Source organism: Petaurus breviceps, unplaced genomic scaffold, assembly GCF_028583685.1.
Source record: "Petaurus breviceps papuanus isolate PSGF00001 unplaced genomic scaffold, PetGlider_PUasm1.0 208, whole genome shotgun sequence".
Taxonomy (NCBI): domain Eukaryota; kingdom Metazoa; phylum Chordata; class Mammalia; order Diprotodontia; family Petauridae; genus Petaurus; species Petaurus breviceps.
In genome coordinates, this window is record NW_027185852.1 from 28,664,130 (window position 1) to 28,793,765 (window position 129,636).

Below are 129,636 nucleotides of genomic sequence, written 5' to 3' on the forward strand. Positions count from 1 at the left end.
GGTTTAGTTGGAATTGTGCTGGACTGGCCCGGGTGCCCGTCTTGTGACCTCCAGGGCTGGCACTTGGTGGAGACAGCAAGCAGTTTTGATAGCCCTGAGAGGAAACCACGGAGTGTGCTCATTCTTCTCACCTGCCCCTTAGAAACACTCTCCAGGTGAAGCGTGCTTGGAGGGGGTGAATCAGTACAGTCTGAGCATATACATAGATATAAAAACGGGCGCCCAGTCCTGCGTCTCGGGGTGGTGGTCCCCGGCCTGGAGCCCCGGAGCTGTTAGCATATGAACAACAGGGCACGGCTCCCTGCTCGAGCAATAAAACCGCTTCTGGCTCTCCAGCCTTATCTCCATGTGTGATGTCTGAGCTGGGGCAGGATTGGTGCCAACTGTTAGAATCAGAACCTCTCCTCAGTCCCCAGGAGTCCAGGGAAGCCACCAGAGCAAGAAGGGGCTTTGAAAGTTGGAGAGGGGCAGCTAGGTGGCACAGTGAGTAGAGCACCAGCCCTGGAGTTGGGAAGACCCGAGTTCAAATCCGGCCTCAGACATTTAACACAAAAACTAGCCAAATGACCTTGGGCAAGTCACTTAACCCCCATTGCCCTCCAAAAAGAAAGAAGGAAAGTTGGAGATTCCTCCCTGCTGAGTGTGGAGGGCAGCCAGGATCACAGGGGGTCAGGAACCTCATGTGAGGATCAGAGGAGGCTCAGGGAACATGAGGGATTAGACCCAAGAGGTTGGAACGAGGGATGATGGGAAGAAGAGACAGTGACTGGATTTCAGGGTCCTTGTGAAAATACATCTGATGGCACAAAGCACCTTCTATCTGGTTATTTGTGTCCATGTCTTTTAATAATAACATTTATCTAGAGCTCTAGAACTTGCCAAGCGATGAGATACAACAGCCCTTGGAGGTAAGGGCTCTTATCCTCAATTCACGGTTCAGAAAACTGAGGCAGGAAAAGGTGAAGTATCTGAGGCTGGATTTTAACTCGGGCCTTATATGTCTTACTAGGCAACCTGCTTCATAACAGCTCGGGCCTGGCTTATTCTCCTCACTTCCTGATAGTTGGGGTAATCTCAAGCAGGTCTGCAGCTTTAGGAAGTCTCCAAGCAAAGGCTAAGTGTTGAGCGCTATTAGCAGCAGCATCGTGGAACATCCCTGTGGGGCTGCAGTTGGGCCTGATGCCTTTGGGGCCTTTCCCAGGCCTGTGACCTCACAGCCCCACGCCACGGTGAGGGCACCTCAGATGAGGGGAACACTGACATACTGGTGAGCATCTTTGAGGAAGAGAGCCTATGTGGCGAGAGGCCTGGACACTGGGCCAAGGGACCTGAATCAGTTATGGGAATTTGGGAGGGGAGGGTGGTTAGTTTGGAGAGGAAGAAAATGGCTAGAGCCTGTTCTTTCATGATCCTCACAGCAACCCATGGGGAAGGGGCTATGAGGAAGCTGAGACCCAAAGAGACCTTCTAGACCTTGAGGTCCAGTGAGCCATGAGAGAAAACTTAGGCTGCACTAAAGAGCAGGATGGCACATGCCAAGGATGTTGTTTAGGGGGTCTTGGCTAGGGAGTGACACATGTGACAGGAGATGCAGCCCCTGCCCTTAGAGTCTAGTGGGGGATAAAGGGCACACACACCAATAGCTGGGTGGGGAGTATTTTGTGCCATGAGAGAGGGGACCAGAGCACCCCAAGGATCTGTCACTGGCCCTGTTCTAAACAGTAAAGCTGTCCAAAAATAAAATGAGCTGCCTCAGGAAGAAGTGAGCTCCCCATCACAGAATGCTGAAGGACAATGTCTCAGATATTCTAGAAGGAAGGCCTTGATGCCCTCTTCTGAGGTCAGATGTTCCTTATTGCTTGTGGTTCTAGACTACCCCCTCCCCCACATTCCCTTCCCATCCCAGTCACTAGCGTCAGACCTAACACAAGCCCTCAGATGGTTTAAAATCAGCCGCAGCTCTTGCCCAAGATTCAAGAGGCCTCTCAGCATTCGAAGGTGTCACGCTCACCGGATTGCTCCCAACAATGAGGGGGGCCCTTGAGGCCCCAGGACTGCCCCAACAAGCACTTTGCCATCACCTGTCACAGTCCAGAGCGCCTCAGGCTTGGCAGCAACATCATAGTCCCCATCCAGCATTTGTGGCGGGGAGAAGGGAGAGGTGACTCTGTCAGGGTCACTGCTTATGTCAGGGGCAGGGCCAGGTTGGGAGCTGGCCACCAGCCTTCCCACCTTCATCTCTATTCTGTATGACACTCAGCCAACATATAGCTCTTCTCCCTGTCTTAATTTCCAAGTTCTTACAGACTCCCTGATCTTCACTTTGATGGAATCTGTCATGAATTCCCAAATTTCATGAGCTCGAGTATTGAGTGCTATGACATTTTTCATTTATATAACACTTTAAAGTTTGCTGAGCATTTTATATACATTCATTTAATGTTCATGACAATCCTAGGAGGGAGGTCCTATTACCAGTTTTACAGATATGGAAATTGAGGCTTATCAAAAGAAGAATTGAAAACAACCATATAAAGTGATCTTCCAAGTTACCAATAAGAAAAGCGGAAAAAAAAAAAAAGACCAATCCTGTGATCTTTGGGAAAGATGACAAAAGATGGGAATAGTATTGAAGAGAAAGGCACACCAGGGTATTGCTGATAGAGCTGTGCATTGGTATAACCATTCTGGAGACCTTTTTGGAATTATGTAAATAAAGTGATTAAAATGTCCTCACTCTGACCCAGAGATTCCAACCCGTTGCTCCAAGGAGGCCATTGACAATAAGAAAGTCTCCATATACACCAATTATTTATAACAGCACTTTTGGTGATATACAAAAAAATTGGAAACAAAGTCAATGCCAATCAATTGGGGTATGATTGAGCCAATTGTGGTACCTGAATATAATAAAATCTTATTTTGCTGTAATCTTACTCTGCGTATGATGAATACAAAGAAGCCAGGGAAGACTTACATGAACTGATACCAAGTGTGAATAGGAAGCGCCACAGAACAGCACCATCAGAAGTTCACTCCCCTCGGGACTACTCGGATGCTCCTTGCAGCCCCTTTCTCTAGTTCTAAGGAAAATGCCGGTGGGGCTGGCCATGTCTTCTTCTCCAGGCTTCACTCCTGACTCTTTCGGCTTTCCGTACCACAGGCTCCTTCCCACCCTCCTTTTCAGTTTTAATTGGGGTGAGATTAGGGGACAGGGTGACTGACAATGAGGTCGGGAAAAAAAGGGAAAAAAGAAAAAAGGATTTTTCAAAACATTTAAAGAAGCAGAAGAGAATAGAAAGAGGATTGGAGGGAGAGACAAGCAAGCAAGGCAGCTTTACAACTAACATGTTTCATGAAGTAATTTTTAAAATTCAGTTTTTTCAAACTTTTTTCTCCCTCCCATCCCCCCCCAAAAAAAAGAACCCTGTGCCAAATAAGTATAGGTAAGCAAAACAAATTCCCCTCTAGGGCATGTCTGAAAATGTAAGTCCCACTCTGCTTATTACTCCATCATCTTTCTGTCAAGAGATCCTTCATCCTTTGTCTCTGGAATCATGGGTGGTTATTGAGTTAATCAGCTTAGCATCTTTCAAAGTGCTTCATTTTTACAATGTTGATGCTACAGTAGAAGTTCTCCCGGTTCTGTTCACCTCACTGCCTTGGTTCATACAAGTCTTCCCAGGTTTCTCTAAAACCATTTTCCTCCTCATCTCCCAAAGCAATAGTTCTCTATTATACTCATACACCATAATTTGGTCAGCCATTACACATTGTTTTGTTAAAGCAAGTCGTTGTACCAGACGTTCCAAATACAATCCCCTTTCTCGTCTTTACAGATGGAAATGTCCATACTAATTGGGGTTTGTCAAGAATAACGAAAAAAAAAAATTTTTTTTGCTTTTTTTTGGGGGGGGAGGGCACTTGGGGTTAAGTGACTTGCCCAAGGTCACACAGCTAGTAAGTGTTAAGGGTCTGAGATTGGATTTGAATTCAGGTCCTCCTGATTCCAGGGCCGGTGCTCTATTCACTGTGCCACCTAGCTGCCCTGAAAAAAATTATTTTTTAAAAAAGAAAATGCACCTTTGTTTATTGTAGAGGTTAGGGGGAAAGAATAATGACCTGCAATTTCATTGACATTCAAATGAGCAAATTTTCTCTACCACAGCTGAATAGCCAGAAACTCCTCTGCAGCTTGGGAATCTGCCTACAACATGAGAAGATGAGCCATTTGCCCAGGGTCACACAACTAGTATGTATCAGAGGTGAAATCTGAACCCAGGTCTCCCCAGCTCCGAGGCAGGCTCTCTTATCTATTAGACCAAAGGCATATAGAGCACTTTTTCCCCGTAAGAGATAAGGAGGGAAATGGTTTTAGAGAAATCCGGAAAGGCTTGTACCATATCTGTGGGGAGAAGGAGGGAAGATCATGATGTGGTGGTTTCATCTTTACTCTCCTCAACTATGAAAATAGGAAGGGACCATAGAGATCACCCAGATCTTCCTCTGGGGAGCACTTGAAGGGTAACATTAGTTCCCAGCTGGGAGTCGGCCCCGGAGAAGCAGAACTCCCCCACCTCCCTCAAGGCTGGATCTTTACAGGGACTCCCTTGTTCTAGGTAAAGTGTCATAAGGAAGACAGATAGTGAAGGGCAGAGAAGATTGGGATGCGGAATCAGACCTGGCAAGTGACACATACCAGTCACTAGCCCCTCTCTTTGAGGCCCAGTTTCCTAAGTGAGGTGGCCACTGACATCACTTCTGGATTCTGCAGTGGAGTGGTCTGAGTCCACTAAACCTCAAACACTTGGTCCCAAAGCCAAGGACTTTCCTAGTGATTGGGGGATCATTGGCATCCCAGTCCAGCGGCACCAGTGTGAAAAGGCGAGAGTAGGCTGTCTGTGCAGAAAGCCTTTGTCCTGGTGGGTTTCATTGTCCCTGTGGCCTCTGCCTGGGCTCCATGAAGGCAATTTCTGGGCCCATGGGTGAGTAAGCAAAGGCAGATGATGTATGAGAAGCCCAGCAAGGGCTGTAGACAGCAGACACAGCCATAGATCTTAGCAAAGAGACTCACACCCCATTGGGGATGGGATTGATGGGTTGTGACTCTTCTACCGCTGCCCAGCTCCTCATTTTAGAACCTGGCAGCTGGCTGTCCACGAGTCCTGGGCTCCAGGGCAGCGGCTGAGAAAACAACACAGTCAAGGTCGTCTTGCTCGCTAATCAACCTGCTCCCACCGAAGTTATTTTCAGAGCCAGAGCCCCCAGGCCCAGCTCCACCGTCTGCTTCTCCATGAGATGTCCCCTGTATCCCTGGCTGGAAGTGATCATTTCCACCTCTGAACTCCCAAAGAGCTTCCTATCTCATGCAGGCATCTCTCTGCAGTTCTTTTTATTATGTGATAGCTTTATGGTATAGCTGTCCTCAAGTCTAATCCTCCAACACTACTACAGTCAGAAGCCCGCATTAGGAACCAGAGCACTTGTGTTTGCTGATCCTGAAGGTTCTCCTTAGGACCTATGTGACATGGGTCAAGTCACTTTCCCTCCCTGGGCCTATTTCCTCCTCTAGAAGTCATTAGGCAAGGTCATTTCCAGCTTGAGTATCTGTGGACACTGTGACTATAAGTTTCATGAGGGTAAGGTCAGTATCTCCCTCATCTTTGATCCCCACCCAGCACTGAGCACTGGACCCTACATATAGTAGGTGCTAAGGAAATGTGGGTTGAATGGAAGAAGGTATGAAATTAAATTGGATTAAAGTTCATCCAGTAACCTTCTTCTTCTGAAGACTTGGAGCCCTGAGCTCATTCCAAAGCTTTTCTCTTTTACCCTCTACTCAGTGTATGGCTTTCTCTCCCCAACCCATCTTCTAGCCTCAGACACTTGCTATCTGTGTGACCCTGGGCAAGTCACTTAACCCTGTTTGCCTCGGTTTCCTCATCTATAAAATGAGCTGGAGAAGGAAATGGGAAACCAGCCAGTATCTTTGCCAACAAAAGCCCAATGGAACTCAAGGGATTGTGGAACTGAATGTTGTAAACTAAAAGTAAATAAATAAATGTAAATTAAAAAAAAAAAGAAAAGCCCAAATGGGGTCACAAAGAGATGGACATGAGTGAACAGCATCCAGATTGCTCTAGAGTAGAGGTTCTTGAACTAGAATCCATAGATAGATTTCAGAGGGTCTGTGAACCTGAATGGTAAAAAAAAAAAGTCTATCTTCATTTTCACCAACTTTTAATTAAAATTGAGCACTCACTTTAATAATGAATAACAATTAAAAATATGGTTCTTAGAAGAGGTCCATAGCTTTTACCAAATGGCATCCCCCAAAGGGATCAATAACACAAGAAAGGGGAACATATGCTCTAGAACTGACCCCCCCCAAGGAAGCCAAGATAATAAGAAGTCAAGCTTGGCAAAGGTACTTAGAACTCTTCAGAGGAAAAGTGCTGCCCAAGGTGTACTTAGTCTGTCAGGTTACCAGTGATAATTCACAGAATATTCACATGGACTTGGTTGATCACAAATCCAAGCATGTATGATTCTGTTATAGTCGATTCCCCAACAATGCCATGAACTTCGTGCCGAGTAAATATTAAATTAAGAAAAATATGAAGTACTCTGGTGGAGTCTCAGAGCTGTAGGGAAGCCCAGGGGCAGCAAGCTAAACCATTCCAGAACAGGAATCTCCCCTGAAGACAGTCATCCAGCCTTCCCTTGGAGACCTCCAGGGACAGAGAGCTCACTGCCACTCAGAACAGCCCACCCTGCTTTGGAATAACTGCCCATCTAACTCATTGCCCCTAGCTGTTCCCCCTGTCATCTCAAAAGAGGCTTAGATCCCATGAATTGGAAGTCAATAGCCCCTCTCTACCCTGTCCTTGTCACTCACCTAGAATTTTGTGTTCAGTTCTAAGCTCAACAGTTTTAAGGACAATGGTCAGCTGGAGAACAGGGGAAGACAAACAAGTGGACCTGTTAGCCTGGAGAAGGGAAGACTTGGGGGGCTGTGATAACTGCGAATGTCATCTCACTTGATCCTCACACCAGCCTTGGGAGGCAAATGATATTATTATACCCATTTTACAGTTGAGGACACTGAGACAGACAGAGGCTTACTGAGGCTGGTAGGTGACTGAGGTAGGACTGGTTCCAGTTACAGATGCTGTACCAGGAACACTTGGGAGGGGGCAAGGAAAAATAACAAATTTTTCACTATCAAAATTACAAAGTGTACATCATCATCAATCATCATTACAGTCATTAGCATTTATATAGTGCTATAGGGATTATTACATTTTACAAAGAAGGAAACTGAGGTTCATAGAGAGGAAGCTTAAGTAAGCTCCCAGAGCTGGGGGGTATCAGAGTCAAGATCTGAACTCAGGTCTCTTGACTCTAAACCAATCCATCCCCTTCCCACTAACTTGTGACCCCGGCATCCAGCCTGGCTCATTTGCATAAGACTCTCCTCATTGGTGGAGAGAAGGATGACATTGTGCCACTTTCCTGCCCTCGGGGCAGAGTGGACTTGTGAGCCTCTGAAAGGAGAGACCCTCTTCTGTCCTGCTGTTGAGGACTCTCTTCAGGCAGGGACCAGAGTAGAGAGAGAAGGACATGGGAAGGCAGATATAGAGGGACAGCCTGCTCCTCAGTAACCTCCTGATAACCCTGATAATACCTCCTTAGAGAGAATTCAGGGAATTTCCCCATCACTCAGATAAATGGATTCCCTTAATAGTCACAATTTGTAATGGCCTTCTGTGTAAGTAGGATTTATTTGGTGGGAAGGGGTCAAGTCTTTGGATATAAGTTTGAGGTGCCCCTTCCTCTTTAGGAGGAAGGAATCAGGCATCAATCAAGGGCTTATTCTGTGCCAAATGTTATCTCATTTGGTGATCACAACAACCTTAAGAAATAGGTGCTATTAACTATCCTCATTTTACAATTAAGAAAACTTAGACAGAAGTGACTTGACCAGGGTCACACAACTAGTGAGTGTCTACAGCTGGATTTGAACTCAGGTCTTCCTACCTTCAGACCAAACAGCACTCTGTTCATCATTCCACCCCACCTTGCTGCCCAATTAAGTGAGAGCAATCAGGAAAGCATCCTCAGTCTAAGGGGGAGAGGAGATCGTTTCCTAAAAGGAGCTGATAAGTGTCACGCTAGTCTGGTATCTCTTCTCTAAAAAGAATAGAGGAACAGGTTTCATGGCCCCTTCTCCTGCTCCCCTCCAGGTAGGGATCAAGGTCTCCTTTGGAAATGGATGGTCAAAATTCCAGAGATATCCACCAATGCCTTTTCTTGAGCCACATCTAATGAAACCATGTGGACCATACCGGCAGCCCTGCCCCCTCCCACCAGCCTGCAAAACTTTCTCTCTCTCTCTCTCTCTCTCTCTCTCTCTCTCTCTCTCTCTCTCTCTCTCTCTCTCTCTCTCTCTCTCTCTCTGGAAAAATACTCTTTAGATGTGAAGTTGGAAGGTTCCTCCTAGGATCAAGAGCCCTGGGGTTCCCCATTACCCTCAGGGCTGGCCACCAGGGCTCCGGGCCACTAGAGGATGCAGAGGAGATAGGAAGGAAAGTAAGAGCTCTCTCAGAAGCTTTAACATCCAGGAGATGGAAGCTGTCATCAAGGCAGAATGAATCCAGGGCCGTGTCTCTGTATGTGTCTCCTGGGAGTTCAGGAAGAGGATGAGGGGTTCAGGAAGGGAAAGGGGCTCAGTGACAGAAAAAGTCGCTCGATGACGGGGGAAACTCATTAAGAAGATGGAGGTTCATGGAGGGGATAGTGGCTCATGGAGTAAATAGAGCCTCCAAATAGCCACAGCCTAGGATGGACCCCCTGACTCACACTGGCTGTGCTCACCCCTAAGAACTCAGACCAAGGACCTACTATGTGCCAAGCACCATGCTAAAGCATACTATGTGCCAGTGCTAATAATAATTAATAGCTTGCATTTCTATCGTACTTTAAGGTTTGCAAAGCACTTTACACACATTAATTCATTTTATCTTCATAACAACCCTGACAAAGAGGGGCTGTTTTACAGAAGAAGGCGCTGAGGCACAGGTGAAGTGACTTTCCCAGGGCCACACAGCCAGTAAGCATCTGAGACAGGATTTGAACCTGATTCCTCTGGCGTGCAGAACCAGGAACTTTATGCAGAACTGTCCTTTATGCCACACAGCTCCGAACCACCAGGAAGCTCTAGCTACCATGTCTCCATTCACAGAATCATGATTTTGCAGTTAGAAGGGGCCCCAGAAATCAGCCTATTGAGCTGAATCATTGAAGAAGTCCTGCCTGATTCAGCCTTTGCTGGGAGATCCCCTGGGGAGGATGCCTCCACCTCCCTGAGCATCTCATTCCACTCTGGGGCAGCTCTCACTAAGGGGAGTTTTTCTTGAGATCATGACAATCCCAGCCTCTTTTCAGCTTCCCACCCGCCCAGCCTGGACCATGGCTCCTCATTGCTCTGCCTTCTGTACTCATGGTTCTGGAGGGCTGGCCAATCTAATCTCTCACCCACTGGCCAGCCCTCCAGAACCATGAGTACAGCAGTCACAGCCCCTTTCCCCCCTCTCCCCATCCCACCCAATCCTCTCTTCTCCATGTTACATAATTCCTTCAGCTGACCCTCTTAGGAGAACAGAATCCAAGCCCTTCTTCGTTCTGGCTGCCATCCTCAGGACACTCTGCAGTTTGTCAATGTCTTTCTTAAACTGTGTGGTCCAGAAATGAACCAAATGCTCCAGATGAGGTCTGGTGACAGCAAAGGACAGAGGGACTCCCACCTCCCTATTCCTGGAGGTTCTGCCTCACTTAATGAAGCCCAAGATGGTGGTAGCTTTAGGGGCTGCCACTGATGACTCGTTATTGAGCTTATGTTCCATTAAAACACCCAGATCATTTTCAGACAAACTCCTGTTGAACCTCGTAAAGTCAAGATTTGAATCCCACCATAACACTATATGCTGCTCCCTACTAAAATTCATCTTCACCCTGGGTTTTAACCCATCAAGATCTTTTTTTGGATTCTGGTTTTGTCATCTGGTATATTAGCCATCCCTCCCAAATTTGTGTCATCCAGAAATGGCATGGTACACATCTATACCTTTACCTCTAGCCTTAATCACTGAATGGGTGTTGCCTCAGTCAAACTGAGAACTGGGAAGGATCTTACTCCACAAAGACCAGAGTCTTCCCCTGCATCAAGGGCCATCCCCAGTCATCCTGATCCATATTTGGCCACTGAACCCAGATGGCTCTGGAGGAGACAGTGAGGCTGGTGACTTTGCACAGCCCTGCCTCACTTACATCCAATTCACTTTCATGTCATGGCATCACCTCCCTGATGTCATGATCTGTTTCAAGAATGAAGAACAAACAAAAACAGGAAGACAGAAATGTTCAACATGGTTGGTTTAACAGATGGCCGCCAGATGGTGCCATAGTGCACAGAGCACTGCACCTGGAGCCTCTAAGATCTTCACAAGGAGCCTCAGACATCTTATAACTGTGTGACCTTGGGTAAGTCACTTACCTTCTGTCTGCCTCGGTTTCCCCATCTGTAAACTGGGGAGCATAGTAGCACCTACTTCCCAGGGTTGTTGTGAGGACCAACTGAGATAATAATTGTGAATTCCTCTATAAACCTTAAAGCGTTACATAAATGTTGTTATTAGTATCAGGGCCAGCCACAAATCCCTGGGGTACTGTACTTCAGACCTCCTTCCACACTCACATGAAACCATTAACAATCAGTCTTCTAGTCTAGTCATTCAACTATTTCCGAATCCACTTCATTGTCCTAGCCTCCCCGCCCCCATCTCTTCCACAAGAATAGCACAAAAGAATTTATGAAATGGAGCCAAGGAAACCAACCCACAATGGCAACAATGGAAATGGGAAGAAAAGGCCCTGAAACAATCCCAAGTCAATGGTGCAAAATGACCAAGGACAAGCTTGGTCTTGGCGGCTCAGGCACAATAACTGTATTATCAGGGTGTTCCCAAAGAGCGGGTTGGTTTTGCTGGATTTTTTTCTCGTATTCCTGTTTTCTTAAAAAAAAAGTCTTTGTGGTAAGGGATGGCTCTCTGGATCAAACGATGCCCTCGCTGTAAAAAGGGCTTAGTACCTAGCAGGCACTTAATAAATACTTAGCACCTTCCCTCACTTAGGAAGGAAACTTTGGGAAATTTAGGCAATGTCAAAAACAAAGGCATCAATTCAAAAAAAATGTTAATAAAGCTTTGCTAAATCTAGGTATATTATAGCTAGCTCCTAGTCCTAGCCCTATGGCTGATGGGCAGCGTGACTGTGGACATGTCACTGCATTCCTCTGGACTCGAGATTCCCTCATCGTAAAACGAAGAGGCTCCGAGACCTCTAAGGGTCCTCCCAGCTCTGATAGTCTGTGTTCTAGGTTCTAAGCTCTCTCACCTCTAACATCCCATATTCTAGGTTCTAAGGGCTCTCCAGCTCTGACATTCTATATTCTATGCTCCCTCCCAGCTGACATTCCATGTTCTAAGTTCTAAGGTCCCTCCAGCTCTGACATTGTCTTCTATATGTTCAAGTCCCTGTAAGTCTTGACAGTCTCTGCTCTACAGCCTAAACTCTTCCCACCCTTTGAGATTCCACATTCTAGGTTCTAAGGTCCTTCCTAGCTCTGATATTCTGTGTTTTTTGTTCTAAGATCCCTATAAGCTCTGACCTTGTCAGGATCTAAGACTCCTCTCCAGCCTGGGAGAAAACAAACTAGAGACATCTTGGGATAGAAGCCCTGTGAGGGAGAGTTCTCACAATCCTTTCCATTTCGGGTGTTGGAGGGGAGGTGGAGCTGTCTCCTCCAGGGGTACACCACTGTGGACACTGGCTGACTGGTGCCCCAGCTGAACAACCTAGCGTTCAGGATATCTGCTCTCCCTGACCCTCTGCCCATCAGAGTGGCCGTCTATCTCGGGATTCCCCAAAGCAAAGACAAAAGCCCCCCAAGCCCACCTTGTCCAGTCCATCCCCATGCTCCTCATCTCAAGAGTGCTGAGGCATCTCTCTCCCTCCTGTCCCAAGGAGACACTCCAGCTCCTTGGGGCTGGACCACTGTCTGCCTACTTTGGGTAGCACTTTGGGGTCATCAAAAGAAGCTTCTCTAGGCCTGGGGAGCTGATAATGACACCCTGAACAGGCCCTCCTGGGGGAAACCGCCTCCTAGACCAAGGATTCCTTTTTGTATTATCTCCTAAACCTCCCCACTCTCTGAACTCTGGCTCAGGGACCAAGTCTGTTCACCATCTGGCCACTGCTGCAGTGCCCTCTGGGATTGGCCCCTCCTAAATTCCATGTGCTTTCCTGGAAGCTCCTTTTTTTCCAATTTTTTTTAAAATTTATTTTTAACATTCTTTTTTGGGGGGGTTCTGAATTCTCTCCCTCTCCCACTCATTGTCAAGGCAAGAAATGTGATATCAATTATACATGTGAGATCATACAAAACATTCCCATATTAGCCATGTTGAAAAAAATGCAAGAAAAACAAAGAAAGTGAAAACAATTATGCTTCAATCTGCATTCACACTCTATCAGTTCTTTTTCTGGAGGTGGATAGCACTTTTCATCAATGAGTCCTTCAGAATTGTCTTAGATAATTGTATAGATCAGACTAGCTAAATCTATCAAAGGTGGTCATCTCATAATGTTTCTGTTACTATTTACATTGTTCTCCTGGTTCTGCTCACTTCACTCAGCATCAGTTCATGTAAGTCTTTCCAGGTTTTTCTCAAGTCTTCCTGCTCATCATTTCTTATGGAATAATTCACATACCGTCACATTCATATACCACAACTTGTTTAGCCATTCCCCAAATTATGGACATCCCCTCAATTTCCAGTTCTTTGCCACCACAAAAAGAGCTACTATAAATATTTTTGGACATGTGGGTCCTTTTCCTTTTTCTCTGATCTCTTTGGGATATAGACTTAGCACTGGTATTTCTGGGGCAAAGGGTATGCACAGTTTTATAGCCCTTTGGGCAGAGTTTTAGAAGTTTCTGCTCTTTCTTTTCCTTTCCACAGAACTCAGGAAGTCCTGGGAGCTGAACAGTCTGGGCTTTCAGAGGCATCAATCCAACCCAGACCAGAACCAGATCCCTCTGCAACATCCCCATCAAGTGGTCATCCAGCCTGTGCTTGGTGGCCTCTAAGAAGGGAGAACTCAAAGCTTTGCTGAGGCTAAATATCCCCAACTTCTTCAGTCCTTATAGGAACACAAAGCCCTTTCCCCTTTTCCTCCGCAGTCACCAGCTTATAAAGTCTTTTTTTTATTTAAAGCAATTGGGGTTAAGTAACTTGCTCAAGGTTACATGGCCAGTTATTTCTGGGTGTGGTGCTAAGTATCTGAGCCTGGATTCGACCCCCCAGGTCATCCTGACACTGGGGGCCAGTGCTCTTACTCGCTGAGCCACCTGGCTGCCCCAGATAAAGATTTCTTTCTTTCTTTCTTTTTTTTTTTGGCGGGCAATTGGGGTTAAGTAACTTGCCCAAGGTTACATGGCTAGTTTTTTTTGTGTTAAATGTCTGAGGCTGGAACCAAACTCGGGTCCTCCCGACTCTGGGACCAGTGCTTTTACTCACTGCGCCACCTAGCGACCCCTATAAAGTCTTTTTTAATCAGTGGACCCATAACTGACCACAGGACTCCAGATGTAGCCAAACAAGGAGAGAGGGACTGACCGACAGGGGTGATGAGAAAGAGGGGGGGGGGGGTGGAGAAAGAGAGAAAGAAGGAAGGAAGGAAGGAAAAAAGTAAAAAAGGAAAGAAGGAAAGAAGGAGGGAGGGAGGAAACAAGGAAGGGATGGAGAAAAAGAAAGAAAGATAAAAGGAGAAAGAGGAAGAAAGAGAGAGAGGGAGATGTAGTTGTGCCCCTAGAAAGGTAAATCTAAGCCAGATTGTGAAGGCCTTTAAAAACCAAACAGAGGAGTGTATAATTTACCCCATAAAGGCAAAAGGAAGTTCCTAGAGTTGCATGGAGGATGGTTTGGAGAGGGAAGAACCTGACAATAGTGAGACCAATGAGGTTGTCTCAATAGTTCAGGGGAGAAGGGACTGTGAGAATGAAGAGAACAGAGGGATGTGAGTGATGATGTGGAGATAGCCTTGCCTTTATGAAACACCTTACAAAAATCTCCGTCAATTGTGTCTGCATCATTACCTTGATCCACCACTTAAATAACCCTTTCCTCCTATGACACAGCTCCAGTCCCCTCATCACCATACTCTGGGTGCTTTCCTCTTGGTCAAAATCCTTCCTACACAGTGATGCCTATTTTTTGGGTCTTTAAAAACAGTGTCTGGGGGCGGGTAGGTGGCGCAGTGAGTAAAGCACCAGCCCGGAGTCAGGAGAACCCAAGTTCGATTCCGGCCTCAGACACTTAACACCCACACAAAAAAAACTAGACATGTAACCTTGGGCAAATTATTTAACCCCAATTGCCCTCTAAAAGGCAAAACAAAACAAAAAACAGTGTCTACTGACAGATAGGAGCTCCCAGGATCCTTCTCCAATCTGCACCGCACTTTCTCAGGGGAATGGCAGCCTCACACAAAGGACTGTGACCCAGCACCCCAAGACCTGGATGCATGCCCTGGAGAGCTTTGGAACAAGGGGGGGGTGGTAGTAACCTCAGGTACAATTGCAGGGGGCGTTGAATAAAAATAAGGGGGTAGTGGAAGCATAAGGAAAGAAGAGAAGAGATTTTTGAAAAATTGTACGTTTCATCTGTTGTGTAACAGAATTAAAGTTGTAGTAATTACATTATTTTCCAAATAAACACACAAAATGCAAGTTATAATTGATCAGTGGTCAAGTTCACCAACAGGTCTTAACAAGCAAGTGTTGGCAGGTGAGCATGTCACAAATGGTCAGGAATTCCAGCATGCATTGGCAGGAATATGTACATATAATGACTTGTTTACAGTAAGATACTATAGGGTTACATGACACAATATTGCACTGTCAAAATTTCAATGCAGGAAAACCCCCAAATTTACAATAAATTATTAAATTTAAGGCATCATTTTAAAAAATATGTTTTATGTTTTTTTAATGATGCAATTTTTTTTAAGTTAGAGGGTTAGAGAAGGTAGATTTCCAGGGGTCAATGAGTAATTTTTTTTAAAGGGGGAGGTAGGCCAAATAAGCTTGGAAACCTCTGGTCTAAGACAAATCAGTCAGCAGGGTGATAGTAGGGGTGCTAGGTTGGGCTGAAGAGGAGAGGGCTAGCTCCTCCCTCTTTCTGGCCGTCACCTTTGTGGGTCACTGCTCTCTTAGCCAACTTCTCTGTCTTTTCCATTAGCATGACTTTCTCTCTACTTTTCACCTCTGGAAGAAGAGCCCAGACATCACCAACAACATCCTTTCAAAGCCACCACAGGAAAGCAGTGGGAAGATGAAGTGGTGGAGGTGGCCGCCCCTCGTTCCAGTCCCAACTTGCTCACACTCTTCTCCCCATTCCCGAGACTGCTGTTTTATTTGTTTAGGACTAATCTGAAAGGCATAAAAATCCATAATTCTTTCTTCTCTTGCTCTGAGCTCCCAACCAGGAAAACTACCCTGGCAGACAAAAATCCGTTTAAACACTCATCTCTGTCTGTTTCTTTGTCCGTCCCTCAGTCCCTCTCTTTCTGTCTATCTCTCATTCCCCTCCTATTCTCTTTCTCAGCTGTATTTGAGTGATGAAGCACACAAATCATTCATCACATTTATTTTAAAAGAATTGGATTTAAAACATCAGTAAAAACATTACTAATATGGAAAAAATGTTTTACATGATTGTATATATATAATCTAGATCAAATTGCTTGCCATCTTGGAGGGAGGTGAGGGAGGAAGTGAGAAAATTTGGAACTCGAAATTTTCTATAAAAAGTGAATGCTAAAAATTGTCTTTATATGTCATTGGAAAAAAATTAAATACTATTTAAAAGAAAAAAACCAAGAGACGTCCAATAGGGACACACACACACACACACAAAACTAAAATAAAATAAAACAACAGCGAAACAGAAAGCAAAATAGGAGGGGTGGGTTGGTAGAATGAGATGGAAAGAATGCTGAATCCAAAGTCAGGAGAGACCTATCTTGAAATCTCAACAGTTATGAGTCTGGTCAAGAACTAGAGCCTGGGGAAAAGGCTTGTCTCTCTCCCCAAAGAGTGAGACACAAAGAAGAAAGTACTGGAGGAGAAAATAAGACAAGTCCAGTTGTGACCTCAGCAGCAGGAATGGTTCCAACAACCCCCCATCTGCTCCATGGACTCCTTCCCAGTCTGGTCACACGGTCCTTGTTTTGGTGTCCCAGCATGTCGCTGTCACACCTGCCTCATGCAAATGTCAGTCAGTCCCCTCCTCTCCCTGGGGTTCTCTTCCCGGAGGTGGTACCTGCCCGGCAGCCTACAGTACAGTGGCGGCTCTGTTTCTATTCCCCAGTGGTGACTCCCAGGGCCGATAGCACCAGCTCCACACATACAGGTGCTGGTGAAGGTTTAACAATTGACTTTCTGGAGAAAAAAATTTTTTTCACATGATGCACTTCTAAGTTGAATCTACATTATTAACATTTTCTCTATCGCTTTCTTAAGTACAGACAATCAAGAAAACAATAAATCAAGCCCAGATCTGTAGCATGTGCAGATTTTCAAGGTGCAAATGCTAACACTGAAAATTTAACAATTCCTGAGCAATTTGGGATTGGTAGGAGAGGTGGCCCCTTCCCTTCACCTTCCCACCATCGTCCTGTGGGGGGTTTGAAAGGAAAACCCTTCTTCCAGAGTATAAGACTAGAGAGAAAGTCATGCCCAATGGAAAAGACAGACAAAGTGGCTAAGAAAGCAGTGACCCAAGCACACAAAGGTGAATGCCAGAAAGAGGGAGTAAGTAGCCCTCTTCTTTTTAGACCAGCCTAGAGACCCTAGTATTACATTGCTGGCTCATTTGCCTAAAACTAACCTAGGTCCATGGGTACCTAGGTAGCACAGTGGAGAGAGTGCCAGGCCTGGAGTTAGGAAGACTTGAGTTTAAATCCAGCCTTAGACACTTACTAGTTGTGTGACCCTGGGCAAGTCACTTAATCCTGTTTGCCTCAGTTTCCTCATCTGGAGGATAAGAGGGGAAAAAGAGGCATTTTTTCCTCATCCTCATCCCCTTCCCTTCCGTTCCCTTCCCTTCCCTTCCCTTCCCTTCCCTTCCCTTCCCTTCCCTTCCTTTCCCTTCCCTTCCCTTCCCTTCATCTTCTGCTACTGCTGTCCAGTCATGTGTTCCTTCCTCCCCTCTCCCCCACCTATTAATTTAGAAGGTTATTTTTTTAGCCAAAGTTAAATTTACATTAAATTAAATGTTTTTGCATTAGGATCAGTCCCCTCTTTGTCTCCTGTGGGACCTGGGACAGTGTGGGGAGGGGGCTGGAGGGAGGTGCAGCTCCCACCAGAATAACACCAAAGTACATGAACTCTAAGGTTTGAAAAGAGCTTGAGCTCGAGGCAAAGAACAGGCAGAGCCAGGATCAGTCTCAGCCCAGAAGTCTGTGTAAGAACAGCAGTCTACTGAGCATAGACACTGGGCACTTTCCAAGTTTGGGAGCTGAGTCCCCTGCCATGACCAAGATGTCTGCCAGGTCCCTGGCCATAACAGCAGTGAGAGTCAGGGAGTGGAAGGACGTGCAGCCCCATCCTTGTTTGCTTGTTTATTGGGCCAGAGCCATGAGGAATTCCCATGATGGAAAAGTCCTTCACCTATCCAGATCTCGACTTTTCTGTAATCTACTAAAGAGTTTCGTGGCATAGTACTGGGGGTGAAGTAGCTTGAACACAGGTCTTTCTGACTCCAAAGCTGGTTCTCTATCCACCATACCACACTGTCTCTCATTGCTGTCTTACAAATGAGGAAACCAAAACTCAAAGATATAAGGTTGCCTGTGGTCACACAATTATTAAGGGAAGCAGCAGGACATTAGTGCAAATCCTGACTCTGACCTTGGGCAGGGTATTTAACTTCTCTGGGCCTCCATTTCTTCACCTGTAAAATGAGGATTGGGGTGAGACTAGACGGCCTCTTCCTTCTAGGTCTTGGGTCCTACATTTAGGAGAAGGGTTAACACCCCAGGGGAGGTCAGCGCCCCATTTGACAGACTTAGAAAGTGAGGCTGCAATGGGCAACAAGAATACTGTCAGGGTTTAAAACAGAGTTTCTCCTCACTTTGGTTTTAGCCTCTCTTACAGGGGCTCTCTTGAGCTGCACTTTCCCTGCCCCTGCCCCAATCCCAGGCTTCCATTTCCCCCTTGTCATGACCAAGGACACCTGTTTGTAGCTGGAACCCCTGCCCACCAAACTCCATGGGCGAAGGTAAGGAAGGGAAAGAGGGGCAGGAAAAATGCCTCTCTTTCCCCTCTCACTGTCCTCTAAGTATGGTGATCTCCCTCCAAAGGGGAAGGTTCTGTCTCAGTAGGGAAGGCAACAGGGAAATGGAATTTCCCGGGATATCAGGGTGGGCACTGGGGCCTGGGCAGGCCAGTTCAAAGATAAGGGATTCTAGAGCCTGGGGAGTTAGAGGAAGGGATGGACATGAAGATAAGAAGCCTTGGCAAGGGGAAGGAACACTGATAAGGGGTGGAAAGATGCCCCCCAAAACAGGCTTAGGGCAGGAGTGATAGGACAGGCTGGAAGAGCTGAGTGGGGACAGACAGCATTCATCATTCCTTCCTGACCCAACCAACCCCCCTCCCAATTCCATCAGTCCTTTGGTCCCAAAGGGCAGGACCCAGCAGGAAGCTGGGGCAGCTATCAGACCGATGACCCAGACATCCCCCAGGAAAAGTGACATGGCTGGATTGGTGAAGAGGGAAGGGCACAGACCTTCATCTCAGGCCCTCTGAGGGTTCAGAGGCCCTGGGTACCTGCAGCTAGGAAAGGAGGGAAGTTCCTGACAGGGTGCCTTCAATGCCTTCTCTCTCCTTTCCTCTACTCTGCCCAGTCCCTTCCTCCCAGCTCTGAATACTCAGGGTCCCCTACCATGCCCTTCACAGGCAACGCCCAGGACTCCACACCTTTTCCTTCTTCCTGCCTGTATTCTCTATCTTCAAACCCTTCCCTCTGCCCTGGTTAATGGGAAAAACTCATTCCTATACCCAGTGGCTGCCAAAGGCACAAATGTGTTGTGCCCACCAATTCAACTCAACAAACATCAATTATAGGAAATGATCAGAATATCAGATCAGAAGGTGTCCTCAGGAGGCTTATCCTATTTAATGGGTAGAAAGCCCCTCCCTGGTAGATGGTCTTCCAGCTTCCCTTTTTTGAATACCTCCAGAGATGAGAGGCTCCCTACCTGGTGAGGCAGCCCCTTCTCTTGTAAGCATTTCTCTCTTTTTCATTCTTTATTACAAAGGATGAGGAAAGGAAAGAGGGAGAATATACTTGGGTGATGTTAAAAATAATAATAATAATCACTAGTGTTTAGAGAATGCTTTGTAGTTTACAAAGTGGTTTGTACATGTTATCTCATTGAACCCTCACAACAGCCCTTGGAGGCAGGTGCTGTTGTTAGCCCATTTTACAGGGGAGGAAGCTGAGGCAAACAGGTGAAGTGACTTACCCAGGGTCACACAGCTAGCAAGTATCTGAGGCAGCATTTGAACCTGAGTCTCCCTGAGTCCGCTATACGATAGCTCACAAAAGATAGCTGGTGCTACTTTGTGCAGGGCCTAGAATGCCAAGGTCAGGAGGGTCACCTTTCCTCACCATGAATTCCATGACGACTTTTGCGTGTGAGCAGTGTGTCTGAGGCAATGAGCAGATGGTGAAAGGGGAATCATAGGTCAGTTTTCTGCTGCCCTCCTGGGCCCTCACCCCCTCTTTGAACTGCCTTGCACCCTTCCCCCAGGTCCATGGGCTCATTTGGCACAGCTGTTTGCCTGGGGCTCCCTGGAAGAGTCCCATTCCTCCTAACCTCTGACTTCTCCTTCTATTCCAGGACAAAGACAGCCCCCGGGAGGTGAGTGTGGCTCTAACTTGGGGTGGGGGGGGAATCCTAGGTTTATTCAGCTATGGGAAGATGGAGGCTGGGGCCAAGACCTCATTCCTCTGCTGTAGTTCTAGGAATTGAAAGCCCAGGCTTGCCCCAGCAGAAGATACCTGAGTTTGAATCCTGACTCACCAACCATTAGTGATCTTGACTACTTTGATGCCCCTCTCTGGGCCTCCTCCTTTCTAAAGGGATGGGACTGGTCAGAATTACTGCTAAGCTTCCTTCTAGCTGCCCTAAAATCCTATCCTACAGTAAACCTGCACTTCACTGAGGCTTCAGGACCTGGGACCCTGGGGCCACTGAGAACCACAGAGATGTAGCAGGAAACTCGAAAATGTGGACCTAGGCAGGGTCGGGGCTAGGCTGGGAAGAAGCAGAAACAAGAATGTCAGGAAGGGACCTATTCACAGAACATGATTGCTGGAAATGCTTTCATTTTACAGATGGGGAAACTGAGACCCAGAGAGAAGGAACTTACCCAAGTTACTGTCAGGACTAAGATTAGAACCTGGGTCTCCTAACTTATCATCACAGAATCTCAGAGTTGGAAAAGACCTTAGAGGGAGTTAATCCAGCCCCAGGCCCTGAGCAGGAGTCTCTGTCTCAACGGAGGTTAGAAGGCCACTAGAAATGGAGAACCCACCACCTCCTGAGTCAGCCCTTCCCAGTCTGGGGCAGCTCCTGCTGGTGGGAAGACTTTCTTTACATTGAACTGACTGTCTTTCTACAGCTAAAATGCTCCCCTCTCCTTGCCAAGCAGAACAAAGTTAATCCGTCTTCCCCAGGACCTCACAGCCCCCTGAGCCTTCTGTCCTCCAAGATAAACATCTCCACTGCCCTTGGATCCTCCACGGGTGGTCTCCATCCTCTGGACTCAATATCCTTCCTAAAACAGGCTGCCCAGACCTCAGCAGACTGTCAGATCAGCTCCAAAGTCCTCTGCTAAAGACTGCCCTCTGTGCCAGGCATTTGGGGGTTGCCCCGTCGGTCAGCTCTGAACTGACCTCTCTGTAGAACCCTCTAATCCATGCCACCTCATCCCCAAAGACATCAGTCTACACGTATTTACTTGATGTCTTATTACATGCCAAGTGCTGGACATAGAAAGAAGAGGAAAAAACAGTCCCTGTCTTCAAGAAACTCTCAGTCTAAGAAGGGAGACAATCTGCAACAGCCATGTACTAAGGAGAGATACACAGGATATATACAAAGGTAATCAACTGAGGGAAAACACCAAGATTAAGGGGACAGACTTCTGCACAACTACCCGTGTTTCCCCGATAATAAGACCTATCCCGAAAATAAGCCCTCCCCTTACTGTGTAAGATTCCTCTAAAATAAGCCCTCCCCCGAAAATAAGCCCTATTGAGATTGCTACTGTAGTGAAGGTGATCCCCTGCGCTACACGTTACATTACGGTACCCTCTGTATGTACCGTCCCCACCCCCCCGGAAACGCACACCGCGCTCCGAGCTGCATCCAATCAGAGCTGCAGCAGTGAGCGCATCATCCTGTTCTTCCCCAGTGATTTGCTTATTGAATAAAGGTACATTTTTTTGCTCACATTTACCTGTTTATTAAAATTGCTGTCAATATTCATTAAAATAAGCCCTCCCTTGAAAATAAGCCCTCTGGTGTTTTTCTGTCCCAAAAAATAATAAGACAGTGTCTTATTACCGGGGAAACACGGTATGTAAAAACCAGACACAGACGGAGATGGAATGGAGAAGGTGCTGGCATAAAGAGGGCCAAGAAAGGTGGGATTGGGGTAAACTGAGTCTGTCACATTCCCCAGATCTGCCAGACCAGCTCCCAGAGAGAATTAGCATCAGAACTGGGACCAGAAGCCAGTCTTCTGACTCCCAGGTGAGTAAATGACTTTCCTGGCCAAAGTCCCACATAAGGGTGGGTGGCAGGGCCAGGACTAGAAGCTCTCCCTCCTGGTCTCCAGGTCAGTCCTCTTTCCACACACTGCTGACTCAGTCAGGTCACCTCCTTCATCTCCTTGCCAAGCTCTCCTGGGTCTTGGGCCTCAGAAGTTTCCTCCTTCCACCAAACACACTGCATTCGCCACCCCCCAACAAATAGAGAGGCCACTCAAATCAACCCCCTTTGACCTGATAGGCATTCAGATAGTGTCTGCTTTGGAGAGAGTTCCAGGAAGCCTATTAGGGCCCCTAACTACTGCCCTTTAGATCCATGCCAGGCCTCAGCATGGGTCAGGTCGATACATGAGGAAAAGAATCCCAGCCAGAGTTTACCCTAAGATCTCATCCTCTGTCCCAAGCAGGCCTAGGAGGCCAGCAGGAGCTCAGGAATGCTCCGGCTCCCCAAGCAGCCCTGTCCAGTCCTATGAAGCAGTGTGGAAAGGTGGAAAGACATCTAGGCTTGAACCCAGGCAGCCTGGTTGCAGGGGATCAGTTCTGCTTCACCCTATATAGGTGATTCTGGGTAAGTGGTTTCCGTTCTCTGAACCTATTTCCTCCTCTCTAAAATGGAGCCACCGCCCTTGCATGGCCTACTTCATAGGAGTCATTGTGAGGACCAAATAAGACGGCACAGATGAAGCTTTCTGCAAACCCAGTGTGCCACAGTAATGTTAGCTTTTAGGACTGGCTTGGCTGGGCAGGGCTGGACTCCCCATCCTTGGGCACTCCCTTCATTGCCCCCCTCAAGGTTCCCAGGCCAATTGGCCTGATCCCTGACCTCAGGAGTCATTTAAAGGCAATATTACTGAATACATTTTCTGCAAAACTGATCACAATGTCCCTGTAAGGGAGCGAATGCCAGGATTGTTGCCCCCACTTTTCAGATGAAGAAGGCAAGTGAGGTTGGGTGAAGTGAGAGAAGGAACTCTCCTGTGGTCCAATGGCTAACAAATATCCCCCCCAAGGTCTCCCTTCTGCTCTTACTACTCAAGAAGCCACCCGACAGAATCTGGACATGCAGGAGCCAGGAAGAACCCTGCACTGTGTGGAGTGATTGCAGCAGGCAGCCAGAAGCTTTGGTGGGCTGGGAATCCTGTATCCCTGGCCCCTCAGGGCTTTCTTAGTGCAGGGGGACTGCCAGTCCAGTTGGTCACATCTGGGAGCTAGGTCAGGGCCCAAACTGAAGCCTCAACTCAGATTAGGACTCAGTTTTGAATCAGGATCAGAGTCAAGGCCTTATCTGGGACAGGACACTCTTAGACCAGCATCAGGGATCAGTGTGGGGCCAGGGTCAAGACCAGGGCCCAGACTGAGACCAAGGTCAGGACTCAGGTGAAGCTAGCTTGTAGAGTGGATCAAGTTCTGGGCCTGGAGCTAGGGAGACCTGAGTTCAAATCTGGTATCAGACACTTACTAGCTGTGTGACCCTGGGCAAGTCACTTAACCTGTTTTCCTGTTTCCTCACCTGTAAAATGGGAATAAAATGGGGATTATAATTAGCACCCTGCTGCCAGGATTGTTGTGAAGATATTTGTAAAGACTGCACAGTGCCTGGCACATGGTAGTTGCTACATAAATATTCTTCTTGCTGTTATCATTAGTCTGGAGCCATTGACAAGGTTCAAACTAGGGCCAAGACCAGGATCAGGACCCAGGCTCCAGTCAGGACCAGAATCAGGGTCAGGGCTCAGCCCAGGACCAGGGTCAAGGTCAGGGCTCAGTCCAGGGTCAGGGTCAGGGTCAGGACTAGGATCAGGACCCAGGCTCCGATCAGGACCAGGGTCAGGGCCCAGGGCCCTGTCACTGAGTAGTGGTCCACAGCAGCTGATGGAGAACAGCTGCGAGAAGAGAGCGAGTGTGGGAAGGGGCGGAGGATGGGGGCTGCCGGAGGCCCGTGGGCAGGTCTGGCAGCGTGGCGGGGGCGGGGTCAGAGGCGGGGCTGGTCGAGATTCCCCTGACCTGATCCTCAGCCGGGCTGGGCGAGCCGTAACATTCTCTGCAGCTGTTTCCAGTGCTCGAGGCCGGCCCCGTGCGGAAGAGAGTGAGCTCCCGGGCGGAGGAACAGACGGACAGGCAGGCGGACCGACAGACGGGCGGACAGCCGGACCCGCCTCCTCGAACGCCCGGCCCGGTCGTTGCCCGGTAAGTGACCCCCCCCCACACCCCACCCCTGGACCCCGCCCCCCGCCGAAATGTGGCTCGGCACCGCCAGGGTTCAGCGCACCCACAGCGCCGGGCGGAGCCCCAGGCGTCCGGAGCTGGACCGCGACCCTCCTGGAGGGGCCGGCCTGAGCTGCACCAGGCACCTAGCGCCTAGGGGAACCTAGGACCGGGGCCAGAGGCGGGGCCGCTCTGCGAGGGTCACGGACGCAGGGGTGGGGGAATCCAGGCTTCCGTCCTCAGGAAACCCCCTTTCTAAGAAGGATATGCTTCACCCAGCGTATCAGAGCCTAGAGGCAGATGGGCTGGTGGAGAGAGGCCGGGGCTTGGAGGCAGACGCCCTGGACTCTAGTCTTAGCTCTGACAGTTTCTTCTTCTGGAGAATGGGCACGATTATAGCCCCTACCAACCAGGGCGTCAGTGAGCGCCTCTCTGTTAATATGAGTCCTTGCAGCCCTGAATCGTGAGAGCAGTGTGGACTTGTATTAACCCTCCCACCAGGAGCCTCTTAAGCCCCTGGCTGTGTCTCAGTCGTTCCCTCTATAAAATGGACTGTTTGGGGGGAGGTAGATGGGACAATACCTGAGGCCTGTGCCTCTCCAGGGCAGCCCCACTCTGAGTGACTTCATATGGGCTGGTCTGGGCAGGGCAGGGCAGGGCAGCCTTCCTGGAGGAGGTGCGTTTGAGGCAGAGCTTTGGAAGAAGCTGCAGTCAATTGGCTGTTTTTACCAGGAAGGACACTGACACCCAGAGAAAGGAAGGGACTTAGCCCAAGTCCTAAGGGAGTTAGTGGCACCTAGAGATTCCCAAGGCAGTGGCCTTCCTCCCCCACCCTCCATGTCTGAACTGCCTAAGTGACTGAGACCCAGAGGTAAGGTAGGACATGCTGCCCTGATGCACAGGGAGGCCTAGAGCTGGGGAAGTAGGAGCAGAGGGGAGTCAAGATGAGGCCTAGGTGCCTCATAGCTCAATTTCATCCAGTCTTTTGAGGCAGGCTGGCCTCATGGTTCCCCTTTTCCTAAAGGGGAAAACTGAAGTTCAAACTGTTGGGTAACTTCTCTGGGGTCCCAGGAAACCCCCAGGCCCTGACCTGGCTCTGCATAATAAATATTAGATCTGGAGGGACCCTAAGATATACCAGGGAGTCTGTTACATTTGAGGAAACTGAGGCAAAGCAAGACCAGGGCCTTGCCCTGGTCCACATGTCCAGGTGTCCTATCTCAAAGGTCTGTTTTTTCCCCTCAAAAGAGGCCCTGAAAGGCCTCTAGAGGAAATCAGAGGCCCAGCAGCCAGTGCTTAGAGGAGAAGCTGGGCTAGTTCAGGGTTGGCAGTGAGGTGTGAATATATGGAGGTGAGGAGAGGACAGGGGCCTCTCTGGAACCCTCCTGAGCTGAGTTCTCCTAGCTGGCCTGGTGGGCATGATGTGTGGGATTAGCCTTGGCCTGGGAGAGCAGGAGAGTTGCCAAGCAGCCAACTGAGGCTGTCCCAGAGAGGGAGGGGCTGCCTCTAGGGCAGTGAGTGGCCCTTCTCTGGAGGGTTTGAACAGAAGCTGGATGCTCCCTTGTCTTTGGGGGACTTCTTCTTGTGTGGGTTGGACCAGATACTCTTGAGATCGTTGCCAACTCCAATTCTGGGATCCTCTGAATCTAGGGAGGGGCCAGTGGAGGTAGGAAACAAAGTGATTCTTCTCGGTTTGCAAAGAAAGAACTGTCTGCTCTCCCATCTCCCTGAGTTCACACCAAAGCCCAGGGAGGGTCTCACAGCTGGGATCAGCCCTTGTTATTTTCTACATTTTACAAAGGAAGAAACTGAGGCCAAAGGAGAAAAACTACCCCTGCCCCAGACCTCCCAGCAAGGTCCCTCAGTCCACCCGCAGCAAGCACCTGCATGTGAACTGCACTAGGCTCTGGGGATTCAGAGACAAGAATGAGAGCCCAGGCCTTGGGGGAACCTCCCCTTCTCTGTTTGGTGCCCAAGCAAAGGCCATTGGATCGCAGGAGCATCATATTTTAGGCTGAAAGCTGCTAGCTCCCCACCCCCCAAGAAAACTAGCCCCTGTCCTGGGGAGGGGCTCACCCCTGGTGCACAGACCTGGCCTGCAGAGGCACTGAAGTGGAATCTTCCCCCCCTCCCCTTCTGGAAGAAGCCCAGAGAGGCTAACGATTTACCCCCAAAGGGTGGAGCAGGAGGGAGGGAGGGAGGAGTGCTGCCCCTGGCCAGCCTCTCACCTGAGCCCTGTCTCTGGTACTAGTCACCTCCAGAAGCCCACCCTGAACCAGGAGTCAGGAAAGAGGCCCGCTTCTGACACTAACGGCAGCTTTGCCTCTCAGGGCCTCAGTTCCTTCTACTGTCAAATGAAGACAATTCATCTTCATACTCTCTACCTTCCAGGGGTTTATGGGGAAAATGTCTTATTCACTTCAAGGCCTCAGAGAAATGGGCAGGCAGGCTCCCAACTACTGCTCTTGCTGCCTCTTCCCTCCTCAAGCTAGAAAGTTTGCCCCATTCATCCTCCTGCCCCCCTCAGCATGGCCCCAGATACGGCCTTGTCCAAATGAACCCAAATGTCCAAATGGCCCTGTGTCCGAAGACCTAGGAAAAAAGAGGCAGCCAGGCATAACTCCATGTGGTCATACCAGAGCCAACTTCAGTCCTTCCCGATGAGGTTGATATGCAGTCCCTCTGCTTGGGTTAGGAAAGCAGCTTCTCTTTTTGGAGGCCCCTGAGGGCTCACCTCTCTGGGACCTCTTTTCCCTGCCCCCCACAAGGGTCAGTCTCTGGCGCTTCATTAGGGGTCTTTTCCTGACTCTCTCCAAGGGCTCCCTGGGTTAGGGAAGACAGAGCTGACTTATGCTGGCCCCGAGTTAAAAGAGAATCAGAAATTGCCCAGGAAGAAGGCAAAGGTGGGCTTGGGTTGAGTCTCCCTCATGGATTTGTCTCCCTGGGGCTCCCCCCTTCCTGGGAGGGAAACAGAAGGGGAGAAAGGAGGGCTTCAGGGTTGTATCTTAAATAGCAGCTCTGCTTGGGAGGAAGGGGTCTGTGTGTGTATGGCATATGTGTGTGAATGTATGTGTGTTGCATGTGTATGTATTGTGTATGTGTGTATGTATCATGCATGTGTGTGTTGTGTGTATATGTGTGTGAGTGTGTATGTCTGTATGTGTCTATATGTGTCTGTGTGTAAGTGTGTGTATATGTATTGTATATATCATGTGTCTCTGTGTGTATATGTGTGTGTGTGAGAGTGTGTGTGTGAGACAGACAGAGGCGGACTCAGTGCAGCAGAATGGCCAAATGAGCTGACTTCAAGCCCAGCCCCAGCTATCCCTGGTCATTCTCCTCAGAAAAGTAAGAATGATTGTTCTAACTCAGAAAGTGCTTTGTCAGCATTGCTGAAGGTCTCTGTGTTTCAAGGAAGGACGCCAGTCTATCAGTGAGATGACCCTGAGTATTTAATCTTTGTGTGTTCTCAGAAGAAGGGGCCAGATGAGGCCATTTCCAAGGGCACTTTCAGCTCTGAGGTATAAGAGGAAGCCACCAGTGGATAAGACACCCCCCTGAATTCAGCCTGAATCACTAGGACCCTGCAGAAAGAAAAAAAAAAACCTCACCAGGTTTTTGAGGGCTTGGCTTGCTTAGAGCATAACTGAGGCACCAACTCAGAGAAGGGCTGGGTTATCCCTTGGCAGAGATTGGCCTGAGGGTACCCACACCCCTGCCCCATCCAGCCTAGGAGAACTGTATCTTCTGGGCCCCTCCTCAGAGAGGAGGGAGCAGAGTGAGCAGAGCCCCTGACCAACCCCCATGGTGTCCACGTTGATGGAAGCCAGGAAGGGCTGTGTGAGTCAGACACATCCCTGTCCATCTCCCTGGGCGTCCTCCAGAGAGGAGGCCTCAGAAAGGAGAATAGCCTCTTCAGAAGAACCCGGACCAAACCCCCAAATTTCCAAGAGGAGATCTAAGGAGAAGGAGTGCAGTCCAGGCGTGACCACCAGCCTGTTTGGATACATGGAGGTGCTAGGTGTAGGGTGAAGTCTGGGGATAGCTGGGTGTTTGGCTGGAACGCAGAGTGTGTGGAAGGGAGTCGAGAGAAACAAGGCTGGAAAGTCAGACTGGAGCCCAATTGCGAAGGGCCTTCAGTACCATTTACTTTCCCTGGTCCTCGGTCCCCTCTGACCTGGCCCCCTGGACATCTGCCAACATGTCAACTGCTTTTATGTCTCATTCCACGTCCATCCTCTGCCTTTGAGTTGGAAGGCACAAAACTAGAATGAGGAAAGTATACTCTGGACTGACAGTCAGTCAAGAAGCCTTTATTAAGCACCTGTGCTAAGCACTGGGGATAAAAAAAAGGCAAAAACGACACCCCTTCCCTCAAGGAGCTTATATTCTAATAAGGGAAACAAACAGGTGTCCCAGCTGAAGGAATGGGGATGTTTAATCTGGAAAAGAGGAGACTCAGGGGAGACGTGAGAGATGCCTTCAAGTATCTGGAGATCTGCCAGGGGGAAGAGGGATGAGTGTTGTTCTCCTTGGCCCCAGGGAGATGGACAGGGAAATAAATTACTAGGTGCACAGAAGATCCAGATTGGATGGAAAGTAACTTGCAGTCAGAGATACTAGGAGAAGCCTTTCCTGCTGAAAGTGAGACTTGAGCTGAGTCTTGAAGGAAACTAGAAAGCCTTAGTGAGGCAGGAAAGCATCCCAGGCATGAGGGACAGCCTGTACAAAGGCAAGGAGGTGGGAAATGGAGTGTGATGTTTGAGGAGCAGCAAGAATGCCAGTGTAACTGGATGGTTGAGTACATGGGTGGGAGTAATATGTAAGATTAGAAAGGTAGGGAAGAACCAGGTTGTGAAATGCGTTAAAGGTCCTCTGCCCAGAAGACTTCAGTGCTGGAAGACCAGGGATGGTCAAGTCTATAGGAGAATGGGAAATGTCTGACCAACATGGATTGGCTCTGTGTCCTCCCTCTGCCCAAGAATACTGGGGGGGGGGGAGGGGAACTTCGTAGAGCCATATTTAAAGGGGTCAGCCTTTCATATGTAAAGGAAGTGAACCATCCGGACCCAGAGTCAGCAGATGTGTCTACATAAAGCTTCTGCAGAGTCATCTACTCTCCTACTCCCCCAGCCCCCATGACTAACCGAACACAGGGTTAACACAGTTGACCAAGGCTGGAGGGCAATTTTAGTTTGTGCGAAACCAGGTCCCTTTAGATGAGTATTGAGCCTGTGATCAGTCCCTGCTCGGAGAGTTCACAGGCTAGGAGAGATGGGATACCCCTGCCAGGCTGTCCACCACCACAGAGAGTAATACATGATATGCCAGCCCTTCAAGAGTCGCAGAGAAAGAGCCCTGAAAGTGCTCAGGAATGAATACTGGACAGATTGAATCTGCAAGTGTCAAAAGGGTACAGTGTTAAAGGGGGTAAGAGTGAGGGCATGGTCCATGGCTTATCAGGATTCTGCCTGTGAGTCAGCAGTATGGTATAACAGTCACGAAAGTGAAGGTGATCCCAGACTTTATTAAAGTGGGACAAAGGAGGGGAGAGTCCCTCTGGTCAGACTACAAGGAGAAGCTTGTGTTCAGTTCTAGGCACCACAGATAAGGTGGAGTGTCCAGAGGACGGCCATACCCAGAAGGTGAAGGGCATGAGTCTGCCCCACCTGTTTCACTGTAGTCTCCAGGGTAAGGCCTCCTGAAACAGGTGTCTCAGCTGAAGACACTGGGGATGTTTAATCTGGAAAAGAGGAGACTCAGGGGAGACTTGAGAGATGCCTTCAAGTATCTGGAGATCTGCCAGGGGGAAGAGGGATGAGTGTTGTTCTCCTTGGCCACAGAGCCAGACCCAGAAACAAAGGGACAGCCAGGAAAAACTTTCCCACAATGAGAGCTCTCTCCAAAGGGCTGGAGAGATGGTGAGGTCCCTCTGCTCTGGGGTCTTCAAGCAGACGCTGAATGTCTTGTTGGGGATGTGATGTCAGGGATTCTGGGATTAGGCCATTCCTTCTAGAAGGTCTCTTGAGGCTGTACCCCATGGTGTCCTTCAGTTCTGGGTATAAGCAGATCCCTCCCTGCCTGGCCCGCCAGCAGCATCCTTGGCAGGGATGGGTGATGCCTGATTTCTCTTCTTGTTCCCCAGAATGGAGCAGGGTTTGGCCATATATTGGCCGAATTATTCTTCCTGGGTGAGGAAGCCCATCCTTCCCCGCCCCACAGCCTACTTAGTCCTTCCCCTCTGTGGCTGCTCCTGTCATCCTCCGAGAGGGCCCCTCCTCTTTCCCTCCCCACCTCCCCAGCCTGCAGCCCACACATCCTGCTGGTCTCTTTCCTCTGTCAGCTAGAAAAACCGGAAAGAGTTTTTGGGCAGAAACTTCCCTCCCCCATGCCCTGGGAATCCCCGGGGCCGGAAGGACAATGGGATATCCAGGAGGAAGTGTCCGACTGCCAACCAACACAAAGCACAGGGCAGCTGTGGTCACCAAGGCCATCATATCCAGCCCCCTGTCTCAGGACTGAAAGTTCTTGTGCTCTAGGTGCCCAGCCTCTCTGCAGAGCAGTGCCAGCATTGGCAGGAGTCTGCATCAAGGGTGGCTGGCATGGGCCTGGTCTTTGGCCCTCATATAGCATAGGGAAACTGGAGAAGGGTCTCCAGTGAAGCTAGCCTAGCCCCTTCCTCATGGAGCTCAGCTTCTAGCAGGGTCTGCCTGGCCTCTATGCAGATGACATGCAAGGCTTCAGTGAAGGCTCGGGAAGCTGCTGGGAGAGGTTTGAGTGGGGCAAGCTATGACTGCTTAATAAATGTCAATGGATTCTATCAGGAAAGCTTCCTGTACGAGGTGGGGGTTGGACTTGGAAGGATAGGTAGGATTTTAGTATTGGGGGGGGGGGGAGTGGAGGAAGGCAGCCGTCCCAGGTTTCAGGAACAGCATGAAAGAAGGCATCAGATCCAGACATGGTCAGGACCTTAAGGACCATCATTCCCAAACCCCTCATTTTACAGATGAGGAAACTGAAGCTCAGCCAGGTTATGAAGTCTGCCTAGGGTCACACAATAAGCATCTCAAGTGACATGCAGGGTGTCTGAGGGGAGGGGGCTAGCCTCTCATAGCACCCTCTCTTTCTTATAGACCCAAGCCACTTCAAGCTCCCAGCCATGGCTTTGTGCCTGAAACAGGTGTTCAACAAGGACAAGACATTCCGGCCTCGGAAGCGCTTTGAGCCGGGCACTGAACGCTTTGAGCTCTACAAGAAGGCGCAGGCCTCACTGAAGTCGGGCCTGGACCTGCGGGCCGTGGTGCGGCTGCCGCCAGGGGAGAGCATCAACGACTGGCTGGCTGTGCACGTGGTGGACTTCTTCAATCGCATCAACCTCATCTATGGCACGATGGGTGAGTGCTGCACGGAGGCCAGCTGCCCCGTGATGTCGGGCGGCCCGCGCTATGAGTACCGCTGGCAGGATGAGCAACAGTACCGGCGGCCCGCCAAGCTGCCCGCCCCTCGCTACATGGCGCTGCTCATGGACTGGATCGAGGGGCTCATCAACAATGAGGACGTCTTCCCCACCCAAGTGGGTGAGTGCCCTGGCCAGGGTGGGAGGGAGGCAAAGACTGGGACATCAGGAAGCCCTGTGGAGGGGGAAGAGGACAGACACAGCCCTGCTGTGGGGAGCCCCTGGGCTGAGGGGGCAGCTCTGGGCCTCTAGGGAGCTCCTGAAGGGCAGGGCTGTGACCTCTCCACCCGATGATAGTCCCTGACTGAAGGCTTAGCCCTGGAGGGGGGGCACTGGAGCTCCTGGGAGGAAAGAACACAGTGATGACGTCCTCCTCCTCCTTGGAGACTCAACTTATCTCCTCTGTCCAGAAGCTGGCTTTCTGACTTTAGGCTGAGTATCTCCAACCCACCCACTTGCTGAGGTATCCCTGACCTTGGTCTGGTGGGGGTGGGGAGGAAGGGGATCAGCTAAAGGAAGATAGCACGGGCATAACAGCTTGTGGGGCCTCAACCCTGTTCCCCACCCAGCCCAGCTTCCTCTCTGGGGAGTAGGATCTTCCTGTGGCCTGTGGACGCAGGCAGTGTTCTCACTCTATGGCATGAGCCATATTTTTCAATGCTTTCCCCCAGTACCTGGCCTTCATATTGGTTGGCAAGGTCATTGGACTGGGTTGGGTCTTCCCAGTAAGAGCTCCCTAACACCAAAAGTGTTTCATCAGACACTGAGGGTCCTACCTTGAGAAGGAAGCGGGGCTAGGACTCAGGGGTGGGAAGCCTGCAGCCTTGAGATCCTCAAGTGCAGCCCTTTGACTGAGTCCAAGTTTTATAGAACAAATCCTTTTATTAAGGGAATTTGTTCTGTGATGTTTGGATTCAGTCAAAGGGCTGCACTTGAGGACCTAGAGGGCCACATGTGGCTTCGGGCAAGTGTCTCCACTCATCCCCTCAAGAAGTGACCCTCCCTTATCAGGGCTGGAGAAGGCACCGGGGAGGGAGAGCTTAGGGTCTCAAGTAGAACCCAAGAAAGTCTGGAAATGGCTGAGGCCAGAGAGGGGTGGGGCCATGCTGTTAAAGGGACAAGGAGAAACTGGCCTAGAAAACCAAAGGTTAAGTGCAGGGAGGCAGTCAGTGGTGGGAAGAATGCTGGATGTGGTCGGAGGACATGGGTTCAAATTCTGCCTTTGCTAGTCACTGCCTTGTAACCTTAGTCAAGCAGCTTCCCTTATCACCTTATTATCTCTAAGGTGACCTCTTAGAGGCCTCCAAGGTGCTTTGCAGCCCTAGCTCTCTGAGCCTGGGAAAGAGCCATAGCTTCCTGGGGCAATCACAACTCCTGACAGTGTGGCAGGGGGCAGAGGGCCAGGAGGTCCGGGATCAACTCTTTGCCTGGGTCAGGCCTTCTTTGGAAGACTAGGTTCATTTCTGGGCCCTACAGTTTTCAGATGGACATTGATCAGTCGCCTGAATGGGGAATAGCTTTGGGCCCCCATGTCTCAGAAGGATCTGTTGAGGGAAGTGGGGGTGTTTAACGTGGAGGAGAGAAGGCTCGGGAAGACATGAGAGCTGTCTTAGGTATTTGAAGAGCTATAGTATGGAGGAAGGATCAGCCTTGTTCTGCTTGGTCCATCAGTTCAGAACTAGGAACAGTGGAAGGAGGGGGGGGATGTTGCAAAGATGACAATTTAGTCTGGATGTCAGGAAGAACTTACTAAAGTGGATTGGGCTATCTCAGGAACACACTAAAGTGGATTGGGCTATCTCAGGAACTTATTAATGTGAATTGGACTCTCTCAGGAGGCAGTGAGCTCCCCATCTTTGGAGGAAGACATGCTATTTTTCCATCTGGTGAACTGGAGGTCTTTAAGCAGAGACTGGAAACTCCTTGTCTTATAGTGGAGATTTCTTCCTGGATGTGTCCCTTCCACTTCTCAGATTCCATGATTCTCAGACAACAGGCCTGCTCCATGTCTGAGGCTTGACTCAAAGTCTCTCTAGCTTGGGAGGGTCTACCAGAAGTTCTGTATCACTGGCAAAGCCTTCAAGAGCCACCTCCCATCCCCACCAGAGAAGAAGCACCTATGGGTCAGTAAATTACAGATTGAAGGTCTTTAAGCAGAGGCTGGACATGGCCCCAGGACTCTGCGGAGTTCAGTGTCCTACATGTCTAGTGTCTAGGTTACATGATTTCCCTTACCTGGGAATACAAGTCACTGGGGAGAGCAGACTCCATGATGGCTAGGTTCCAAATACAGGTGGAGATGGTCTTTCTTCTGGCCTCTGGGAACTGAACTGATCCCTCCTTCTCTTGGCCATTCCCAAGCCAGATAATCTTTGGGCCCTTGGTGTAGCTTTCTTGCTTCCCTTGCTGTCTTGGTCCCACCCTTTGAGCCAATCATGGGCCTCAGTCAGTCACTCTGACCCTGACCTTTTCCATATACATACTCCATTCCATATCACACCCATAAGATAACATTGTTCTCCAGAAAAACATGGGTGTAACTGCTTCTAAGTAAGATGACAGAACCCTAGAGTCCCCAGTTGGAAAGACCCTTTGAAGTCATCCAGTTCCAATGTAAAACCCTATCAACAGCATCTCCAACAGGTAGGTGACCACCTAGCCTCTATTTGCCTATCTCCCATGACAGGGAGCTCACTACTTAAGAAGGCTGCCTCAGGAGTGTTAGAGAGTCCTTCTTACTATCAAGCAGAAATCTTAGCCCTGCTTGGGTCATGATTTGGCATCAGGAATAAAGGGAGAAAGTCTGCCTGTTCAATTCAACAACCCCTTATTAAGACATATGGTGTCTGCAATACAAAGAGACCTGTGCTTGGGGATGGATGAAGAAATACAGCTTTGGTCTCTTCTGGGCCCTTACCTTATGGCACTGTCAGTCTCATGAGGGGATGCACTCAGGCCACAGTACTCATGACATTCCCTGACTCAAGAGGGACAAAGCCAGCATGACATGAGATCTAATGGGAAAGATGCTGGAAGCCTGGGGAGCCCAGGGAGGGGGCATCCTGGGATCAGTGGCAGTGGACCGAGATCGTGAAGGACCCGGAGGAAGCCAAGCCAACAGGAAGGTGTAAGCTCCTCAAAGGCAGAAACTGCATCATTTTGGCTGCTCTGTGCCTGGCATGTCGAAGGCACTCAATAAATGTTGATTGCATTGAAGCAAATGAAACTGGTAAAGACAGAAAAGGACCATAAGGAGCTCATTACCTTGGCATAGGCCCAGAGGCAGGATTGACGATGGGTCAGGGCACCTTCCTCTCACTGTCATCCCACTTAACTGGTGCTTAGTGTGTGTGCAGGAGGGTGATGGAATGAGGCAGGGTGCTGCCAGATCACAGAGAGCCTTGAATGCCAGGGAGAAAAACGAGTCTAAACATGAAGTAGTGGGCAGAAGGGAGATGGTGATGGTGTTTAGAGAGGAGAAGAGACCACATGCATGTGTGATGAAGGTGATTCTGGTAGGGATGGGGAACTCAAGGCCCTTCCCTATTGTGATTGCCTTTCCCTGGCCACACTCCGGCCTATCAGGGTCTTTCCCAGAATGCAAGGCCAAGAGTTGAACAACACGAGCCCCCATTTGTGGCCAGGCCAGGGCAGGGGACAGAGGGATTCCACATCCTTAACGTTGTTCAGTCCTGTCCAATGCTCCATGACCCCATTTGGGTCTTTCTTGGCAGAGATACTGGAGTGTTTGCCATTTCCTTCTCCAGCTCATTATACAGATGAGGAGACTCAGGCAAACAGGGTGAAGTGACTTGCCCAGGGTCACACAGCCTGTAAGTGTCTGAGGCCGGATTTGAACTCAGGAAGACATCATCCTGATTCCAGCCCTGGTGCTCTACCGGCTGCCTCCCTGTCGCTGGCTGTCTAAACACAGCCTGGGATCCTACCAGCTTTTTTGGCTGAACTGTATCATGCTATTGACTGACAAGGAGCTTGGAGCCCACTGTAGCCCCCACATCTGTTTCAGACAAATTGCACCCTCACCATGCCTCCCCCATCTTATACTTAAAAAGCTGATTTCCTTAAAATCCAAATGTAAGATTTTACATTTTCCTTCATCAAACTTCAACATGTAAGACAGGCCAGCATCGTGGACAAAGGGCCGGCCTTCACATCAGGAAGACCTGGGTTGACATCCAGTCTTTACTCAACCTGGACAAGTCACTTATTCTCCCAATGCCCCAGAAAGCTCTCTGAGACCCAGGAGTTACAAAGGAAGTGCCCAGAACAGCTCATTCCCTGTCTCCTCAAACCCCCCTCTTCTGAACTTCCCAGTTACCGTGAGAGCTCTGCCATCTTCCCAGTCACTATCTTTGGCCCCTCACTCAAGTTTACCCCATATATTGATTTAATCCTGCACGAAGCTTGGAATATCTTCCTGCACCGTGTCCCTTCCCTCTTCGGACACTGCCCCACTCTGGTGCAGGCCCCCTCCCCACATCACACCTGGACTATGGTAGTCGCTGCTGGTGGGTCTGCCTGCCTCGAGGCTCTTTCCACTCAGCCACTGACCCTGTTAGGTCCCCCACCCCCTCACTAGACTCCAGTGGCCTCCCATAAGCTCCATGCTCAGATAGAATGTCCTGTGTGTTTTGTCATTGAAAGCCTTTCACAGCCTGGCTTCTCTTCACCCACCCCTCCAGGCTTCCCTCTGTGCCATGGAGCCACAAAACTTCCACAAGTTTGGGTTCAGTCAAAGGGCCACTCTTGAGAGAGGGCCATGTGTGGCCTCCAGGCCACAGGTTCCCCACCCCTGACCTAAGTTATTCCTTCTCCTTCAATCTCTGCTCTTAGAATAAAACTACAGGCAGGATCCCAGGGGCAGGGAGTGGTGGGCTGGGCCAGAGGCTCAGAGTGAGGCATCAATGGGAGGTGGATTTCTTCCTCTTCTTTCTTCAGAATGGGGCAGAGAACCCCGGTATTTTGGCTCTTCTGCAGGGAAATGAGCTTGGAAATGGGGGCTGGGGTGCATATGAGGTGACCATAGTACAGGGGTCCCAATGTCCAAGGGCCTGAATATCCCAGGATCCAGATATCCAAGGGCCCTTATGTCCTGGGGTCCTGGATATCTAGGGGTCCAGAGGGCCCTGTGTATGGGATCCTGACGTTCTGGGGTCTTAATGTCTAGGGTTCTGGACATCCAGGGGTCCAGATGTCTAGGAGCGCAGATATCTTGGGGTCTGGATTCCAGGGGTCTAGATTCTGAATCAGTTCTTTCTCACTTACCTGCAGGGGTCCCTTTCCCCAAGAACTTCCAGCAAGTGTGCACCAAGATCCTGACCCGCCTTTTCCGTGTCTTTGTTCATGTCTACATCCACCATTTTGATGGCATCATTGCCATGGGTGCCGAGGCCCATGTCAACACCTGCTACAAGCACTTCTACTACTTTATCCAGGAGTTCAGCCTAGTGGACCACCGGGAGCTCGAGCCACTGGTAAGACAGGCCTCAGGCTTCCCCCCACACTTCCAGGCCCCCCTGCCTCCTTGCCCATCATGCCTGTTTCTCCAGGGCCTCAAAGCTTACAAACTACTCCCCACCCCCTAACGTCCATGATTTTTTTTTTTTTTTGCTTTTTTGAAGGGGGGAAGGTAGGGCAATTGGGGTTAAATGACTTGCTCAAGATCACTCGGCTAGTTTTTGTGTTCAGTGTCTGAGGCCGCATTTGAACTCAGGTCCTCCTGACTCCAGGGCTGGTGCTCTATTCACTGCGCCACCTAGCCGCCCCATCCTAAAGTCCATTATTAGTCCCATTTCATGGAGGAGAAAACTGAGGGTGCAAGAGCCCAGGATCACAGAGCTAGTGAATGTCCGAGCCAGACTTTGAACCCTTCAAAATTCTCCTGTCTTCAGGCCCACTGCCTCAACTGCCTCTGTAGGCTTCATGTTTTCATATCTAATGCAGGAAGCATCGTCCAGCCTGGGGGAGACTCTGCTCGCCCTCCTGTGGACACTCTGTTGTCCTCTACCCATCAGGGGCAGTGCCAGCCTCCTCTCCAGATCTGTCCACGTTCTTATGTCTTTGGCCATTCTGTTTGGTGCTTAATGGTTTTAGGGGTAGTTCGCTGTAAGAAAGCCTCATGTATAAAATTCTGATGGTGCCAACTAGATAAATGGAGAGGCAGAGATCATTCTCGTTATATAGGAACCCTTCCCATTACCATTGCATTGCCATGAAGCCCTGAGAACTCACTGAGTACCAGATCACAGCCTTCTCAAGGGAGGAATGTACTGGGGGGGGGGGGGGGGGGGGAACAGGCCTTGAGGCCTAGGGCCTTCTGGATCCTCAGTCCTGACTTTCTTTGTCCATGCTTTTGACATTCCAGAGAGAGATGACAGAGAGGATCTGTCATTGAGCCCCCAACTGCCTGGGAGAAGATGCTGACCTTTGGCCTGGAGCTTCAGGACCTTGGTGGGGAAAAGGCAACTGCCCCCATGACTGTGGCCATAGAGAGACCCATGACACTCTCTGCCTCTGGCACCCCTCCCCAAGACCCTCCAAATACCCCTTTTCATTTTCCCGAGTCTGCCCACCCTCTCTCCTGCTGGAAGTGGGTCAGGAAGGACCAGGAAGAAAGACAGAAAGAGAAGGACACACTTCAGAAACTGCCAGGAGGGAGGGCCTCACGAATCTGAAATTTCCTTTAAGAGCCTTCCCCCATCCTCATGCCATTCTGGACAAGGACTCTAAGCAGCTCCCAGCAGGTAGCTGGTATAGGGGTATAATTAACCCAAAGTCTTGGACAGAGTAGGGGCCAGAGTCAGGAGGGCCCAAAGTGTGACCCTGTGAGATCGCCTGCCTCCAGGGGCTGTCAGTGAGATCAAGAAGCATTTACTAAGTGTTTTCTGTATCCCAGGCACTGAGCTGAGGGCTGAGTGTATGTGTCTGGCTGACTAGCCCTTGTGCTTAGATCTCTGTGTAGGTGTGACTCCTTTCCTCTGTGTCTGTGTGTGTGTGTGTGTGTGTGTGTAGGTGTAGTTGTGTTTTCCTGTGTGACTCCCTGACTTCATGCCTCTGAGCTAAGGGCCTTGTGCATATGGGGCAATAGTGAGCAATGTTTTACAGTTTGGGGGGAGGGGAGGGTATCCTTGCCACCATTCCTCCCCCAGGGGGGACCCTGTAGAACCAAGCACTTAAAGGAGGCTCAGTGAGCAGTTAGGACCCTGGTCGTGACTGTCCAGAAGGCCCCCTACCCCACTCCGGTTCCCAGCTTGAGGCTCTCTGGGAAAGGACACCTCATCCATCCTCAGCATGACTGTGTTGGGAGGGAGGGGGCTGTGTGGAAGGGCCCTGCTGCTCTCAAAAGTCCCCTGTCCCTCCCCACCTCAAGAAGTCATTTTCAGGGGGTTGACCAAGCAGGCCTTGCTTGCATGGAGCCAAGATCTTCCATGCTATGGCTTGAGATGCTGCTTCTTTGGTCTTTAGCATGGTTGGAAGCCATCCCCTGAGAAGCCCTTACAAAGACAACTTTGGCCAAAGCCACTCTGGGCTCATGAGGCTACTCTTAGGCTGTCAGATGCCACCGAATAAGCTATTTGGATTGAAGAGACCATTCCTGGATTCTTCCCCAAAACTAGAGCAGACCCGGCCCTTTGGCCAAACCCTTCAGGCAAAGCCACTTTTCAGGATTCTTCACTGCTTGAAGCTAAAGGGTTACCAGTTAGAGAAACATAGAGGAGTGTGTGTATCCAAGCCAGAGTCGCTCTCTCACTCTGTGCATTCATGCACACTCATCCTTCACACACTCACTGAAGATCCAGTGGGGTTGAAGATGGAGAAAGAATGAGCAGGAGAGATGGGAGGCCCACTGGGGATGCCTGCTGGGTTCTCCCCTTGCCTTCCCATTCACCACCCTAATTAGATGCCACTGAGTCCTGCCCACTTATTCGGCCAATCATTGATGAACCTTCACCCCCTCCCAACTCGGAGCCAGGCCTAGCCAGGGGGTAGATGTGAGACTCAGCAGAGCTAGTCCCTGCCCTCAGGGAGCTTCTGGTCTTCCCTTCTCACAATGCAGGATCTCAGCAGACCCTTTGCCTCCCCACTTGTAAACCCTGATGGAAGCTTTGCTGGGACCAGAGCCAACTTAGACTAAATTAAGAGGGTGAGGGAAGACCCCCATCCCCTGAGACCTGAGCCTAATTAATTCTTGCCATTCCCAGGGACTATTCACTCTGATGATGTGAAAGGAAGCAGACTGGGGGGAGGGGGTATGGTCTGAGCCTAGAGGGGATTCCAGGAAGCCTTAGCTTCTGCCCCCCCCACCCCCACCCCTCTGCCCAATCAGAGTGATTGGAATCACCCTTTGCTGGGGTCACATAGGGAAGGGGTAACTTTTTTTCTTAAGTGAAGGGAAAGAGTGTATTGTTTTTATTTTAAACAAAGAAAAATAAAGAAGAAATACAGTCTCAGTCTCTGCGTTGGGCCAGATGGGCTCCTTTGATGTCCTAAGGCTTAAAAAGCAAGGCTTACCACACCCCTATGGGGGAAGTGCTTTGGTCTGAGATCCAAGGGCCGACCTAGGGTGGGGCTGGTATGGCTCTGAGCTCTGGGTGGGAGGGCTCAGCCTGAGGCTGGGGGTGTCCTGGAACTCTGAGCATGGGGGGGGGAGCTTCCACAGGTGTGGAGAAGTAGGAACATGGGGGGGGGCTCCCCTAGAAGTGAGGGAGGGAGGTTGACCCTTGGAAAGACTTCTGTACTCTGCATGGGGGGAATTTAGAAGGGAAAACTAAGAATCCTGGTTTGCCGCCCCCCTCCCCCCAAGACGGGTCCAAGCCAGGCTCCAGACCTTGCCTTCTTTCCTCTCAGACTCAAAACTGATCCTTCCTGATCCCTAGACTAGGGGACACAGAAAGAAAACCTTATGAGCCCGGGAATGATGTGCCCATGTTTTCTCTGGGCTAAGGCCAGGCTCCCAGTCTTCAGGCCAGACCCTAGTACCTAGAATTACTTCTGGGAGCTTCAATGAAGCCCAGGCCACAGAATCTCCAGACTGGAAGGGAGTGGAGATCTCCTGGACAACATCAAGCCTCCCTTGAAGCACAGATGGGCTGTTCCCTTCTTCACCAGGCAGCTCACTCCTTTGTCTAGGGAAGTTCAGCCTCCTTTCCTCCTCCTCCACCAGCCTTGGGCCCTCGTTCTGCCTTCTGGGGCAGAGCAGAACCCAGAGGAGCCAGCACATACTCTGGAAGACGACCCTCCTGTCCCTCTGAGCCATCCCTTCTGTGGGAGGGGAGGAGGGAGAAACAGACAACACCTGTACCCATATACAAAGTATATATAAAGTGATTTAGAGGGTGAAGGATCTCTGATAGCTGGGGGAGCCAGGAAGGGCTGCCTGTCAGAGGTGGCCCCTGGACTGAGCCTTAAAGGACAGTGGTGTTTGTCACTCATCTAGGGACACTTGGGGCAGGTGGGCTCCCAGGTGGACCTTCCCATCACCCAGAGCTGTGGTGCCTTCATATCACTAACTTGGAAAGGCTACTCTGCTCGCTCCTGTGGATCAGAGCTCCGGGAAATCACACAGCTCATAGAATCAGGGCTCAAAGGCCTGTTAGAGGCAATCAAGCACAACCCACTTATTTTACAGATAAGGAAACTGAGGCCCAGAGAGGCACACAGGTAGTAAGTGTCCCATCTACGGTAACCTGCTGCCTCCTATCTCAAGAGAGATACTCATATCTCTCCAATATGCCCCCTTCTCTTCTCTGACACTGTCACTCCCCCTTGGATCACTGTACTAGCTGCTTGGGGGTCCACCTGCCTCAAGGCTCTCCCCACTCAAGCTGTCAAGGGGGTCTTCCTGAAGTGCAGGTCTGACCATCTTATCCCCCTCCTTCATAAACTCCAGCAGCTTCCTATCACCTCCAGAATCGGCTACAAAATCCCCTGTCAGTCAGTCAATAGACTTGTTGAGGTGTTGGGAGTTAGATCGATCTATTAATAAACAAACATTTCTTAAGCACCTACTGTTTGCCAAGCATTTTGCTAAGAATTAAGGAAAAGAAGAAAAGGCAAAAGACAGTCCCTGCCCTCGAGGAGCCCACCGTCTCACTGTTAGATTCGGAGATGCTGGTCTCCTTGCTATTGCCTGAATAAGACCCTCCATCTCGCAGCTCCAGGCATTTCTACTGGCCTGCCCTTCCCCCCCCATGCCCTTCCTGCTCATCACTGCCCCTTGGCTTCCTTCAAGTCCCAGCCAACGTCCCCCCTCCTCTAGGAAGCCTCTCCTGATGCCACCCAATGCTGGGGCTCCCTCTGTTAATCGTTCACAATTGATCCTGTCAATGGCTTGTTAGAAGACCCTTGTTTTGTGCTAGACCATGAGCTCCTTGTGAGCAGGCACTGGTTTTTACCCTTTGTATTTCTAGCACTTAACACAGTTCCTGGCACATAGTAGGCCCTTAATAAATGCCTGTTGACTAGTGAAACAGAGAGAGGAGGAGGGTGGTAGTGAGAGGGAGGAAGAGCAGGGGAGGGAAAGAGGGAGGAGGGAGAGAGGAGAGAGAAAGGTGGGAGAAGGGAGGGGAAAAGAGTGGAGGAAGAAAGAGCAAGGGAGGGGAAGAAAGAGAAAGGGAGGCAGAGAGCTAAAGGGAGGAGGGAAAGAGTGGAGAGGAGAGAGGGAGGGAGGGAAGGGGAGAGAGATCTGGAGATCTGGGATTTCATCTGGGGGAGCTCCCCCTGTTTCTCTTCAGCTCCCCATCCAGGCAGAGCAGGGAATCACGGAGTCCTAGAGAGTGGCTGCCCTGTTCTACACAGCCTGCCCCTGAGGTTGGCTGTGGGTCCCACAGGTGACCAGCAGGCTATTTCCCCAAGGTTTTAAACCTCAAAGGAGGCTGGATGGAAAAATACTGGCGGGAGCCCCGTGACTTATCTAGTCTTGTGCAAGGGGAGGAAGGCAAAAGGGGGGGTGGGTGGGGGGGGGGGGCCTTATGGTGTCACAAGTTCTCTCTGGAAGGATACTGCAGGACAGCTGAGAAGACACAATTCCTGGGAAACAGAAACTTAAACAGAAAAGCAAAGTAATATGCAAATGCTGAGATTGTCTGGTAGAAAGGCTCTGAGACACACCAGATGAGAGCCTGATTTGGAATCAAGGAGACCTGGGCTCAAGCCTTGCCCTTCCTGGGTAAGTCACTGAACCTTAGCCTGCCTCAGTTTCCTGATCTGGGCTCACTTCACCTCCCCCTCCCCCCCCCCCCCCTCCCCGCCCCGGGCAGTTGACTGCTGCTCCATTTAGAGTTCCAGGGATAACTTGGAAGGGTTGCGGTTTCTAACACTCTCTCTCTTGAGTCTCATGATCCCTTATGAATCTGGTCCCTGAGAGTTCTTTCTCCCTTAACAGAGTCCCCACCATCTTTGCTTTGGGTAGAAGAGTTAGTGATGGACAAATCACTTCCAGCTGGTGTTGCAGTGGATGGAGCACTGGGCCTTGAGTCAGGAAGACCTGAGTTCAAATCTGGACTCAAGATGCTTTCTAGCTGTGTGACCCTGGGCAAGTCACTTTACCTCTGCCTGCCTCAGTTTCCTCATCTGTAAAATGGGGATCATAATAGCACCAACCACCCAGGGTTGTGAGGATCAAATGGGAAAATATTTGTAAGAGTGCTTAGCACAGTGTTTGGCACATAGTTGTGTTCTATCATGCTATTCCCTCCCCCGAGATTCTGCCCTGGAGGGCCCAACTGCCTGTAATAGTGGGAGATGGGAGAGAGAATGGAGATAGTGTGTTATTCTAAGGAAATGCAGCCTGCTGAGCTAACCTGGGAAGGTGGGAAGCTTTATCCTTTCTTAAGGGGCATCCACATATGCCCAAATGAGGACCCTGACAACTCCTGGTTAGGACAGGCCCCACAAGGTATTTAAACTCAAAGGAACCTTTACTGCCCTCTGACCCCCATCCCACCCCAAAATTGAGGAATCATTATCTAATCAAGAACATAGAATGTTGACATTCAAAAGGATCTCAGTGACTATTTAGGGTCCTCTCCTCCTGCAGAACCAGAGGGGAAGGAGCTAGTTCAGGATCCTGCAGCACCTCAGTGTTAGGGTCAGGGCTGGAAGCCAGGGGTCTTAGAGGCTGCTAGGTAGTCCAGTGGGTAGAGCCAGAAATACCTGAGTTCAAATCCAACCCCAGATGCTTAACTTACTGTCTAGCCCCAGCCCATCACTTAACCTCTGTTTGCCTCAGTTTCCTTAACTGTAAAATGGAGATTAATAACAACACTTCCCTCGGAGGGTCACTGTGAGGATCCAATGAGACAATAATTATAACCAGTCTGGCAGACAGTAGGTGCTATGTATATTTATTCCTTCCTTCCTGTTCCGGATATCCCCCTGCTTGCCCTCTGTCCCATTCACTTCAGGGACCCTTCAGTCATTCCAGGGCTCATTCTAACAGTCACTCCTGATGTTTTCATTCATTTCCTACTTTTGACCTCTGCTCCAGGATCACCAGAAGCCCCGTCCCCCTCCCCCTTGCCAGTATCTTCTCTCTACAGAATTGCTTCATAGATGTCCTGTGTTCGTTTGTGTACCTGCAGTTTCCCCCAAGGTATCGAATAGCTAGAAATGTAAATAAATATCACCTTGAGGTCTGCAAGGCACTTTGCAGATGTGATCTCCTAGGATGCTCCCATTTTACAGAAGAGAAAACTAAGGCAGACAGGTTCAGTGACCTGTCCAGGGTCACACAGCTAGAAAGGGCCAGAGCCTGGATTTGGACTCAGGTCTTCCTGGCTCCGGACACAGCGCTGCTTCTTCAGGGCAGGCAGGGACTGCTTCCTTCGGGCTGGCACTTTGCCTAGCAGGCCCTCCCTTCATAAATGTTTGTTGAGTGGCTCCGTGAAGGAGGCGGGAGGCTGTGAAGTCGTGCCACAAGGACAGTGGCTGAGCTGAGGACTGGATGCAGATCCTATCCCTGGCACTCCGACACTGAGACCTTTAAGGGCTCTCTCATCTGTAAAGTGGGGATAATTCTTACGGCGCTCCTTAGCACAAAAGTGGCTAAGTAACCTGCGGGGCCTTGTCCTGATCGTAAAGGAGCTGCGAGAAGGTCAGCTCCAGCTTTTAGCCCAGGAGCACCCAGAGGGAGTGTTCGGTCTTTTGTATGCAACAGGTGTCCAATCAATGCCAGCTGATTGATGATTACCCCAAAGGTTCTGGAATCACTCCCAGCCAGTCACTCACTCACTCCACCTGTTCGTGGAGATCGGGATTCTCCCTGCGCTTAGCACAGAGTAAGCGCTTAATAAATGTCCACTGATTGACATAACTCCGGATCACCATACCAGGAATACGCCTGGTATATATACATCTTCCCCAGATCCTAATGCGCCTGCGTAAAACTGCCTCTGCCTCCGCCTCGCGGATCCTCAGGGTGCCTGCGCTCCCCTGTCTGAGCCGCCCCATTCCTCTGTCCCGCCGGAGGAGGGGAAGGGGCGGTCCTCGTGGAGGTCGGGAGGGATCAGGGCGCAGGCGTAGCCCCGCCTCGAGCCCACCCACCTAGTCTAGGACGGAGGAGGTTACCGGGAGGGGTGGGGGAGGTGACTGGAGGTCTTCAGAGCGCAGGTCCGAACTTGCCCGGCTCCCCTGGTTGGCTACAAGAAGACCCAAGGCGCAGGCGTGTCCCCGCTCCCTCTTCGCCCTCTGCTTCCGGGTTCCCAGATGAGTTTTGACTCTTCTGAGAAGACTTAGGCTCAGGACGAGCGGGAGACCGAGCAAGAAGCGGAGGTGAGAGGGGTCTTTGGGGGGGAGGGGAGTCTGAGAAGGGTCTCAGGGTGGAAAGGGGGAAACTGGAAAGGGTGCTGTGAGGAGGGAGCAGCGTTGGGAGTTGTACTTGCCAGAGAGGAGCGCTGTTGGTGGCCAGACTGTAGGAGGTCTGAAAAAGATCCGGGGGTCTTAGTGGACCACCAGCTCAGTGGGCGTCAGCAGTGGGATGGGGCAGCTCCGACAAAGCTCGTGGCATCTTGGGCTGCCTGGGAATAGAGAGAGCTTTGCTGCTCTCTGCCCACCTCAAGCCCCCTCAGGAGTGTTGTGACCAGTTCTGGCCGCTGGGATGGGTAGAGGTCCTCGAGGGGCTCTGTGGGAGACTGAGATGGAGAAGAGGGGGGATCCCAGAGGACTGCTGCACTGAGGGAGGCTGGGCCTGAGCTCAGAGGACAGAGCCAGGAGCGGAAGCTCCAAAGAGCGCCTCGGGCTGGATCAGTCGGGGGTGTCCAAGGATAGGACGGGCCCTTTGTCAGATGCCGGGGATCAGACTCCGCTTTGACTCCGAGGCTCCGATTCAGGCGTGATACGGCAGCGAAGGTGGGGAGGAGGAGGAGACCCCGTGTCCTTGGGTAGGGTCTTGGGTCACGAGGGCCTCGTTTTAGGAAGGATCCAACAAACTGGGCCGGAGGAGGGAGCCCAGGGTAGCGAAGGGCTTTAGGACCCTTCTAGAAGAGAATCCACCAAGGAGTTGGGGACGTTTCAACCTGGAGCAGAAGATCTTTGTGGAGGGGGGCCAGCGGTGTGGAGTTGTCTTTAAGAATCTGATCATGGGCAGGACCTCTGGCTGTCTGGTCTGGCCCCTGCACGCAGGAGGCTGCACCAGACCCCACCAGATGGGTGCTCATCCAGCCTGTGCTTGGAGACCCCCGAGGACGGGAGCCCACCATTTGTCGGGGCAGCCCCAGGGGACGGACTTAGGACTGGGGGAGTCACAAGTCGGGGTGTCCTGAGGTGGAATGGGAGGGCTCCTTCTCTTGGGAGGTCTTCAGATGTAGGCTCCACACCCCCTTGTTGGGGATGTGACAGAGGGGAATTCTCGTTCATGGACTGCTAGGACTTAGGGGCTTGACGCCCCTTCTAATTCTGTGACCTCAATGAGTGTGTGTGAGCAGGGGCTTTGCCAGAGGAGGCATTTGGCCGCTTTATGAAGCTGCTTAATTCATTCTATTGCAGGTGAGATAACCCACCTGGACCCTCCTGGGCCCTCAGCTGTGTTGGCTGCAGCTGCTGGGGCGGCTGTTTGGCATGCTCTCTAAATGCACTCAGGACAATCTGGGGCCAGGAGCACTTTTTCTTTGTAGAAGTCTCCCTGGCCCCCATGGAGAGCAGAGGGAAGCCATGGGGTGACATGTCTCACCCATTTGTGGCCTTCAGCATTTTTCCCAGCCTCTGGCCCCCTTTTGCTATTCCAGTTATCTGCTTGCTTCCTTTGCCTGTGGTTATCATATTACACGTAGGTCACAGATGTGTTTTGCAATGCCTGGAGGAATTTGGTGACAAGAAGGTGGGGTGGCATTTCTCAGCCCAGCACCTTAGGCACCTTCCCTTGCCCTCTGGAGTAGGCCACATCTTCCAGTGGACCCACCTGCTGGGAAGATGTAATAGTAATGGAATTTAAAGATCTCCCTGTATTGGCTTGGTTGTCGGGTTGAGTGTTAAAATCCAGAGTTTGGGAATCCCACTTGTGGGATGGACTTGTTGACATGAAAAGAGAGGGCTGAACTGAGAGGAGCTGGTGCTGTGGATTTAGAGAAGCACAATCAGAGGAGGAGAGGCAGAAGAATTTTTGGAAGCAGCATCATGGAGGCAGAGAGACAGAGAGGATTGCTGAGGGCCAGCTCGAGCTGCCCAGGACTTTTGAGAGCTGCCAAGGACATGGCTGTGATGCTGGTACTTTGTCTGTTTTGATGTTGTTTTGCCAGATTTGTCCACTGGTGAAGGACAGTGCTGTTGTTGCAGAGGTCCTGGAACCTTGCTGTTGGTTCAGGAGCCCCAAAGAAGGATTTTCTTGTTGTATGTTTATAGAAATCCTGGGAGAGGGTTTTGCTAATGTTTTCAGGGGTCCTGGGACTGTTCTACAGACAAAGAAAAAATTAATGAATACACTGGCAATATATCTTGTGGCCTTGTTAAGCTTTGTCTCACCAGAAACAGAGATTGCTGAGAACTTGCCTCGAGTCAAGATCAACAAAAGACCTCTCTTTGGGTATTAAATGCTGTGATGAAATCTTAACCTTGCTGTAGCTCAGGAGTAGATGGCCTTTATGCTCTCTACTTCCCCTTTTGAGAAGGTGCTTGGTGGTAACTGATGATAATTGTACTTCAGTTGTGATCCAAGGGTATTTTGAACCTTGGGAAGTTGTCTTTGCTTGGCATTACAGAAGGAGAGTGAGAAATTCTGTGGTTTTCTGGGTGTTTGTGAGCTACTCCTGGGCCCAGCAGGTTATCTTGGTGCAACCTCAATGAGCTCTGACAAGCTAGCACTGGGAGCATTCTCTCTGATGAAAAAAGGCTCCTCTCAGTGGTGGGGGTGGGATTAGGAGGGCATAAATACTGTGTTTGGCATGACTTTGTAAGCTGTATGGAAATATCAGGCTTGTGGATGCAGCTGTCTAAAAATATTCCAATTCTTTCTTAGAACGTGTGAAGGTTTTCCTCACATCAAGCATAAAATTTATCCCTGCAGTTTCTTGGTTCCTCCTCATTCTGCCCTCCTGGGCCACACCAGACAAGTCTTATTGGGCCCCATGACACAGAGCCCTTCGGACACTTGAAGACAGTTCTCATCTTTCCCAGGGCATTTTTGCAACTCCAGTGAAATGCCTGGGTTATGAATATGTGCACCTAAAAATATCCAGACTCTTCCTTCTGACATATCCCTGATCCTTACCCCTCTTCTCTAGTCCAAAGAACCCTCCAGTTGATTCTCATGTTATGAACTAAGGCTCTCCTTCTTGTAGTTCACTCATTGTCAGTCATATCCGACTCTTTGTGCCCCTATTTGGGGTTTTCTTGGCGGTGACACTGGAGTGGTTGACCATTTCCTTCTCTGGCTCATTTCTCAGATGAGGAAACTGAGGCCAATATGGTGAAGTGACTTGCCCAGGGTCACACAGCTAGGGAGTGTCTGAGGCCAGGTTTGAAGTTGGGTCTTCCTGGCTCCAGGCCTAGAGCTCTGTCCACTGCTCTCTCCTAGGCTCTCCACTGTCCTTCAGATATTTGAATCAAGTTATCATGTCCTTCAGTCATTTGCAGTCTGGAGTTTCTGGAAGACTTTACCATCTCCTATTTAGATTGTGAGCTAGAAGCCTTTAATGAACGGAAGGGAGCGAATATCTTCCTGTTTTATGTCCAGCTTGATAGTAAGACTTCTCAGAGGACCGGCCAACTTTGATCTGTTGTCTCTCCGTTAAGGAGTCTCTCTTGATTTTGACTCATACGCTGTCTGCACATGCTTTCGTTGTTCCTTAGAAGACTGTAAGGAGCGCTGCTCCACCAGAGCAGAGGCTTTTTGCAAAATCATTATAGTCCCCACCCCTTTCCCCTGGACTAAGAGACAGTATTGCTTGTGTTATTTTTTGCCATCTTCTGGTATTATAGAGTAGTTTATCTGCTGGTGTTGTCCTTGATTGCCACATTTCTTCCCTGTTTGCTAAGGAAAACCAGTATTTTCTGAGACCATTTCTAGGCTCTGTTGAGTCACTTCATTGATATAAGTTCCTGTATGTCAACCCCGAGAACAAATGACGAAAGACCCACAGAGGTTTTGCAGCTGCTGTTAACTATAAAAAAAAAACAGAGAGCTCCCCGCAGGTTATCAAAACCACGGTTAACTTAATAATAAAATAGACTAAAACCGAAGAGATAACAGCGGTGATAAGCAAAAGGCTTTCTTCATTTAGTTGGAGGAGGGAAACTAGACACGTGTGCCCTGCTTTAGTGCGGGCAGATCTCAGCGCTCATGCTGAGGCTATTCAGTGAGCTGTATAGCCCTGACAGTGAGGGGTGACAGCAACAGGGAGACCAGTTTGATTCATAGCAGGATGAGTACTGCAGGTGCTTGTCCAGGCTCAGGGCCCACCTGGTGCTGGTGTGAAATGATTCTGGGATTTTGCTGTGACTGAGACCATCCAGAGGGTGAGTAAAAAGGATTGTTGTTATGTCAAACTCAAGGCATAGCTTGCTTGCTGATCCTTAGCTCTGGAAAACAGGGTGTCTCCCAAGAGTAAAAAGAGAGGGACAGTCTGGGCATGGGGATCCTGACACTTACATCAGTTGAATGTCCATAGGATGTTCCTACTTCTGTTTCCTTTTTCCCTTTTCCTTTCCCCTTGCCCCTCCCCCCTCACTGTCTCAACCCCCTTCCCCTTTCTCTCTTTCACTCTGTTTCTTTTTCCTTCCCCTCTCTACCTACTTCTCTCCCTTTTTGGGTTTCCCCTGACTTCTCCATGCCCTTTTACCTTGCCCTCCCTGTCTGGCTACTCCTTAATTTCCTCTGAGGGATCATCACCCATGTTCTACCCCCTATGCATATATTCCAAGGTTCTGTCCTCCTCCTTCTCCCCTCTCGTGGTGACCCATCCATCTCACCTCTACTCCCCTCAATGTCCCACTGCATATCTGCTTGTGCCTTCCTCTGTGCTCCCTAGAATCCCTGCTCTAACATTAAAAGAAAAAAGAAAATCCCTTCATTTTAGACTTCTTTCCAACATTCTGGCCCCCTTCTGACCCTCACTGACACCTGCTTGCCACCAGATGAGCCTCTGCCTCCTTGGCCTTCCTTGCCACTTCTGGCTGTACTTTCTCTCCTAACCGCCGAGCTGGTGGAGTATGTCCCATCACCACACCCACACTCTCCTGTCCTCCCTTGGGGTTTGGTGGAGCCATGGTTCTCATTCACCCTAGCTCCTTGTAAGGGCCGGTGACTGATGCCCAGCAGTCTCCCTCCTTTCTCTGTGCCTTCAGTGCCAGCTTCAGTCTCCCTTTTCACCCCTATCCCAGGGGGCTCCAGCAGCAGCTGACATTCCTTCTGATTCCCCCACTTCACCTCAGCCACACACAGGGATAGTCACTCTTACTTTGCCATCACCCCTCACGTTCTTCCTCTCTGTCGATGAGCTCTGAGATGCTCTTCCAGTCACTCCCTCCCCCCAGTGCCTGCCTTTCCTCCTCACTCTCACTCCCATCCTTTCACTCCGTTCTTTGCCAAGCCAGCAAGTCTGTTCTGCTTCCTCTCGAAGCTTTAGTGAACTGTGCAAGGATGCACTGCTACCTGCTTGAGGGTCCTTGCCCTCTGTCCTCCAGTGCCTTGCCAAGCCGCACTCCTGGATCATCCCCATCATCAGTGTTCTGTGCTCCTCCCCAAGTACTGTTGAACCCGGCTGGAGGAGAGCCTCGGTCCGCTTTTTCATCCCCCTTGGGCTCTCCCTGCAGCAAGGCAATCCCGGTAGTACGTCCCCCTCTCCCCAGTGGTCATTCCAGTGTATCCCTCCTCAGGCCTCCCACAGGATCTGCTCCACTCACTCTCAGCTGTTTTCCATACTTCACATTTTACTGAAGCAGTTGAAACCATTCACTGAGAGCTTCATCATCCACCCTTCTCTTCATTTGATAACCCATCACTATCATCCCCCACTGTTTCCTCCTTTACTTCTGTCTCTGACAAAGAGGTAGCTCTTCTCCTCTACATGGGGTAACACCAACTACTTTACCTGTACCCTCAATCCCTTCCCCTCCCGTCTTTGCCTCTGATATCATTCTTTACAATTTTCAGTTTCTCCCTCTCTCCTTGGTTCCTTCTGACCTGTCCTTTCAAAGAAATCCTCACCACCCTCTGGCACCCCTTAAGCTCACACCCTGTGACCTGCCTCCGTTTCTGACAAAGCCCTTCTCCTCTCACTCTCCTGAGCCCTCTGCCATCTGGCTCCTGACCTGATCCCTTCACTGAGACAGCTCTGTCCAGAGTTACCAGTGATCCTTAGTGGCCACATTCCTCCGAGTTCATCCCTCGTCCTTCTTGACGGCTCTCCTACACCTATGTCACTGACCATCTGTCTCCTCCGGGTTTCAGTGACTCTGCTCCCTCCTGGTGCTGCTCCCCGGCCAGTCTGTCCTTCTCCGGCTCCTTGGAGCTGGAGCTCCGCTTGTCCTCTGACTACAGAGTTTCCGGAAGCCCTGTCTGTCCTGAGTCCTTCTCCTTTGGCTCCCAGAGGCTTAATTATCTCCTTGATGCAGAGGACTCCCAGATCAAATCTAGATGTCTCTGTCATTTAAGGCTCTTTTTCTCCTGGCCCCTTGGTGCCTTTCTGGCCCTCTTACACCTCTGAAGTTACACATCTACTAATCATCTCTCATCACCTGTGTCGTATATACCCAGCAGTTTGCGTGTCATCTCCCCCATGAGATGGGAGCTCCTTGTGGACAGAGCCCATGGGTTAGCCTTTTTTTATATTCCCAGCACTCAGCACGGGGCCAGGCACACAGTAAGTGCTTAATAAATGCTTGTGGACTGATTGGCTTGTCTTTCTCCTGAGCTGAAGTTCCATGTCAGTAACTGATTTCTAGGCTTTTAACATGGGTGCCTCCTGGGCACCTCAGACCACCCTCATTGGCCTTACCCCAAAGCCTCCCCACTTTGGAAGGGCCTGTTAAAGCTGCTTTTGGCCAAAGCTCTGGGCTCTCCACACCCTGTCATTGATGTACATGCCTTGGCTCCCTTCTATGCCCTCTGTGGGCCTGCTCCCACGTGGCCCTGCTTCTCTGGCCTCCAGCCTTCACCCGACTCTCTCCCACTCCCGCCTGCCTCTCCAAGGCTCAGCTGAAGCCCTGCTCCTCTCTGCCTCCTTTCCTGATTCCCGCCTCCCCCTCTCCAGTTACCTCCTATCTACTTTTAAAGGTTTTCTGTGTCACTCCGCTTGTAGCAGCTGCTTCCTCCAGCAGGACTTCAGCTCCTTGGGAGCAGGCCGGCTTGGTCGGGGGTATTGTATCCAAAGTGGCTGGCACTTAGGTGCTTAATCAGTTTGTCGCCCTCTCCATCCTTTCTCTTTCATTTTCAGGGTGATTTGGGATGTCAATTTTTGAGGAGTGTCTGGGATTGTTTTTTCTTCCACCAGATCTTTCCTCTTTGCTCAGCGCTGTGATAGGCATTCAGCTGTGCAGATGTTTTTAAAGTACCTCCTGAGGGAACAGCATTGTGCTAGGCCTGGTGGAGGTATGTAGCTTAGATGTGACCCTTTCCCTTTCCTCACGAAAGACAGCATGTCACCAAAGGTGACCTACACAGAGATAACCAGCATCCCATGATGCCTCAGAGAGGGGCTTTGTGATGCCCAAGCACAATCTGTTTGTTTCCCAGTGGAGGGGTCTGGGCAGGCTTCCTGGAAGAGGTGACATTTGGCTTTGGGCTTCAGAGACTGAGGAGGGATTTGCTAAGCAAAAAGGATATTCCAGGCAGAGGGTCTGGAGTGTGTTTTGGGACTCATTGGGGTATAGAGGATATGGGGAAGGACAGAGGGTGTCTGAAGAGCGTTAGATACATTGTAGGGGGGCTGGATTCTTGTCCTAGACTTGCCACTAATTGGTTCTTTCCCTGACCACGCCTCAGTGTTGTGTTTGCAGAAGCAGGGGTTTGGACTCACTGGACTTGACAGGGGTCTTCGATCCTTGGGTCCTAGCACAAGTTGGAGAGATCAGGAGAGGTGCTTGTGCAGTGTGGGCCAAGGGGGAATAGAGCCCACAGCACCTGTGACCTGGCAGGCTGCCTCTCTCTGGCTCTCCCCTGCCTCTGGCAAGCAGGCTGCAGGCTCTAGAGGGAAGGCAGATTTCAGCACCAGATGGATGGGTCTGTTTTCATCGCACAGAATTAAGGCATCTAATAAAAGCTTGTTAAACTAACGGATTGGAAGAAAAAGTGCTGAGGACAGTCTCCTCGCGTGGTTTGTGGGCCCTTTGCTGTGGGCCCCTTGGCCTTGATCAGGCTGCCTGGGCCCTTCAGTTGCCGGGCCCTGTGGCTTGGTGGGAAGAGCTCTGGACATAGATGGAACCTGAAGGAACTGGGCCAGAGAGTTTGTTCCCTGAAAAATCACTTCACCTCTCTGAGACTCGGCTTTGTCATCTGTGAAATGAGAGTGCTAATAGTCCTTGTGCCACGTCCTCACCAGGCTGTTGAAAGGTCAGCCAAGAAGCAGTTATTAAGTTCCTGCCATGTGCTAGGCACTGCCCTCAGCCCTCAGGTAACCCTTAAAGCTCTCCAGAAATATGAGGTGGGTTGAGTCCCTAAAATGGCCCCTTTGATCTCCAGCTGTTGGCCGTCTTTTATTAGCAAGTCAAGCCAGCCCCATTGGCTTCTCTCTTGGCTTCTGGTCTGGCAACTATGAGGATGTGACTAATGGAGAGATGGTGTTAATTATGGTCATCACAGTGACAGGAGGGCTTCCTCTTTGCTGCCCCTTTGATTGGTCTGAGAACTTCTCTGCCTGCCTTCTTTGTGAATGCTTGCTGGGGACTGCATGAGTTCAGGGACCTGGATTCAGGAGGCAAATCTTGGGTGAGGAAAATGCCTTTTTTTTTTTTAAATTACCTTTTCTCTTTGGCTTGGGGCCCAATCATAGACTGTCAGAGCTGGGAGGGGCTTTGGTGGGTACAGGTCTAATACCTATCTAAGAGTCCCTGTATCTAAGGAGCTTTCTGGTTCTGACAGCATTCTACACAGAGATGATAATTAAGTCCTTGGGAGCTGCTGAGATCCTAAAGTGAAGTTGTACAGAGGGAGAAGAGAGAGGACTCAGGATAGAGCCCGGGGGATATCTACAGGTAGAGAGGGGGGCCCAGAGGAGAATCCAGCAAAGGAGACAAAGCCTTGTACACAGTAGGTGGTTGATATTTGAAATTTATCTCCACTGTGCCAGACCCCTCAGTCTGACACCTTAGGTCCACGTGCCAGGGTGCTGTGACTCCTTATCTTGGCCTTGCCGTCCCTTTTCCCTTTGAAAGTCACATGTGTCACCCTCTACACTCAGTCCTTGGTGCTCACTGCTTGGAACTTCAGTCAGCAGCTTCACTTCTTGGATCTCGAGCAGTACCAAGAGTATAAGATGCCTAGACATCTGGGAAACTGGTAGTACAGTGGTTAGAGCCCTGGGCCTGGAGTCAGCAATGCCCACAGACAGCCAGCAGCTGTGTGGCTCAGGGCTAGTCGCTGGACCTCTCTGACTCTGAGTTGTAGGGCAGGTGCAGAATGGAAGGCGTTTCCTCCTGTCTGCCTGAAATCATAGGCGAAGCCAGAAAACACTGATGCGTAATGTACATCAGTATGAACTAGTGTTTATTCTCCTTGTCTGCTCCCCTGTAGATGCTAACAATGGAAAACAGGAGGGAGAGACACAGAGGGACACAGGCTCTGTAAGGCTGCATGGCTGACCCGTCACTGGCAGGCCACCAGCTGGACCCTGCTAGATCATTAAAAGGAATTTTCTGTTTGAATGAGAAGGGGGTGAGACATGACTGGGTTTTTGACGTGGTGAAGAGTCTCCATTGACAGAGGAAAGTCCAGAGCGTCCTGATAGCCAAGTAAAACTGTCCATCTGGTGGTGGGAAAGATCTTTCAGACATTTTTTTAATAGGGGCCCAGAAATTACGCTTGAGGTAGAAGAAGGAAGTACAAGCTTGAGGGTGAGGAAGTGGCCACAGCCCGTTTGGGCCCTGGAGCCTTGAGACAGAAACCATCTTGGAGGAGGGAGCTCAGACGTCCCCAGGCCTGTGGTTCGGCAGTGCCCCTGCCACTGGCTGCGCTGGGCCCAGCCTTCCTGGGAAGTGCCTGCGGTTTCTCCAGAGTCATCCCAGAGCTCTTTCTCCAAGGGTCTTTCTTCCTCACTCCTTGGTTGCCCTCGGTGCTTTAGAGCTCCATGTACCCTGTGCTCTAGTTGGTGGACTGGGCCTTTTTCATGCTCACATGGCTGATGATGGAGAAGGTCTGCACATGAGTGTGGGGTAGGGAGGGGTCAGTCGGGTTCCCCCTTCTCCAGAAGGGGCACGTGCGCCCTCCTGCTGGGACCCTCTAGCACACACTTTTTCTTGGTCTCTTTTAGATGCCACATGTGGTGAGGTACCAGCAAACTGGGGAACTGAACACTCACTGCACTTTTCAGGTGAACTACAAGGACCGATGAAAGCAGCTCCGGAGCCGCATAAGAAGAGAACAGGCCGGCCAGTCTCTATCAGCTGAGAACCAGACTCGCTTGGGCTCCGTCTTCCCCTAGCTGAGGCAGCCTAGGTAAGAATGGCTTGGTTTTTGAAGTGTTCGAGGTTGCTGTTTGAAGAGATCGGGGCTTGGCTTTGGCCCGGCCAGGGCTGTTCTGTGAGGCTGGGGGCTGGAGGCAGCGCCCAGGTTAAGGCTGATTTGGGTTGTGAGGGTTGGCAGAGGCTCTCCCCTGGGTTTCCCACAGGGGTTTGCTCTCTGTGGCTTCCCCTTCTCATCTCCCTTGTAGTCATGATGGAAGCTCCCCACACAAGCTCCCTAGGCTCGGTTCCCATGTGGTGGCGTGCACGGCTTCCTCATCACAGAGACTCTGCGTGTGTTAATTGTTACTGTTAAGCCCTCTGCTGATGAGCTGTTGACTTCCCCCTTCTGGTTATTGGTATCACCCTGGGACTAGAAACCTCTGAGTCCTCTTGGACTCCTCAAGCCCCATCCCCATCATGGCCGGGGAGATTGCTTGAGAGAGGCTTGGGGTCAGGACTGACCTGGCCCTGACTCTCAGCTCAGCCCCTGCTTTGGTCCCTTCCTATCTTCTGTGCCGCAGCTCTCTCTTCTGTGGAATGGGAATAAGCACGCTTGTGCTCCCAGCCTCCCTGGGATCTTCAGAAGATAGGACTTTGTAAGTGTGAGCTGTCATTCCTCCATTGCCAGGCGCGCTCTGGTCTGCCTGCACATGGCCTCTTCCCTAAAAGCTCTGGGCCTGTCACCTCTCTTTGGTCCTCTGCATAAGGTTTTCCGTGTTTTGTCAGCCTTAAAGCTGATGTAAAGTAGGAATGTGTCTTGTAGATGTGTGGAGCACGTCTCCATCCTGCCCATCACTTAGGCTCCAAACCTGTCTCTTGCTGCCTGTATCTTGTCTCCTGACACCATCACCACCTTGATGCAGGCCCATGCCACCTCAGCCCTGGACCATTGGAGTAGCTGCTGGGGGCGTCTCTCTGACTCAGGTCTCTCCTCATTCCAGGTCTGACTGGGTGGGAGTCTAGAAATCTCTAAAATCAGGAGCCCAAATTTCCTAGGGAGAAAGACCTGGTTTGTGTAAGTGAAGAGCTTTTGGCTGCTGACCCTGACACAGAGGAGGGTGCGGCTCCGCCTCCTTCACACCTTGTCACTCCACTTGTTTCCTTCCTAGTCACCAAACAGCTCTGCTTCCAAGGAAAGTGAACCATGTCTTCTTCCTGCTGCTCCTTCCTCTGCTGAGACCATGCAGAGTAGAGCAGGTACTCCCCCGGCTTTCCAGGCTTGAGGCTTCGGGGTCGAGTGTGTGTGTGTGTGTGTGTGTGTGTGTGTGTGTGTGTGTGTGTGTGTGTGTGTGTGCGCGCGCGTGCGCACATGGGAGTGAGTGTGCATGCATGTGTGCGTGTGTGGGGGTGTTTGTGGGTGCGTGTGGGGGTGTGGGTATATGCTGTGTGGGGGTGTGCATAGTTCCAGCTTGGCTGTGTGCAGGCATGCTCATCCTGCAAGGGGCTGTCTTAGCATTTCCATGATCAGAACCACGGAGAAGCAGAACTGGTTCACCTTTCTGCCCAGATCCTAGGAATGTCTTAGCCTTTCTGGTGGGGTGGAAGATGCCTACTCCTCTCCTGCGGGTCCCCCTGGCTTTAGGCTGGCCTTCACCACCTCAGTCACATGGTGGTCAAGGGAAGGGAGGAGGGGGATGAGACAGCCCCAGATCCACTGGCTTCTGGGCTGGTCCTCAGCCTCCTGAAGAGCTGAGCTGGGTGCAGGAGGAGACCAAGGCCCCTTTCTCTGTGTTGGCTGCCAGGGGCAAGGGGAAGCTGCAGCGGTCCTAAGAGTAAGACCAAGAGGGGCACTGCCTCCTTGATCTAGTCCCCCCACCTTAGGGAGGGCTGAAGTCCCCTGAGGGACCCCCTTGCCTGGCTGTACTTCTTCCTGCCAGCCCCTCGTGGGAATGTGCCAGGTCTGTGGGAAGGGGTGAGCTCCAAGGGACAAGGGATGATTTTTCATCTAAAATTTGTAGATAGTTGGCGTGAGTGAATGAAGGAAGGATGGGGGAAGAAGGCACCTCTCAGAGCTCTCCCAGGTGTGGGACGCTCCCCGGAGCGCTTGTGACTGCTCCATGAAGTTGATTGCTGAGGCCTCTGGTAGGGTCCGTGACTGTGGATAATGGAGACAGAGCTGTACTTAGGTTTGACTTTGCCCTTTGGACCCTCCCCCAGATTGAGCTGTCAGACACTTGACTGCTCCACCATCCATACTTGAACATTGTGGGATTTACCAAGTGCCACATTCCGTGTGTTTTCTCCGAATAGCTGTTCTGTGCTTGTGTATGGGAACAGTCCGAAGAACTGCACCAGCGGGCATCAATCTTCCCAAGCAGGCTTGCCATTTCTTTGATAGTTTTCAGCTGGGGTCCTTAGAGAAGCACATAGACCTTAGGTCTGGCTGAGGCACAGGCAGGCAAGCAGCTCGCCAGCTTCCATTTTAAAGTCCCAGAGAAAAAAACGAAGCCTGTGTTTATTGAAGGTTGGTCCAGAAGACTCTCCTTCTCTCTCTCCAGCCCATCAGTGCACCAGGGCCATTATTTCAGAAGGATGTAAAGGTTTAATTGCCCAGGTGGGGATTTAGACACAGAGACTTCAAGAAATCTTATTATTTCCAACTGCAGGCAAAGAGCGTTAAGCCTCCATTCTGGATCAGTGTGTGGTCTGTTCTATGAGTGATTTATCTTTAACCAGGCAAGGCCCTCGCTATAGAGTCTTAAAAGCAGCCCCATGATTGGTTACTGGCACAGGATTTTATTTATTTCCCTCTTTCTACCTCTTGGTCTCATTCCTGCTTTCTTCATCACTCCCAGTTTGGTGCCCCTGTTCATCTGTCTCATAGCCACTTTGTCCTGATCTCTCTCTTTTTCCTCTCTCTCTATCTGTCTCTGTCTCTCTCTCTCCATCTCTATCTCTCTCTCTTTCCTCTCTCTCTCTCCCCCCCCCCCCCCTGTCTCAGTGTCTCTCCCCCTCTATCTCTCTCATCCCCCTACCCCCATCTTTGTCTCTCTCTCTGTCTGTCTCTCTCTCTTTCCTCTCTGTCTCTATCTGTCTGCCTCTCTCTCCAAAGGATGGGAGTCAGGTGCTTTTCTGAGAGAGGACACCCAGAGGCCTGAGCTAGTCCTTGATCTCTGGGTATGTCTGCCGGAAGGGGCTGCATCTCCTCTAGTGAAGGGGGCTTGATCTTGCTCTCTACTTTGGACATCAGAAAGGGGAATGTCATGTTTCCCCTCCACTTTCCTTGACAGGAAAGATTTAGTCCTAAATAATTCACTTATTCCTCCATGCCCAGTCTGTCCTGGATGATGATTACTTCTGCGTTTTTCTCTTATAAGATCATAGGATTTAGGGCAGAAAGAAATCTGAGGAATCCAGTCTACCCTGATGCCTCATGTTTGTCTAACTATCAAAGATTTGCCAAACTCTATCAGTGCCCACAACAGCCTTGAAGATGGAGGGAGGGAGGGAGGAAAGGAGGGGAAGATTATTTTACAGACAAGGAAACCGAGGTAAACACTTGCCCAGAGCAATCAGTGCAGGATTGAGACTCTGGGCTCTTTACCTGCACCTTCTGCCACGTCTCATGTGCCTTCTGGCCTTCTCTTTCTAGATCTCAGATAGAACAGCCTCCCTTTCTGGTGCTTCAGATGCTGGTCTGGGAGGCCTAGGTGGAGGTGGGTGCTCTGGCCCTTCCTGGAGCTCTCTGTCTGTGGACTCACAAGCTTTTTTTTAATCCTGCTTGCCTGTCTGAGTTTCTTTTCACAGTTAACGATCTTCTATAATGGCTTTGCCTTTCATTTTGCCTCTGGGGCAAAGCAAATCAATAGTCCTTCTTGTGGAGATTTAACAGGCAGCTTCCCTGTGCCCTCCCTGGCTTTTCCCTCTTCCTTTCTCTAGGGCTGGGAGGGCGGGAGGAGCAGCCATTGACTTTTGTTCACTCCCCTCTCCCTCCTAGAGATGGGCAGCAGCCAGCCCCTTCCTATCTCTGAAAGTGGCACCAGGAGAAAGAAAAAACGGAAGGCCCGAGCGACTGATTCCTTGCCTGAAAGGTTTGAAGGTCAGTTGGATGTTTTTCTCTCCAAGCCTGGATGTGGTGACTCTTACCACTGCACCCCAGTGGCACAAAAGCCATGGTGATTCTGCAAGACCAGCTGACTCAGCTGCCACAAATCCTAGAAGCTCGGTAGCATGTGGTCCAATACCACCCCCTTTCCCCTCATGGCAGATCTGACAAGGGGCCATCCCCCTCCCAGGCAGAATCTCTCCAAGCTGTTCCTGCCCCCCTGGGACTCAACAGCCTGATCCCTCTCTCTGTACTTAAAGATAGGATGTTAGGGTGCAATCAAAAGGAGGGAAGACTGAAGCCCAGAGAGAGGTTACCACAGTAACCAGCAGTTGGCAAAAGGTCAGACCTAGGTTCAAGTCTCAGCTCTGATGCTACATGACTAGGGCCTGGTGACTCCATTGCTCCCTGCCTCAGTTTCCCCATCTGGGGATATCGACACTTGTACAGCCCTTCCGTGTCATCACCCTCATTCTGACTTCAGGTTCCTAGGTCACTTCTTTGTTGCATCTTCAGTGAGTCAGGGCTGATAGGAGGAAGAGTAGCCACCGGGAGGTCATGAAACAGGCTGATGCCGGGCACTTCAGGAGGCAGCAGGACTTGCCCATGGCCACACGGCTCATGTCAGAGCTGGGACTTGAACCCGAGCCGGCCCTGACTCCATGGCTAGATACTAATTTATAACCCTAAGCCAGCCATGTATAGACTCTGAGCCTCAGTTCCCTCATTTGTAAACTGGAGATAAGGGTACCTGCGTCCCAGGGCCAACGATCAAATCAGATAAAGTGTAAACCAAAAACACTAGAAATGTAGGCTGTTGTCAGCCACAGCAAAAATACACAGTTAAGCAAAACCCACCCACTTCCTAACCACTTCAGACGGCTTTAGCCCACATAGGCTTGTCCCTCACTGCTCTCCTTACAAGAGAGGAAGTGGGTTTCTGTATCATAGGCTTCAATGGCCGGGCCCTAGGAGTCCTCCCCATTATTCAGAGCTTCCTGTTGCCTCTCTCTAAGTTCTTCCTTCTCAAGAATCTGGCTTCCTGCCGATGCCTGCCAGCCCCTTCTAACTCTCAAGTTCTGGGAGTCCTGGAGGGTGGCCAGGGCACTCAGGTTTGCCTGGGCTAAGATGTAGTCATCAGACTTGTCGAGTTGGGATGGCCCAAGGCTGGGAAGGAGAGCCTCTGCTCTGGGCGGCCAAGTTGGGCTTCAGAAAAAATGTTGGGCTGAACTGAGTAAGATTAATTTTAATAGTGGTGATTATAATGTTTTATATGGGTTCAGAAAACAATTTCTTAAGTATAAGATGCAGGAGAAATGATGAGACCGTCATTAATGTGGAAAAAAAGATCTCAGGGCTTTCGCAGTCAGTCGTGTGCTGTGGTGGCCATGAAAGGCTTTGGGGGCCTACTCCTAGAGAGCCCCAGTGTCCAGGATGAGGTAGAAGGCTGATCCTCTGCCATGAGTGGACCAGGGCTGGTGCAGCCACTTTGCTGCAGGCTGGGACCTCAAAGTTTAGGAGGATGTTGACATTCTGGAGAGTGTCCAGAGGAGATGAGGGCAGCCAGGGTAGGGAAAAGGTGGGTGGCCCTGTGGGTGGTGCCAGGTGAGGGCTCCTGAAGGCAATGTCTGGAGAAGGCAGGATGCAGGTGGGATGGGATCCCTGTGCCCAGGAGAGGGGAGAGACTTGGAATGAGGGACCCCCTCGGTTCAGGGGGAGAGCGGCTGAACTTGGTCAATGGTTCTGGGTTCATATCCCAGCTCTTCCATTTGCTCCCTGAATCACCTCAGGCAAGTCAGGTAACCTCTCCAGGCCTCACTTTCCCCATCTTGAAAATGAGGCTAGACCTCCAAGGTCCCTTTCAGTTCAGAATCTTCGCTCTGCTTGACTCCCAGGGATTGAACCAGGAGCAATGGAGGGAGATCCCAGAAAGGCAGATTAGTGTCCTCTTTCACAGTGAGAGCTGTCCCAGGGAGCTGGTGCTGAGCTCTCCATGTCTGGAGGTCTCCAAGGAGAGGCTGATGGTATAGAGGAGACTTTTGTTCAATTATTAGTAGGATCAAATGCCTCCGGGTCCCTTCCAACTCAGATTCAGTGATTTTGTCTCTTCACAGTGACTTGGGGAGAAAGATAGGGCTGGGATGGTGGATTATCACAGTTTTAGAGATGGGGAACCTGAGACCCTGACAGGAGAAGTGGCCAGCTGGGGTTGCACAGCCAGCAAGGGGCAGAAGTGGAACTGAAATCTGGGTGGTCTCCTTCCCCTCCGCCTGCCGCCTCTTTCCCACAATGTACGTTCTAAGCTGAGGGCACTGGTGGTGTGTGTGCTACTCGGATGTGAAATGAGAGGGTGCTTCCTTAGGGAGCTGGGAGAACACGAGAACCATCTCCGAGTGGTGGAGTGTTCACAAAAAGGCTGCCTCAGGAGGCCGTGCCCATCCCTGTCCCTGGAGTGAGTCCCTTGTTGGAGGTTTTTTTGTGGTATATTCTGGTTCTAGCCTGGTTTGAACTAGATACCTCCTGGGGTCACTTTCTGCTCTGAGGTTTGGAGATCCTTGGTAAATAGTTATGTTAGGGTTAATTGAACAGAGTGGCCTCCCCTTTGTTTCATTCCTATAATGAATGTAATCCCTTAGCACTTCTAGCCCTGCTTTCCCACTTTGTAGACTGAGTGGGCAATTGATTTTTTCCTAACTGAGCCTTCTGTCAGTCAGGCAAGGATAACTTCTGGTCCCCCTCATGCGGATTGGCTGTTGTATAAGACTAATTCCAAACCCCTGAGTCCATTAGGAGATATTCATGACATCATCTCAAACCTCCAGTCTAGGATTTGAGCAGGATTGGGGGCATGGGGAGCCTGCAGGGCTCAGTTTGGTGCTGGGTGCCACCACCCCAAGGTTTCTAGAAGTGTTTCCCTGCCCACAGGCCTTGCTTCTTCAATGAATGGGATCAAAGGCATTTTGTACAAGCACAACTGGGTTTTTCATGAGTCAGAGTGATAAAGATTGAGTTGCTTAGTAAGAAGGATTGGGCTCGGACTGAGGCTTCATGTCAGGATGCCTGAGGGGTACAAATTACAGAACAGAAGACATGGGCAGCCAGTCAGGGGAGGGTGGGAGCATCAAACCTGCTTGGGCGTGCGGATGGTTTGCCTTTCCTTTGGAAGGCAGCCCAAGCTGCTCATCCTGCTTGTGGAGTTCTTGGGCCCAATCCAACTTGTGCCTTGCCACAGGCTGGCTTTCATAGGAGGCCCAGCCTGACTCAGTGGCTGGAGTGCCAGCTACCGAGAGTGACCAGATCCCCGTCTCATCCCATCTCTCACTCTGGGCTGTATATTGGGCAAACCACCAGCCCTCCTGGTATCTCAGCTTCTCTGTGCGTGAGATGATATCCTAATGCATGTTCTGCCCAGAAGTTTGTCATGATTAACTCCTCATTAAAGGTCACCCAGTTTAGCAGTCCTCTAGACCAGCCCCCTCATTTTACAGATGAGGAAAGGCAGAGAGGGCCCAGCCTGCCAGGAGTAAGTCACAAAGGCAGGATTTCATCTTCTCTTTGCTGCTGCCTAACTGGAGAAGCTCAGCTCAAAAGGACATTCCCCCCTGATGGCCTTTTTCCTTGCTTGGTGTCCTTACCAGATTTGTATAGGCTGACCTCTGAGCTGCTTGGAGAAGGTGCCTACGCCAAAGTTCAAGGGGCTGTGAGTCTTCAGAATGGCAAAGAATACGCAGTAAAGGTGAGTGGCCCCAGACGGGCAGGCCCAGGTTTGTCAGCAGGCTTCTAGCTGATATTAGACCCACCTTAGAGAACAGTTACATCCTTTGAAAAATGAATGGAATGCCCGTAATTCCTCCTGTTGGGGGGGCTGAGGTTAGTGGATGGCTGGAGCTTGGGAGGGCTAGCTTCAGGGCTCTAAACTGACTGGGTCCCTTCACACTGATTCCAGCACCTGTCTGATACACCTGGAGGGCATGAACCACTCCAGATCAGAAGGCCCTAGGACCAATCAGTAGTGGCATTGGGCCTGAGTAAGATAGGAAGACCCGGGGATTAAAAAAGAAAAAGAAAATGGTTGTGTCCTATCTCCTCATCCTGCCCTTTGCACTCCTCTTCTGGGATAGATTACCTTTCCCTCCTGTTTCCATCTGTTGAAAACTTTCTGTGAGGTCCAGGCCACAAGGCCTTCCCTGTGACACTGTTAGCAGGCATGACCTGGAGGAAGGTTCCACAGCGGAGGCCAAGAAGAAGAAGAACCAGGAGCAATGGTTATCAGGAAGGTCCAAGGAAGACAGAGTATCTAGGGCAGGAGGGTGATGGACAATGTCTGGTGGCTGTTAGATTTGGCTGGTAACTTTAGGGAGGGAGGTTTTAGCTGGGAGTCCAATTGTGGAGGGTGTCCAAGGGCGTGAGAGACACTTGTAGATGGCCTTCTGGCTAAGAACTGGAAACTAAGGTGTTCCCATCAGTCAGGGAACAGACTTATGGCCTAGGCATGTCATGGACTCTAAGAGATGATGAAAGGGATGGATTCAGAGAAACCAGGGAAGACGCCTATGAGCTGATGCAGAGGGAGGTGAGCGGAGCCAGGAGCACAGGTTGTACAACATCATCATTGTAAAAAGTGAGAAAAACTGAGAGACTCGAGAGCTCTGATTAACACCATGACCAACTGCTGTTCCAGAGGACTAATGACAGATGAATTATGCTGCCCATCCCCTAACAGAGAGGTCATGGGCTAACTGCAGAATGAAACACAGCCTTCCACATGGTTAATGTAGGAATTTGTTTGGCTCAACTGAATGTTTCTCACGAAGGTTTTGTTGGGGGTATTTTTTGTCACAAAGAGACAATAAATACTCGTGAATTTTTTAAATTGTAAGATTGGGTTTTTTTTAAGTTAATATCTCAATGGCTTTATCAAGTAGTTTAACCAAAGGGGCAAGACAGAGAAAGGACAATAGTTAGCAGGGATGGATGGGTCAAGTGAGGGCTTTTGAGAATGGAGGAGACGTGGGCATATTTATAGTCAGTAGAGAAACAGCCAGTAGACAGGGAGAAATGGGAGAGAAGTAAGAGGGAGGGAAGATAGAGGGGCCAGTGTTCTGGATTAACAGGGAGGGCTGGGATCTAAGGTGCACATGTATGTAGAGAGGTGAGAAGCAGACACAAACCATATGGGAGACTGGGAGGTGGGGAGGGAAGTAAGGAGAGCTCCCTAGCAATGGCCTTCGTTTCATCAGTGAAGTGTGAGGGGAGGCCACAGCTGAGAGGGTGAGGGGTTAGAGTGACCATTGGACCCTTCCCTCTGTTCTGCTCTACTGTACTGGCTTTCTCACTGGGCTCCCTGCCTCTGGTCTCTTTTCTCACCAGTCTGTCCCTCACACGGCTGGCCTAGATCTGATCAGGATATGCCCTGGCTAAAAAGCCTCTTCAGGGGCCCTCTCTTTCCTCCAGATAAAATATAGATTCTAAGACTGGCTTGAAGTCTGTCTCAAGCTGGCTCCAGCTCCACTTTCCATCCTGGTTTCATGCTTCACCCACCTGGTCATGCCTGGTCTGTTCTAGCAGGATTGGTCTATTAGCTGTTCTCAGGACTCACTGCTTCCCCCCTCCAGGCCTTTGCCTTGGCTGTCCCTCATGTCTGCTGCTTCCTAATTGTGTGAGCTATTGGGATTTGGTGCCTCAGCCTTTAAGGTCCCTTTCCTGGAAGGCTTTGCCAGGGTGCCACAGCTCTGACCCCACCTCCCCTCAGCTACCATTGCTTTCTCCCTCCTCTGATTATGGCCTTGTGTTCACTTCTCCAGGAGAGCCCTTAGACCAGGGGTTTTGGAGCCTTGGGCGGGCAGTCTGGAGAGGCTAAGGGACCCCTTCTTAGATTCATTTTTAAGTGCACAAAATAAAATAACCTAGGATTACAAAGGAAATGAGCCACACTGAAATTATATTGAAATACAGTCATCAGAATATTTTTGAACAAGGTCACAGACCCCAGTTCTGGAGCCTTGCCCTAGCAGGAGATGGGTTCCTTTGGGGCTGAGATAGTTTTGTTTTTGACTCTGTGTCCTCATCACCCAGCAGGTGTGCAGGTTGTATGAATGTTGGAGGGGAGGTGGTCATCACCGATCATCTGAGCACAGCTGACATTGGCAGAATCCCTTACCTGTGTCTCTGGCTCCATCTAGCCTAGATAGAGCCATCATTTAGCTCGGTCTGCCTACATCCCCTAGGCCATCTCAGTCCTAAACCCAAGGCCCTGGTGACTTATGCCTGACCCATGTCATTCTTTCCACAGATCATCGAGAAACAAGCTGGGCACAGTCGGAGCAGGGTGTTTCGAGAGGTAGAGACGTTATATCAGTGTCAAGGCAACAAGTGAGTGTGAGAAGAGCTTGGCTGCTTCCTGGGGGTCCTCCCCACGACCTCCAGGGGAGTGGGCTGCCTGTGACTTCCCTGGGGGGGAGAAGGACCCATTACAAAGCACTTGACGTTGGATCTTCAGTCCTGGGAGGTCCCTAACACCCTGAGTGTTATCTCTGGGGAAGTGAGCCGCCCACAGTCATGAGGCTTCTCAAGAGCCAGGATTCCAGCCCGGGGCTTTTGAGCCAAAAGCTCAAGAACTTAGACGGACTCGTGAGGGGCACCTTATTCAGATCAGCTGCTGTGCTGTGCCGTGCCGAGGTGCCCGGACCTCCTTCCTCAGCTTCAGGAGTTAACCCAGTTACTAATTAATTTAGCAAATCCTCTCTTCAGAGAAGCCTCATAATGTGGTCGACACTTTGTGACCCTGAGCTGATCACTCCCCGGCTCGAGCCCTCAGGCTTCTCATTGGTCCAGGGGAGGACAGTACCCTGGGTGCTGATGCCTGCCTGCCCGCCCCACTGAATTGTTTGGGGGAGAAGTGTTTTGTAAGGCTTAGGGCCCTCGAGAAATGGTGTGATTTATGAGAGTGCCACGATGATTTTGCACTGGTGTCCCCAGTCCATTCTGTGAACAAGGTCTTCAGAAGGGGTAATGTATTCTGTGCCTTTTCCTTCTCAGACCTTGAATAGCCCTGATTGTGGCATGTTCTGTCTTGTGGTATGTGTGCGTGCACGTGTGTGTATGTGTGTGTGTGTGTGTGTGTGTGTGTGTGTGTGTGTGTGTGTGAGAGATATCTCCCCCTGCTAGAGTCTGCCCCCCCATAAGGGCAGGAACCCAGTCTAGGCTCATGTGTTTCTACATCTGGTCTCTTAGCTTGGTGTGTTGTATGCAGTAAGCACTTACTAAATGCTTGTCGAATAGAAGGTGCTATAGGGGGCCTCCCCTTCCTGGAATCCCAGGGGAAGAAGCTTTTATTGTTTTTCAGGATTGGGGAGGGAAGGAGGGGGAGCTCTTCCCCTTTGCTCTCCTGCTCTCTATTTAGGCTCACAAAGCAAGGCGGTTGGGCAGATGCTGTTGCCTCATGTCACCTGTACCCAGTAAACTCTCCCAGCTCCTGTGTCCTCCCAGATCAGACTGCTGGCCCTCTGCTTGGCTTTTGGAGCCCTTCCCAGCCTTCTCACACCTTGCACCACTGCACATGCTCTGGGCCACCTGGCTGCTGCTGGCCCTGACTCCTCTCTGGCTCTCTGGCATGTCCAGCATGCCCTAGCTTTCCTCTTCATTCTGCTCATTGAGTCCATCTGTGCTGTTTGTACCAGGGCCTGGCACATAGTAGGTGCTTAGCCAGCCCTTGTTGCCTGACTGCCTGGTTAGTTATCGTCCTTAATCTCCATCCTTGGCCTCTCCTGGAGAGGTTAAGGTGTCTTTAGGAGGCGGGGTCCAGATCCATTTTCAGTCCATGGCTTCTTCCTTCAGCATTAGAAGCTTGATTCAGTTTGTGTCACTCTAGGAAAAAAAAAACAACAAAAAAAGAAAGCTCCCCACCCTGGAATCCAGGCCGGTGGTCGGTCTCCCTGCTGAGCTACAAGACGACCTTGTTGGCAGAGCATGTAATACTGGGCAGACGTGAGTGTTCACCGGGGAGCGCTACAAGTACCCACGACTGCAGAGCTCCCGCTCTTTCATTAAGCAGCACTTAGCAGTCGGGGGCTGGCGGCGCCCACGTTCGGCCCCCAGTCTGTTTGACAGATGTTTCCATTTTCTCCAGGCCATGTAAATACTGCCCCGTGATTTATGGGAGAGGAGGAGGGCAAGTAATTATTTTATACTTGCCTCCAGGACACACGCCTCCTATTCCACGTTATTAACCGCAATTGCTTACCGTCGGCTGCTGTGGGTTTTCTTGGGTCTAATGTGACCGGGACTTTTTTATAACCCTACCTGGCGGATTTTAGGGCTGGGCTTTGACAGCACGGGCTTGGTGGGAAAGCACAGGGGACACAACATTATGGAAAGATAAGGTGACCTGGAGCCAGCACGCACCCCCGGCGCCGATTCTTGGAGAGCATGCCCATTCCAGCTTGAGTTTTGACCCACAGCAGGGTGCCTTGTGGCCATAAAGGAGGGTCAATGCCATTTCCCCCATCGTGTCCCTTTTTTTTCTCGCCTTTTAGGAACATTTTGGAGCTGATCGAATTTTTTGAAGACGATGCAAGATTTTACCTGGTCTTTGAGAAACTGCAAGGAGGTACTTCCTGTACAGTGAGGATCCATCACAACTCCCAGAGGCCCCTACACTAGTTCTGGAATGGAAAGGATGAAGGACTTCAGAACTGCCCTTGATTTGGGAGAAGGGAGGCCCGGGGGAAGGAGGCTAATTAACATTTGTGCAGCTTAAAAGGCTGCCGGTTGGCATTCTGTAAGCGCCTTTTCATTATAATAGGAACCGCATACAGATAAATTTAGTCATCAATTTCCCAATCCCCTGCTTTGACAGATTCACCACTTCACAAGATTAATTATGGGGTGGGAGTTTTTGAATACATTGGTTATGCCAGAAACATTCACTGGAGGAGGGAAGAGTCCCATTGCTTAGGGCTGGGAGCCAAGGCTGCCCGGAGGAAGCTGGCCCTTTGGCCCGCCATCTGTCCATGGCACCACTGCCGGTGGGAGCAGCTGCTCTGCTCTCCCTGTGCTCTGTTCTGCCCCTCCTTACTCTGAGCCCTTTGGGAGGTAGCCGAGTGAGGATTCCAGCCAGCCCAGAGGGGGAGCTTTTCTTTGAGTGAAGCTCATTGGCATTCCTGGGGATCAGGCATCTGCCCTCGACTTCATCGGCCTTGGGCCACAGATCAGTAAGCTTGAAAGGTCATTGGTCAAGCACTTTTGAGAGAAGCAGGGGTCCTTGGGGAGTGTCAAGGAGGAAACTGAGGCACTGAGAGGGGAAGACACTTCCCACTGTGCCTAGGAAGGGCCCCCCTCTCCTAGGGCAGAGCCGAAATGTGGCTTCTGGCCTCTGGCTCCCCCCAGGCTGCTCATTGCCATCCCACGTGGCCTCTATGGCAGATCTGGAAGGGTCTAGGGCTCTGCTTCCAAAGGGAGACAGAAGACAGACATGGAATAGAACCCAAAGCAGCTCCACCACCCCATGTAGACCCAGGACTCTTCCCAGATGTTTGTTTCACCCGGTTTTGTTGATCCATTTGGGCAGAGGTGGCCACTCCCCCTTCTCCCTCCAGGAAGCAGATAGGCAGGAATTTGAGAGAGAGTGTGTGTGTGTGTGTGTGTGTGTGTGTGTGTGTGTGTGCATGTGTGCATGCGTGCATGCGCATGCCAGTGCCCCCTATTTGGAGGTAGAGCTGGGCTTTTTAGTGGCCCATGTGGCATTTCTAGATAGCTGATAAGTGGAGGGTGATTAGTGAGGCCAGCACCAGGGAAGTTTGATCCCAACGGATCCAGGGGAAGGCAGCCTGGACAAGGAGAGCCCTGGAGGCCATGGGTTATTGGGGGAACAAGAGAGCTGTCTGTAGAGTCGTGAAGGTCTCAGCTCAATGTGCCAGTAATAACAGCTGTCTGTCCAGAGGGAGAATTGCCTGCCCTTGTGGGAGATCTTTCAAAGGTCTTTCCGCTTCCAACTGATGCTAGGATTGTGTGTTTTTGAGGGAACCAGTAGGCCTCAGGCAGAGACTGTGCAGGAACTCCAGGCTGAACTGCTGCCAGTGGACAGAGGGCCCTGAAGCCTGGCCATGTGCCCAGAGTGTGGGGGCCCAGGGCAGCCTGCCTCTATTAGTGAGAGACATGACTCAGAGAACGCAAACTTTCCCTTTGGAGGGGAATCCTCAGCAGGGAAAATAATTAAAGCAATGCCCATTTGTATCTCTAGTCAGGTGTTATGGTGCTTCCAGAGGGGAGTCTTCTGTGGCTAGGAGGTCAGTCCCTGCAAAGAGGGCCCCTCACCCCTGCCAGAGGGGCTCCCAGGTTGCAGGTAGTGCCAGCCCAGGAGCCAGAGGCAGTTGGGTGGCTCAGGGCTTGGAATGCAGAACACCTAGGTTCTGATCTTGTCTGTCACTAGCTGTATCACCCTGGGCATGTCACCTAATGTCTGTCTGCCTCAGTTTCCCTATCTGTAAAATGGAGGAAGTAATAGCACTTGGCTCCCAGAGTTGTTGTGAGGGTAAAAAGAAATAATATTTGTAAAGCACTTAGCAAACCTCAAAGCATTCTAGAAACACTATGCTGTTATTGTTAAAGCAGGTCCTGCCTCATTCTTGAGCCAAACCAAACACTGGGGACAGTTTGGTGTCACCACTCGCACCTCAAACACATCATCCTAGAGCTCTCCTAAATCCCTAGTAGGCTGCAGTGTTTGATCACTGAATTGACTAGCTGGTGCCTGACAAATTCCTTCTTCTCTTTCACCAAAGGCTCTATTTTGACCCACATCCAAAAACGAAAGCATTTCAATGAGCGGGAAGCTAGCCGGGTGGTCCGAGATGTCTCCACTGCCCTGGACTTCTTGCATACGAAAGGTGAGTGAGCCAGACCTCTGGGTGCCCTTCCCTGGAGGCTCCCCTCACCTGAGGCTCTGCAGAGGGTTGGCCTGGCTTGGTCTGACTACTTGGCAAATCTTTTGGGGTTTGATGGATGTTCTAGAACTTAAAGGGGGCCCAGAGTCTTTTCTTTCTCGTTTTCAACTGGAACTCTGTTTAAGCCATGCTTTCTATCTGCTAATGAAATGGAGGGCACTTATGTTGGTGGTCATAAGATGGGATGGCTCATTCCTACTCCATGACCCAGCGAGCAGCCTGTGCCCCTTCCTGTCACTGAGGTCTCTCAGGTAGGCCCCTCTCCACCTCCCTGCTTATTCTCAGTAGTTGGAGCTATCACTTGTTTATTCCTAAAAAATGACGGAACCAGGAGAGTTAGCACAGGTGGGGCTCTGGGCCCTTGGGCAGGTGCTCTGTGCAGCAGTCCCACCCAGGGCCTGAGGGTGTGTATGTGCTGGAGCCCTTGTAAATGGGAGGCGTGTACAAGCCTGTGGGTATCTGTGTAGAGGCGTGTGTGTGTGTGTGTGTGTGTGTGTGTATTCATTCTAAAGAGGGTGCCAAGTGAAAAATCTGTGAGCTGGTCCTTTGCATGTCTAGAATCTAATGATTTCTTGCATCCTGCTTGCAGATATATCCTTGGCTTGGATCAGTAGCAGACTTCTCATTTATGTGTGTGGGTAGATGTTTTCTTTCAGTAGATTTTTACTTTTCATTCAGTAGATTTTTATTTTTAAAATGGTTTCCATTCCCTTTGTAAACTTTTGGGTCAGCAAAGGGCTTTGCCTGTGGCCAGGTGGGAGGTGTGTGAGCATCATCATTGGCGAAGATACTGAGGTCCAAAAGAGTTCATTGACTTGGCCAGGGTCACCCAGGCAGCAGAGCTGGGGTCAGATCTTAGTCCAAGGCATCCTGCCCCTCCCCCTCCCCCCCTCCCATCGCACTGCCTTCTGTGAGAGCGTGTCCTCTGGGCAAGATAGAGACTGACAGAGCAGGCTGCTGTGCAGGAGGGAGAATGCACAGTATAGGTGTGTATGAACATGGGGGGCAACGCACCTACACACATCATGGGGAGTGAAGTCCAGACAAAGCTTTGTGTCAAGAGAGTTCACTCCTGAGTGTGTGTGCATGTGTGTGCACACATGCATGTGTGCTGTGTACATGTACATGTACATGTGTGCGTACAAGCACGCAGTCGGTCTTTTTGGAAATGTCGGGGCTGGAGCGTGTATACTCGTGAGCCCTGGCCGGGCAGGTGGCTGAGCCTGGTCTGCCACAGCAGCAGGAGCGAAGCCTTACAAGTCCATGCGCTGCTGTTCTCCGCCTCTTCCTGAATCTAATTGTGTGAGACCCGGACAGAGGCCTTGGGGGACTGTGTCGCCGCTTCCAGACGCCTGTTTGCATGTCACACTCTTTGGCGGGGCGCAGTCCAGCCAGGGGGCTTTTCTTCGATACATTAACAGGGAGAAGTTAAGGTTGTTGAGTTCCATCAGCTTTGGGCTCTTGGCAAGGGAGGGCGGCCGCCTTGGCCAGGTTCCAGGTCGTGGTGCTGCCCTCATGGACCCTTGTAATCAAGTAGGGGAAAGAAACAAGCATTTATTAAGTACCTGCTGTGTGCTGGGCCCCCTCCTAAGAGCTTTACAAAGATTATCTCCTCTTGTCTTTATGATAACTCTGTGAGGTAGAGGCTCACAGAAGCTAAGTGACTTGTCCAAGGTCACACAGCTAGGAAGTGTCTGAGGTGAGATTTGAACTCAGGTCTTCCTGACTCCAGGCCCAGCACTCTATCCACTGTACCCTTCACTCCTTGGAATTATAGGGAAAGAAATACCTCTAATAATGGTAACTATAAAAATGCCTGTTGTACAGGTGTCTGAGAGAGGTATGGACCCTGCTGTCCTAGCAAAGACTGGAGTGTGGGGTCCGGGTCTTAGCCAGGCTAAGATGCTCCCCTGCAGCAGGCTGTGTGACATGTTACACACACAACCACTCTTCCTGCAGCGGTCTGTGTGACACATTACACACATGTGCACCTACAGCACACTCCCTGCAGTGGTCTGTGTGACACATTACACACATGTGCACACACAACCACACTCCCTGCAGCGGTCTGTGTGACTCGTTACACACATGTGCACACACAGCCACACTCACAGTGGTCTGCCTTGTGACACGTTACACACATGTGCACACACACCCACACTCCCTGCGATAGCCTGCTGTGTGACATGTCACACATGTGCCCACACATGCACCCAGACCCTGCTTTCCTTTCCCTCCTCCTCATGGTTGTCCATGTTCTCCCATTGCTGGCCCTCAGCCCTCCCTTGGACAGTGTGGTGTTTGGGGTAGGGTTTGCACCTGGGAGGAGAATTCCAGAGAGCGTGGGGTGTCTGAGCGTGGCAGGTGTGATGAATGGCGAGGTTCCTCATCTGAAGGCTGGGATATGTGCAGGTAACACGTGCCTGACTAAGATTTACAACATCTCCCCACCTGCTGCCTCCTTGAGATCCCCCGAGGAGGGGTTGGGCTCCGGTGGCTTCCAGGTGTGTGCTGCGGGGGTGTCAGGAGTGCTTGTTCCCCCACTGCCGGCCCGCTCTGTCACGTGATCCTCAAAGTGGCTGAAAAACGATTGCGACTGAACCTCGTAGCTTGATAAATAACTTTACTCTGCAAAGATGGATGGGGCCTCAATGGTCAGCCTAGAAACAAGGTCTGTACTTTTCAAATACCGGCCACACTGTAGCGGAACCTCTGGGAAATCGGGGGAAGGCGGCTGGTATCTTGCGGTTCTCGACGCTTCCGGGCTGCAGGTCCCTGGCCTGTCGCCTGGCCTTGGGAAGTTGGAGGCGAGGGGCACCCCGACCACCTTTGGAAACATTAGCCGTAATGGGAAAGAGCTGCCACTGCTTGCCCGGCTCCATTTGGGCAAATTGGAACTTGGTTGCTGTGGGTTTTCATTCAATTAGGAGGCTTGGATGAAGTGGTTCGGCTCTGCCGAGCTTCCTGCCGAGGGGCACAAACAGGTGTGCTGGGGGTCACTTCTTGGAAGACACAGGCTTCTGAAAAGTTGTGGTGCCCAGAGCCAAGCCTGCAGGAACTTCTGGAAAGGGAATCCAGTATTTCCTGTTGCCTTCCATGACAGGAAGGGCAAACGGGCTGTCCCTGGATCTCAGGCCCACCTTCTCTGCTGTAGACTGGGTGGCCGCTGAGACCCCTGCCAAGCCAGCTCTGGGATTCTATTTGGCTCTTGTGTGGGGATGTAGAGCTCACCTGCTCTCTCTACCCTGAGCTGGAGGGGAGAATGAAGCATTGTGGTCTGAGCTGGAGTCAGCGCCTCCAGTTTCCTGGGGTTCCTCTGGCCACCAAGGACCATGCTTAATAATGTCCTGTGGCCAGCTTCTAGGTCACACACCGGAAGGCTCCCACGGGAAAGAAAGGGTCATGGTTCTGAGCCCTCAAAGTCCTCTCCGAGAACAGCAAGGGGACTTTCCTTCTGTCTCCCCCCATCCCTCCAATGTCCTAACCCCCAAACAGCCCATTTGTTCGGTAGCCAGAGGAGGGGAGGCGAATGAGGCAAGTGTCAGGAGACTTGTTAACACTTGGTCCCCTGGAAATCCAGGGCATCCTGTGTGGCGGAAAGCTTTTGTTGTGGCCACGTGAGAAGAAATGAGGGAGAGCAATGCAGGTCCCCTCGAGACATTCCTAAATGAGGACCTAATTATTACTGCACTGCTGTGTGGAGCGCTTGGGGCTGTGGAGTTCTTACTGCCCTCGGTTTGTCCTCCCTCGCGGCGGCGCTAGGAGGCGGATGGCTTGAAGTCGGCTGACTGTCTCGGCCTGGCTTCTGCAGGCTCCCGAGTCAGCAGGGCCCTCCCTGTGGCCCTGCTTACTTCTGTCTCCTGCAGCTCGTTAATTTTTTAATGTACCATAATTGGGAATTAATCTGTGAGCAGCAGCATTTGAAAAAAATTAATTGTGTGTGGAATGTCTAATAATTGTATGTGTTTTAACCATTTCTTTCCATCCCCTCATTTCAGGCATAGCTCACAGAGATCTGAAGCCAGAGAACATACTGTGTGAATCTCCCTCAGAGGTACTTTGGGGCCTCTGACACTGGGATGGGGGGAGCCTGCCGTTGGCCTTGAGCCTCAGGGAAGGTGCCACCTGCAAGCAAGTTTGCTCATGGACCTTGGGGCTGGACCCCAGAGAGTTCATCTCTGTGTTCCTGAATGTGTGTGTCCTTCTGGCTCTTTTGCTCATTCTCAACACTGGTGAGGCGAGCTTGGTAGCTTGTTGAGTTTTTAAAATACGTCTGATCTACACAAAATAAATTCTTTCTGAGGTAGCCAACTTTGAAACCCTTTGCAGACTCCTGGAAAGAAAGCCTGAGTTTGGCATGAAGCATAGACCAGGGGGCGTATCCTGGAATAGTAGAAAAAGTCCTGCCCCTGCACCACCAGACCCCCATTCCAGACCCATTTCTGGCACTAGCTAGGTGACAGGTGGCGAGCACTCAGCCCGTTTATTCATCTATGATATGGGGGTGATAACGACTGTATTATCTATCTCCTTCCTAGGGTTGTAAATGAAGTGCTTGCAAACCCGAAAGTGCTGCCTAATTATAGCAGCAAAGAAGGACGAATCGGTGCATGTTTCTTCTACTTACGTCCTAGTTCCAAAGCTTTCAGTTCATGCCTGTAATTTTTTTTCACCTTCTTTCATCTTTTTTCCTCTTATTCGAGTCTTTTTGCACAAAGTGACTAATGTGGGAATGTTTTACGTGATTGAATATTTATAACCTATACCAGATTGCTTATCATCTCAAGGAGGGGGTAGAGGACTGAGGGAAAGAGGGATGAAATTTGGAACTCAAAACTTTAAACAAAAATGTTAAAAAATTGGAAAAAAAAAGTAGGATAAGGGGGAAATCAAAGAGGAACACTGTCTTCCATGGATGGAAAATGATAATGTGATAAATAGAAGGGAGAAAGACACGATTCCTAGTGGATTCTTTTAACTAACTTTAAAAAAATTAAATTTATTTATTTTTAGTTTACAACATTCAGTTCCACAATCCCATGACTTCCAGAATTTCTCCCCCTCCCTCCCCATAGTGTATGCTTATAATTTAGGAGCTAAAAGTCAGAGGTGGAGAACTGGCGAACGGGGCCGGGGGTCCAAGGTCTGATCCAGCCTTTGTCAGTCTGATGAATCCTGTCCAGCATCACGTGCTTGATGACTGGTGGTGGGGTGTTCACCACCTCCTAGGCAGCCTGCTCTGGACTGAAGGGATAACTGGGAGAGTCGGTATCCGGATCAAGGCCCCAGTCTTGCATTCAGTCAGAAGGCTGCACTTGAGGACCTAGAGGGCCACATGTAGCCTCAAGGTTGCAGGTTTCCCACTCCTGTTCTAGCCTGTAGTGATCTCTTTTTAAAAAATGATCATTTAAGGGGCGGCCAGGTGGCTCAGTGAGTAAGAGCACCGGCTCCAGTGTTGGGATGACCTGGAGATCGCATGCCAGGCTCAGACACTCAGCACCACACCTAGAAATAACTGGCTGTGTAACCTTGAGCAAGTTACTTAACCCCAATTGCTTTAAAAAAAAAAATGATGATTTATTGGGGTGGCTAGGTGGTGCAGTGAATAGAGCACCGGCCCTGGAGTCAGAAGGACTTGGGTTCGGATCCAGCCTCAGACACTTAACACAAAAACTAGCCATGTGACCTTGGGCAAGTCACTTAACCCCAATTGCCCTGCAAAAAACAAAAAATGATGATTTATTGATATCTTATTTTTTATATCACCAGAATTTTTCCCAATATCTATCCTCTTCCCCCCTCCCAGAGATCCGTTCCTCCTAACAAATATTTTTTCAGAGAAAGAGGAAGAGAAGAAAAGAATCAGCAAAATCAATCAGTACATCCAGGAAGTCTGAAATCAGAGCAGTCCCCCCCTCGGCCCTCGTTTAAGGGCGGGGGAGGGGATCTTTTCTGATTTTTGTCGTTTCACTCCATCTTCCTGTTGCTGTTTCATCTATGCCTCCCGTTTGCATCAGACTGTGTCCCTTTTTGCAGGCTTCTCTGACCCTTCCATTTGTTTTCTCTCCCAGCACAGTAAGAGGCAGATTCCATTACCTTTCTGTTCCCTGACAGATGAGTATCTGCTCTGTTTCTAGCGCTTTGCTCCCACAAAAGGTGCTGCTTTTAACTATTTGGGTGCATTTCTTCTTATATCAATGCCCTCCTTGGGATATATGCCCAGGAATGAAATCTCTGGGTGTTTTAGTCACTTTCTTTGTATGATCCCAGATTGCTTCCCAAGATGGTGGCATTGATTCACAGCTCCACCAACAATGCACCTGTGTACCTGTCTTCCCACAGCCCCCCAGACTTCCATCTTTTGCCACCTTTGCCAGTGTACAGGGAGTGAGTGAAGTGAAACTTCAGAATTGTTTTGCTTTGCCTTTCTCTTATTAGTGATTTGGGGGCGCTCTTGCATATTCTTGTTAATAGTTTGCTGTTTTGAGAATTGTTCATGTCTTTGATCACTTGTCTGTTGCACAACAACTTTCAGAGATCATTGGCAGTGGCTCACCTCTGCCATCCACTAGCTCTCTCAGCACCCTCTAATGTAGTTATCTGGTCATCGTAACTTGAAAGCTTCAAGGGCAGCTAGGTGCTCTCTCATTATCTTTACTTATCTTGGATTTCATGTTCCCCATTCACCATTTTTGTTTTGATCTTTCTGCTCTGAGTTCAGATCTGGCCTCAGACACTAGCTGTATGACCCTGAGCAGGTCACTTAACCCCAGTTGCCTCCAAAATAAATAAAGTCCCTACTAGGCCTAAATCTAAAAAAAAAAAAAAAAAGATTGTTCTTTTTGGCAGAGAAAAGAGACGTAGAATGAGAGTTGAGTAGTTCTGCCTTCTGTCCATTCTTTCTTGGGTCTGCCCCCTCCGCAGGCCTCAGCTCCTCCATGAAGTGAGAGGATCGGCTCGAGGGCTCCAGGCTAGAGTGCAGTGCTCATGCCAGCTGCTCCTTGAGCAGTGGTCTGAGCTCTCCTTGATCCTTCTCTTGTCTCCAATGGAGCAACGGTAGTCATGGGGTTCCCACTTAGATACCGTGTTTCCCCGATAATAAGACACTGTCTTATTAATTTTTTTGGAAAGGAAACCACCAGAGGGCTTATTTTCAGGGGAGGACTTATGTTGTCCTGCCTCAGCTCTCCTCCGCGGCACTGCTCTCAATGGCGCCAGCAAGCAAATCACTGGGGAAGAACAGGATGACGCGCTCACTGCTGCAGCTCTGATTGGATGCAGCTCGGAGCGTGGTGTGCGTTTCACCTGGGGGGGGGAACCCGTAATGTAGCGTGTAGTGCAGGGGATCACCTTCACTACAGTAGCAATCTCAATAGGGCTTATTTTTGGGGGAGGGCTTATTTTAGAGGAATCTTACACAGTAAGGGGAGGGCTTATTTTCGGGATAGGTCTTATTATCGGGGAAACATGGTAGCACCTCCAGGCCTTCCATGTGCTTTCCAAGGCATTTGGAGAATTTCTGGCGCCATTTTATGAGGTCGAGTGCCTTGCCTAGGATCACAGAGCTGAGAGTGTCTGAGGCAGGCTTAGAGCCAAGGCCTCCTGCCTGCCTCCCAGCGCCCTGATGCCCTCCAGCCTTTTCAGCGGGGCTTGCGGCCCCCTGCTGTCTTTAACCTCCATGGCCTGCGTTAGCTCTTGCTGGCTGTGTAAGGCTTTGTTTGGTGTATTTTGACGGGGATGACTTCCTAGTCGACCTTCCGTCCTGCCTTCCCTAAAAAACAGATCGACCAACATGGGACCAACATTTCAGAGGCATTTCACATTTAGAGTCTGTCGTTTCTTAACGGAAGGAAGAAGAATGTGTGTTTTCTGAAATCCGCAGCAGTCATATTGCATTGGGTCTGAATTCTGATGTCTTTTAGTTTTCTTCCTTTACATTCAGCGCATTGTATGTATGGCAAAGACCCAGACCTGGGAGGACCCTCCAAGGCCAGAGAGGAGTGACTTGTCTAAGGTCACACAGGCTAGAAATAGCCAAGCCAGGACTTGAACCAGGCCCTTCACCTCCAGACCCAGCACATTTCCCCTACCATGCTGGTCCTGCTTTTTGACTCTGACTCATATGCTCTTCCCCAGGATGTGGCTTTTTACACTCAGTGGGTAAGGTCAGTGCACATCCACATCCTTCTCTTTAGACAGGTCCCCATCTTCCTTCTCAAAATTATTACTCTTTGTGTCATCAGAATTGTGTTCTTGATTTTTATTTTTGGTTGTGGGATCCTTTCTCTCCTTTCTCTGAACCTTTGGAAAAAAATCTGTTTTCCCAAGATGTAGGGAAGGTCTGGGTCAGACTTTGCCTGGATTTCCTCTCCTAGGGCATGGCCACTTCCCTCCTGAGACGTCCCATCCTTTCCCCTGCAGAAGCTGCTTCCTCCTTGTTGGCCAGGCTCAGATCCAAAGAGCAGTCCCCCCCACCCCAATTTTTGAAAGATGAAATTAAGGAAAGGCAAGACATTATAAGCTATTGTGCCTTGTGCAAAGAGAGGGCCTGACAGAAGGCCAGACTACCCCACCTCCTGTCAGGCCTGCATCCTGCCTCGTGGACAGAGCCAGTGACCTGCCCCCACAAAAGTATCACTTCTGGTTTTCTTCCCATCGATCTTCTGCCTCTCACTTCTCTGGGCTTTGCCCTCTCAGGTTTCTGACTTTCCCCACATAAGTCTATTTTCTTAATCTGACTCTTTTATCCCCTTTAAATGAGGTTGACCTTTCCAGAGCCATGGCATGTTATGAATCCTGTTTGTCCTCTTGGGTTAGAGTCACTATAGTTTTACATCTGGTGTCCCACCCACTGCGGACTGGGCGCCCCCTTTCTTGGAGCAGTCAGCAGAGGCCGGAGAACTGTTGGTCCATTGTGTTTGAGGGGAGGAAATTCAGTTAGTGTGTGGGTTAGACTGGACGGTCCCTTCCATCTCTCACTGTGAATCTTTGTTATGATGCAAAGGGAATGAGTAATGCCCATACCTGCAAGAGAGTTTGTAGGGAGTGAGGACTAGAAAGAAATGGTCTGCTGAGGAAGCCGCCATAGGAATATGTCCAGGAAAGTCTGATGGCAAGGGGGTGAAGGCACAGCCCAGGGGTGGAGGTGTCTCGTCTAGGCCACTTTTCTCAGGAGTTTGGCAGCAAGAGGGAGGAGAGAAAGAGAACCAGAGGTGGATGATTGGGGTGGTCTAGGGAAGGCTTTTTAGGATTGAGCAAACCTGTCAGTGTTTGTGGACAGATGAGTGAAGGGATCAAAGGTTTGTAAGAAAGAGGCAGTGACTTCTGGATCCTGGCCCTGGACAAGATAGGGGATGGGATGAAGGGTGAGGTGGAATTGGCCTTAGTAACTAGTGAGGATGGTTGTTTTTTTTTTTTTTTCCTGTGGAAAGGTGATGGTTCTGAGTTTAGGGGCATGGAGGAAGCCAGCATCAGACAGCATCGATCACAGCAAGCCCTTCCCTTACCTCCTAGCACTAACCTTTTGTGGTTCTGCAACTCCTGGGAACTGTTAGTTTCTATAGGAAGGGACCAGAGCCTCCCCACTGGGAGATGATGGGCTGGGGGCATGGGGGAAGCCAGCACCTCCTGGGTGTGGTCAGCAAGACTCCTCTGAGGACGGACCTGGGGCTGAGGTGACTGAGTCTAGTCTGGTTAGAATGTCTTAATGGTCTTGTAACAACATGGGTCGGGGCTGGCCCATGGTGGCCATGACTAGGCCATAAGCTTTGTGAGGGCAGGCATCGTGCAGAGCACCAGACTGCTGTCTCCACCTCTGGTTGAGCCACACTGAGTCAGTGTTTGCTGTAACCTAGACGCAAGTCACCCGGCCTGTGTCAGGAGATCCACACCCCTGTGACCTTGCGTTCTCGGTCCATTGCAGGTATCCCCAGTGAAGATCTGTGACTTTGACCTGGGCAGTGGTGTGAAGCTGAATAGTTCTTGTACCCCCATCACCACGCCAGAGCTGACCACGCCGGTAAGTGTTCTGGTCTGGAGCACGCTCCAGGCAAGTTGCTGAGGTGACAGAGGAAGGGGTGAGGAGCAGAGGGATTGCCCATCCTGATTCTCATTCCCTCCTCCCCCCTGGGTCCAGTTCTTTTGGGGGGAGTCCTGTTCTAATGAGGCTAGCCTTCTGGGCCTCCTCAGTACCTATGAAATAAAGCATGCCAGGCTCTGTGCTAAGGGCTGGGGATGCAACAGCAGGCAAAAAGGAAGGCAGCCCCTGGCTTGAGGGGCTTCCAGAGGCTGGGCACCCCCTCTTCAGTGGGGGCCCGACCACAGCCCTTAGCTTGGGCCACCAGCTGTAGCCATCTCCTGCCTCCACGCCAGCCCTGATTCCAAGGGGAGCCGGGGGAGAGACACTGATTGGGGGCCTGCCTTGGAAATGGGGCCAAGGAGCTTCAACTGGGGGTTTCTGAGGTTCTTTCCAGCTTCAGACCCTAAGAAATAGAGTAACTAAGTACTTAGGCCATAGATGGGATCGTTGAAAAACCAAACAAACCAACCGTCATTGATGGCTGCCTCCCACTCCAGTAGAGACCTGGAGCTCTTGGGGCCCCAAGCCTTGCTTTAGTCTGGATGTGGTCCAAATACAAGGGTGCACCACTAACACAGAACCTTTGGTTTGTGCAAGGGCAGCATCTCGAGGCCTCTCCCAGGAGCAGCTCATGGCTTGTGTTTACACATCGTCCACTTGAAAGCAGTGCTCCTAGAGGCCAGCGGCTGTTCTGGCCTTTTTCAGAATCCAGAGCACTTAACCCAGCTTGCCTGGCATATAGTCAGTGCCTAATGAGTGCTTGTTGGCTGACTGACCTCAGGGAGACGTGGGGATCTTCCCCCAAATAACTTGTCAGCTTGGGTCACATGTTCTCAGGCTGTGGAGCTCAGTGGTTTCTGAGTCTGATCATCTGAGAAGGCCCACGAGCCGCCTCTTTGGGCTCTTAACCAGGATCACATTGTTTGGGGTTGGCTGCTTTCTGGTAGCACCTGAAGTCTCTGCATGCCCCATTCCCGCCATTCCCACTGGGTTTCATGATTTCCCTTGAGATTCGAAATCTTTTGCTCTTCCAAATAACCTTCCTTATTTGTCTGACTCTACAAAGTGTCTCCTTGGTAGACTGGTTGTTGCAGCATGAAATCTGGAAATAAACAGGCTCTATGTCCTCATCATATTGACCTGGTCCAGTCAGGAGTGCTACATATCACGCTGATTCTTTCTTTTCTTTCCTTCCTCTCTCCCTCCCTCCCTCTCTCCCTCCCTTCCCTCTCTTCCTCTCTCCCTCCCTCTCTCTCTTCCTCTTTCCCCCTCCCTTCCTCCCTTCTTTCCCTCTCTCCCTCCCTCCCTTCCTTCTCTTCTTCCCTCCCTCTATCCCTCCCTTCCCTCTCTTCCTCTCTCCCTCTCTTCCCTCTCTCACTCTTCCTCCTTCCCCCTCCCTTCCTTCCTTCTTTCCCTCTTTTCCTCTCTCCCTCCCTTCCCTCTCTCCTTCCCTTCCCTCTCCTCCTCCTTCCCTCTCCCTTCCTCCCTCCTTTCCCTCTCTCCCTCCCTCCCTTCTCTTCCTCCTTTCCTTCCCTCTCTCTCTCCCTCCTTCCCCCTCCCTTCCTCCCTTCTTTCCCTCTCTTCCTCCCTCCCTTCCTTCCCTCTTTTCCTCTCTCCCTCCTTTCCTTCCCTCTCTCGCTTCCTCCTTCCCCCTCCCTTCCTCTCTTCTTTCCCTCTCTTCCTCCCTCCCTTCCTTCCCTCTTCCTCCCACCCTTCCATCCTTTTCAGGAGTGTTCCATAGTCATGTCAATACAGGTGTTTAGCATAGGCATTTTGTAATTGGTTTGCATGGAACTCCCCCTTGTCTTGTTTGCTCTTGGGTTTTGTTATTTCTGCAGTGAAATGCTGTTGGCCTTTGTGGTTTCATCTTGGGTCCTGCTGCTTTACTGAAGCCATCCCTTGCCTCTGTTTCTTTGCCGCGTAGTTTCATCATCCCTTCTTTGCCCGCCTTCCTGCCTCTGTTTCCTTCTCTAGTCTAGTGACTGTTGCTGGAATTTCTGCTGCTGTGTCAGACAGTAGAGGGGAAGGGGGCATCCTTGTTTTACTGTCTTATTTTGGGGGAATGTTCCTGATGTTTCCTCATTGTATAAAATGTTAGGCCCTTTTCATCATATTTTTCAAAGGTCCTTTGATTCCACTGTCTTGTAGGGGATTTAGCGTAAATTAGTATTGTGCTTTTTCAGAGACTTCAAGTGAATGAGAAAGCAGTTATTAAGCACTTACTGTGTACCAGGCCCTGTGTCGTATGCTGGGGATACAGACTCAAGCAAGCGGTGGCATGGTCCCTTCCAGGAATTTGCAGTGTATTAAGTCGGGGAGGGGAGGCTGTGTCTGTGTGACATGAGACTGATTCCAGACAAAACAGACCAGAGTCCCAAGGCCAGGGCCCAGGAGGAGTGCAGACAGCAGCATTTAGAAATGGCCAGGAGACCTTGCTGGAACCCATTGAGAGTCATGTGACCTGGGATGATTTGGGTTTTAATATCATGAATGTAGGTGTTTTTCCTAATATAAGCCAACTTTACCCCTGGTACCAATCCTGCTTGATCACAGGGAGAGACTATGCCATGTACAATATTAGACTTAATCAGTTATTAGTTCGGTTCCACTATTGAGAACTCTTTTATCCTTTGTTGAGCAGTGTTGCTTTCTGAGAGGGAAAGGGAAAAGTAGTATATTGAGAAATGTAGGTGCTGCAAGGAAAGGCATCCATAAAATGCTTTTTAAAAGAAAGATCATGGACGGGTGGGGAACCTCCGGTCCCGAGGGTAAAGGGCACAGAAAGATTGGCTGAAAAAGAGCTAAGGGCTGGGCTGTGAAGGCGAGGGATCAGATTGGTTCTGTTGGCCCCAGAGGCACAGACCAGGGGCAGTGAGGACAGCGCAAAGAAAACCTTCCCGGCATCAGTGCTGGTAGAGGCGCTCGGCTCGTCCTCCAAGAGGCTGGGGAGGCTCCCTCAGCCTGGTTCTCCTAGCTTGGCCTCAATTCCTTTGGGGAATCCCCGTGGCTGGGCAGTGGTCAGCAGAGGAGAGGACTCAGCGGACGCCTTGGAGGGGGGATTCAGTGCACGCAGCGCACTCTGAGGACATCAGGCGTGTTCTCTCTGGGTCCTGTGTGCAGTAGGGGCTTAATGGTGCCTGCGGTTCTCCCTGCATCTCCCTGCTCCTCTCCTCTAGTGTGGCTCGGCCGAGTACATGGCGCCTGAGGTGGTCGAGGTGTTCACTGAAGAAGCCACTTTTTACGACAAGCGCTGCGACCTCTGGAGCCTCGGGGTGGTTCTCTACATCATGCTCAGCGGCTACCCCCCCTTCGTGGGTCACTGTGGCACCGACTGTGGCTGGGACCGGGGAGAGGTCTGCCGTGTCTGCCAGGTGAGGCAGCTGGGGCCACCGAACACCCTGCAGAAGGGGGAGGCTGCAGGCCTAGGCCAGGGCAGCCATCACCTGCTAATGAGCCTCCCCGTGCTCAGCACGAGCCTCACATGAGCCTCACATGCCACGGAAGAGGCATCAGCGAGGAATTAGGACCGTGGCCGAGTGGTATGAAATAGAAGTAGAAAAAAAAAACAAGCCGAGCCCTCGGCCAGCACTGGTTAAGCTCCTGCTGTATGCCAGGCCTTGTGCTTGCACTGGGGATCTTGCCCTCAGGGGCTCCCAGCTGAGGGGGGCGTGGTGAGAGCTGACATTTCTCACCTGCCCTCAGGCAGGTGCACATTACCACCTTGATCCTCTCCACTCCCCCGGGAGGTAGGTGCTGTTGTGATCCCCATTTTGCAGATGAAGAAGTTGAGGCCAGCAAAGAGATTAAGTGACTTGGCCAGGGTCATACAGTGAGTGTCTGGGTTGAATTTGACTCTGGTCTTCCTGATCCCACATCTTGTGCCCTGCCCTGCTCTCCTCGGTGCCTCTGATGACAGCTGTATCTGGTGTTTCAGCGGGTGCAGAAGCCATGTTATGGAGGCTTTGCTCAGGGCTCCTCAGAGCAGTGCAGGGACCCCATTTTGCACCTGGGTAAACTAAGGCCCAGAGAAGTGACGGGTCAGTGCAGGCTGGCCCCGGGAAGGTGAGCAGGCCCTACGGGCCGGAAGGTCCCAGCGGGAAGGTGACTGACCCTCCTTTCCCCAGGACAGGCTGTTCCAGAGCATCCAGGAGGGAAAATATGAGTTTCCCGAGAAAGACTGGGCGCACATATCCCCGGAGGCCAAAGACCTCATCTCCAGGCTCCTCGTGCGCGATGCCAAGCAGAGGCTCAGTGCCGCGCAGGTCCTGCAGCACCCCTGGGTGCAAGGGGTGAGTGCCCGGAGGGAGGGTGGGGGCTTCCCCCCCATGGCTGAGCCTGGGTTCGAGTCCCACCTTTCCCTCTTTCCAGCTGTGTGGCTTTGAGAAGCTTCCTTTGCCCGTGGGGCTTAGTTTCTCCAACCATGGAAAGAGAACAATGGACTTGACAGTCACCGAGGCCCTTTCTCGCCCTCAGTCCTGCAATTCTCTGGTTTCTGATCTTGCAGCGTCCTTGAACGAGCCAACACCTCTGGGCCTCAGTTCCCTCCTCTGTGCAGGGGTCTGCTATAGCGACTCCAAAGTAAACGGAGCTTCAGTTTGCAGAACGCCTCTCCCCAGGAAGGGGCTTCCCCCAGAGCTGTCACGCCCATTGCACAGATGAGGAAACTGAGGCTCTCAGAGACAAAAGCAAGAGCAGGGACCTGGCTGAGGCCACCCCTGGGCTGGGCCCATGGGCACGGCGGTGCCAGCCAGTCTTGGGGGGGCTCCCTGTGCCCTACAGCTCCCTGTCCTTCCTCTTTCAGCAGGCTCCAGAGAGGGGACTGCCCACACCGCAGGTGCTCCAGAGGTAAGGAGGCCCGGGACGTCCAAGCTTGGTCGCCCTCCGCGAAGCCCTGGGAGTCAGGGAGGGCAGGGCCTCCAATATGAGCTCTCCTCTGTTCCTCATCTGTGCCTGGCGCGTAGTAGGGCTTCCTAAATGCTTCTTGATCTGACTTGACTCCCAAGCCTGGGCAGGCTCTTCTCCCCTCTTCTCTCTGACCAAACCCCGCTGACTTCTCGGGGTAACAGCTCAGCCCCAGGTCCCTGGTGATGGATCCTTGGGGGCCAGGTGATGGGGTTCCAGGCTGAACATGTCCTCGAGGACTCTTTAGCCTGGGGGAGATGCTACTCTTCCCTTGCAGAGGGTCCTTGATCCCCGTCCTCCCCCAGTGACCTTGGGGCAGTCCCATTCTCCCCCCTGCTTTGGTTGTACATTCGCTGTTCACAGATGGGCCTCTTGACCTGCCCCCCAGGGAGACAGCAGCCAAGCCAATAAATCTGTGAAGATAGATCCTGGGATTCACCCCAAAGCTCAGACCAAAATAAGTGATTACGGGGCAATCCCAGGGGCCACAGCCCCAGTGGCTTGGGAGGCAGGTTTCAGGGGGCAGTAGCACTCTAGGATCCAAGACTGATTTTTCCATCAAACCCAGGAGGATTTGTAAGTCCCAGGGAGGCTTGTCCTTCCAACCACTGCCCCCCTTACTCCAGAGGAGGGGCCTCCAGCCCCTTAGAGTTGTGTGTGTTTAGACAGTCCACCCCACCCCCACCCCCTGCTGATTTGTATAGCAAAGCTGCACCCGTTTCTGGAGTGCTGGGGGAGGGAGGGACCTGCCCAGGGTCACCCTGCCAGGGTCAAGTCCAGTTGCTCCCTCCACCTTAGCAGGCTCTTGCCCCTATGGAGCCCAGGCTTTTCCCCATATTGAGCCCAGAATGCCTCTGGGTTCTTCCCAACCATCCTGCCCCTTAACCTGGACAGATTTTTTTTTTTTAATGGTTAAGTGTTTATTATGTACAAGCACTGCAGATCCTTGAGGACACAGGGAGAGAAGCTTCGGTTCTAATCCTGGGAGACCACACACAGTGGGGAGAGGTGGTGGGCACTTTGGTTGGGAGGCTGCTTGGATGGGGAGGGGCCTTAGCAGCTTCCAGAGGCCAGGCCAGCCCTGAAGGTAGCTCACAAAGCTGCTTCCCAGCATGCTCCCTGGGAGGCCGCCTGCCCTGCTGAGCTGTTTGCTCACAGTACTCCACATGCAGAAGCAGAGGTGGGGAAGGCCAGGGCCAGTGGAGCGGAACCAGGCTGAGCCGTCCCTCCCCGTCCTGGCTCTCTCCTAGGAACAGCAGCACCAAAGACCTGACGCTGTTTGCAGCCGAGGCCATCGCCCTGAACCGCCAGCTGTCGCAGCACGAGGAGCACGAGCTGGGGGAGGACCAGGAGGCGCTGAGCGCAGGCCTCTGCTCCGTGAGGCTCTCTCCCCCCTCCAAGTCTCGCCTGGCGCGGCGGCGAGCCGAGGCACACGCCAGCCGCCACGGAGAGCCCGAGCCTGCCCAGGAGGCCCTGTGATGGCAGGGCTCCCAGGTGGGGAGGCCAGCACCCTTCCGCCACCCGGCCATCTGTCCCTCAGCATCTTCCCAGCTCCGGCCTGGAGCTTGCTCACAAACACAATTCATCTCTTTCTCCCCCTGCCTCCCCCTTCTGGTAATTCTGCTATTCCCCAGGGGGCCTTGAGAATGAAGCTTTCTCCAAGGAGGTTGTCATTGGAAAAGATAACAGTCACTTGTCACTTTGACTAATAGGGTCATTTCATCTGGCTCCTGAATCCAATACAGGCACCAGTGCTGCTCTGAGTCAGGTTTGAAAAGTATTTAGGTGGGCGCCGCTGTCCTGGCAGCAGGCTCTTCCTCCCTCCCGCCCAGCTCCGTCCACCCGTGGCACGCATGGTTCCCTTGTGCCACTCTCCAGCCTTCTCGCCTTCTCCCAGGGAGGGCCGGGTGCCCCCCCCTCCCTTCCTTCCCCTGCACCAACCTACGACTCAGGAACGGAAGAGGAGGCAGCGTTCCGATTTTCCAGTTCAAGAAATCAGATCCATCTTCCCGTTTTCAGCCTGTCCCCAAGCACGTGAAATGCATCGGTCTTGTCTTGCTATGAAGGAACTGTCCCTAATGCATCAGCCTCATCTTCATTTGTACTTGCTGCTAAAGTCCATTTAAAAAGAAGAAAAGTGTTAGCTGAGCTCTCCTGACATGGAGGGCTTTTGAAGACTGCACCAGGGCCTGCGGGCGCTCCCTAGAAGAAGCCTGGAGTCAGGCTCGTTTATCCTCCCAGGACCTGGGGGGCTATGGGAAGCTTCCCCCTCTTCCTCCTCTAATCTGTTTAAAGTCTGATTTGGGAAGATATCAGCCAGCCCTTTGTGGAATCCCTGAAGCGAGTGGAGCTGGAGGGGGCCAGGCCAGGAGGCAGCAGAGGTGCCAGTGGATGGTTACAGATTGTGCTGTATGGATGCCTAGCATTAAGAAATACGAACACGCCTATTTAAGACTTTTGTACGCTGATGGTGATGTTTTGAGCTGTAGTCTTAATAAAATTATTTTTAGAATAGTTGGAGTATCGTCCTTGGTGCTTTCAAGGGGAGGGGGCAGGGGCTGGGGAAGGAGCAGATCATGTTTCATGGCAGCTTCACTCCCTTTGGTAACTTGAATTTTAGTTCAGTTCAACAGATGGTTAAGAACCTGCCTGCCATGTCTGTGCAAGGCCTAGACTCGAGCTGGGGAGCCGAAGGAGGAATCTGCCGCAGCCCCTGCCCTCCATGTGCTTGCACTCTTCGGGGATACAATTTATACAGGACCAAGCGTAATCCAAGGTGGGGGTGAGATGGGGGGAGTGGGCAGCCAGGGGATCAAACTGGGAGGGCTTCATGGAGGCCCTGCCTGAGCTCACCCTTGGAGGGAGAAGGGATTTCAGGCAGTAGAGTTGAGGAAGTGCATTCCAGGCTTGGGGAATAAGAATCCCTGTTTTAATAAGAAGCAGGTAGGGGACACCATATTGTGCACACACATGATCATGATTCTCTGTCTCTGTCTCTCTCTCTCTCTCCCCCCCTCCCCCTCCTTCCCTCTCTCTCTATCTCTCATCTCTCCCCGTCTCTGTGTCTGTCTCTGTTTCTGTCTCTCCTCTCTCCCTGTCTGTCTCTCTGTCTTTCTCTCCCCCCCCCCCCCCCCCCCCCCCTCCACCCGCGCCAGGGAGTAGCCCTCGGGCCCGTCTCTGTGTCTGTCTCTGTTTCTTTCTCTCCTCTCTCCCTGTCTGTCTTTTTTTCTTTCCCCCCCCCACCCCCCCCCCGCTTCTGACTGGAAATATCATGGACTTGACTTCTTATTAAATATTAATTAAATGAATAGGAATTTGTTCCTTACTTTCCCCAATAACTCACCCATCAGCCTCTGCTTCAAGACCTCCACTGCTGGGAAAATTCCTCCAAAGCCCCTTTCCCTTTCCCCTGCTTGCTGTGAAACACCCTGGGGTGATGGAAGATGGCCATCTTGTTCCCCTTGAGTCTTCATGCTTCAGCATCCCCACTCCCTCCTTCAGTTGGCCCTCCGATCACCAGCCCCTTCATCATCCCAGTCTCCTTCCTGGCTATCCGTGTTTTCCCTGAGCACAGCCCCAGGGCTTATACCTGCCCTTGGTAGAGAAGTGGGGGTGAGGAGATTTGCCTCTAAGGTGCCACATTCCATCCCCAAGCCCTCCATCCCACGGTTGGGTTCCAGTATCTACTCAGGGCCTTCTACCACCTCCTGGGGCATGTATCACCCATGAATCCCTCCTTGGCAACCTTGGTGGCTTTTTCCTCCACTAGAATGTAAGTTCCTTGAGGGCACAGACAGACCTGCCTTCCTTTTTCCTTCTATCCAGGGCTTTTCACAGTCCCTGACACAAAAATACCTGTTGCCTTGGCTTGGAATTTATATAGACAACGGAAAATATATGTTGTCAATTTACATATTAAGTGTAACTTTAGACTTAAATAAAGCAAAGGCTTTATGACTATATTATTTGTACCTCATGACCACTCTGGGAGGGAGAGAGCTGCCCCTTCTCCCCACTGTGATCTCTTTCACAGATGAGGAAAGTGAGGGCCATGATATAGAGTTGGAAGATCCTTTTTACAGAGAAGGAAACTGAGGCTCCAAGCCAGAAAGTAACTAGTCCGAGGTCACCCAGTAAGGAGCAAAGCTGGGGTCTGAACCGAGGGCTCTCTGGCTCCAGGTCCAGTGGTCCTCCATCCGCCAAGACACTTGGCTGTTTATACAGCCTCTGTCTGAGGGCTAGCTGACTCCTCTTACACCAGAAGTTCTGATGAGGTCAGTGTCCAGAGCTGGGTCCTCTGCCCAGGATGAGTGAGGGAACATAGGCTTGAGAGGGGTGTGGACCCATTATTCCAGGAATATTTGTTGTTAAAGGCTAGTGTGAGGGAGTCCTGGGACAAGGCAGATAGAACAGACAGAACTTCCTCTCCAAGAGCTTACGTGTGATGGGGTTGGAGAGGCCATGGGCATGATTAGTTATGAGAGAGAAAGAGAGAGGCCCCAGCAAAGCAGGTCCAGGCGGACTCCTACAAGCAATCGGGAAGGAGAGATTGTTTTCTCTTGGGTAGAGGACTTTCTAGGGAAGGAGGCACCTGAGCCTGGGCCTTGAAGGAAGGGATCTGCTGAAACCCCCTGGGAGGGAGGTGGGAGATGGACCACAGGAGGGGCAAAAGGGAAAAGCCGGAGTGGGGAGAGCATTGGCTGAAGTCCAGGATGTGAGGGGCGGCAGAATGAGACCAGACTGGGCAGGCAGACCGGAGCTGAATTGTGGGACCTTGGACACCAGGGGCAGGAGCTTATTCTGGAGGAAATAGGAAGTCTTTGAAGGGTTTGAGAAGAGTTGAGTTGTTGAGTGGGACATTAAGGAGATACTTTGAGCAGGCAAAGGAAAGAGAAGACCCGATTCCTGGACCCAGGGAACATAAAGGTTAATTAGGATGCACTATCCTTAGTAGGCAGGATGGTAGAGTGGATAAAGAGCTGGTCCCAGATCTTGCCTCTTACATATGCAGGCTGTGTGAACCTGGGCAAGTCACAGTCTCTGAAGATGCTTACCTCTCCTCGGAGCTCACCCTACCACTGAAATCACAAATCCAGTCTGTCGCTTCGAAAATCCTTTGGCAGAGATGTCAGAAAGCATCTAGTTGTGCCTGAAGAGGAATCCCAGCTCCCCCTTCCTCCACCCCACCCCCAAGTGGTTGCTGAGTGCACTTGAGCAGCTCTAGAAACTTCCCAGTCTGGGAGGGGAGTCTGCCCTTCTGCTTAGAGCTAGGGAACAGGGGGCTGACCTCCCCTTTCACCCAGAACATTCCAGGGATAGATGCCCCTAACGAGGAATCTCCTTCCGCCTCACATCTGTCACCTGCCAAGTATACTGCCCATTTGGAAAGATTGGGGGCCCAGTGAGACCGGACAGACCCAAGGAGCCAGAGCCAAGACCAGAATGGGCTCTCCTGAGGCCAAGTCCCAGCCCCTGAAGAATGCTTCCCTCCTCTGTCCAGTCTAAAAATCAGGGCTGGGGCCTAGTGCTTCTGGGGGTAGGAAGTACTTAGGGGAGAAGGGAAAAGACTGGACAGTGGCTGAAGGGTCTCCTTCTCCAAGACTAGAGAAGGCAGGGTGGGACAATGGACAGAACAGGAGGCATTTGGGATCAAAGGACTTAGAATCTTGCTTCCCATGTGACCCTGGGCAAATCTCTTCCTCCCTCTGGGCTTTATTTTCATCCAGTTTAATTTATGATGAAACAACTATGCCCATGCTAGGCAATGGGAAAGCCTTCCCTGCCCTGATTTCACTCTAGGTGTGTGTTCCGAGAGGTGATGGGCGATAAGATGTCCAGATCAGCAAATACAAGGTGATTTAAGGAAGGGGAGGATGCCAACAGCTGGGGAGGGGGGATCAGGGAAGGCTTCACAGAGGAGGTGGCCCCTGAGCTGAGCCTTGAAGGGAGTAGAGCAACAGGGAGCCCCACATGTGCAGGGAAGCCCATGTGTGGTGAGACTTGAGGGGCAAAGAATCGACATAGCTAACCTCTTCCCCCCCACCTTCTCCAAGGGGGACTTTCATTCCTCCCAGGAAGGGAGGCAGGAGGTTGAAGCCAGAGGCCACCCTACTGTCCTCATAGAGAGAAGGTACCTAGCCAGAAGTGCATCCATCTGCTTCCTCACATATTGTTAGTCTAGGGGTGATGATCCATCTCCATCTAACATCTGATCATGTTGCCACTTTAGGGGGAAGGGGGACCCCGAGCTCTATAAGCAAAGGCTTGATCCCTTTCCCACCTAATACCAGTTCCACAATGGACACACATAGTGAATAGCACAGAAGCTCATTTATCCAAATGGTAGCAAAGCAGAAATCAGAGGAGGTATACATGGGAGAATATGTACCATTCAATGCAGAGTGAGACAGGGTCACTCTCTGTGACCCCGTCTGAGGTTTTCTTGGCAGAGATACTGGAGTAGTTTTCCATTTCCTCTTCCAGTTCATTTTACAGATGAGGAAACTGAGGAAAACAGGGTGAAGTGACTTGCCCAGGATGACACAGCTAGTGTCTGAGGCTGAATTTGAGCTCATGTCTTCCTGATTCTACACCCAGTTGTCTGTCCACTGCACCATCTAGCTGCCCCCAAACCAAGAGAGAGTCCTTTATCTCACCCAAGAGAGACTCCCCACCATCTCTAGAATAGGGACATCATGGAAACTTCCAGTTCCTTTCATGCTGGCTTCTTTCCAGAGTCTTTTCCTTCAGCAACCTGAAGTGGGGTTGGCCTCTTCCACATTCTCTCTCAAAGTGCCAGGGACACCCCAAGCCACTTGATACTCAAAGAAGACTTGACCTTTGACTGGTCCCTAAGGGGCTGGCCCTAAAGAATCCTTCAGGTGGATTGGTGAAAGCTGAAGCTTCTCTGCTTTTACCAGCTCCCATCCACCCCTTCCACACAGGTAGGGCATTCATCTCCACGAAGAAGGAAATTCCATAACCACGGATGTTGGGTTATATTAGAGGTGAGGACAGGTTGCCTTCTGCCCACAGAAGTCTCATTTCTTGTAAAATGAAGGGCCTGGATGCCATGATGACCGAGGTCCCCTCCAGCCCCAAGTGCTCCTGTCCTAGGTGATCGGAGATCTGCACTTACCTCTGGTGGGACTTCCAACCTTCTGCTTCAGAGTCTGTTATCTGTTCATCTGCATGTAAGCTCCTTCAAGGCAGGGACCTAGTTCCCTTCAGTGTCCTCTACCCAGAGTAGACGTATGCAATAAATGTCTATTGAATGCAGACTTGGAGGACCTTGAACAACATATCTAGAGGATGGCGGTCAGCATGAGGACACCGAGGAAAACGCCATCGGAGAATGGAAGCTGGAGATGTTGAGCCTGGAGAAGCCTTGGAGGTGGTCATTGCTACCTTCAGCTCAGTTCTCCTGGAATGGGCATTGCGCAGAACCATGAGCAGCGAGTGAAAGTTAGTGGCAGAGAGGCCAGTATAGACTGCATTAATAAAAAGAGCTTTCCCAGAGTGGAATGGGCTGCCTCAGGAGGTAGCGAGCTCCCCTTCACTGGAGAACAAGCATGGCTACCTGCTGGGGATGATGTGGGGGGGGATCCCCTGCTCAGGTCTTGGATGCCTCTGACGTCCCATCCAGCTCTGAGGCTGTGTCTGTGCCTTTCCTTGTCCAAGCTTGAGGTGCCTCTGGGGTTACCTCAGGGTCTTGAGGAGGTCTAGCAAATCGTAACCCATAAGATCACAGGATTTAAAATGGTGAGACCTAAGAGTCATGGGATTGTTTTACAAAAGAGGTAACTGGGACTTGAGAGGAAAAGGTACTTGCCCAAGACCACACATCGGCCAAGCCAGGATTCTGACCCAGGGGCCTCCCACTGTCTGCCTTCTCCTCCCAAGGGATGCTCTTGGACTTCTATGATTGTCTCCACCCACTGGTGCTTCTCAGGCTGACCTGATGAGTCATTGCAGACTATAGGGAAAGGAAGGCCCCATCTGGAAAACTCTGTGAGGGAGGGGAGTCCCTCTACCCTCCAAGTGGACCAGAGAGGGAGGTGGAGATGGAGAGGACCCCTCCCTCTCTCCAGCCCCCCATGCAGGAAGCAGCCTCTCTAGAGACCCAAGAGAGGGGCTGAGTGGGGAGTTGTACAGGGGAGGCTTGAGATCAGGAATGAGGGGGAAAACTCTGTCTCTGAGGCTGACTGGCAAGGGCCTGGTGGCTGGTCCCACCAACAGCTCAGGATTTGTCACTCAGCATCCAGCCAGAGTCCTGTTCTCCCAGAGGCAATGCAGTGGAACGGAAGGGGGCTCAGAACCTCTGGGCTCCAGTCCCTGCTTTACCAGGGGCTCCCTAGGGGACCTGGGCCAGTTCACCCAATCTCTCTGGGACTTAGTTTCCTCTACTGTCAAAGGGGGAAGCAAGTGTGGAGCAGTGGGAAGAGCTGTGGTTCTGGATAAGAGGATCTGGATTCCTATCCTGACTCTGGGGTGACTGCAGGGAGCTGGGTAGTGCATTGGCCAATGCGCCCGGAACTGGGAAGACCTCAATTCAAATCCGGCCTAAGACACTCACTGCCTATATGGCCCAGGGCGAGCCGCTTACCTTCTCAGCCTCAGTTTCCCTATCTATAAAGTGGGGACAATATGAGCATCTCTTTCCAGGGTTCTGGTGAGGATCAAAAGAGTTCCTAATTAATGTACATCACTCTCCAAACCTTGCAGGACGCTGTAAGTGCCAGCTGCTAAGTCACCTCTCTTTTCTGGGCCTCAGTGTCCTCTTCTGTCAGGTGAGGTGCTCTAAGCTCCCAGGGATCTGAGCTTGTCTCTGTTCTGGCCAACCTTCCTATCAGTTCTTTGGAAAAAGGCGCGCATCAGATTGGCAGGCTGCACGGAGCTAACAGGGGGAGGGAATCAGCATTGAATAGCACCTACTGGGCTCCAGGCACCGTGCTAAGAGCTTTTTACAGTTATCTCATTGATCCTCGCAACAACCCTGGGAGGGAAATGCTAGTATTATCCCCATTTTATAGTTGAGGAAACTGGGGCAGAGGTTAAGTGACTTACCCAGGGTCACACAGCTAGTAAGTCTCTGAAGCCAGATTTGGACTCAGATCTTTTTGACTCCAGGCCCAGTGCTCTAGGCACAGTGCCAACTGCCCCTGGTGGCAGGGATAACTATGAGACTAGATGCCAGTGGAACTCCAAGAAAGTGCAGAGAGGATAGAGCGTTGGGCCAAATTAAAGAAGTAAACCTAGATAAGGAATAATATAAAGTCTTAAACTTGGGTTAAAAAAATTGCTTCCCCAGCTACAAAGATGGGAGTAGCACAGTTAGACAGCAGGTGTTCTTAAAGGGATCTGGAGGTCTTAGTGGACCACAAGCTCAACAAGCACCAATAGTGTTGCATAGCAGCCAGACAGGCTAATGGGATCTTAAATAGTATTCAGAGAGGCAGGTGCCCATCCATCTATGTTCCTGTCTTCTCGGACCACATCTGGAACCTTGTATTCAGTTCTGGGCACCACTTGGGAAGAACCCTGATAAATTGGAGAACAGTGGAGGGCAAACAGGGTGTGGAATGGCCTTAAATTCATGCCTTATGAGGATCAGTTCAAGGAATAAAAGATGTTTATCCTGGAGAAGAGAAGACTTGGGACACAGGATGGTTGTCTTCAAATATTTGAAGAACTATTAAGTGGAAAAAGGAAGGGGTTTATTCTGCTTGAGCCCAGAGGGCAGACACAAGGAAAATAATTGGAAGTTGCCAAGAAATGGTAAATTTAGGCTTGCTGTCGAGAAAAACCTCCTTAGAGTACATAGCAAGGTAATGAGCTCCCCATCCTTGGAGATCTGCAAGAGAAACTGGAGGCCCATCTGCTGGGAAAGTGGTGCAGAGGTTCTTGTTCAGGCTGGGAGTAGATCAGAAGCCTCTGGGATTCTGGGAGCATTTACTGTTCTGAAGGGTAGAGCCCTGCCTGGGCAGAGGAGGGAGGGAGGCAGGGGCATTATCGAATTGCAGCCTCCAGACCCTCATTGTATTAGAGTCTGGGACAGCTCCTAACAGCAACGGGCATCGAGTACAGTCCTTCCCCTGCCTCCGAGCCCCCCCTCCTTTCTTTTGTGTCACCATCTCCTCCCCATGCAGGCTGGTGGTGAGAGAACTGTCACACACACACACACACACACACACACACTCACACTCACACACACACACACCCCTTGGGCATCTTCTCAGCCTCCCCTCCTCCGGCCAGCATCCCCATCACCATGGCAGCTTGTTGCCTTGGAAGCCAGCTTGAGAACCAGGCCAGGCTGTCAGCATCCTCCACATGGCCCCAGGAAGCAGCTCATTCCTTTGGGGAGCCAAGGATTAATCACGTTGCCTACCCCCAACCCTCCCTTCTCAAGGAAATCAGATGGACCTCAGTCTCTCCAGCCTTGTCTCCCCACCCACACTCCTCCCCAGGGGCTTAAAGAGGTGGACAGCTCCTCCCTGGCTCCCAGACCTTCTCTGGCCCCAGGGAAGATGAGTAAAGCTGGAATGGACTCCAAAAACCACCCCTCTCTGCTGCACCGTGAACACCTCCACCCTCCCTGCTGTGCAGGTGCCTTAGCTAGAGCCCTCCTGTTTATGCTGGGACTTTCTTCCCCACATTTACCCCAAATCGCCAGCAGCTGTGCTCTCATCTCTAACCCAAAGGAATAAGGCTTCTTGAAGGGCTGGTCCCCCACCCTCTCTGCCCTTTGCCTTTTGCATCAATTCCCACCCACCTCTTTCCCAGATTCAGAAATCCAGACCTTCCGGGACTGGTTGGAGATGGGCAGGGAGGCAGCCAGGCTGAGCACTCCACTGATTTTCATACCCCCTTGGTCAATTTCCTTCCTCTCCCTCCCTGAACTTCATTTTCTCTATCTGTAAAATGAGCTAGAAGGTCTCTAAGCAAGTGGGCTCCTCCTTTGCTCTTTCCCCCACTCAGCTCTGACCTTTCTGCTCTGATGCTATGCCCCGTGTGGGCAGAGGCCAAAGGGGGATCTAATTCCACCTCTACTGAGAAAGACCCCTTTATAACATCCTCAACAAGTGGCTGTCGAATCATAGCCCCCAAGCTGGAAAGGATCTTGGAAACCAGCCAATCTAACCCCCTCGGGGGACAGCTTGAGACCACAGAGGCTGTGACCAGTCCAGGCTGTGCAGATTGAAGCCCAGAGCCACCAAAGGCAGTCTTCCCCTGGTACTGTGATGCCTCCAAGGAGGGAGACGCAGCCTGCTTCACTCTGGGACAGCTCTGGCCTGAAGGTTTTCCTTCCATCCTGCCAAACTCTCCTGGTTCTGCCCTTAGCAGGGCAGGGGCTCCTGCATCGAACAAGTCACCTTCTACACGTGACAGCTGTTGAGATGTTTCAGCCTCTGTCCTTCTGGAACTGTTGAAGGTGTGGGCACAGATAATGGTGGTGTGCATAACCATGAAGCCCTTTGTTTGGTGAGTGCTTGTGTACTGGACTGGAGGCGTGGGGGAGAAAGTTCAGCTCAGACCCAGGATCAGTTCCCTTTCAAGTGCTTAGTAATTTTGTGACTCTGGGAGAGTCTTTCTCTTCTTTGGGCCTCAGTTTCCACCCCTGTAAAAGGGTGGTCCTGCCTCCCTGCCAAGGCCACTGGCAGGATCAAGTAGAGTGAAAACTATTGGCGTTCCATAGCACCAGAGACCCCACCACCTTGGGCCTGCGCCAAGGTCTGCCTTGGAAATCATATGACAGTGAACAGACTCGTCCAGAGCCTCTGAGAGTCCCAGAGCCTCCACAGTTTCTCTGAGAAGGGATCATCTAGCCTGCATTTGGAGATTTCCAGTGATAGGGAGCTTACTACCTCTATTTTAGGACTGCCTCTCTGTTTGCATTATCTACTATGATTTTCAGGCATTTTGGCAACCCCAGCTCTCAACCCCATAGCCTTTGTGAGAGGATGTTTCTTGCAAGGGACTCATTCTCTTTTCTGTTCTAGGAAAACAAGAAAGAAATTTAAAACAGCTCTCTGGTGAATGCAGCTCATTGTGTCTGGCATTGATTAGGAGCCCAAGGAGGAGCCCAGGGAGTGATAGCTCTAGGCGGAAAGAAGAAGCAAGAGAGAGAGGCAAGAGAGAAAAGTGTTTTCACTCGGAGCCATATTCCTGGCCTTAGACTAAGCCCCAATCACACCCCTTCCAGCCACAGACTGAGACCTTTCCCGGGTCACATTCTGAGCCCTGATCCTGGGCACAGGCAGCCTTCCTCCTTGCCCCGATTAGACTGATCCCCAATCCCACGCCCCTGTGCCTTGGTCATATGCAGAGCCCCCAATCCCAGCCACACAGAGCCCTGGCATCACCAGCCATCCCATAATTACCTGCCAATTAGTCTCAGTCAGGGCCAGTACAGAGATCAGGGATGAGAGTTTCCAGCCTGTCCCAAGTTCAAGGGCCAGGCTCAGGTCCTTGGTCTGCTGAGAGGGTTGGAGGAAGGGGAGGGTCATGGTGAAGCTCCTTTGGCGTCAGGCATAGACAGACAGCCCCCAGTACTGTGCATATGGTAGGGTGGGGTATGTCTCTGCTCAGAGCCTGCAAATAAGAAGGGTTTTTCATGCACAATTATTCCGATGCCTCCTCCTGTGACAGATCAGCAGGGGATAAATTCTGAGTCCTGGGGACTCAGGCTGTCATTTATTGCCTAATTAGAGGAGTAATCAGACCTCGTTCTAGCACTGAAGCTGGAGATTTGAACATCTGGGAACAAAGGCCTCTGTTATCCAGGAATATCTGGCCCAGGAGGAAGAGGGTGGATTTTCAAGGGGAGGAGGGCTGTGCACATTCCCATTATAGACGCTCAGAGCTGGATGGGGCCTCAGAGGGCACCCAGTCCATCTTCATAGCCCCAGAAGGAAGACCCCCTACCACCTCTTTGACAGGGGGTTGTCTAGACTGCTTGAACACTTCTAGTGGTGCGGAGCTCACTACTTTATGAGGTGTTCCCTGCCCCGTTCAAGCCCCCCCCTCCCATTTCATTGTGGTACGGCTCTCATTATTAGACAGATACTTCTTGCTATAAGACTCAGACAGATCCATAACATTTGAAGGTCCCCTACAACAATGCAGATCCTGACTCATCCGTGCATTGCTCCTGGGCATCTGAAAACAGATAAACAAGCCTGACCTCCACCCCACTCGCTAGGGCAGATCTTTAGCGCTCACATCCTCCCCTGATGCTTCCATCCATCCCTGTATGTTGGGTATTCCAGGCCCCTCTCCATCCTGGCTGTCCTCTGGACACTCTTCATGTGATCAACAACCTTCTTAAACTGTGGTGCCCAGATTCATACTGTGTATCCCTTTTAGATATAGTTATTTTCATGTTGTCTCTCAAGCTTGGCACATAAATGCTTGTTGACTGACTGAACACAGTAGTCTAGCCAAAGTCTAATGAGGACAGTAGGACCCTCCCTTCCCTCTTCCCAAAAGCTCCATCCCTCTTCACACAGGCCGAGATCACATTAATATTTTTGGCAGTGCTAACTGACTCATTGCCCAGGGTCACACAGCTAGTAAGTATCTGTGGCTGAATTTCACCTCAGGTTTTCCTGACTCCAGGTCCAGGGTTCTGGGCACTGTGTCACCTAGCTGCCTCCTAGCGGGCTCAGATTTATTCTTCCTAGTAGGTTATAATGAACATCCCTTTTTGGTTCTGATCCAGCATGACTTGGTGAGCCTTCTTCTAGCCTGGTTATTGATGGGGTGGTACTATGTGGTAACAAAGAGCTTTTTGGTTGGCTGAGGATCCAGAAGGACTGAGGGGGCTAAATGTGCTCATACAAGGTTCTGAGGCTCTTCCCTGATGGGTTTTTAAGTGAGAAGGATTGCTTGGTGCTTCTTGGGGCAGAAGGGAGGGGAAGAAAGCTGCTAACACCCCCACACAGATGTGCCTTGATAACATGTGTCTCTGGGTGAGTGATATCTCTATTTCTTTTGTGCTTATTCTCTCCTGATCTTGAATATTTTGAGTGGAGAGGACCTAACTGACTGGAAAACCATCATAGGTCCCCTTGGCAACTCGAGTCTATTGCAGAATGCTATGGAGCCATGGTGGCTGATGATGGAGGGAGCAGCAAAATGGTCCCCTGAGGATGGTGCGGCTTCTGGGATCATAATCCCTATTGACAGAGAAATGTGGACTCTGGACTCTAGAAGGGACTTTTTCTGAGAGCCCATCAGAGATCTGTGCCTAAGGAGAACCCCATGAGGCCTCCACAAAGGTACAGAAGGACTCCCAGGGCCAATGGTGGAGCATTACCCTTTGGTCACATGTTCACCATTAGATTATGGAATCCTTGCTCCCCACCCCCAGCCTTTAGTACAGTGACCAACACATAGCAGGCACTTAATAAGTGCACACTGATTTGTCTTGTTGATAAAATTGTAATTTAAGTTTGAGCCCATTACGAACCCCCCACCCCAGGGATTTTGTACGTGCTTGGAGTCAGGAGATGGAGTGGGTTGTTTGAGGGACAGCATGGTCAGTGTCACTAAATTAAAGAATAGTTGAGGGAGCATGTAAGGTGTAAGAAGACTGGAAAGATGGGGGAGGCCAGGTAGCACAGTGAGTAAGAGCACCGGCCCCAGAGTCGGGATGACCTGGAGATCGAATTCCAGGCTCAGACACTCAGCACCACACCCAGAAATAACTGGCCATGTAACCTTGAGCAAGTTACTTAACCCCAATTGCTTAAAAAAGATAATAATAAAAAAAAAAGAAGACCGGAAAGACAAGGGAGGGGCAAGTAATGAAGGTCTTTGAATGCCAGAGGATTTTGTGTTTTATCTTAGAGATAAGAAACCACTGAAGTTTACTGAAAAGGGATGTGGTGGGGGGAGATAGTGACTTGGTCAGACTTGCACTTTAGAAAGATCAATTTGACAGCTGAGTGGAGAAAGAACTGGAGAGAAATAGAGAAAGACAGAGATGGAAAGACAGAGATAGAGACAGAGAGAAAGACAGACAGATACAGATGGAGACAGAAAGAGAAAAACAGAGATAGAGACCAACAGAAAGAGAGACAGAGATAGCGAGAGAGACAGAGAGACACAGAGAGAGACAGAGACAGACAGACAGACTTGGGGCAAGGACTAACAAGAAGGCTGCTGCAAGAGTCCAGGAGGGAGGTGATGTGTGCCTGCTCCAAGGTGGTGGTAGTGTTAGACTCTGTCCATTGACCCCAACATAGTGGTATAATTTTGGTCCTCTTTCAGCATCAGAGGAGAGAAGGGAGTGTATAAGAGAGAAGTCACAGAGGCAGAAACAACCCCCTTGGATATGGGGGAGGTGGTGAGAGGGAGGAGTTGAGGAGGATGCCTCAGTTAGGAGTCTGGGTGCCTGGGAGGAGGCTGACACCCTCACTAGTAATGGAGGAGTTTGGAGAAGGGAATGGTTTGGGAAGAAAGCTAAATTTGGTTTTGAACATGTTGAACTTCAGATATCTATGAAACATTGAGTTCAAGATATGTAATAGGCAGTTGGAGATGGGAGTATGGAAGGCAGCAGAGAGGGTCAGGCTGGATGACTAGGTCTGAGAATCATCAGCAAAGAAAGAGCATATGCCTTCTTACTACATAACGCTACTCTACCCTCCTCCCTTTCCCCTTCCTGTTTCTTTTGAATAAGGTATGCCCATTCAGAGCCATCATACAGTACTTGGGTTTCATCCAGTCATGTCTCAGTGATACCCAAGAGGCCCAATATAACCCGCTGACAGACTGTAAGCTCCTTGAGGTCAGGGACTGTTTGGTCTTTGGTACCGTCTTCGGTACCTTGTGTTCTACACATAATAAACCCTTTGTAAATAGTGGTTGAATTGTCAGACTGTGCAACCGAGGCAGGCTTTGCACAGAGGAGCTGCAGCCCCCAAACAGAGTCCGCCAGGACTATCAGAGGTACATGTTTTCTGAGGTCTGGTGGAAAAGAGTATGGTGTTTAGATTCTGAGGATGGGGTCAGAGCCCAGCTCTGCTGCTCAGTACCCACATGGTCCTGGGCCAAGCTACTCCCGCTTCCTAAACTGCTCTTTCCTCTTCTGTAAAACCAGAGCGATCCCTGTAGCTCCCAAGCTGTGACTGGAAGAGCCTAGGACAATGGACGGACCCTTGAGAGAAGGTATGGACAGGTTTACCGTGGGAAAGCAGATTCTTATCACACACACACACACACACGTCTACCTGCCAATGGTCACCTGTCAGAGTCCACCCAGACCCACAGTGAGTTTCAGGTAAAGGAATAATTGGTGGGTGACACTGGAGTCCTACGAGTAGGGGGCAATTGGCTCTGGAGATCATCAGATTTATAGCCTAGAACAGGGAACGTCAGAGCTGGGAGGGGCCTTAGAACAGAGAACAGAAAATGGCTAGAAGACCTTAGAGCAGAGAGTAAAGAATGCAAAAGCTGGGAAGGACCTTAGAACACTAATAGGAAAAATATCGGAACTGAAAGGGTTCTAAAAATCACTGAATCTAAACCCTCCATGTTACAGTGAAGGAAACTGGGTCACAGCACAGGGAAGGCACTTGTCCACTGTCACACAGCTCAGAAGTGGCAGTCAGGTCCTCTGACCTCCTCCCTCTCCCAATACTGGGCTCTTTGCTCTGCACCCCACTGCCCAGTCTGAGCAAGGGTATGGTGGCAGCCTCTTGGAACAACCTACCCTGCCCAGGCATTGTCTGCCTCCCTGCCCATCCCAAACCACTCGCCAGATCATGTTGCTTTAGCCTTATTCATAATGCAACCCCTGCCTTTATCTCCTGAAGAACCTGAGCCCTTTTGGTCTCTGTGTTTCACCCCTCCCCATGTGGGATCACAGGGTCCCCAGGCAGTCACCCTGGAAGGAGCATTAAGCAGATGCAAGATGTGGGGGTGGGGGGAGCTGTTCCTGAGCTCCCTGAAGTAGGTAGGCAGTGGGCAGCTTGAAGCAGGGTGAGACATGGTCCTCCCAACCTTCCAAGGCCCAAGCAGAAATCCTGCCTCAATCGTACCTGGATAGCAACCCTATCCAAAGGGAACCTTCTAAAAGGGGGGTTGAGATTAGAGGCAAAGAAGGATCTGGCACTTGAAAAGGCACAGGGGGGAAAAGGGGGGATGAGTCTGGGACAGTGCCTAGCCAGTAGTGCAGGTAAGCCAGGATGCTGATGAGCCTGCTGGAGTCTAGCCACAGGTTGGAGGAGTTGCCCAGGTTCTAAGGACGAGGCAGGGTCTGGACTGCTGCAGCTGAGAGCCAGTGGGAGCTCGTACCCAGGCCCCAGGTCAGCCCTTCATGGATGTCCCCATCAGTGGCCGGGACTTGCGATGCCTGCAGCTGGCCTGTGCTGCCCTGGGCCTGCTGGCAGGCAGCATCATTATTGGAGTGTCTGTTTCATCTGCGGCAGCAGCTGTGGGGGGCATCTTCATCGGAGCTGCAGGTCTGGGTGAGTGCAGAGATCCTGGGATGGGAGGGAGGGGGACAAGGTAAGCTGACCCAGTGGGCAGTAGAGTAATTCGGGGAGGGGGCTCAGGTGGGTGGGAGGAGAGGAGAAAATGAAGAGAGCCTGCTGGAGAAAAGATGGCTGGGAAAGTTCCTTAAGAGAAGGAGGGGGAGCCAGGCACCGGCTCCCCTCACTGCACCATGCACATCTCCATCCCGAACCCCACTTCCTGGCTACAGAGGTACAACACCACCTTTTACAGATGAGGTGCCTGTCGCCCCACTCACCAGACTGTCTAATCCTCCCTGAAGATTCAATCACCCCCTCATCCCTCATTCTCCCTTCCCAGGCTGGGACCAGTTCCTAGAGTCAGAGCTTCTAAATTAAAGAGAGGAAATGACGAAGAAGGTAGGTTTATAAGAGAAAAACAGGAAAGAGTGGGTATGGGACTGAGGTTGCGTGATTCACTAGACCCAGCCCTGGACTAGGACTGACTCCAACACTTATCAGACGCATGATCTTAGAGAAAGCCCTTACCCTCCTGGGCCTCAGTTTTCCCCTTTGTGCAATGGGAGTGTGTTTTCTCTGTCTCTTTCCCAAGGATGCTGAGAGCAAAGGGCCTTGTATTATCACTCTTAGTAACCTTCCTCCTCCAGGCAGCAGTGCACCTTGGACCAGTACTTGCTGCTCCCAATGAAGGCAGGAGAGTAACCCCCGACCTCTTCCCTGCCATCCTTGGAGGTCAGTGGTATAGTGGGTACATATAGGCAGAGAAAGGGGGAGCCCATTCATCCCTGTCCTCCTCAGCCCCAAACAGCTGCCTGGTGCTCTTCAGTGTTTGAGGGGCAGGGGTCTGAGAGCAGCCAGAAGGGTGAGGGAACTGGGGTGGAGGCCAGAGGGAGCGATAGAAGCACAGATAGCAGTTTTGAACCAGATGTCAGGAAGAACTTCCTGCCAAGCAGAACTGAGAGGCCCCCCCACCCATCACTGGGGGTCTTCGAGTGGAGGCTAGGCAAGGGGCCCACTTGTGAGAGGGGCTTTGGAGTTTCTGGGTTTCCCTAGATGTCCATTCCTCACCATTATTTGTGCAGGGGAAAGAAAGGGCAGTGGGATCCAAACTGGTGGGTTTTTCTTGGCATAGAAAGTAGAATCCAGTCCCCAGGCTCCCAGGTGAGTACGTGACCCAGCTCTGGGGGAAGAGAAGAAGGGACCGGGGATGGGGTGGGGGGGGAGGTGGGGCTGGCTTCACAGGTGTTGAATATCATGGTGGCCTCATTCTCCTGACCCAGAAGGAAATAGGATAGCCCGTCTCAAGTTTACCTCACCTTATCTCAGCCTCCATCTCTCAGGTGCAGAGCCTCGGGCTAAGGGACGCAGGGAGGGAAGCTGCCATCCTGCAGGAGCCAGGAGGGGACTTAGCTCCACATCCTGAGGAAAGGACCCATGACAGAGAACCCCCAAACTCTTCCTTGCCCCCCACCAGGAAGACCATCTCCCTGAAGTCAGAAGGGACCCCCTGAGGCACCTCAGCCCAACCTCCTAGGGTAGGAATCCTCTGTGCACATTCCTAGATCGAGGTCCCTCCAGGCTGTGTTTGAACACCTCCAAAGCCAGAAGGCTCACTACCTCCTAGGCAGTCTACACAAACTATCAGGGAGTTCTTCCTGCCACCACAGTGAAGCTGGCCCCTCTGTAACTTCCCTCCACTGTTCCTCATGCTGCCCTTTGGGACCAAGCCCAATGAGCCTCATCTGTCTTCCAAGTGACAGCCTTCAGATAGCTGAACACAGCTCTTATGGAGTGGCTTCATTTCAAGCCTTCTCTTCTCCAGCCCAAACACCTCCAGTCCCTTCATATCATCCTCTTTTGACTTGTACTAAAGGACCTTTACCATCCGCCCTGCTCTCTACTGGACAAGGTCCAGCCTGCCAGTGTCCTTCCTAAAATGGGGTCCCAAACCTGGACACAAAGCTCAGCACTGATAGTGCCTCATTGGAAGCCTTCGTGTTTGGTGACACAAACAGAAAGCCCCAATCTGGTCCCAGCCCCAGATCCAGTCACCCCATGAGTTTAGGGTGAGAACTTTACCCTGGGAGGGCTTTGAGGACCCTCCCTCCTGACAATCACAGGGAATATTGGCAATCCATCCATCTGTCAGCAAGTCTTTGTACACCTTCCCCCACCGCCCATGTGCCCATACATGTGCCAAACCCTGCATTGGGAGAGACATAGGAGGAGAAGAGATCCGAGGTGTGGCTCCCACTGGGGTTTTGGGCTTCCCCTCTACAAAGCCTCAGGGCCAGACTCAATGGTCTCAAAGACCTCTTCCATTCTGATCTTCTATAACCCATGCCAATGCTCCCGGTGTAATCAGAGAGGGAGATCCCCGACAAGGAATATCCAAGGAGTTGTGGGGCCCCATTCATTTACTCAAGCTCTGGTACAAGGATCTTGCTCTGCTTAAAGTTAAATGCTTCATAAATAATTTCTAAATTTACAAAATCCACTGTTAAAGCATGAGGTTCCACATCAGGACTGTGGAGCCCAGAGCCATCAGCAAGGGATTCTGAAGGAGGAAGACCCAGGTCCATGCTTGTGGGAGGCAGAGGGCTCAGAGACAGAGAGCACAGGACCAGGATAGTCAGGGTGGTGGTACAAGGGGCACCCTGAGCTCACAGGCAGGAGAGACCTGAATTCTCTGCCTTCCACTCCCACCCCCCTCAGGGACTCCCATTTATTCCTTCAGCTGTTTGCCCATCTTGGACACCCGAGTCCATCTCCACACCTCCAGATCTGGAGTCTCTATCTTCTCCCTGACTCCCCAGAGCCCGCAGTTCACACACGCCTTTGCTCTGGAGTCAGAGGGTGTGGATTCACATTCTGACTGCCTCAGTTTCCTCACCTCACTTTTCTCCCTCATGCCCAGGGCTCTTCATCCTGGCTTATCCCTTTCTGAACTCTCGGTTCAACCTGGATCGATTCCTGCCTTCCCTGGGTAAGTGTGACCTGACCACCTGGTGGCTGGGGGAGGGGAGAAGGGAGATGGGGCATGTGCTGATACGTGACACTGGATGATTATATGAGATTGTGTGACTGGGAGGCGATGGTGGTGGTTACTCCTGACCCCGAGCCAGGAGCCTGGGTTTGAACCCAACTCCAGCATTTCCTAACTGGGTAATCACTAGCTGGGGATGTCCCTTAACCCCTGGGGCCTCAGCTGCCTCATCTGCAAAAGAAATATCATACTACCTGTAGCCCTTACTTCCCTGAGAACTAAGAGCACTTAGGAGCTTGGGTGGCTGTTGACAGTGTGTGTGTGTGTGTGTGTGTGTGTGTGTGAGGCCGCCTGTGTGTTTGCATCTGTGTGTGTTTGAAGCCTTCACAGATGTGTTTAAATGTTGCTATGACAACAGCCATGCCTTCGAGGATTTACATCCTGCTAGATTTAGAAAAAAACCATTTCCCTCCCCTCTGCCCCCACCCCCACGTCCAACCCAGCCCAGCTTCTCCTAGTCTTGCATCCTCCCTTCTAGGACCCATCTCTTGCTGTCCTTGATCCCTCCTCACCTCTCCACAAGAAAACTGGAGAGGACTAAAAATATCAAAACAAAGAGCTAGCATTTATGCAGGACAGCAAAGTTTGCAAAGTGTTCTTACAAATATTATCTCATTTTATTTTCACAGCAGCTCTGGGAGGTAGGTGCTATTACTCTGCTCATTTTTACAGATCAAGAAACTGAAGCAGACAGAGGTTAAGTGACTTCCCAGGGTCACGTAGCTAGGAAGTGTCTAAGGCTAAATTTGAATTCAGATCTTCCTGACTCCGGGTCCAGCGCTCTATCCACAGTGCCACCTACTTGTGGTACCTATGTGCCATTCACTCAAGATAGATTTGCAAATGCCAGGCACTGTGCTAAGAACTGGGGAGGGGGGGATCTGCAGGTCACCAGATGGGGAACATTGTGGGGTAGTGAATATAGAACCAGTCTCATAGCTGGAAAGACCCAGATTCAAGTCACATCCCTGACACATACTGGCAGGATAACCCTGTTCAGGTCATTTAAGGTTTCAGTAGTCTCAGGCATCTCTCTAAGACCATGAGATTCAGGGAAGGAGGCTCATTTGGGAATTTTGTCCCTGATGAAGTCACAAATCTCAACCCCCAGAATGTGCCCAGCCCTCTACTATGTGTTAGGGACAAAGACAAAACCAAACCTGCCATCAAAGTCTTCCTTTCTGTTGGGAGGAGGGGTTCAATATGTGTACAGGTAAGTCAGTACAAAATATACATCCAGCCGCTTGTAGGGAAGCATGAACAATTGGGATCCAAAGACAAGTCAAGCTAGGGGACAACAGGAAGGGTGGGAGTCAGACATGAAGAGCTTCCCCTCTCAATCGGGACCAGGGAACCAAGGTCAGGGATTCTGTGGACAAGTTATCTTATCCAAATTGAAATCACCTCTCCCCCTGCAGGGAATCTAAGGATCCACCCCCAGCCTGGGAGCAGTGGAGAGGAAGGGGCCTCCAGTGGTGGAGGGAAGAGTGAAGGTAGGTGTGAGGGACCCCACAGCCTGCCTGCCTCACTAGCCTCCCCACCTGGTCCCAGTCCCCACCATAGGCAGGACCTATGGCCAGAAGATTCCAAGTGGAGACAGACTGGCCACTTGGCAGGGATGTTGTGAGGGGGGACTCTTGAGCAGATACAGGTCAGGTTAGATGCCTCTAATATCTCCTCTAGCTGGGAATTTGGGATTCTGCCTCCTCCTACCCTCCCTCCTATAGTTAATCAACCAACCAAGCTACAACTAGCATTTATTAAGTACCTACAGCCGCTCTGCTAAACACTGGAGGTGCAAAGGCAAAAATTAATTAACTCTTGCCTTCAAGGAACTTACATTCCATTAGGTGCGAGGAAAGACAATGTGTACACATATTTGTGCATTCCAGATAAATCCCAAATAAATGCAAGGTATTTTGGATGTGGGGGGCATCTGTAGACCTGCTACCCTCACCGAGCCCTGCCTCCTTAAGGCTTAAATGCCAACTCCCCCTTCTCTCTTCACCCTGAAGTCATTAACTCCATCCACATGACTCTGAAAGAGGGATGACCCAGAATCCACCTGCATGACCAGGATATCTCTCCTCCTGTTATCCCCCAGAGTCTGTCTTCTGTCTTTAACAATAGTCCCATTTCCCCCACCCCTTCCAAGGAATAAGGAGTCATATGCCTACCAGCCTCTCTACTGTGAGCCGGACCCTGGAGAAGCTGAAACCTGGAGGGGGCAATCCTGGTGGGAGCCGAGGGACAGAAGAGGGCTGAGGGACCTCAGACTGGATACTGCCTGGTCAAACCCACCCCTTTCTGCTTGGGGATGCATCACCCGGTGGAGAGGAAAGGAATGGAGATCTCCCCCATCTCTTCCAACCCTCCCCAATCTGGCTGTCTGGGTTTCCCCAGGCTGTACCACTGGGACAGGAGCACAGCTGAATAATCCAAAATCCCAGACAATCACAGTGATCACCAGAGCAAAAGAAGAGCTACTAGAAATATTATGGGACACCTCTAAAGTGAGGGGAGGTCATCTCACAGCTGACTCCCCAGCACCACAGAGCAGCTGCACATGGTGGTGTTCAGCCCAACCTCTTCTGAGCACTGGCGACTGGTGGCAGGACAGTCTAGGTCCTGCAGGACTGGAGACTTCCCCAAAGTCACACGGAGCTGGGAAGGGAAGGCTGGAAGCCACAGACACCAGGCAGGCAGCAGGAGGTGAACTCCATCATGCCACGTCTCCATGCTCTACACCTGTGACTCTAAACAGGCTGCACCTGCATTACTTTTTGCAAACCCCTTACCTTATTTCTTTGTCAGAGTCACAGTCTGATTGCTTTTAAGACCATCTCTTTTGATACCACCTCACACCTATCAGAGTAGCTAATATAACAAAAAAGGAAAATGTTGGATGTTGGAGGGGATGTGGGAAAACTTCAACACTAAGGCATTGTTGGTGGAGTTGGGAGCTGATCCAACCATTCTGGAGAGCAATTTGGAACTATGCCCAAAGGGCTGTAAAATTGTGCATACCCTTTGATCCAGCAATACTATTGTGAGGTCAAAGACATCCAAAAAAAAGGGGAAAAGAACCTATTTGTACAAAAGCATTAATGGCGGCTCTTTTTGTGGTGGCTAAGAATTAGAAATCAAAGGGATGTCCATCAGTTCGAGAATGGCTAAACAAGCTGTGGTGTATTATTGTAATGGAATATTATTTTGATCTAAGAAATGACAAGCAGGATGATTTCAGAAAAAAAAACGCAGAAAAACTTACATGAACTGCATAATGAAATGAACAGAGCCAGGACAATACTGTACACAATAGCAGCAATATTGTTTGATGAACTGCAAATGACTTCACTATTCTCAGCAATGCAAAGATCCAAGACAATTCCAAAGGACTAATGGTGAAGCATATTATCCACCCGCAGAGAAAGAACTGATATTGATCGAATACAGACTGAGACATGCTATTTTCACTTTCTTTCATTTTTTCTTTTATTCAAGTCTTCTTGTACAAAATGACTAATATGGAAATGTTTTACATAATTGCACATACATAGCCTATATCTGATTGCTTACCATCTCAGGGAGGGAGGAGGGGAGGGAGGGGAAGGAAGGGAAAATTTGGAATTCAAAACTTTAAATAAAAATGTTTTAAAAATTAGAGAACAAAAAGTCTGTCTCTTTTTCTCTATACTATCTAGTTTCATTTTTAAAGACGGGGAAATTATCAGTTTTAAGCTGTATTATGGTTTCTTTTGAAACCCACCAAGCTGATTTCTTCCTGACTTTTCTCACATATAAACACAAGACACTAGTCCAAAAGTCAGAAGATTCAGGGGACTTAGTGAAATGGGGAGGACACTGACCAATAATTTCTTCCGCATACTGACTGTGTGACTTCCCCTCTCTAACCTTAATTTTCCTCATCTGTCAAATGAAGTCTCTTCCAAGCCTGTGATTCAGTGGTCTCTCCAGGCCATCAGCTACAGAAAGAAGTATCGCTGCCCTTGGCCCAGACTGGGCTCCTTCTTCAAAGTCCAACTCAAACCCACCTCTTACACAAAGACTTCTTTGCCTGGCTGACTTTTCAGCATGGCAGGGAATAAGTCTGTGAAACAGACTCCTGAACTGCTAAGACTAACTTGGGGTTAGGGTGGGGATGGCAAGGGGATTCTGAGTTGTGCATAGAGCACAGTCCAATAAGTGTCTCACTATTTTCCCCTCCCTGGTCCTCCATTTAGTCTACAGTCAACTTTCCAACTAGCTCACTGTGAGACCTTGGCCCATCCCTTTCCCTCTCTAGGTGTCAGAGTCTAACTCTGTGAAATGAAGGAGTTGGATTAGATGAGCCCTGAAGACCACCCTTTAAACCTCCAGGGTCTGATTCCATATGCCCCAAAGTAAGATGGCCATGGGTGACATGGGATGGCCCTGGCCATGCTCTCCAGGCTCTGTGTCTTTGGTGTCCCCAACATTTAGAAAGTCTTCCCTTCCCTTTTTCACTTTTTGAAATAACCTGGAGAAATGAAAAGACCCTAAGATTCGGAAGCAGAGAACCTTCATTTATATTGTGACTCTGCTACCTGGCATCTGTGAGATTCTGGGCAAGGCTCTTTCCCTCCCTGGGTCTTGGGTATACTTACCTATAAAATAAAAGAGTTGATGGAGATCAGAGTGTCTTAAGAAGGAGTCTGGGGGCGGCCAGGTAGCACAGCAAGTAAGAGCACCGGCTCCAGTGTTGAGATAGACCTGGAGATCGAATCCCGGGCTCAGACGCTCAGCACCACACTCAGAAATAACTGGCCGTGTAACCTTGAGCAAGTTACTTAACCCCGATTGCTTAAAAAAAAAAGAAAAAAAAAAGGACTCTGAAGATAGATTTCAGGGACCCTTAAACTTTGAATGGGAAAAACATACCTTTATTTTCATCAACTTCTGAATGAATATATGGCATTTCTTTCAATGGTGAATCTTTAAAAAAAAACCATTCTTCTGAGGAGGGGACCATAGACTTCACTGGACAGCATGCCTAAGGGGTCCATGACATTTTTCAAAATGGCTAAATAAGAAGGCCCTAGACTCAATCACAGCGGTGTAAAGAAAGAGTGTAAGGTTGGCAACAGAAGGGTCTGGGTTGTTCAAATCCTGACTTTGTCATTCATTACCTTTGTAATCCTACTTCCTCTTTGGGTTTCGGTTTCTTCATCTGCAAAATGACTTGACTATATGAGTTCTAAAATACGAGGGGCAGCATGTCAGAGTGGAAGGGAACTACATTTGGAGTAAGGGGATCTTGGCTTGAATCCTGGCTCTGCCACTTACTTTTTTTTTTCTTTTTGGAGGAGGGAAGGTAGGGCAATTGGGGTTAAGTGACTTGCCCAAGGTCACACAGCTAGTTTTGTGTTAAGTGTCTGAGGCCAGGTTTGAACACAGGTTCTCCTGACTCCAAGGCCACTGCTGTATTCACTGTACCACCTAGCCGCCCCGAGTCTTTTTTTTTTTTTTTGCTTTTTGGAGGGCAATTGGGGTTAAGTGACTTGCCCAAGGTCACACAGCTAGTTTTTGTGTTAAGTGTCTGAAGCCAGATTTGAACTCAGGTCCTCCTGACTCCAGGGCCAGTGTCTGCCACTTACTAACTGTGATCTTGGGTGAGCCACTTCTACCTCTTTGCACCTCAGTTTCCCTACTCTGTAAAATGAGGATGCTGGACTAGAGAACCTCTGTCATCCCATCTGGTCCAAGACCTATGATCCTACGATCCTGTCCAGCTCTAAATCCTATGATCAGCACAGGGGGCATCTCCTCCAGCAAGCTTACCCTGATGCCCAGTCAGAAATGATTTCTTTTTTTCTAAACTGCAGACATTTGGATCCTATCTCATGATCCTTAAGAATCAAAATCATAGGTAGGTATGTGTGTGTGTGTGTGTGTGTGTGTGTGTGTGTGTTATCTACCACATAGGTTGGGAGCTCCCTGAAGGCAAGACCTGGGTCTTACTCTGTTTTATTGGTCAATGTCCTACCCATTTCACTTACCGTGTTTCCCCGATAATAAGACACTGTCTTATTAATTTTTTGGACAGAAAAAACACCAGAGGGCTTATTTTCAGGGGAGGGCTTATTTTAATGAACATTGACAGCAATTTTAATAAACAGGTAAATGTTAATCAAAAATGTACCTTTATTCAATAAGCAAATCACTGGGGAAGAACAGGATGACGCGCTCACTGCTGCAGCTCTGATTGGATGCAGCTCGGAGCGTGGCATGCGTTTCACGGGGGGGGGAGGGGACGGTGCATACAGAGGGTACCGTAATGTAGCGTATAGCGCAGGGGATCACCTTCACTACAGTAGCAATCTCAATAGGGCTTATTTTCGGGGGAGGGCTTATTTTAGAGGAATCTTACACAGTAAGGGGAGGGCTTATTTTCGGGATAGGTCTTATTATCGGGGAAACACGGTAGTCCCCTGACTATAGCACTAAGCATAGATTGAAAGAATTCTTAACTCTGGGACCCAATCTACTTTTTCAGCCTAATCTTCCTTTGCTCCTCTTCATGTCCATGAAATTAATTTCTCTCTGCCTCCACACCTTTGCTCATCTCTATCCCTTTTCTCTCATTTGAGTCCCCCTCTCCTTCTAGGACTAGTTCAAGGTCACCTCCTTCAGGACTGCTCCCCCTATCCTGAGTGCCTTGGGCGTTTACTACCAGCTCCCAAGCCTCCTGCCCTTTAAGTTCTACAAAGTACTTTTTTCACTACAATCCTGGGGGGGAGAGAGTAGAAGGATTGTTGTCCCTTTTGGAAGTAACAGAAGTATTGATCTCTCCATTGCAGGTTGGACAGAGAAGGATTGGGCTGGACCTGTGGTTTCAAATGCCCAAATTGATACCAACCTAGCTCATCCCTGGGGCAGTCTGGTCACTTGGTAATCAATTCTTTGATTGTGGCAGCCCAAGAAAAAAATAACAATAAATACAACATGACCCTTGGTCCTCTGTGGTATTTTTTATTTATTTATTTTTAGTTTTCAACATTCATTTCCACAAGATTCTGAGTTACAATTTATCTCCCCATCTTTCCCCTACCCCACCCCAAAAAAGCAAGCCTACTGAATACCCCTTCCCCTAATTTGTTCTCTCATATCCTCCCCCACCACTCCCCTAACTTTCTAGTAGGGCAAGGTGGATTTCTATACCCCACTGCCTGTATATCTTTTTTTATTATACACATTTGTTTTAAAAACTTTGAGTTCCAGATTTTTTTCCCTTCTTCCTTCCTCACCCACCCCCACTGGGAAGATAAGTAGTTCAATATAGGTTGTACATGTGTAGTTATACAAAACATTTCCATAGTAGGTATATTGTGAAAGACTATATTTCCCTCCATCCTATCCCAAATTATTCTATTTTTTTCCTTTGACCCTATCCCTTTTCTTTTTCCTTTTTGCTTTTTTGGACAGGGGAAGGCAGGGCAATTGGGGTTAAGTGACTTGCCCAAGGTCATACGGCTAGTTTGTGTGTGTGTGTGTGTGTGTGTGTGTGTGTGTATTAAGTATCTGAGGCTGGATTTGAACTCAGGTCCTCCTGACTTCAGGGCCAGTGCTCTATTCACTGTGCCACCTAGCCACCCCCAACCCTATCCCTTTTCAAAAGTGTTTGCTTCTAACTACCCTCTCCCCCAATCTGCCCTCCCTTCTATCATCCCCCCTCTTATGCCCTTACCCCTTATTTTCCTGTAGGGTAAGATACCCAATTGAATGTGTATATTATTCTCTCCTTAAGCCAAATTCAATGAGAGTAAGGTTGACCCATTTCCTTTCACCTTCCTACTCTTCCCCTCCATTGTAACAGTTTTTTCTTGCCTCTTTTATATGAGATAATTTACCTTAATCTATTTCTCCCTTTCTCCTTCTCCCAATATAGTCCTCTCTCACCTCTTAATTTTATTTTTTAGATATCATCCATTCATATTCAACTCGTCCTTTGCCCTCTGTCTATTTATACATGTACATACATGAGCATACCCTCACATATATATTTTATACATGCATACATCCTCCTTTACATACATATATATGTATGTATACACATATATACATATATATTCCCTTCAATTGTCCTCATATTGAGAAAAGTCTTATGAGTTACAATTATTGTTTTTCCATGTAGGACTGTAAATAGTTCAATTTTAATAAGTTCCTTATGATTTCTTTTCCCTGTATACCTTCTCATGCTTCTCTTGGTTCTTGTATTTGAAAGTCAAATTTTCTGTTCAGCTCTGGTTTTTTCATCAAGAATGCTTGGAAGTCCACTATTCCATTGAATAACCATATTTTCCCCTGAAGCATTATACTAGTCTTACTGGGTAGGTTGTTCTTGGTTTTAATTCCAGCTCTTTTGACCTCCAGAATATCATATTCCATATTCAATTCAATCCCTTAATGTAGAAGCTGCTAGGTCTTGTGTTATCCCGATTGTGTTTCCACAATACTCAAATAGTTTCTTCCTGACTACTTGTAGTATTTTCTCCTTGACCTGGAAATTCCAGAATTTGGCTATAATATTCCTAGGAGTTTTCTTTTTGGGATCTTTTTCAAGAGGTGATCAGCGAATTCTTTAAATTTCTATTTTGCCCTCCGGTTCTAGAATATCAGGTCAATTTTGCTAGACAATTTCTTGAAAAATTGTGTCTAGGCTCTTTTTTTTTATCATGGCTTTCAGGTAGTACAATAATTTTTCAATTATCTTTCTTGGATCTATTTTCCAGGTCTGTGGTTTTTCCTCCATGGTCTGTAACCAATTCATATTTTTCTTGAAAGATTTTGATGCAGGAGTTCTGACTTCATTGTCTTCCTCCTGTTCCATGCTTTGATCCTTTTTGTCCCCAAAAAAGGAATCTATGGCAGGATTGCATTTCCTCTGCTTGCTCATGTTGCCAGTCAATTACTTGAATTTTGAACTCTTTGCCATGGTAGAACTCTGCTTACAGAATGGAGAGAGCTTTGTCCCAAATTGCTGGGGTTTTGCAGTTGCTGGAGCAATTAGAAGGGTGCCCTCTCTACAGCCCCCACAGACTCTGGCACCTGGCCACACACCCTAGGACCTCCACCCAAGACTGTGATCTAGATCCAAGCAGGTTAAAGCAAGAGTGACTACCCTCTGAATAATCATTTGATCCCCCTACAATCTGCAGGACAGGAGCTCCTGAGTCAGCCATGCGGCACAGCCGCTGCACCTCCAGGGGGTAGGGGCCAGACCACACTCTTCAATCCACCCCTGATCCAACAGAGTTCCACACTGACCTTTTACTTTGTCTTTGGTGTTTATGGGTTGAGAAGTCTGGAAACCACCACAGGCGCTGGTGCTTCACTCTCCTGAAGTCTGCTTTGGCCACTGCTGGTCGGGGCTGCCCTAGGTAGGGCTTGGCTCAGCTCCCAGCTTGGTGCAATAGACCCTTCCTGCCAGCCTGCTGGGCTGCCTTCAGTGGGAGATTTGTTTCTCTCTGTCACTTTGTGGGTTCTGTAGCTCTAAAATTTATTTAGAGTCATTTTTTGCATGTATTGGAGGAGGTGGAGGCTGGAGGCTGGAGCCATGGGGAAGTCTTGTTTCTACTCCACCATCTTGGCTCTGCCCCCACTCTGTGGTATTTTTTGCTTCTTCAGGAATGGTGTCAGGGTGATAGAAAAAGAGGCAGAGGGAGCCAGGAGTAGTCCAGTCTTTAGCATGTCTATAAGTATTACCACAACAGATGATAATCACAATTTAAGGTCCTTGTCCACTATCTTGATAAGTAGAAAAGGCTGGAAAGAATCCTAGACCCACAGCTGGAAGGAATCGGGTCTAAAACTAGCTTCATTTTATAGGTTCAGTGAAGCTGTCTCCCACACTATGGGGCTCTAGACATCTCTAGCCTTACCACCACCCCCTACTGTTATTCAAAGGAGACTTTATTTCCTGCCAGGAGGTGAATCAGGAGATTGGGACCAGAAGTTTGGTCACTGCTTTCCTCAAAGAGAGGGGGTGCTGGGCTAGAATTACACCTATCTAGTCCCTTATATTATTTATCTAGGGGATGTAGTTTTCAGATTCAGGCTAAAATTCTGATTGCTATTTATTATAGGGGGAGGTAGGACCCCAAGCCTTATATCCCAGGCTTGAATCCCTTCCCACCAAATACCATATCCACAGTAAATACACAGAACAAGAAAATGAACCCATTTATCCAGGTTGATAACAAAACAGATGTCAGAAAGTATACATAGAGGAATGTATGCTGGACAATACAGAGTGAAGGACCTCTCCCATTGGGAGTGAGGTCACTCAGCTCAAACGAGAGAGAGACCCAGATTTTATCCAAGAGGAAATTCTCCAGAGTCTCTAGTAGAGCAATTTGAGGATGGGAGGAACATGATGGAGACTGACAGTTCTTCCCTTGGTATCTTCTTTCCTATTTAATTCTCCCTCCAGCAACCTGAAATGCATTTGTCATTGTTCTTCCTTTCTCTCTCAAAGCTGGAAACCAGAAGCTCTCAGTGGGACTACAAAGCCTGAAGATGACAGAGACTGAAGTTCTCCTCTTTCCCACTCTCACCAACTTCACCTTACCCTTCATGCAGGCTCAGGCATTACATTTCACCAATGAGGAGACAGTCCTATACCAATGGGCTTTGGGACTCAAGTTACACAGATGAGAAAACTGAGGCCAGTGGCGGGGAAGTGACTTTGAAATGAACAGGTTATACAGGTAGAAAGCATCATCATTGCTATTCAAACCCATATCTTCTGAGTCCCAAATTATTCCTTTCATCTTCAGAGCTCTGGCCCTAGTGATTGAATGGGTGCCATCTACCCACTATATCAAACCACCAGGCCATGCTTTGATTCCTCCTCCAGTCACCCACATGGACCACCTTGACATCACTCTACCCTTCCACTCAACATTTTCTGCCTCCCCAGAAACAAAGTCCTTTCCCTAGTCATCTCTGCCCTATATGTGTTGTCCTTTCCATTAGAATGCAAGGTCCTTCAGAACAAGAACTGACCATGTTTAGTCTCCCTAGAATTTAACACAGTACCAGGCACGCACTAAGCACTTAATAAATGCTCATTTATTCATTCATTCCACTGAATCATGTGGTAAATGAAGCCAGAAGATGTAGAAAACTCACAGCTAAAGAGAAGCAGGTGAGTGAAACAGGTAGAGTGCTAGCCTGTAATTAGGAAAATCTGAGTTCACATCTGACCTTTGATGCCTTCTGTGTGACCCTGAGCAAGTCACTTCCCTCTCTGCCTCTGTTTCCTCCTCTGAAAACTGGGGATAATAACAGAGCCTAAGTCCCAGAGTATTTGTGAAGAAAAAGTATAATATTTGAAAACTGCTTTAGAAACCTTAAGTGCTACATAAATTCTGGTTATTATTATTATTATGAATGGATGGTTTACAGATAGTGAAGCTACCAGATTAAACTCTAATATCACAGTCCTGCATGTACTTATAGAGGAAATGATAATGGCCCCAAAGAAAACAAGATGGAGTGACTAAAGAAGACTAAGAATACACAGAGAAAGTTCATGCTGAAAGCAATGCACTTGTAGAGTGTTGTGGCTTGATTGTCAAGGAATCTGAAGGAGAAGAAGCTACCAAAGGCATGGAAAAAAAGCTTAGGCTTTCAAATGATTATGGATCCCCCTCCACAAACAAAAAACCCAATAACTATTGACCTATTTCTTTTCCATCTACATCATGTCTTATAAGAAAAATTTACTCACCTATTGAAAACATCCTTTACAAAGATAGTAGAAGAGAATAGTAAGGCAGTATTCCACAGCAGACCACATATTTACCATCATACAATTGATGGAAATGTGTCAAGAACCCAGCATCTCACTATGACTATTGTTGATTGACTAGACAATGGTATTTGATTCAGTCAATCAAAATACTACCTTAAAGGCTTCCAAGAGGTGTCTTTTAGGCACATATCAAAATTAGACAAGATGCTTTGTAAGTGCTAACAATCTTTTACATTCCCACTCTGATCATTAATATCAAATGAAGCATGAAATAGAAAGAGATATATTTGTCAAAGATGTTTGCTACTGTCATGGGAGAGATATATCCAAAGTGAAAAACAATTCCTTATAGATGGTGAAGTCCTCCAGATTTTCCTCTTGGTGGATGGCATTGTACTGATTACATCAAGCCCCAGAACACTGCACAGACTTCTAGAAGAGATCCCTCCAAAGAATTTGTCCTATCTACATAGGGAAATCCAAGTGGATAAAGAATGCCTCTTCCCTAGACTGCAATTGGATGGACAATATCTATAAGGGCACATCCATCAGGGTATATATCTTGGTCAAACATTGCAAATGTCCAATGAGCTGCATCCAGAATTGAAGATCAGACCCAGTTGCCTTTGAGAATTGAAAGTTCTCTTAATGACCCAAGCTTCTCCCTGAAACAAAGGCCCATCTTACCTGCATTCTTCAGGTGATGTTATATGACAAACTAAAAAGACCACAGAACTAAAGAAGTAAAATTGAGGCTATACATCCCAGTGGGTGAGAAAGGGATGCAGGCAATTACACATTAACAACAAGCAACTATGAAGGCAAACCAGAGGGAGGCACAGTATCAAAGACATATATGATTGAGAGGGAAGATGGGTTGGGAGATGACCCATGGCGAGTTACGTGCCCTACTGTTTTCCTTGCAAAGTCAGGAGCACTTAAGAAAGGCCTCCAGCATGTTGAATGGCCTTGAAGCTGAACAGGTATGGAGGGGCTGTGATCTACATCATTGGAGGGAATACCCACATTGAAGAGATCCTAGATGATTATATGTGGAGTGTTGGGGAAATTCCTGTGCTGAACACCTGATGCACATTGGTGATCCCTCTTTAACTCTGGTATTAAAAGATTGTTTGGAGGCACCAAGAAGTGAGAGCAATCAAGTGATCAGAAATCTGGCACTGTGTTAGGTTCTGTGTTCTAAAGTTGAAAATGAAACAGTCTTTGTTCTCAAGCAGCTTATATTTTATCAGGGAAAAAACAGATGCACATGTAAGCAAACACAAAGTTAAAATAAAGAACACAAAATAAGTTATGAAGGAGGGTTCCCCTTGCAGCTGGAGGGATCGAGAAAGTCTTCACATAGGAGGCAGCTGGTGACCTAAGTTTTGAGGGACACCCACTGTCTTCTCGTGTTTTCACACCTTTTCCCTGACACAGTCCACTGAAACAGCCCAACAGCCTATGCACAAGTACCTCCCAATTCTGACATTCTGTGTTGTCAGATGTTGTCAGATCCCTAGTTCTGAAATTCTTTCTAGCTCTGACATTCTGTGTTCTGCATTCTAATCTAATTATACAGTGCCTGGCTCATAGGAAGAACTTAATAAATGCTTAATCTAAGGGAACTTTCAGGCTCTGAAAGTCTAAGAAATACAGAATCATAGAATTTCTAGACTGCCAACCCCATCTCTATCCAATAAACATTTATTAAGCAAACGGTGAGTAGAATTCTGTACTCAGCAGTAGGGGAAGTCCATAACATTCACAATGTTTTCAGCACCCTCCTTATGCTAGGGACAAATGGGGGAGTATTAAAAGAGGGAGAGGGAGCTAGGTGAGGCAGTAGATAGAACACCAGGCCTGGAATTAGGAAGACTTTTCTTCCTGAGTTTAAATCTGGCCTCAGATACTTAATAGCTATGTGACCCTGGGCAAGTCACTTGATTCAGTTTCCTTCAGTTTCCTCATCTGTAAAATGAGCTGAAGGCAAACCATTCCAGCATCTTTGCCAAGAAAACCCCAAATAGTGTTATGAAGAATCAAACACGACTGAAAAATGACTGAACAGCAGCTGGAGGAGGGAGAGAGGTTTCCTCTGAATTCATTCAATCTGTCCATCCATCCATCCATTCACCCATCCCTCTTTCTTTTTTGCTATGGTCTGTCTGTACCCTGTTTCCCCTCACATTTTAGGGTCCTCTGGACCCAACCAGGAGGGTACAGTCACCTCAGCTTTTGCTGAAGAGTGGGAGACAAAAAGAACTGTCACCAATAAGGGCCTCTCTTCCCAGTCCTCCCTTGTTGAGGGAAGTTACAGGGATAAGCTGGGTCCAGAGAACTGGTGAATGTGCAAGGTGACATCTCCCCCCATAAAAAGCAGAGTACTCTACTCATGCTCTCTCCAGGGGCTGCCATACTGAGGCAGACACATGGATACAGCACACGCACACACACAGAGCTGAGAAGCACTGAGAGAAGATGAGAATTCTCATGTAGTGAAACACCCAGATCTTAAGAAGGGGGAGAAGCCTTTGATGATCTCTGGCTGCTCCTTCCCCTTGGTGTCTCCTTGGATGCCTTCATCAATAGGGATTGATGCTTACCTCAGGCCATGAGCACTGGACTTGGAGTCAATCAGACCTGGGTTTGAATCCTAACGCTGCTGATAACTGTGGAACACTCCTCAAGTTACTTTGCTTTTGAACTTCAGCTTCATTATTTGCAAAATGGGGATGGTAAGCCTTGAACCGTATGGTGGATGTGCTTTGTACACCTTAAAACGTTATGAAAATGTCAGCTATTGTTATCTGTGGAATCTGGAGGCCTTAGCCCTGGAGATGGATTTCAGCACATCGAGGGTGGACAGCTCCAAGAAAGCTTGGTTCAGCTTTGAATTGATCCATTTCATTCAACAAGTACTTGTTGCTTCCCCGGCATTGGCGAGGGGTTGCTGCTGAGCCATTCATAACAGGAGTTAGAAAATACCCACCAGTTCCAGGCTTGCAAGAACGGCCGGTACTTACCTGCAAGGTTGTTTGAAATTCCTGACTGAAGGGTGAGGGTTAAGAGGTGGGAGGAAGGGGAAGGAGCTAGAGAAGACAGGTAGAGGGATTGGGGGGGAGGGGGAGGGGGGAGGGGGAGAGAAGGTGTTCTTCTAGAGCATCAGCTGGCTCAGATGGGGGGAGGGGGCCGAAGGCGGGAGAAGTGGAAAGAGGAAGGAGAGGAAGGTTGTTGGGTCAGAGAGTCAGAGCCCACTAGGTGGGCCCGCCATGTTCTTCTTCCCGCCTGGGAAAAGTGAGATTGCGTGTGGCTCCCTTGCTCCCTCCCTCTCTTGCTCGCTCGCTCGTTCGTCCTCCCGCCCGCCTGTTCTGCCCCTCCCCACGCCAGCGGCCGCTGGGCGCCTTGAAGCCTTGAGTCTGAGACTGAGCGTTGAGACCCGAAGCCAGCCACCTGGACTGCCTCCCCTGGGCAGTCCCCCGGGCTTGGCCCCCTGCCCCCGCCACTGGCCCATGCTGGAGGAATGATTTCTTCCGAAGCTAGCAGGGTGGGGAGACCAAAAGCACAGGATTGGGGAAGGCACAGAGCCTAGCCCCTCCCGTTGCCTCCACTCAAGAAGCCCAGTCCAGGATCTCCAAGCGGGTTGAGAACCTGGAGTGAAGCCAGACTCCTGCCTATGGTGGACTTGATACCTCAAGATTTTCCCTGCCCCCAATATCTGGCGATCTGCCCTCCTCATAATTTCGTCTGTCTGTCTCCCCCAACCTACACCCCCTCTCACTGCAAAGTTTGTGTCCTAGAAGGGGAGGCGTGCAGGCCCCCCGTCCCGGGGATGCTTCTCCTCTTGACGCTGTATCGCCAGTCTTCCTCCCTCCAGGGTGACCCCCGCCCCAGCTCAGGACCCAGCTCCAGCACCTCCCGGTCCGGATTCCTGGCTCCAGGCAAGTGAAGGAAGCGGATTTGGAGGGGAAAGCTGCGGGGGTTGGGGGGGGGGGGGAAGGAGGGGAGAAGCTGGGACGATGGTGCAGAGGCGAGGGCAGTGGGGAGAAAGAGGGAGAGTAGGGAGAGATAGACCAAAAACGACAAGCCGCAGGCGGCGGCGAGGGGGGGGGGGGGGTGTCTCGTGGTGACGGAGAAACAGACAAGAGGGGGAAGAAGTCAGAGACACATAAAGCCTGGTAGCTAGGAGATGCCTTAACTGGACTGAGCTCTAACCTCTGAGCTCTCTCTGGACTCCGGGCTCTGGGCTCTAATTTCTCCCTGGGCTCTGATTTCTTAATGGGCTCTAGGTTCTGATCGGGGCCACCTGTTGAATGCATGGCGTTACTCCCCCAGGGCTGAGGCTCGTTCCCTGCAGGACACTGATTTGGCATGACTGGGAGGGAGAGGGTAGAACTATCCCAGATGAAGGCAGACCTCAGTTTAAGCAATCCCCCAAGTGGAAATGCAGCCCCGACCTAAGGATCTTTCACTTTGCAAGAGCACCCCACACCCACTTTCCTTTTAAATAGCATATTCTACCACAAAGGGGAGGGGCAGCCTTTGGGTTTATCAGGTCCTGAGTCCTAGGATCTGCCAGATGTCTAGAGCAACTCTGACTCTCCATACACCGTTCCTCCCACCCCACCTCCACCCCCACCATGTTCCCTGTCTCCTTGTATCAGTATTTGGAAATGGAGGCTGGAGTTGGGAGGGATACTAAAAGACCAATCAGTCCAGTTTTCTCTGCCCTCCCCCTCATTGTAAAGATGTAGGAACTGGGGCCCTTGAACATATTAGATGATTAATAAGTATTTGTTAATTTGATTTCCATCCAATAAGTGTATAAAGCCCTGTCTAGCAATCAATGGGAATTTAATATATGTTTGTGTGTGTATGTACACACTGCCTGATGTATGTACATATGGGGGGGAGAATATACATATATATGTGTGTGTGTATGTGTGTGTGGATATGTGTGTGTATCTGACTACCAGCTCAGAGGCCTATTCCCAAAGTGCAGTTGCTTCATGTGTCACAGTCATGGAGGAACTGGTGAGCTTGCCCTTACTGGGTCTACACATTTACTTTCTAACTTTAGCCAGGCCCTCACTTCTGAATAGCAATACTATTTCTTCACTGATAGACTCTCTTCCACTCCCCATGGTGGCTATTGTAAGACTTATATTCAAGACTTATATTCATTCAAGACTGTTTTGGATGCTCTTCTCTCTACTTTCACTCAGTGACTATAAATTCCCATTAATTCAACTCACATCTCTCTGCAAGCAACTCCGAGATCTAGCCTCAGCCTCTGTCCTGAGTCTCCTCAGTCTCTCTTCCACATTTCCACATTTGGATAGACCTAACTAGATATCTCAAAGGCATTTGAAATTCAATATGTCCAAAAGAAAACTCATCATCTTCCTCTTTCTACCTCCAACCCAGCCCTTTCTGAACATCCCTGTCTCTGTAGGGGGCACCACCATCCTTCCAGTCACACAGGTTTGCAACATCAAAGCCCTCCTTAATGCCTTGCTCTTCTTCACCCTTCCCTTTTAACCCATTGCCATGTCTTATGGATTCCACCTCAAAAAATAATAAGGTTTAGAGCTAGAAGACCCAGAGATTTTGAGCGAATTTCACTGGGTCACAGAGGAATATCTAAGGCAGGATTTCAACTCAGATCTTCTTGAATCCAAGTCCAGCACTTTGTCCATGTAGCAGTTTCTCATAGGTTACACAAGTAGTAGAGCTAAAATTCAAAGCCAGGACTTCTTACTCCAAATTCCATATCCTTTCATTTAAACCTACCTCCACAATCTATCTTATATCTATGCCCTTCTTTTCATTCACACAGCCATCACCATGGTGCAAGCCCTGGTCACTTTTCCCCTAGACTATTACAGTAGCCTCCCTGCTTTCTCTCCCTACTCCATAGGGTTGCCAAATTGATACTCCTTGCTTCTTCTGTTTCTGCTTCTCTTTTTTAAGTAATTAAGGTTAAGTGACTTGCCCAGGGTCACACAGCAAGTAAGTGTCTGAGAATGGATTTTACCTCAGGTCCCCTTGACTCCAGGGCTGGTACTCTATTCTCTGCACCACCTAGCTGCCCCCCCCCCCCAGATTGATATTCTTAAAGCATGGATCCAACCATGACATTCCCATGATTAAGAAGGTCCAGTGGCTCTCCATTGTCACAATATAACCCTGTAAGTTACAACATAAACCTCTTTATTTGACTTTTGAAGCTCTTTGCAGTCTGACAGGAGCCTCCCTTTTGAGGTTTAATGTCTATCACTCCCCTTAATGTACTGTCTGTTCCAGCCCCACTGACCTCCTTCTGTTCCCCATCTATGAAATTCCATCTTCTATCTCTGCCCTTTGCATACTCTATCCTCCCTGCTTGGAATGCTCTTCCTCACCCCCCCCCACCTTCTTTAAGGATGCCCTAGCTTTCTTAAAGGCTTAGATCAAGCATCATCTCCAAGAATCCTTGTCTGCTTCACCTGATTGGGAATGCCTTCTTTATTACTGGGTTTTGCTTTTGCATGAATCTATATTTACTTACCTCTGAACATATTGCATCCCCCCGGTAGGATGTCAGCTCCCTGAAGGCATACACAATCTCATTTTTTTATTTGTGTGCCTGGGCAATAGAACGCACTAAGTGGGTTTAGCACTTTTAGTCAATGCTGAACAAATGCTTGTTGGTTGATTGATTGAGTGAGCTCTCTATTTGAGGCCTCCTTTGAAGCTGACATCAAACCATTACTTACTATTCTTTGGGTCCAACAATTAACCACTAGAGTTCATTTATTTGTGCTGTTATCCAGCTCATATCTGTACACTTTGTATCTAATGACAGTAGGACAGACCTCTAGTAAGATGACTCCAAATCTCTATAGCTATATCCAGCCCTAACAGCTCTCTCTCTCTCTCTCTCTCTCTCTCTCTCTCTCTCTCTCTCTCCCTCTCTCTCTCTCCTTCCCTCTTGCTGGATATATCTACCTGGATACAGGAGTGTGCTGAAGTCAGCTTGAACCATCTCTGAGTCAAATGTTCAGTGTGAGCATTTATACCCAGAAATTGGAAAACAATAAAATCAGGGTCTAATTTATTGTTTGCTGGTGGTCTGGACTTAAGAAAGTGATGGAAAATATGATAAAAGGGCAGAAGGAACAGAAATGTGTCCTGTGTTCAGTTGTTAAACATTTACCAGTGCACCTCTGCCTGGATGTCACCTCAAATTCAAAATGTCTAAAAGTAAGCACTCACCCCGAACCAGTCCTTTCTTAAAGATTTCCATTTCTTTCATTGGTGCCAAATTTAAGCTTGATGTCAAGAAAAAAACTTCCTAACTGTCCCAAAGTATAATGAGCTGCCTCAAGAGGTAATGATTGCTTCCTACTTGTGGGGGGTGGGGACAGAATATCTTCAAACAGAGGCTAGACAAGCATTCGTCAGGTGTGTTATAGAGGGGATTCTTTTCATGTATAGGTTGGATTCAATGGTTATTGAGGTAATATTTCCATATCTCAAATTCTATAATGCTAATTAATCTGAGCATTTGCATTTAAGATTTCTTAAGATATGGTATCCAGGCTTTTTGAAATTGTGATTTTGGGGATGGAACCAAGATGGTGGCATAGAAACAGGAAAACTCCATATGCTCCCTCCATGACCACCTCAAATACTTATAAAAAATGGCTCTAAACAAACTTTAGGGCTACAGAGCCCACAAAGCAACAGAGAGAAATAAACCTCACACTGAAGGCAGCCTGGAAGGCCAACAGGAAGGGTCCATCACACCACACTGGGAGCCGAGCCCAGCCCCTGTGAGTCCAAGGTTTTAGCCTCAGGGTGGCCATGTCCAGCCCTGGCTGGAGGGATTTCGGGAGAGTGGATCACTAGCAGCTGTGACAGTTTCCAGAATTATCAGCCCATAAATGCCAAAGACAAAGTGAGAGTTCAGTGTGGACTTTGTGGGAACAGGGGTCTAGGAATGTGGTCCAGCCTCTGCCTCCTGAGGGAGAAGTAGCAGAGGCACAGCAGCCACATGGCTGCTTCAGAGCTCCTGGCCTGCAGATCATAGAGGGACCAAGCAACCAGTCTGATGGGGTAATTGCTCTTGCTTTAGCCTGCTTGGATCTGGATTGCTATCTAGGGTGGAGGTCCTAGGGTGCATGACCAGTGTACAAGAGACAGTGGAGGCTTCTGAGAGGGCACCCAACTAATAGCTCCAGCATTTGAGAAAACCCCAGCAATTTGGGACAAAGCTCTCCTCTCTGGAAGCAGAATTCTACTGTGGCAAAAAGCTCAAAAGTCAAGTAATTGAGTGGCAACAAAAGGAAGCAAAGGAAGCAAAGCAAGCACAGAAATCTGACTCTGGATTCCTTTTTTGGGGACAGAAAGGATCAAAGCATGGAACAGGAGGAAGACAGTGAAGTCAGAACTACTGCACCAAAAGCTTCCAAGAAAACTATGAACTGGTTACAGGCCACAGAGGAGCTTAAGAAGAATTTTGAAAACCATATAAGAGAAGTGGAGGAAAAATTGGGAAGATAAATGAGAATGATGCAAGAAAATCATGAAAAGAGAGTCAACAACCTGACTGAAGAAAATAACACCTTAAAAATATACTAACTCAAAGGGCAAAAGAGACTCAAAAAGTCAATGAGGAGAAGGCCTTAAAAAGCTGAATTTGCCTGATGGAAAAAGAATTTTTAAAGCTCACTGAAGAGAATAATTCCTTCAGAATTAGATTGGAGCAAATGGAAGATAGTGACTTTATGAGAAATCAAGATACTATTAAACAGATCCAAACAAATGAAAAAATAGAAGGCAATGTGAAATATCTCATTGGAAAAACCACTGACCTGGAAAATAGATTCAGGAGAGATAATTTTAAAATTATTGGGCTACCTGAAAGCCATGATCAAAAAAAGAACCTAGAAATCATCCTTCAAGAAATTCTCAAGGAAAATTGCCCTGATGTTTTAGAACCAGTGGGCAAAATAGAGGTTGAAAGAATCCACCAATCACCTCTTGAAAATTATCCCAAAAAGAAAATTCCTAAGAATATTATAGCCAGGTTCTGGAATTCCCAGATCAAGGAGAAAATATTACAAGCAACCAAGAAGAAACACTTTGAATATTGTGGAAACACAATCAGGATAACACAGGATTTGGCAGCTTCTACACTGAGGGATTGGAGGGCTTGGAATATGATATTCCAGAGGTCAAAGAAGCTGGGATTAAAAACAAGAATCACCTACCCAGCAAAACTGAGTATCATGTTTCAGGGGGAAATATGGTCATTCAATGAAATAGAGAACTTTCAAGCATTCTTGATGAAAAAACCAGAGTTGAATAGAAAATTTCACATTCAGATACAAGAAGCAAGAAAAGCATGAGAAGGTAAACAGGGAAAAGAAATCATAAGGAACTTATCAAAGTTGAACTATTTACATTCCTACATGGAAAAACGGTAATTTTAACTTATGAAACTTTTCTCAGTATGAGAATAGTTGAAAGGAATATACATGTTTATATATAAATACATATATATGTATACATACATATATATGTCTATATAGGAGGGTATATGGGTGTATGAACACATATGTGAGTGTGTATATATGTGTACAGGTATACATAGATAGAGGGCACAGGACCAATTGAATAGGAAGGGATGATACTTAAAAGGTGACATGGAGATGTGAGAGAGGAATATGATGAGAGGAGATGGGGAGAGACAGAATGGGGTAAATTATCTCATATAGAAGAGGCAAGGGAAAACTGTTACAATGGAGGGAAAGAACAGGAAGGCAAAAGGGAATGAGTCAACCTTACTCTCATTGAATTTGGCTTAGGGAGGGAATGATATATACACTAAATAGGGTATCTTGCCCTACAGGAGAATAGGGGGGAAGGGGATTAGAGGGGAATGATGGGAGGGATGGCAGGTTGGGGGGGGGGACATAAGTTGGAAGCACACACTTTGAAAAGGGACAGGGTCAAAGTAGAGAATAGAACAGGTGGGGGTTGGGATAGGACTGAGGAAAATATAGTCAGTCTTTCACAATATATCCAACTATGGAAATGTTTTGCGTAGATACACATGTACAACCTATATTGAATTGCTTATCTTCCCAGTAAGGGTGGGTGATGAGGGAGGAAGAGAAAGAATCTGGAATTCAAAGTTTTAAAATCAAGTGTTTAAAAAAATATATTATTTTTTTTACATGCAACTGGGAAATAAGATATGCAGGTACTGGGGCATAGAGATCCATCTTGCCCTACTGGAATGATGAAGGGGGTATGGGGGAGGATATAGGAGAGAGCAGATTGGGGGAGGGGGTATACAATGGGATAATTGTTTTGGGGTGGTGGGTAGGGGAAAGACAGGGAGAAAATTTTTAACTCAAAATCTTGTGGAAATGAATGATGTAAACTAAAAATAAACATAAAATTTAATTTAAAAATTTTCAAAAAATAAAAATTGTGATTTTTTCAGTAGATCCAGTTACTCCTAAATTAACCTTTCTTGATATATTCTCCAATTGTCTTTTTGTCACTTGTTAATTTGTCATTTTCAGTTGTCTTTGATAGTAAATTTTATTCAATTTTTCTAACTTTTGGTTTTGTTATAATGTTTCTTTTCTCGTGGAGTCCTGAAGTTCTTTTTATCCATTCTAATAGTGGGGGGGGAGTCATTTTGGGGGCTCGCTACTTGAGTAAGAGAGAAAACCTTTTGGTCTTAGCTATTTATTCTTCTAACTTATTCCTTCAGGCTTTGATTGATTACCTGGGGTTCTTGTTTCATTTACAATTTTTATCTCTTGCTTCCTTCCTCCCAACGACTATTGTAGTCCTTGTAACAAGTTATGTTTTCCTCTGAGCTTCTGCTGTTAGTTGTTTTGGAATGATTCTCTTCTTCTGGGTTTGTCTCCTGGGCATCTCTTGATCCATCATATTTTCCCACAGCATTCACTGTCTTCTTCTGTTTACATATATCCCTAGCTTCAGTGCTTGACATTGTGCCACAGGCAAACTTTACCCCCTTCTCAACTCTTGAGTGGTGTGGTAGGGCCCTGTTTGGCCCTGACCTCAATTTCCTGGGCTCCTGATGCTTACTGGCTTCTGATGTGTCTATGCCAAGAACACTCGGCAGCTTTCTCTATCTTCAGTCAGAGCTCTACAATACTTACCAGATCTTAGGGTGCTACTGGTGTCTTCACATCACCCTGGGGCATGTTGGAGCAGTAAGTTGACATGAATTTACTAGGCACTTATTATGTGCTAGGCATTATGCTAAGCTCTGGGGATACAATTCAAGGAAAAAAAGACAGACATTCTCTGCCTCAAGGAGCTTACTCTAATAAAGGAAAACAACATTAAAAAGTAGTTGAATGGGATAGGACCAGGAAGAGGTAGGAGAAGGTCCTCACAAGTGTCCAGAGACTCGAATAGCTGGTCTGAAGTCTTTCTTCAAAATGGAGGCTCTGGGAAGAACTCATCAATAGGAAAAGGGACCTACAGGAGCAGAATTGCTAGGTCCTTGGTGGCCAAGTCCGGAGAATGAGAGATGGCTGGTCTGGGGGCCTTCCCCAAAATGAAGGTT

The 129,636-nt window shown here is 49.7% G+C and overlaps 4 protein-coding genes and 1 long non-coding RNA gene across 13 annotated transcripts in view; 4 read left to right on the top strand and 1 right to left on the bottom strand.

Moving 5' to 3' along the window:
• LOC138165374 (ATP synthase mitochondrial F1 complex assembly factor 1-like) overlaps positions 1 to 335 on the top strand; it is a 15,224-nt gene extending 14,889 nt beyond the window's left edge. The window contains exon 9 of the mRNA XM_069093642.1: positions 1 to 335. This exon is cut by the window's left edge and continues 691 nt beyond it. The gene's annotated coding sequence lies outside the window, so the exon portion shown is untranslated.
• Positions 336 to 23,929: 23,594 nt separating this feature from the next.
• Positions 23,930 to 40,100, top strand: LOC138165375 (MOB kinase activator 3C). Of its 4 annotated transcripts, none has more exons than XM_069093644.1 (4): positions 23,930 to 24,155; positions 31,307 to 31,750; positions 36,922 to 37,124; positions 38,015 to 40,100. In XM_069093644.1, the coding sequence occupies exons 2-4, from the start codon at positions 31,333 to 31,335 to the stop codon at positions 38,042 to 38,044; spliced, it is 651 nt and encodes a 216-aa protein (XP_068949745.1). In that variant the 5' UTR covers positions 23,930 to 24,155; positions 31,307 to 31,332; the 3' UTR covers positions 38,045 to 40,100. The 4 variants fall into 4 exon arrangements, with proteins under 4 accessions (XP_068949745.1, XP_068949746.1, XP_068949747.1 ...); XM_069093645.1 differs by lacking the exon at positions 23,930 to 24,155 and adding an exon at positions 24,887 to 25,044; XM_069093646.1 differs by lacking the exon at positions 23,930 to 24,155 and adding an exon at positions 24,891 to 25,049.
• Positions 40,101 to 45,203: 5,103 nt separating this feature from the next.
• Positions 45,204 to 88,222, top strand: LOC138165376 (MAP kinase-interacting serine/threonine-protein kinase 1). Of its 6 annotated transcripts, XR_011169347.1 has the most exons (15): positions 45,204 to 45,420; positions 55,545 to 55,729; positions 56,847 to 56,934; positions 59,675 to 59,776; positions 63,421 to 63,518; positions 66,075 to 66,154; positions 68,317 to 68,390; positions 70,564 to 70,668; positions 74,724 to 74,779; positions 80,648 to 80,743; positions 83,980 to 84,174; positions 84,928 to 85,092; positions 85,605 to 85,648; positions 86,956 to 87,473; positions 87,929 to 88,222. XR_011169347.1 is itself a non-coding variant. In XM_069093647.1 (14 exons), the coding sequence occupies exons 3-14, from the start codon at positions 56,919 to 56,921 to the stop codon at positions 87,182 to 87,184; spliced, it is 1,260 nt and encodes a 419-aa protein (XP_068949748.1). In that variant the 5' UTR covers positions 45,204 to 45,420; positions 55,545 to 55,729; positions 56,847 to 56,918; the 3' UTR covers positions 87,185 to 88,222. The 6 variants fall into 6 exon arrangements, 5 of the variants coding, with proteins under 5 accessions (XP_068949748.1, XP_068949750.1, XP_068949749.1 ...); XM_069093647.1 differs by having other exon boundaries at positions 86,956 to 88,222; XM_069093649.1 differs by having other exon boundaries at positions 85,608 to 85,648; positions 86,956 to 88,222.
• On the bottom strand, positions 85,959 to 98,460 carry LOC138165378 (uncharacterized). Its single transcript, XR_011169348.1, has 3 exons — positions 98,089 to 98,460; positions 87,647 to 87,816; positions 85,959 to 87,040 (listed from the first exon to the last, which is right to left on the bottom strand). It is a non-coding gene; the product is annotated as an uncharacterized lncRNA (long non-coding RNA).
• A 4,571-nt stretch (positions 98,461 to 103,031) lies between these two features.
• On the top strand, positions 103,032 to 109,873 carry LOC138165210 (kinocilin-like). The gene is made up of 4 exons (XM_069093330.1): positions 103,032 to 103,182; positions 106,106 to 106,174; positions 107,653 to 107,727; positions 108,390 to 109,873. Exons 1-4 carry the CDS (start codon positions 103,032 to 103,034, stop codon positions 108,497 to 108,499), a joined length of 405 nt encoding a protein of 134 aa, XP_068949431.1. The 3' UTR covers positions 108,500 to 109,873.
• Positions 109,874 to 129,636: the final 19,763 nt, after the last annotated feature.

Excerpts from the sequence above, each read along its gene's own strand:
- LOC138165376 (XM_069093647.1), top strand. Across the intron at positions 63,519-66,074 it reads GCAAAGAATACGCAGTAAAG|ATCATCGAGAAACAAGCTGG; the intron begins GTGAGTGGCCCC and ends TTCTTTCCACAG. Across the intron at positions 70,669-74,723 it reads GGACTTCTTGCATACGAAAG|GCATAGCTCACAGAGATCTG; the intron begins GTGAGTGAGCCA and ends CCCTCATTTCAG.
- LOC138165375 (XM_069093643.1), top strand. The coding sequence starts at position 30,893 with ATGCAGATGACATGCAAGGCTTCAGTGAAGGCTCGGGAAGCTGCTGGG. Across the intron at positions 30,945-31,306 it reads TCGGGAAGCTGCTGGGAGAG|ACCCAAGCCACTTCAAGCTC; the intron begins GTTTGAGTGGGG and ends TCTTTCTTATAG. Across the intron at positions 37,125-38,014 it reads ACCGGGAGCTCGAGCCACTG|AGAGAGATGACAGAGAGGAT; the intron begins GTAAGACAGGCC and ends TTGACATTCCAG.
- LOC138165210 (XM_069093330.1), top strand. The coding sequence starts at position 103,032 with ATGGATGTCCCCATCAGTGGCCGGGACTTGCGATGCCTGCAGCTGGCC. Across the intron at positions 103,183-106,105 it reads CATCGGAGCTGCAGGTCTGG|GGCTCTTCATCCTGGCTTAT; the intron begins GTGAGTGCAGAG and ends CCTCATGCCCAG. Across the intron at positions 106,175-107,652 it reads TCGATTCCTGCCTTCCCTGG|GGAATCTAAGGATCCACCCC; the intron begins GTAAGTGTGACC and ends CTCCCCCTGCAG.